Source organism: Musca vetustissima, unplaced genomic scaffold, assembly GCF_032173495.1.
Source record: "Musca vetustissima isolate MV318-11 ecotype Yass unplaced genomic scaffold, APGP_CSIRO_Mvet_v1 utg3263, whole genome shotgun sequence".
In the NCBI taxonomy this organism is placed as follows: domain Eukaryota; kingdom Metazoa; phylum Arthropoda; class Insecta; order Diptera; family Muscidae; genus Musca; species Musca vetustissima.
The window spans coordinates 115,834-249,710 of record NW_026882278.1 but is presented as its reverse complement, the minus strand read 5'-3'; the positions used below and the strand labels follow the sequence as shown (position 1 = coordinate 249,710).

Genomic DNA, 133,877 nt, shown 5'->3' with positions numbered 1-133,877 from the left:
TTTTTCTGACTACCTTATTAAATCTACCTTGGCTTGACCTGTTAAATAGCCCTTCATCGAAACAAACCTCACAATGCAATGCACAGTTTGATGATTACTCAAAAGTCGCCCTACATATCCCTAATTCTAGTTGTCAGTTGTCTATCCCCATTCTCTTTGGGTAAATTGGCTGCCGATTTATTGCCATTAAATACAAGAAATAATCTAAAAAAGTTTATAAATTTATCAAAATATATATTTTGAAAAGCTGCTAAAATGTGGAAATTTGAAAAATATCATTAATATAAAGAAACAAATAAAATACTAAATGTTTTTTTAACAAACAATAAGAAGCATTCACATTGGAATGATAACCCCTCCTCCTTTGCAAATTTACCTAAATGAACATTTCTGTTAGCAAGAGAGTGAGAGAGAGGGAAGCCAAAAAGACGAGACGGACAAATAAATAAATATTTTTGTGTGGATGAAAACCATTGAAAATCATTAAGGAAAATGTCTGGATTTGCGATAAAAAAAGAAAAACCAGATGAGGACACACATACATGGCCACAAACGCCCATCATACAACAGCCGCCACAGCAAAAAGATAGCAAAGAAGAACTAAGAAATTATCGCCTTAGACAGCAGGATAACACCCAACAGCCGCAACAAGAACAACAACAATTCTCATCGGGCTTAAAATCCCGAAAGGATATAACCACCGGCAATGGTATCTTAAAATCATTTCTAATTAATCGCAGCCAACAAGAGGCGGCCAATAATGCGAGAAATCATTGTGGCGAAATATTTGTAACCAACAATGCCAAAAAATGGACATTTGTGTGTACATATTGTCAGAAATCCACACGAGATATTGGTGAATTTGTTTGCCACATCAAATTTAAACATTTAAGTGGTTCACAATATTTTGAAGATGAAAATGATGATGACGAGGAGGCTGCGGAAGATGAGGCAGCCGATACGGCGGAACATGTTGGCTTGGAAACCAAAGCTGGCGGCCACCATAATGCCATGACAGAAGATTCATCCTATAATCAAGGACAAGATGTAAGTACATATATAGACGACTACGGCTTGCTCTTGTTGTTGTTTTTTTTTTGGGTACTTGAAAAAAAGGTTTGGATGTGTATACCTACAGATTTTTTTTCGTTTCGTTTCTTTTCACCATTTTTATAAAAAAAAGTGGGAAAAATGTAATGAGTCATGGTATACACATAGCTAGGGTTTTTTTGTTTTCTTTAAAATATGAGGCCAATCGATTTTTTACAATTTGCTTGGTTTTTTCAACTTGCGTGTTGGCGGATAGATAGGGGTGGGTTTTTTTAATGGGATTTTTATAAACACAAAAATTTCCAAAAATAAATGATTCAAATTTTAAACTTATTTTTAAAATTTTTCTATGGACATTTTTAAAATTGAAAATATTTTTCTTTAAAATTTCCAAAAAAATGTTATTAAAAAAATTGCAAAAAAAAATTATAATTTTATTTTATATATTTTTTAGAAATTTTTAAAACTATTTTTCTTTAATTTTAAAAATTTCTAAAGAAAACATAAAAAATATTTTTAAAAATTCCCAAAAAATATTTTTTTAAAAAATACCAGTTTTATTTTGTTGTTTTTTTATTTTTATAAAAAAAAATGTCCAAAGAATAACTAAAAAAATTTCCAAAAAATATTTAATAATTTATAATATATTTTTTAAATTTTATATATTGAAAATTTTTATAATTTTCGCAATAATTTTTGAAAATTTTAATAAATTTTTTAAATATTTTTTATTTTCTTTTTTTAATTTTTTTTCTTCCAGTATTTTGATTGTGCAAGCTATTTGGCCGTGAATGTTCACACCGAGGACAGTGATGGCCAACAATCCTCATCTTGCAAATCAACTCGAACCAACAATTCCAAAACTAATCGAAATGGTGGTGGCGGTGGTACTGCTGGTGGAGGTGGTGGTCGCCCTCGTGGTGGTGGTGGTGGCGGCGATGACGTTGTCAATCTCTTGGACGAAGATGATGATGATGATGCCGGTGGCGATGGAGACGACGAACGGACCTATGACATGAACAATACATCATCGCACTTTGATTACGAACATGCCGAAGATGATGATGAACATGCCATACTAATCGATGATCCCGATAATCATGGCGACTATCGTCACACACAACATATGGCCGATGATATGGATAGCAATAAAGATTTCCTGCTACAGGCCATGGGCAATGATTCAATGACAGATGACTTTATGTCCCAGGAACGACCGAAAAAGCGAAACAAGCCTCATGTTAAGGGTTCGTTCACCTGCAAATTTTGCGAGAAAACATTTCAATACTTTTCGCTGTATCGCAATCACATGATCAAACATTCCAACTACACACCCTTCAAGTGTCAATTCTGTGCCAAGGGCTTCAAGTCGAAACAGGCCATCCGGTATCACATGAAAACCCACAGCAAAGAGAAGGAATTCCAATGCCCGATTTGTCCATCGAGTTTCGCCACATCGAGTGTCTTTATCACGCACGTCCTGACGCACGAGAGTGCCAACTGTTATCCATGTATGGTGTGTGCGAAAATCTTACACACAGAGCGAGAGCGGGAAGAGCACGTGGAGACCCACTCGGAAGAGAGGCCATACAGTTGTACGTTTTGTAGTAAACGTTTCCGACAGAAGCATCACCTGTCGAATCATCTGAAATTGCATTGTCGTTATCGCTGTGACTTCTGCAAGGAATCGTTTAATTCGACCCAGACTCAACGGCGTCCCTATGCCTGTCCACGGTGTGAAGATAATCCCGAAATACGCCAACAGGTTGAAAGGCAGCGTTCGTTGCTGCTGAGGCCCAGTATAGATATGCCGCCAATTGAATATGAAGACATTTTAATGGAGAATCCAAATGCAGCAGCAGCGGGAACGAGAGCGGGAGGGGGTGTGGGAGGTGCCACCACAGAATGTGTTGATCTTGATGAGGTGCCTTCTGACAATGAGGCTACTGGCAATGCCCACAACTACCCCAGTGATGAAGATAATTCCGAGGCTGCCAGACATAATTATACTCAGTGCAGATATTGTTATAAGTACTTTGCCCACGTTGAGGCATTAAATTTCCACATACAAAATGTACACCACAATTAAGCATGAAATTAATTAAATTAAAAAAAATTAAATTCTCACAACAAGTTCTTGTAAAGTACAATTTCATTTAAATATTAAAAAAAATCAAACAATCATAAACACACATTTTAAAATATAATTATTTCCCATTATTTTAAATATTTATTTTCAATACTACATTATTCCATAGATTAAAAAAAAAAAAAATTAGTAAATATTTAAGTATAATTAATTATAACTTTAAATTAAAAGAAAAATAACAATAAAAATTAATTAATAATTATTATATTTAAAGGTTAAGCTAAAATTACATATTGTAAATTTTATTTTATTTTTTTTTTTAAGAAAAAAGAAATAATATTAGACTCATATATCTCAATGTGAGATATTTATATATATAATAAATCGAATATATATTTTAAAAAAAAATTGTTTCTTTTTTGGTGTAAAATAATTTATAAAGTCTAAAAATTGTAAAAAAATTGTTTTGTTTAAATTTCCAAAAAAAAAATTCAAAATTTTGAAAAAATATAAACAATTGCCAAAAATATTTACTAAAAAAATCAAAAAAGTTTTAAAATTTCTCCAATTTTTGGCTATATTTTGGATTTTTTTATATATATTTTTATAAACATTAAAAAACATTCAGTAAAAAATATAAAAAATTATTCAAAAAAAATTTTTTTTTAAGATTTTGAAAAAATATTTAAAAATTTTTAAAATAATTTTTTCAATGGCCAATTTTCAAACTAAATCCTTAGATTTTATTTCCATTATTGAAATCGGCCTGCTCCTCCCTCTCATCCCATTTCTTAGTTATAACAATTTCCATATTTTTCTAGATTTTCAAATATTTTTTTATTTTCGTCAATAAAGAAAAAATAATTAAAATTAAAAATATAAATATTTATTTTTGTAAATATACTTTTTTGTACTATATATATAGACAATTTATTTTAAAAAACTTTTTTTTTATAACCAACAACATTTGAAATCTCAGAAAACAGTGCACACAGACAGGGGACAACATTCAAAATTATATTTTCTGGTAAAAAAATTGAAAAAAAAAAATGTTGTTTTCAATGATAATGACGCCTTTGATATTTCTCCAATGAGGCCAGCACCAAATCATCCGGAGATTTGGTATTAAAATCAAATGGTTTGATATCATGTTTAACAGCTGGCCTGCTGCTGCTGTCGGAGGAGGATGTTGTTGTCATTATCAGCGATTTGTAGGGCAGGGGTAAATCCTCCGCCCGATAATGTTTATCAACTAAACAACACAGAAAATATCCCACTGCTGATGGCCGGGATAGGCAATTCGGTTTTAGCGGAATATTCGATATATCAATTTGACAATATTCATTGGCTGGAGCGGCTAGTAGGACTTTCGTTGAGGCCGCATCCAAACGATCACAGTCTATAAAGGGAATTTTAAAATCTAAATCGGCAGCTGATAATTGTTGTTGCTGTTGGCGTTGTTTATGTTTGCTGTGGAAGACCCGGCTGGGTGGTGTACCTTGATGTTGTGGTGAATTGGAGGCTAAGGCAGCGGATAAATCAATGGTGGCGGGGACAGAAGGAATGTTTGTTGGTGTTGTGGTTTGGGAAGCGGCGGCGGCGGTGGCATTCTCTTTAACTTGTAAATTATTAATGGCAGAGGTGAGGCTACTAAGGCCGCTGGTACTGTTACTGGTAGCAGCAGGTGTTGTATTGGACGTTTTCAGCAGTGGAATTTCAAAAAATGTTTCTAATTTCCCATCGAATGCCGTAGACTCCTGTTTTTGTAAATCTGGCAAAACAAAACCATTCGTCTTGGCCCCCTTGTCTTGCAATTGTTTTAGCAAAAAATCATTTAAAGGTGACCCACTTATGTTGTTGCTGGACGTTGATTGCTCTGCCGCTGGTTTGTTTGCTATTTTTAATGTGGGTATTGTAAATTTGGGTGGACTAAAGGCGGCCGCTTCACTGGCGTTTCTTGCTGCAAATTTATTTTTAATGGCATTTAAAAGGAAATCATTATCCGTATCTCGGGCCTTTGTCGTCGTATTGCGTAGTTCCAATTCTAATAAATTTTCCATGACCTTCGGGTTTCGTTGCCTTTTGTTCTCTATTTTCTTTACTTAATTAATTTTTTTATCACAAAAATTAAACAACAATTTTATTGCAAATTTAATAATAAATTGAAACAAATAAAATTTAATTTAATTATTTGTGTTGCTTTGTTTTTATTTCGGGAGGGAAAGTGACCAAATGACGCATTTAACTGAATGAAATGAGCCGACCAAATAGAAAAACGGTCCATTTGCAATAAATCGCTGCAAAAAAGATGAACCAAACCAATTGAAAAACGTTCCATTTGCATTTGGATCGCTGCAGAAAAGAAAACAACAGCTGATAGGCAAAATGAAAACAAAACAAAATGGCAAAAACATTCATGTTTACGAATGAGAGAATGCATGCATAATGTATTGTTTAGAAAGATGGACATAAAAGAATGGCAAACAGGTAATGGATGCTCCCTAAATTATAGGAAGATTTTCGAATAATACAAATTATATATATATATATATATAGAAGTATGTGTTTGTTAGTATAATCAGAATATAATAAATAAAAACAAATCATTAATTGAAAGAAATTAATTAAAATAATGAACGCTTTTGGTTGTACGTTGAACACAACCCCGTTCAGCGGCGTCTGACGAATATAACTATTAAAAAACGCCATATATGTATATATTTTATTTCAACTTACTGCAATCAATCAATTAGAAAAAACAATAATGATATTTTATTTTATATTTTAAATATCCCTAATTCCGAATTGTATGGAATACTCTTTTTATTGGAGAGATATTATAAAAAAATGTGAATACAAGAATTTTGCTATTTAAAAAAATACAAGCCTTTTAAAAATCATCTATAAAATATATGTCCTCTATCTGTCTATTTCTATAATCTTTCACCTATATTTTTAAAGCCTTGATCAATATTTATTTTTGTAAATTAAAACAGAAAAAAAAAATTTGAAATGTCAGTGAAATATTAGGGAAAGCTATTTTTAGGATTTTAGACATTTTTTCCAACCGAATTATCTGTTATATCATATTTTGAGTTCAAATTGGGTAATAAATATCCATAAAAAATTATTAATTATAAAATTGTGATATTTTTAGGGTTTCTGAACACGTTTTGCAACCGAATTGGCTGTAATTTGATATTTTGGGTTCTACGTTTCTAGGTGTTCAGAATATAAAGCAACCCATCTTTTATTTTTTTTTAATTTTACAAAAATTTGCCTTCAAAAGTAAATGTAATTTACTATTCCTTGTGGCTTATGGGTTGCAAAATATCCTGGAAAAACATAGTCGACATAGGTAAACATCTTTGCTATGTTCCTTATATAAAGTTCCGAAGATTATTCGGACTTTTAACGGCTTTTTAATTCAACCGAAGAATTATCTGTTATTTTTTATTAAAAATATACTTTTTTAAACACATCTATATATAAATACACTATTAATTTATATACCATTAATTTATCATCAAATAGTATATCTTCCACTATTCACTATAAAATATTATCCCCCATCAACGACGACAAGTGTTCCATTAGTTTCCTTTCAATGAACACTGCCATTGAACCATCAATGACCGTTAATCGAACTACACATCCCCTGGTCGTCAGTGTTGTATTTATGTTCAGAAGCGACAAAATTATTTTTATTTTTCATTTCTGTTCTGGTGATAAATTCTTTTATTAGATAAATTTTGCTGGCAAAATTATGTTTGAGCAACAAGAATTATAAAACAGATACGTGTGAATTGAATATTTGTTGAAATTGCAAAGGAAAAGTGTTTTTGGAAAAGTTTTTTTTCAAGAATATCCTGTGTGTGTGGAGAATATTCTGTGTGAGTGCGAGTGTGTGTGTGCGATTGGTCGTCGTCTCGGTCAGACAGCAGACAGAATTAAGAGGGGGGTGGTGCCGACAGACAAAGGAGGTAGAAGAGAGGCAGAGATATAAGCAAAAGAAAAAAATAATACGAAACGAAATAAGAATAACAAGCAAAACACATACCCAATAAGAGGAGAGACAATTACAAAAACAAAAGGAAACAAATAAAACGAAACTAGTAAGTTGCCAATTGTGTAGTGGAACTAATTGAAATTTGAGTTGTTCTTATTAGATGAACAAATATTTGGTAATGATGTAAATTATTTTAAAAAAAGTGATTTATTATTAATTTTTTTTTTAAATTATTATTTAGACAAATGCTTTAAACAACATTGGAATTTGTTATAAATCAGGGGGTATATCAGCAACAACAAATTAATAGTGCAATAACGTCGAAAGACCACAATACACACAGCTGCCCAATACTGCTGCTGGCAATTACCAAAAAATAATACAAAACAAAAATTAACCACCTCACCGGTTAACGTGAAATGTTGCCATTCACACCACAAGTCGTTAAACGTTTATTGGCATTAAAAAAGTGTAACGAAGACAGCGTCGAAGGCAAGTGGTCCGAAAAGGCCGTCAAAAATCTCGTCAAGAAAATCAAAAAGAACTCCTCCCTCGAAGAACTTGAACGTGCCATATCCACACAAAATCCCAATACCAGGTGTGTTACTGTCCCACGCAGCAAACCCACTGCCTCGGGTGAAAACCTACGCAAGGGTTTGCCGCATGTTATCTACTGTCGTTTGTGGCGCTGGCCCGATCTGCAGTCGCAAAATGAATTGAAGGCCCTGGATCACTGTGAATATGCCTTTCATTTGCGCAAAGATGATATCTGCATAAATCCATATCATTACAAGAAATTGGAGCTATCCATATTAGTGCCGAAATCATTGCCCACACCACCGGATAGTATTGTTGACTATCCGCTCGATAATCACACCCATCAAATACCAAATAATACGGAATACAATGCAGCCACAATACGTAGTGCGTCGTTAAGTCCACCACAGTACATGGATATTGGAAGAAATCATCCACAGCAGCAGCAGCAACAACAGCATATATATCAACAGGATCCACGATCGCCAAGTAATTTCTTTACCGGTAATATGAGTGGAGCTACGGCTCAACAACAACAGCAACAACAAATGTCCACAAATAATTTGCCACCCGGTGTGGCATGCAACATGGACTCACAGTCGAGTGTGCTGAGTGTGGGCAGTAATAGTATGCCAAATACCGGCACACCACCACCGGGTTATATGAGTGAAGATGGTGATCCGGTAGATCCGAATGATAATATGAATATGACACGATTAACACCGCCGGTTGAATCGGCACCAGTTATGTATCATGAACCGGTAAGTAGATATATTACGATGTGGATTTATTACTATTAACTTTTTTTAATTTATATGCGCACAGATTCTTTGGTATAAAGGTAGCTATGGACTAGCAGAACAAATCTGTAAAACAAATCATGCCCAAAAAATTGAGTCTAGTCACTCAAAATTACTAAAAGGAAATTGTCTTAAAATTTGGATTTTTTTGCTAAAAAAAAAGAAAGGGTTTCTTATGGTCCATTTCTCATAAACTGTTTGAAATATCAATTTCCTTTCTTTAGCATTTTTGTAGCTATGGACTAGTAGAACAAATCTGCAAAATAAATCATGTCGGAAAAATTACATCTAGTCCCTCGAATTTGCCAAAAGAAAATTGACTTGTAAATACAACCATTTTTCTAATGACCCATAACCTGTAAACGATTTGGAATTTCGATTTGCTGTCTTCAGCATTATGGTAGCTATGGACTAGCAGAACAAATCTGCAAAATAAATCATGGCCGAAAAATTGCATCTAGCCCCTCAAAATTGCAAAAAGTAATTTTGTAACAAAATATAGCAGAAAATGTGGAATTTTTAAGGACATTTTTCTTATCCCCCTATATCACGTTATCTATTTGGAAAATCGATTTACTGTCTTCAGGTTATTTATTGCCATGGACTAGTAGAACAAATCTGCAAAAAATATAATCTGCGAAAAATTGACTCTAGACCATCAAAATTGAGTAAACGAAATTTTGAACTTTTTTTCTTTTTCTTTCCAGGCATTTTGGTGTTCCATTTCCTATTATGAATTAAATACCCGTGTGGGTGAAACATTTCATGCATCACAGCCCTCGATTACGGTCGATGGCTTTACCGACCCCTCCAATTCGGAACGTTTCTGCTTGGGTCTACTCTCCAATGTTAATCGCAACGAAGTTGTCGAACAGACACGCCGTCACATTGGCAAAGGTGTACGCCTGTACTATATTGGCGGTGAAGTGTTTGCCGAATGTCTCAGCGATTCATCGATTTTTGTACAATCGCCAAATTGTAATCAACGCTACGGGTGGCATCCGGCAACCGTATGCAAAATACCGCCCGGCTGTAATTTGAAAATATTCAATAATCAGGAATTTGCCGCTTTGCTGTCACAATCGGTGTCGCAGGGTTTTGAGGCCGTGTATCAGCTAACTCGGATGTGTACCATACGTATGTCGTTTGTTAAGGGTTGGGGTGCGGAATATCGCCGGCAGACGGTAACCTCTACACCCTGTTGGATTGAGCTGCATTTGAATGGGCCATTACAGTGGTTGGATCGGGTACTAACACAAATGGGTTCACCACGCATGCCATGTAGTTCCATGTCTTAAATTGTTTTGTTGTCTTTTTTTCAACATGATTTATATATATTGGATTTTAGTATATATGATTGATTGAGTATATAGAATTTAGAACAGAAAAAAAATTTAACTTTTTTCAATATTTTTTTCTGCTAATTTTCCTTTTCTTTACTAAAAAAGAATGCATGTTTTTCTTTTTTTTTAATTTTAATTTAGTTTTGTAAGTTTTTATAACGTGTAACGTGTTAATTTTTTTTAACATAATTTTAAATATGTTGCCGTATTTTTTTAATATTAAATTTTTGTGCTTGCATTTTTTGTTCCTTATTTTATTTTTAATTTCCCTAGAATTGCATATTAAAAAAATACTATATAATAATATATTGTTGAGCAACTTGGTTAGTAGTTTGTGTGTATGTATGTGTAATTGTAGTACATATATATTTAATTGTTTAGCAAAGAAAATTTAAAAAAAAATCAATTGCAAATATTTTATAAAATAAAAAAATGGACAGATTTTTTTCTATACCCTCTGGCTCGGCTAAAAATGTTTTTGTTAATTTCAGTTTACAGTCTGTTTTGCCTGTCAAATTAAAAATTAAAACTAGATTTAAAATCTATTATTGCTTAATTAATATACAGTTTTTTTTCTTGGGTTCAAAACCTAAAATTTACAAAAACAAATAAATTGATAAAAAAATTAAAATTATAAAAAATTAAAATTATAAAAAAAATACAATTTATAATAAAAATTAAATTTATAAAAAAATTAAATTTGTAAAAAAATAATATTTGAAGTGATTATTAAAAAAATAAATATATATAACAAATTATATAAAAAAAATATATATTATACATAAAAATATTGAACGTTGATAAATATTTTTTTTTTTTTTGAAAACAAAACAACAAAAAGTAAACACAAAAATCAGGTGAAAATTCGATTTAAAATTAAAAAAAAGAAAACAACATACAAACGTAACCAATTATTATTACATATATATACATACTAAGAAGCATCTTAAAAAACGGCAAAAAATATTATTCTGCATATTTTAATATTTTACAACAACAAGATACTGTTAATTTTTTTCTCCTTTTTTAATTAAAAAAATCTTAAAAAAAAAACAAAATTGTCATTTTTTTTATTTTTATATTAATCTTCATATTTTACAACAACAAAATACTGTTAGAAATTTGTTTTTTTTTTAATTTGAAAAAAAAATTTTTTTCTTAAAAAATAATTATTTTTTTTTACATTTTTTTTTTGTTATGCTGTCCCATTTTTTTTTAATTAAAACATAAAATGTTGTAAAATTAATTTTTTTCAAAATCTTTGTTATAACAATAATACAAACCTATTAGATTTTATAAAAACAAAAAAATATTTAAAATATTTTCATAAGTTTTTAATATTTTTCTCCTTAACTTTTTAAATATATAACACAAATATGTATGTTATAATTTATTATTATTTTTTTAATTATAAAATGTTTTTTGAAAACATTTTTAAAATATAAATTTTAAACTAAAAATTATGTAAATCACACACATATATTTTAACAAAATTTTCGATTTTTTTGTTATTATGTTCAAAGCCATAACTTCTCAATTTATTGAAATTTAAATTTACACTCCTCAGCATTATTGTAGCTATAGTTGTGGACAATCGATTTGCAACTCAAAATATATTAGAAAAATTACAGCCAATCCCAAAAAAATTTAAAAATCAAATTTAAATTAAAAAGAAAAAACAATTCCATTTGTGGGCATTTGCAGGCCACTTTTCTTAAAGGTTATATCTTCTAAACTATTGGCTATATGAATTACCTGTCGTTGGCTAATTGGTAGCCATGGCCGAGGAGTATTAAAGTGTCAAAGGGACTATGGCGAAAAAATAATATGTGGACCCTTAAAATTACCAAAAGAAATTAGTAAAAAAAAATGTTGACAAATTTTGAAATTTTCATGTTTTTTAGAAGGAAATTTTCATTACGGGTCATATCTCCTAAACCATTTGGAATATCGATTTCCCGTCTTTGGCAAATTTGTAGCTATAGTCTAGGAGAAGAAAACTCCTATAGAACCTATCCTCAAAAAATGGCATGTTGACTCTCAAAATTACCAAAAGAAAATTGTAAAAGAATGTGAACAAAAATATCATTTTCTTTAAGAAGACATTTTTATTATGGGTTATATCTCCTAAACCATTTGGAATATCGATTTCCTGCCTTTGGCAGATTTGTAGCTCTAGTCTAGGGGAACACAAATGGTAAGGGAACTATTGCCGAAAAATAACAACTAGACCCTCAAAATTGTTAAAAGAAAATGCGAAACAAAAATGTTGGCAAATTGAACTTTTTCAACTGTGGACATTTTTATTTCGATCCATATTTCCTCAACCATTTGGGATATCAATTTCCTGTCTTTGACAAATTTGTAGCATTAGATTAGGAGTGCCCAAGTGTCAAAGGGACTATCCCTGAAAAATTATTCCTAGTCCCTTAAAATTGCTAAAACGAAATTGTATGGGAAAAATGTATTCATATTTAATTTCTTGTGTAAAATTAAAGAGGACAGTTTTCTTTTGGGCTATATCTTTTAAACTGTTTGGAATATCAATTTCCGGTCTTTAGCAGATTTGTAGCTATAGACTAGGAGAAGAAATGTCTCAAAAGGAATATCCCTGAAAAAAATCTATTCTAGTCCATGGATATTGTTAAAACGAAAAAATTTTCCTGTTTTTAATGAATTTTTAAGAAAGTTTTTCTTACGGGCCTATCTATCTTCTAAACCATTTTGAAAATTAATTTTCCGGCTTAAGAAAATGTATTGCCCTTGAAGAGGAGTACAAAAATGTTAAAGGAAGTATACCTGAAAAAGTATACCAGCTAAAACTACTTTGTGTTTAAAATGTTGAATTTTTAAAATTTGTTATGAAATTTAAGGAGAAAAAAACCTTTTCAATTTCGTTACAATAATGCTAGGTTTGTACTATTGTCGGAAATCAAACTGCACAGCCACATATCAAGTTTGTTAAACAATTTTTTTTTCTGTTTTTTCAAAAAAAATAATTAGTTTTCTGATATAAGTTTTATTGATTTTTCAAAATCTACTGCCCCCCTGAAAATAAGGTGAAAAAAGAATATTAACAAATTGTTCAAATTGTAACCTCACACAAAAGAATATATAACATACATATATTTCAATAAAATCTACATATATATACATACAAAAATATATATGTAAAGAAGGAAGAAAGAAAGAAAAAAATCAGCAAAAGATCCACATCCAAAAAGTAAAGAAAATATTTTTAAAATAACATCTTTAGCTATAGTTATTATATACATATATGATGAAGAATAAAAAAAAACAATTACATTTAATACAATTATACAATATGCATACCAAAACCATATACATATATATACAATAATATTATATAAAACAAAATACAGGATGGCCATTTATACTACATTGCAATATTAACAACAACAGAAATCCATAAACAAAAAACCCATGAACTGGAAACTAGGCTTCGGGGGCATAACAATCCGAAATAGATTTGTTTCTGTCCCCAGGCCTTTTTTCGGTCATGTACCAAAAGGTATAACAATGATGAATTTATAGAAAGCAAAATAAACACATTTACATACGAAAAATAAAATTAAACATAATTATCTACATAGTCTACTCTTTTTTTACAATACAATTTTATTATTATTATTTTTTTTTTTTAATTAAGCAAGAAAAAAATTAAAACTATTTTTAAGAATAAAATTCAAAAAAAACTGAAGAAGAAGAACAAAGAAATTGCATTACTATTTACAAAACAAACAAAAAATATTAAGCAAATTAATAACAAAAAAATATATACATAACAAATAATATATATTTTATAAAGAAAAAAAAAACACACACACACAAACAAATTTTGAAACTTTAAAAAATAAATCAAAAACAAAAATATCACCTTCAAAAAATTAAATGTGTGAAAAACCAAAGCGTCACACACCAACCTCCCCAAAAACAAAGTATATATTTACGATTTCAAAATGCTGCAAAAAAGAAAAAGAAATAATTAAAATGGTTAGTTCCATTGAAAAATTGTAATTTGCCAACAATAACAAAACAAATGCGATAAGATGTTTGAATTACAAAAAAAAAAATTAAAATAAATAAAGTACATATATATCATGCAAAAGAACTTAATTATATTTAATATAAAAGTCAATAATAAACATATGTATCTACAAGAAAATATTGTTTTACTTAATCATTACAATTCAATATGAGTACGATTTTAAATCGCATAGTCTAAATGTCCCCTACAGCCGCTCTCAACGTTGTGTGTTAATCATTACGGTTGCATTACATTTCAATGCGTCACGCTGAAGAAGAAGAAGAAGGCACAACGTTTTTTCTTGGTCCATTTACTGTTAAAGAAATTATATGGCAAAAAAAATTAAATTGCACAATTTATTTTTTATTTCGTTTTGTATAATTTGTATATTTTATTAAGTCACTTTTTATTATGATTTTCCTTTTAACACTGAATATTCTCTTCTCTTACACAAAGTAACTGCTCACCAGAGTGTGTTAATCATTTGCAGTACATAACGATCCGTAATGAAGAAGAAAACACACACAACTATCTGTTTATTTTCGTTAAATTTTATTAATTAAAACATATATTTTATTAAATAATAATATTATTTTAATATTCTATTATAATTAATAATTATTTTTTACAACATTTATAATTTTATATTATGAATATTATCTATTTTGATTGAATGTAAAGTCGCTCTCTGTTTTCCATGGCACTCTCTGCCAAAGTTGAGTGCGTTAATCATTTGCAGTACATAACGATCCGTAATGAAGAAGAATACACAATTACTACTTGTTATTAATTATTTTCCTTTCATATTATTAGATTATATTTTATTGTATATTTTGCCTAGTTTAATATATTGTTTTTTTTTAATTCAATGCTACTCTCCGTCTCCTTTTTTTTCTATGATCGCCTTTGACAGCTCAGTAGCGTGTTAATCATTACATTACAAGGCGTAGTGTAGAAGAAGAAGCAGGAGACAAAATAATTATTATTTTATTCAATTTTATTTATTAATTCCATTCAATTATATATTGTTTTTATTAGTTTTGCATTTCTATTTCATATTGAGGCGAAAATACAAAAAGAAATCCCTAATGAATGTCTTTAATGCCACATTCACTGATGACTGAGGACATTTTCAATAAATTCATCCCATTTCTTTTGTAACAGCTGATATGCCCTTTGCCGCTCTGCCTCATCAAATGAGGAATATTTCACCGAATTCCATACCAATTGTTTTAGAGTCTTTAGTCCAGCATAATTGGGCGCCATACTCATAATGGCATAATAAAAATCATAACTCAATCCCTTGGCATTCCAAAATCCCGGATCATCATTACAAATAACAATTGGTATATTTTCGGCCATAAAGAAGGTGCCCGGATGATTTCGTAAATCCCATACTAAATGTAATATTTGATTTGATAGAGGATTTACTTCCAACGCTATATCACGTGCTTTTACCGTATTCCATAACAATGGATGTTTCATTAGGGCATAACCATGACCAATACGTGTGGTGTTCAATAACAGAGCATCAAGTATATTGTAATCGATGGGGCCACCAAACCAATCTGTAAAATTTGGTGAATAGTTAATCAATTATTTTATTATTAGAAATATGGCAACTTACTTGTCTCCCCAGCATGGAAAAAGAATTTAGCTGTTTCGGGTTTTTGTTTCAAAATATTAACATATTCGTGTAAGGGCTTGCCAGTATCTTCCTGGCCCACCAAATCGAAACCGATTAATTCCTTGGGATATTTGGAGCTATAAGGAAAAAATAAGGTATGCAAAAGGAAGGTGGTCAATTCAAGCTAACTTAAGTGGGGTACCAAAAATCGTCTTAATATTTTCATGTTAATTTGCAAAACAATTTTATGGTGGCAATTTATGAACTTCGACTTGGAAAAATATTCTCTTTTCGGCTGACAACTGATTCTGAAACTTAAGTGGGGTACCAATGATCGTCCTTATAATTTTAAATTTATTTTAAAGTCTCAATTTTTGAAATATGATAGAAAAAACATATTTTAACTGACTGACAACTCATTCTGAAACTTAAGTGGGGTACCAAATGTCATGTAAATTTTAAAGCTATTTTAAAGTATGAATTTGAAACTTAAGTGGGATACCAAGAATCGTCTTTATATCCTCCGATTAATTTTAAAGCCTAAACATATTTAAACTGTATCAACGATTGTCTTTATATCCTCCGGTTAATTTTATAGCTATTTTAAAGTCTCCATTTTTTAAATATGACTTGAAAACATATTTTAGCTGACTGACAACTCATTCTGAAACTTAAGTGGGGTACCAAACATCGTATTTTTAATTTCAGGTAAATTTAAAGTCTCGATTTTTGAAATATGATTTGAAAACATATTTTAGCTAAGTGATAACTTATTTTTAAAAACTTAAGTGGGGTACCAAAGATCGTCTATAATATTTTCTGCTTGATTTAAATGTTTTTGCACTAACTTTTGAAGAATTTTGTTTCTTTTTTAATTTAACAACTTATTTAAAAAAATCTTAAGTGAGGTACCTTAGATCATCTTTATACTTACTGATTAATTTTAAATGTATTAAAACGTTGTTGCATTGCCTCTGGCGCAGCATTACGATTAGGCGAAATAATCACTTTAATACCCAAAAAGTCCGGATGGACTTGTTGAAATTCAGCAACAATTTGCATTAATACGTTAAGGGATTGTTCGGGTGCAAATGTGGTGCCATTTTGATCATATAACTGAGTAAATAAAATAAAAAAATATTTCATTTTTTTATTAAAAAAACATTTGGCGCCCAACTTACCTCATACAAATTCATGCGAACTTCCGAATACATAATATTATCATCATACATTTCCTGTAACATTTGTCGGTAATATGAACGGACAGCGGGTATATATACCAAAACATCAGACATGGTCGAGAACATGTTTTGGAATTTGGTCCAAACTTGGTTTATGGTCGAATAGTCCACTGAAATGCAGAAAAAACATATATTAGAAAATTAAGCGGAAAGGTTGCATAGAAAAGAAATCCCACCTTCCGGCTGAGGAGTATACAAGTTAATAAGGGCCTCCATAGCACGATCATATTCCTCAGGACCAGCAGAAAATTGCTGCCTTTCCTTATTTACTTCAACATATTCAGTGACACAATTGTGTTTATCGGGCATATGACGAAAACTCAAAACACTAACACCGTCGGCTCGAACACATCTCAAGAGACCGGGCATATAGAAGAGATTTTTTACCACCCACTTAGAGGACACACTGGCCGAAGTATGGACATGTAGCAATGCTCCCTTGGGCATTTGTTGAAGAAATTGAAAAACCGGACTGGCTTCAATCAATGGCTTCGCCTTAAAGAAATGCATGGCGCCGGCATTTTGTTCGGCATTGTTGAAACCATTTGACAATTCTTCGGATTTAAGGCGGAGAAAGATGTCATTGACTTGTTGTTCACGACTATTGAGGAGTAAATGGCCACCGGTAGTTAGAAGTTGTTCACCCACAATGATGGCATCACGTTTTGCTTCATAAGCTGGAAAAAAAATAAAATTCGAAGAAAATGAAAAAATAAAATCGTAAAAATTGGGATCATATTTAGAGAAGAGAATTTAAGGATTATGATGGTAAATAATATCCTTATTAAATCTATCACTTACGTTCATTAAAAATCCCCTTTATATCCGGTAGAAAGGCTGCATCGGAACATATTGCCAAAAACAATATAATTAAATTTATTATTAACAAGTTTCGAAACATTTTCCTGCTTCTCAGGTCCAGAACTAACTACTTTCTATTGCAAAATTTTCAACTTATATACCGATTGCCAAATATTTCTCTGCTTCCCAAAATAAAACAATTCAGAGAAAAACTTTAAATAATATCAAAGTTCAAACATAAATAGATTTGTTGTTATTTTTCGTTTAAATATATATCTAGTGTTGACATAATAATATTATTATTAATTAAACAATAAAACAAATAAAACATTTTTTATGTAAATAAAATATGTTGTTATTTTGTTTTTTATTTATTTATCTAAAACAAATAAAGTTTGGTAGCGTCAAAGAAAATATTTTGGACATTTTTCACACATTTTGTTAGATTTGCATAAACACGTCATTTTTGACGTATGATGTCAATGGATGAAATATTCTACAGGTGATTTCACTATGAGTCTTCGAACAAAAGAAATCTGTAAATATGACATATGTCATGGAAATTTTTATGCAAATTTGGGTATGTAAACAATCATTGAGGAATTTGGTTGTTTTTCAGATACTGGACCAAATCTCACACTAGAAGTGATTTTCGGGGTTCGATGTCAATGAGTAAATAATTCTACACGTTATTTCACTATGAGTCTCCAAACAAAAGAACTCTGTAAGTTTGACATATGTCATTGAAATCTTAATGCAAATTTGGTTATGTAAATAGTCTTTAATAAATTTGGTCGTTTTTCAGAAATTGGTCAAAATCTGACACTAGAAGTAAATCTGGAGGTTTGGTTTCAATGGAGAAACTATTCTACAGCGAATTTCACTATGAGTCTCCGAACAAAAAAACTCTGCAAGACTGACATAAGTCCTTGAAATTTTAATACTAAATTGGGTATCGTTAAGGAATTTGGTCGTTTTTCACAATTTGCTTAAATCTGACATTAGAAGTGATTTTAGAGGTTCGATGTCAATGGATAAATTATTCTACACGTAATTTCACTATGAGTCTTCGAACAAAAGAAATCTGTAAGTTTGACATATGTCATTGAAATCTTGCTGCAAATTTGGGTATGTAAACAATCATTAAGGAATTTGGTCGTTTTTCAGAAATTGGACAAAATCTGACACTATATGTGATTTTCGGGGTTCGATGTCAATGAGTAAATTATTCTACAGGTAATTTCACTATGAGTCTCCGAACAAAAGAAATCAGTAAATTTGACATATGTCATTGAAATCTTGAAGCAAATTTTGGGTATGTAAATAATCATTAATAAATTTGGTCGTTTTTCACAATTTGCTCAAATCTGACACTAGTAGTAATTTTAGAGGTTTGATGCCAATGATTAAATTATTCTACACGTAATTTCACTATGAGTCTTTGAACAAAAGAACTCTGTAAGGTTGACATATGTCACTGAAATCTTAATGCAAATTTGGGTATGTAAACAATAATTGAGGAATTTGGTCGTTTTTCAGATACTGGACCAAACCTCACACTAGAAGTGATTTTCGGGGTTCGATGTCAATGTGTAAATTATTCTACAGGTAATTTCACTATGAGTCTTCAAACAAAGGAACTCTGTAAGTTTGACATATGTCACTGAAATCTTGATGCAAATTTGGGTATGTAAACAATCATTGAGAAATTTGGTCGTTTTTCAGAAATTTGACAATATCTGACACTAGAAGTGATTTTCGGGGTTCGATGTCAATGGGTAAATTATTCTACACATAATTTCACTATGAGTCTTCGAACAAAAGAACTCTGTAAGTTTGACATATGTCATTGAAATTTTCAATCTACATTGGGTATGTAAACAATCATTAAGGAATTTGGTCGTTTTTTTAAATTTTGTCAAAATCTGACACTAGAAGTGATTTTCGGGTTTCGTTGTCAATGGATAAATTATTCTACAGGTAATTTTATAATTAATTCCGGAAAAAACGCGAGATTTTAATTTGAAATATGCAATTTAAGGCTTAATATAAATTTGCCCACAATTAACCGGGAGAAAATGTGGGTATTTTTATTTTCGTATCCCCAAATCTCCCTTAAATGTCAAAGAAGAAAATATTTTTATTTACAGAATTAGATCTAATACCTATCAATAAAATCTCAGTTTGGATATACGTAAAAAAGGCAAACATTGTTTCGATTATGATAGAAAAAAACCTGATAAGGAAATGAGCTGTGAAAACATTGTGCTTATCGATAGAGTCAAGATATGTATGGACGACACTTTCGAACTTTTTTTTAAATAAAATATACACATACAGGCAAGCTATAACCTTTATCTTATCGAAGTTCAATTGCAAAAAAAAATGAAACAAAATTTAGCCGAATGGCCAAAACCCACAATAGAAGTGACTGTTTGTTTAGTGAAAAGAAATTACGCATAGTGAAAAGAATAGAAAATTGGAAAATAAATATTGTGAAAAACATTGGAATAAATTAAAAAATCGAAATAAATATTCGAAATTTTTTTTAAATAAAAATAATGACCACCAGCAATATGGAACATTTTTTCACAAAAATCCTTTTGGATTTTGTTAATGAACATGAAATAATCGGCTATGATATAATATCGGAATTAAATCGTTTCGATCAATATATAAAGGGTAGACGAACTAACCCAGCGGTAGCACCAGCAGCAGCACCGGAACACATTATCACTGAACCGGATATAAATATACAATATTTAGAAGAATCGAAAATTGATGAAGTTATAATGGATTATGCCGATTATTCGTGGAACAGTTATGAACAACTCGTATATACGTGTAAATTGTGTTTACACAAGACACAATATCAACAGCAACAACAACAACAGCAGTTTACACATCTCAATGAATTTCTATGTCATTTGCGCGACTGTCATGTTGGTAAAATTATCGAGGAACAAAAACAATACTACTTCGATCGGGATTGTGAAAAATTGTGGGTTGCCGAATTGGAAAGAATTAAAAAATACAAATATCAGCATCATAGCGAGGAATTTATGAAAGAAATCGATGAGGTAGGTTAAAGTGATGCACACACACTCACAAATTATTATTAAAATCAATAAAAAATATTTAACTAAAATTTGACACGTGTTAAACCAAATTCTCCAACGTAAAACCTATAAAAATTGTATACATACATCATTTGTCTCATTAATGAAATAGCAGAAAACTTAAGGCAATCGAGTAAACAAAAAATTGATAAGAATTATATTTGTTTGAAATATTTTTATAAATGAAAAGGAGGCGGGCGGCAAGGTTTTTCATGTGGTAACAAAAAAAAATAAAAACAAATCCTACTTCACATAATAAACTGTATGTATGGAAAATTTATTTTCATTACAAATAAAATGTAAATTAATTACTTGTAATGAAATCATAACCTCAAAAATAATTCAAAAAGTATTCAATTTAATATTATTTCGCAAAAATGCAATGTTTACATGGCAAATGCCATTTAAATAGTCGTAATTGCAAAACGAAATATGTGTAACAACGCCCTCGAAAAAATACTCTTTGTATGCAATGCAGTGTAATGCACAGAGAATGACTAACACAAATATTTGCAGATGGAATATTACCTTTTTCAAGATTTTTATAACAAAAATATGATATGTTTCACTGAAATTAAAGAAATTATTGTGTATTTTTAAAAATCCAAGCCAGATTTGGACATAATTGTGAAAAAACGACCAAACTTATTAAAGATTATTTACATACCCAAATTTGAATTTTGATTTCAATGACACATGTCAAACTTACTGATTTTTTTGTTCGGAGACTCATAGTGGAATTACATGTAGAATAATTTACTCATTGACACCAAACCTCTTAAATTACTTCTAGTGTCAGATTTGAGCAAATTGTGAAAAACGACCAAATTCCTCAATAATTGTTTACATACCCAATTTAGATTTAAAATTTCAATGACATATGTCAAACTTATAAATTTCTTTTGTTTGGAGACTCATGAAATTACCCGTAGAATAGTTTTCCCATTGACACCAGATCCCTAAAATCATTTCTATTGTCAAATTTGGGCAAATTCTGAAAAACGACCAAAATTCATTGATGCCTATTTACATATCCAATTTTGCATTAATATTTCAATGGTATATGTCATACTTAGGGGAGAGGGGGGCACCTTTGAACACTTTTTGCTTTCAAGCCTTATAAAATTTTGTATTTTATAATTTTTGGTTTCTTATAAATTGTAACTAATAGGTACATATGTAACCTTTAAAATGGATATACATATTCCATACTATAAGTCTTGATTTATATTAGGCGAGTTTACTTGCGGCAATTTTTATCGTTATCTTTTGAACTTGCTCCATGCGTCTATACAAGGCAATTCGGTTTCCAAAATATTTTTTTATTTGTTGTTTTTTCACATTTAAATATATATAAAATTTCAACAAATACGAAAAACACAAAACGAATTGCCAGAAAATTGTCGGTACGAGCAATTTTTTTTCATTTCTATACCCCTTGCCCCTCTCTCCTACAAACAAAGACTTGCCGCAAGTAAACTCGCCTAATCTAAATCAAGACTAAGCTTGATAAATATATTTTATAACTGTTTTAATGGACGAACTCAAAGTGTTCAAAACTGCCCCCCCAGGGGGGCAGCTTTGAACAGGGGTTGGCATTTTTGAACGACATGGTTTTTTACAGTGTTTATGTTCAAATATGTATGTATTTTATCCATACATATCAGAAATGCATTAATTCATTAAAAAATATATAAAAAATGTTCAAAATTTAAAAAATTTAGATCAAAAGTTATTAAAACATAAAATGACTTAAAAACAAAAATTAATATGGTGAAAAATACAGCTAATTTCGTAATCTTATTAGCCCATTTGAAATGTTGAGAAATCGAAGCCAAAAGTTAAAAACTCATTTTTTTACTCGAGTTTAATGGGCATGTTCAAAGGTGCCCCACCCATGGCTTTTTACGGAAATTTAAAATAACTTTTTTTGTAATAAATACATATGAAAGAAATTACATTAGTTATGTTTGAAATGATTGTTGGAATGCAAAAAATTTGTTTGACGAAAGAAAACTATCACAGAATTCTTCCTTCGCCCTTACAACCAAATGAATAAAAGTTTACAATGACACTGAGAAAACATGGTCACCCATGCACAATTTTTCGACAACTGAAAAGGCAAGCCATAGTGGTTTACGCATATAGAGAACAAGATTGCCATATACAAAAATGTGGTTGCGGGTCGGAAAACTATTAAACCAAGATTTTATGAGCGCTGTTCAAAGGTGCCCCACGTTCAAGGGTGCCCCCCTCTCCCCTACACATTTCTTTTGTTTGGAGACTCATAGTGAAATTAATTGCAGAATATTTTATCCATTGGCATCGAAACTCTAAAATTACTACAAGTAACAGATTTTGTCGAAAATTGTAAAAAACGTCTATATTTATTTGTCTATTTTTGTTTGCATGTGTAATTACGCCCTAACAACATATGTGCAACTATGGTCTAACAAAAACTACTCACAATGTTATGCACAGAGAATGACTAGCACAAACATTTAAAGGACTGATATTTCTTTTCAAGATTTTTAAAATAAAAATGGAATATTAAAAAAAAAATATATATATATATATATTATAAATATATATTGTATTTATTAAAATCCAAGCCCAAGATAACACCACAGAAAAATTTTACATATATTTAAAAAGACGTATTGCAATGGCCTACAAAACAAACTGGAAAACTTCCATCATCTCAAAATTAAATTTTAATACTCGTTGAATCAACCATACATATATTTAAAAAGACGTATTGCAATGGCCTACAAAACAAACTGGAAAACTCCCATCATCTCGAAATTAAATTTTAATACTTGTCGAATCGACCATAACCTCTAAAATTAAATTTAAATTATTAAAAAATACGCTGAGAATTTCCGATAAAATATGACAAGTCATCAAAAATCGAAAGCAAATAATTCCAAAAGTCTCTAAAAATTATCTCAAAAATTCAAGTGATTTTGTAAACGAATCGCCCCTTGGGGCATTTGATTACTTTGTCTATTCTAAAAATAGTATAATCTCTAAGAATTTGTTCAGTTATCAACATTATTATGTACTTCAGTGTATCTGAAATATTATTATTTTTTTTTAATAACTCGAACGACCTTCCAAAGGCCGTTGATAAACAAAAAATACCAACCATAAAGTATTGGAAGCTATCAGCATATAAAAATAATGTATACAATTGTTTGTCCTCTACTGTAGCTATAATAGTACTAATTGCCTTCCAAAGGTTATTTGCATAATTTAATAAAAAAATACAATAAACCATAATTCAGTATCACTTTGATTATCAGTATTTGATTAATTGGCGTAAATGTGGATGTTAGGATTTACAAAAGAGCAATAAAAATAAAGGTTTATTTTAAATCATTATATTTTTTTTAGTAATAATTTTTGTAATGTGTATGTGATTGTTGGATTTACAATTAAACAAAAAAAAAATAGTTTTAAAAAATAGAAGTAAATCTACGCTTCTTCTTCTTCTACAATATACACTGCAATGTACTGCAAATGATTATGCAGCTGTTTCATTTTGCTAGCAACTGTTACTTTGCCAGTAGAAGAGAGTAGTGATAAAAGAGTGTATGTTTATACACAACCAATGTTAAAAATATTAAATGGGATCCCTTTCTTTTTTTCTATTAAATTATGAGAGAGACATTATTTGTGTTTTTTATTAAATCGTTTAATTTTGAAAAAAAAAAAATAAAACTAATATGTTGCCGTTCATGCTTCTTCTTCTATACAACATTACATTGTAATGCACTGCGAATGATGACCCAGCTGTTATTTTGGCGGAGACAGAGTGATACTAGAAGAGAATACGTTTACGTACAAAAGTACGGTTATTCTTCCTCTTCTTTAACACATTGTGGATCACTTTGCATGATTAACATAGAGAATTTTTGAATATACAACATTATAGTGTAATTTACTGCAAATTAAGATGTGGTTGTTTCATATTGAAAACAACTGTTAATTTGGCTGGAAGAGAGAGAGAGAGAGTGTGTGAGAGAGTGCTGCTAAAAGGGAGTACGTTTACGCACAATAAAGGCATTTTTATTCTTCCTCTTTTGCTATTCACATTGCATGATTAGCATACATATTTGTGAAGGAGGCTGTTACTATACAATTAAATATATTTAATATACAATACAATTAAATACAATTAAAAGAAGTGTAATAAAAAATAATATATTAACAGATTATATATATAAAAAATCGCTAGTCATTATGATTTTGCAAATGCACGCAGAATAATAATAAATAAATATATTATTATGTGCACTTGTCAAACAAATAAAAATTCGCTAGTCATTCTGATGTTGCAAAAGCACTCAGAAAAAATTTTCACGTAGCCAGTATAAATTAAACTGCACGAAAGGCCTAGAGATTAATGCAAAATCAATAATTATCGCTATCAATAAAATGTGAATTTTAGAATGACATTAAAAATTCTTTTTATTGAGCACTTTAAAAAAATTGAATTGTCATGATGATATAGCTGTGTTTTTGTTCAAAAATTGTGATAATCTATAGTGCAATAATTCAATAAAAATCTATGATAATCAATTTTGACAACGTTTTTTTATTGAGATTATAAAGAGTTCCAGATCTACTTATTTGTTGAATTTCTTTTCGATTTTTGTTTACGGGAGCTAAACAATATTTGTTGTAGAAAATAATACAAAAATATTGATTCAATTGTCAAATGAGGTTATGCATCGATCATAGGGCGTATTTACACAAGAACTGTTTCGTGATAAAACGTCATTTAATGAATATTTATGTTGGCATTACCTCTGAACATAGGTCTACATAAATAAATGTAGCCATAATCTCATTTATTATTATATTTTAAAATATATTGTTAATTTGTCTTTATTTTTATTCCCAATTGATTGGTATTATATTAACATTTTAATTTATTTTCAGATTTTGGGAAATGATGAAATGGAAATGTCTACCAGCATCGATTCTTTGGAGGCTGATGATAGTCAAAATTCGCATAACAGTTCACCAATAATGGTAGACTACTTAACACCGCCAACATCCAGTGGATCACAGTCACCAACAAATTCCCAACTATCGGAACAGTCAGATATTTCACAACCCACAACAAGTTCAACAGATACAATGATGACAACGGCAGCAACCAGTGATGTCAACGCACCATATACCGACAACAACAAACCTGTCAAAAAGAAAAAGAAACGTACCTCGGGCCAGTGTGATGTCTGCAATCGCACCTTCAATGACCTCTACAACTTAAGGATACACAAAATGATACATAGCGGAGAAAAACCCTTTCAATGTGATGAGTGTGGTAAACGTTTTCGTCAATATAATAAACTGAAAATACACTGCATCACCCATACCGATTTGAAACCATATGTTTGTGACATTTGCAATAAAGGATTTCGTTTTCGCAATTATTTATCAGTGCACAAACGTTTGCACTCGGGAGAGAATCCTTATAAGTGTAAATTTTGTGAGGAATATTTTCATTCACTGCATTCGCGACGTTTACACACAAAGATGATGCATTCGGAAGCGAAAACATTCACCTGTCCCGTATGCAGTAAAATTCTAACTGCCCAGTGTTATTTGAATGATCACCTAAAACGTCATACCAATCAGCGGGATTATAAATGTGATATATGTGATAAATGTTTCTTTAGCCAATCACAGCTGAAGGATCATCAACTGGTCCATACAAATGTCAAACCCTACGAATGTGATGTGTGTATGGCTCGATTTCAACGGAAATCCAATTATACACAACATTTGAAAATACATACAGGGGAGAAGACGTACGTTTGTCACATATGTTTTAAGTCGTTTGCCCAGAATGCGGGACTGTATGGTCATATGAAATCGCATGCAAAAGGTAATTGAAAAGCAAAAACACACACAAAATAGAGCACAAGAAGAGGAAGACTTGTTTATTGTTTAAAGTATATATATTAAGATAATTTATATAATAAATGTAGAATAATTGGAAATTAATTCAAAAATATTAATAAATTAAGCTTTTAATTTAAAAATAAAACCTTTAGTTAGTAAAATTACACAAAAGTTATAATAATTTCAATAAAAAATAAATAAATTAAACCGGTTAACTGTGTTTCTTCTGCTTACACATGGTAGTGCAATGCAATAATAATGATTAACACACATATCTGTTACTTTGGAAGTGTGTGATGAGAGCATAAGGATAAAAGGCGGAGATTGGGCTATATATAAAATTGAAAAATAAAAAAAAAAAACATATATTAATAATATCAAACAAACTAAATTAATAATTTTATGTGATAAATGACTAAAATAATAAAAATATATAATAAAAGAAAACATATTGCGCACTCTTCTTCTTGTTCATTACGAATGTCTATGTACAGTAAATGATTAACATCTACTGATAAACTATTACTTTTGAAGCGTGTGACATGCAAAAAAAGAGAGTCAAATGATATTTACAATAAAAATGTGTATACATATTAATAAACTAAGTAAATATATGATAAAAATTTAATAAAATAAAATTAAGAGATAAAGAAAATATATAATAATTGTGTATTCTTGTTCTAGTTTACCCTGCCATTGTAATACAATAATGATGATTAACCCGTATTGATGAGTTATGAAGAGTGTGAGATAATATTTTAACTAAAAGAAATAAATTAAATATTTGAAATTATAAAACAAACTAAGTAACTGTATAACTAAACGTATTAAATTAATAAAAACATTATAAAGAATTAAAAAAGTCGTTAATTGTGTATTCTTCTTCTTCCAGTTAAAGCTAGTATTGTAATCCAATACTAATGATTAACACACACATTGCCCAGCTGTTACATGGAAACTGAGCGGGAGAACCGGCGATACGAAGATGAAGAGAGATTGCAAACACTAAAGTGTGTCAAATTAAAAAAAAAAATAAATGAAACAAAATATATAATTAAATAAACTAATAAAATTAAAAGAAAATAATAATTTGTTCAAAGAGCCATCAACTGTATCGTGTATTCTTCTTATAGTTTTCTCTAGCATTGTAATGCATTAATAATGATTAACACATATTAATGAGCTGTTACTTTGGAAATGTGACAGAAAACCGATTTGTATTCAAAATAAAAACATTTTGTTTGTAAAATTATTTAAAAAAATTTTATGAAATACACAGTTTAACGTAATAAGTTAAAAACAAATTAAAAGATGTAGAAAAAAATATTAATTGCGCATTCTTCTTCTACTACTATTGTAATGCAATAATGATGATTAACACACATAGATGAGCTGTTACTTTGAAAGTGTGTGAGAGATGAAGTTACGAAGAAGGAGAGAGAGTAGCTTTGTATTTAAACTAAAGGCAAACAATTTAGTATTTAAAATTAAAAAAAAACTAATAATATTGTAATTACTATAAACTAAAAATCTTAAAAGAAACCCATAAAGATTTATTATGCATCCTTCTTCTAGTTGACGCTACTACTGTCATGCAATAATAATGATTAACACACATAGATGAGCTGTTACTTATGTTGTGTGTGAGAGATGACGTTACGAAAAAGGAGAGAAAACAATTTTGTATTTAAACTAAAGACAATCACTTTAGTATTTTAAAAAACTAAATAAATAATTATATACTTTAAACTAACTATATTAAAAAAACATAAAGACTAATTGTGCATTCTTCTAGTTGACACTACTATTGTAATGCAATAATAATGATTAACACACATTGATGTACTGTTACATTAAAAGTGTGTGAGAGATGACGCTACGAAGAAGGAGAAAGTGAAAAACTAAAGGCAAACAATTTAATATTTAAAATTAAAAAAGTCATAATATTATAAATATTATAAACTAATAATATTAAAAGAAACCCATAAGTACTTATTATGCATTCTTCATCTAGCAGACACTACTACTGTCATACAATAATAATGATTAACCCACAATGATGTGCGTTTACTTTTGGAAGTGTGATAGAGGACATTTAAAAAAACAGGCAATAGCTTCAAATTATGGGTCCTAACCCAAGTATATTTGACATGATAAGCCCGGCGCCGGTCCCTGTGGAACGTGTTAATGGGCCTTTTTCAAATAGTTTATTGTTTTGGAATTTTTAAAATTAATTTTTTTCTAGCTTTCAACCACAATCTAATTTTAAAAATAACAGTTTCAAGCTAACTGTGGCATTAAATTATTTTAGAAATATATGAACTTCCACATCAATCTAATAATAATACAACTTTACCAATATATTTTTTTATTATTTCTAATATTTCTAATATTAAATATATTTATTTTTTTTTCTCTAGGCAAAAGGCAAATCTTTTTTTGTAATTAAAAAAAATATAGGAAAAATAAACTACATTTCATTTTATAAATAAAAACCTATTCTTATACATAACTCTTATATTTGTGTGCAGGTATTAAAAATATATATGTATTTGTTCAAAACTAGTATTTTAATATAATAATAAAGTAGTAATAGTATTTAAAAAAGAAGAACACACATATTTTAAAACAAACGTAATATATTTAATTAAATATACAATAATAATAAAAAATTTCCCAAGTGTTTTTTTGTAATTAAAATTAAATTTTAGAAACTTCTATGGATTTCAATTATGTCTCTACCTCTCACTATTCATTACTATCTATGGTTATTTCATATACTAATTCATCGTCATCGTTAACATCTTCGGCATTTATCAGTTCGACTTTGTGATGCTGTTGGTTGATTAGAAATTGTCCACTTTGATGACGATGTTGCTGCTGCTGATGGTGGTGAGGTATAAAATGTTTAATGTCTTCTTCGTTGATTATTTGTCCTGTCGACATAACCATACCATCCTCCTCCTCTTCGTCATCCACAAATTCATTTATATACTGTTCATTGGCATCGATTAGATCGACATTTTCATGTTGCACCAAAGTTTCTGTTTTAGGTGGCAATTGTTCTTCCTCCTGTTGCTGTTGCATTTCCTGCTGTTCATTCTGTTCCCGCAGCAGGGCCTCTTCTTCCATTTTACGCCTGGTATTATTTCGGCACTGTATGGAACGTTTATGGGCATCGAAGTAATTAATATCGGTAAATTCCTCGTTACATATCTGACACTCAAAATGGGTCTGGTGTAAATGCATCATCTTGCGGTGCCTGGCCATTTTGTGGGCATCACGACATTGCATACCACAGAAGGGGCAGACAATCATCCGTCGTTTGCCCATGTGCACGGCCCTAACATGTTCCTGCAGGCTGAAATTTTTATAATACGATTTGGGACAATGTTCACATTGAAATCGCCGCTTCTTCTCATGGGTGGCCTCACGATGCCTCTTCAGCTGGGTATTCTGGGCAAACGTCTTGCCACAAACCTCACAAATGTGATCCTTTTCTTGGTGGCGCCGTTGATTGTGTACCCTCAGATCTTGCTTGGTCGAGAAATACAATTTACAAATTTCACAAACATATGGTCGTATGCCCATATGGCGTCTGGCATGGCCCGCCAAATATTTACAGTCCTTGTAGGTTTCATCACAGTATACGCATTGATAACGATTAGTGCCCGGTACCAAATGGGTTTTCAAATGTTTGGCAATTTTCCCCCTTGACATTATTTCCGGACAAATGCCACATTCCATGGGTAGTTTTTCGTCAGTCTCGGCGTTGGATATGGAAAATTCCACAATGGGGGTGCCATCGGGATCATAGTCGACAATGCAGGCCACCAGTTCATCAAATAGCATATAACGTCTGTGGACTGTGTTTTGTGAGGTAACCTTTTCTTTATCGTCTCCCTCTGTATTAACCTCTTCTTTGGATTCTTTTATTTCCCCAGTGGCTTTTTCAAGTTTTTCAGGTACAAGTGTCTCAATTTGTGCTGTTGTTGTTGTGTCATGATGAGGCTCCAAATCATCATCCACGGCCTCCTCCACATGTTCTTCATATTCGAATTCATCATCATCAACACCATAACCCCCGTGAATATTTCCTGTCACTGTTTGGTGGTCCCCTTCCAAGTGTTCTGTCTTCATTAGCAGTACACTTTCTTGATGATTATCAGCTTCCATTATTTCCGGTTTTATAATAATGGCATTGTGGCCAATCTGTTGCTCCACATCCTCTTCATCCTCAAGGGCTTCCACAATTTCATAGTCGTCATGCATGTAGATTCCACCACCATATTCCTCGCCAACGACGTGGTGTTCGTCATGTTGACTGCCGTCATCGATTTCTATGCAATCATCTCGGCTAAATTCATATTCAATAAAATTATCCATATCTTCATGAGCAGCAGTGTCACACATGCTACTCCTCTCGTGGCAATTTCGATTAGAAATTAAATAATTTTTTGTTCTTTGGAGGATTTCTGCGCGTTTTGTAAAGCTGATGTCGTTTCGAAATGAACTAGCGCACAAGGAAAGAAGAGATTCATTGAAATGAGCCTATCGATCTATTTGCAGTTAGTTCATTTTGGTTCATTAAAGTGAATAAGATAAATGAAGCTTTTGTAGTGTTTAGAATGAGAAGAGATTCATTGAAATGTACCAACACAGAGAGAGAGAGAGAGAGCTATTTACATTTAGTTCATTTGGCTCATTTAAGTGAATAAGACAAATGAATCTATATTATATTGTTTAGAAGATGAATTTAGTGATATTTTTAAATAAATATTAATGCAATATTACTGTTAAATAAAAAATTATTGCTATTATTACAATAAAGTAATTAAACCACTAAACATACATATTTAATAAAGTATCTTTGCCCTTCAAATATCCATGTTATCCTGCTAAGAATATAATTACCCAAAAAATTCAATATTTCCAAATGTTTCTATTTTTTCATTAAATCTTTAACTAATAAGTAAGTAATAAATAAGACATTGCGGGTATTTTGAAAAATTTTATTCTATTTAAAAAGTTTTATATATATAGGAAGTACATATTTATTTATTATTTTTATGATTCGATTTTGGCTTTCGTATTATTCATTATTCTACAGTTTTTATTTGATTTTCCCACATCTATGCATTGTCCATTGCCTCAATTTCATATAGTAATTGCTGTTCGGCTTTTACTTTTTCATGTTCATCAACTCCCAGCCCGGTAGCAGTCAAAGGCTGTAAATCAGCAGAAGCAACACCGCCGCCACCACCACCACCATCGGAGGTGACAATTTCATTATGCATATCATGGGTCATTTCTTCGACTACAACTTCTTGTTGTTCCAATTGTTCCTGTTTAAAGTGGGTAATTTGATGGTGTTGCAACTGCTGATCATGATGATCCTGATACAAAGCTGATTGGCTTTCCTCATATTCATAATGATCGCCGCCGGTTACAACCTCATGTAATTGTTGCTGCTGCTGTTGTTGCTGAAGAAGCTGCTGCTCCTGTTGTTGCAACAATTCCGCCTGCTGTTGTTCATCCGTCTTGTCTTGGAACAATTGGCGCCCTAATTTCTTGCGACACTGCAATGATCTTCGATGGGCATCAAAGAAATCGATATGATTGAATTCCAGACCACAAACACGACATTCGAATTTACTTTGGTTCAGATGCATCTCCTTGCGATGTTGGGCCAATTTATGGGTATCCTTAAAACGCATATCACAGAATGGACAATCCAACAGCCGCCTATCCCCGTAATGAACATTTCGTACATGTTCATTCATGGAGAATTTTCGCAGGAACTTCTTGCCGCAGTGTTCACATTCGTAGTTACGCTGCTGTTCGTGCACCAGCCGACGATGGTGCCGCAGCGAAGTGTTCTGGGCAAATGTCTTGCCGCAATGTTCGCAGATGTGCTCTTTGGCCAAGTGGCGCCGCTGCTCGTGCACCTTCAGGTCTTGTTTGGTACAGTAGTACATTTTGCATGGGGCACAGACATATGGCCGTATGCCCATATGCCGCCTCGAGTGACCAGCCGCATATGCCCTCGTCACAAAATCATCATCACAGTAAATGCATTTATAGCGTTTCGTTCCAGGCTTCAGATGGGTCTTCAAATGGGCATCCAACTTCGATTTATGCATTATATCCGGACAGACACCACATTCGACAGGCAATTTATCAGCCTCCTTGTCATCGGACACCACCGAAAACTCAACAATTGGTGCACCATCCTCCTCATCATAGTCCACAATTTCTGCACAAATACCATCGAATAGCAGGAATTTCCTTGGCACCTTCGGGACATTCAAACGTTTTCGTTTCTTTTCCAGTTCCGACCATTGTAAATATTGCTGGGCTGGTGTCTTGTTATCTACCTCCACCACTTCTTCATGTTGATACACATCCAACTGAACACCACCGTCCAATTCGTGATCATGTTCATCCATATCATCTTCATGGACCTCTTCGACAAACATCATTTGTCCGTCTTCACCAATCATAATGTTATCACCATTTTCTTCGACAATTTCGTGGCCATCTGCATCGCCCAGTACAATGATTTGTGATGAATCATCGTCCAATTCTTCGCCTTCGGCCAGTACCACATAACCGGCATTATCGATGGTGATATATTCATCTTCAACTATGGATTCAGTCTCATCACTCATTGCTGTTTTAGTTTTGTTGATGTTTTTGATAGGGTTTTTTTTCAAAAAATCACCGATGTTTTTTCGGTAGCTGTAGGAAAAATTTACCAACGCTGCCGGGTGATTCAATCGTGGTATTCCCAGAGGGGAACGATCGGTACTAGGTGCAGCACTTTTGTTTATTTAGTTTCTTTTGATTTATGAATCGTTCATTTAGATTTTCATTTGGTTTTTAATTAAAACTTTATTTTTTTTAATTTTTAAATTTACTGTCTTTTTGAAAAAAATAATATTTAGTTTCATTTATTTATATTTTTGTGTTTTAACCTAAATTGGCTTAAAGATGCCGTTTCGGCCAGACTCTCAATTGTAACGACGACGTAGTTTCATTTGGGCGGCTTGATAATATATTCATACTATTCTGCAAATATTAAATTAATTTAATTATTTAAAAACTATTTATAATATATTTGTATATAACATAATACATATTTTATTTATTATTTTTAAATTATATCCTGTATTTCATCTCTTTTCAAATGCTACACAGCTGTTGCATACAGTCTACTGAAGAGTTCACTAAAATGAACTAATGAACCAGTTACTTAATCATCATTGCTTTGGTTGGCAACCATTATGTTTATTGGCGCATGGCAAAACAGCTGATGTGTGTAATGTACACAATTCACAATTAGTGGATGTACGTAACGTAATGTAAACCTTAAGGAATGAATTGTTAAATAATAATTAAAATAATTTAATAAAAATTGAAATATAAAATAAATAAAATTGTAAATGGTATATAAAAAAAAATAAAATAAAAAGAAATATGGCAAACTGGGACCATTTTTTTTCTAAAAAAGTAAGCCTTGAAAGTGTAATTGTTTTAAGTTAGATTTACCACGTAATTATATTTTTATTAAAAAAAACTTGATTTTTTTAAAATAAAACAATAACAAAAACAATCTATGAAGGCATGACAGCTCCTCTCTTGCACATTGTTTTATTAAATACTAACATTTTTTTATTAAAAACAAACAATTGCCCAAGTCCGCAATCAAAAAAATAGATGTTTGTATGAAATGTCCGGCATATGGCCTACATGCATTCGATTATTTAACTTTGTACTTAGAAGTGCGTCTTCTTTGCAATCTCATTTACAATTGTTGTTGTTGTTATTGTTTGATTGTTTAATTAGTAAACTTAGGTGGTGCTTTGTGGTTAATGGTTAACTTAGTGTGAAACAAAAACAATTTTTGACTGACATTCAAGGTGGTCGAAGATAAACATGGAGATTAACATAACAAATAATTATTACAACAATAATGAATGTAAATAAATATTTACGCCTAAATTGCAGTGGCTTTGAAGTGAAGTGGTAATTAGGTATTTTTGTTTCAGGTTAATTTGGTCGCTTTTTAAATTTATATTAATTTGTTGCACAAAACATAATTTTAGCGCGGTGAAGTCAATGAAAGAAATGTTCTGCATTAAATTTTACTATAAATCTACGAACAAACAAAATCTCTAGCTAAAATATTTATTACAAAAAAATCACAATACTTTTTGTACAAATAAAATTGTTTGGTAAATTTGGTCAAGATTTCGATTAGTGGTCAATATTGTCCACAAAACCCCATTTAAATGAGTTGATGTTAATGGCAAAAATATTCTTCACAAAATTTCACTATAGGTCACCGACCAAATGTATTTTATAGCTATAGCATATATCATGAAAAATCGATAAATATTATGGTATGTATAAATTTTTGGTCGTTTTTTGAACTTTATGCGACTTTTGGCCAAATTCTTCCGAAAAACCTCATTTTAGCGGCATGATGCCGATGAAAGAAATACTCTCCACAAAATTTCACTATGGGTCACCGAACATAATAAACTTATAACTATAGAATATATCACAAAAAAAATCAGAAAATTATATTGTTATAGAAAAATTTTGTAATTTTTGGGAGTTATTTCCATTATTGACCAATTTTGAGCAGAAAACCTCATTTTATCGGGTTGTTGTTAATGAAAGAAAAGTTCTCCACAAAATTTCACTATAGTTCACTGACCACACAAAATCTATATGTTCTGAAAATATAGCTATATATTTTGTTATAAAAAATATTTGATCTTTTATGGTACTTTTTCGATAAGTTATCGATTTGGTCCACAAAATGTCAGTTTAGGGGGACACAGTCAATGACGAAAATATTCGTCACAAAATTTCACTATGGGTCACCGACCACATGAAATCTCTAGCTATAACATATATCCTGAAAAAACGCTATATATTTTGTTGAACAAAGATATTGTTCTATTTTTGGACTTTTTTCGATAAATGACCAATTTTGTTTTCAAAACGTCATTTTAGCGTGGTGATGTCAATGACAGAAATGTTCTCCACAAAATTTCACTATAGGTCACCGACCACATAAAATCTCTAGCTATAACATCCTTATCCTGAAAAATCGCTATATATTTTGTTGTACAAAAATGTCGGTTAAATTTTGGTACATTTTCGATAAATGACCAATTTTGCCTTCAAAGCGTCATTTTAGCGTGGTGTTTCCAATGTCGAAAATATTCTCCATTAAATTCTACTATAGGTCACGGGCTATATGAAATTTCCAGCTTTTATATATATCCCAAAAAAATCACTATATATTTTGTTACGCAAAAATGTGGATCAATTTTTGGGCTTTTTCGATTATTGGTCAATTGTGTGTACAAAACTTCATTTTAGCGAAATGCTGTCAATGATGGAAATAATCTGTGGGTCACCGACAGATTACGTTATAGTCATACAAAATCTGTGACTAAAAAAAAATCGGTAAATATTAATGATATTAAAAAGATGCTTTGGTAATTTTTTGACTTTTTTCGATAAATTGTAAATTTTTTGTAGAAAACCTAATTTTAGTGGGAAGATACCAATAAAAGAAATATTCTTCATAAAATTTCACTAAGGGTCACTGAACATAACAAATCTGTAGCTCTTGTATATATCCTGAAAAAATTGCTATATATTTCGTTATATGAAAATTTTGGTAAATTTTCGACTTTTTTCGATGAATGAGCAATCGTGTGTAGAAAACTTAATTTTAGCGGCATACTTCCAATGAAAAAAATATTCTCCATTAAATTTCACTATGGGTCGTCAACCACTAAAAATCGGTGGCTATAATATATACATTTAAAAAATTGCTATATATTTTGTTATAAAAACAATTTGGTCAATTTTCTTCCTTTTTTCGATTATTGGTCAATTGTGTGTAGAAGACTTAATTTTAGCAAAATGCTATTAATGAAAATAATGTTCTCCATTAAATTCCACTATGAGTCTCGGACCAAAAGAAATTTGTAGCATTAATATTATGTATTGAAATGTGTACATACTTATTGGGGTATTTTTTGTTATCCAAAAATTTGTACATTTTTTGACTTTTTTCGGTTATTGGTCAATTGTGTGTACAAGACTTCATTTTAGCAAAATGCTATTAATGAAAAAAATATTTTCCATAAAATTTCACTATGGGTCACCGAACATAACAAATCTATAGCTATTGTATATATCCTGAAAAAAATTGCTATATATTTAGTTATACCAAAAAATGGCCAATTACCGTCACATTTTCCGATAAATGACCAATTTTGCGTACAAATCTTCATTTTAGCGGGATGCTGTTAATGACAAAACTATTCTACATAAAATTTCACTATAGGTAACCGACTACACAAAATATGTATCTCTAATATACAGACTGAAAAAATTGCTATATATTTTGTTACAAATTAATTGCGAAACTTTCTTTGGCTTTTTTCGATTATTGTTCAATTATGTGTACAAGACTTAATTTTAGCAAAATGCTATTAATGAAACAAATATTCTCCATTAAATTTCACTATGGGTCATGGACCACACGAAATCTGTACCTCTAATATATATCCAGAAAAAATGGCTATATATTTCGTTATATGAAAATTTTGGTAAATTTTCGACTTTTTTCGATAAATGGTCAATTTTGTGTAGAAAACATAATTTTAGCGGAATGCTTTCAATGAAAAAAATTTTCTCCATTAAATTTCACTATAGGTCTCGGACCAAAAGAAATTTGTAGCTATAATATTAAGTATTGAAATGTATACAAACTTGTTTGGGTATTTTTGTTACACAAAATATTGTTAATTTTTTTTGGCTTTTTTCGATTATTGGTCAATTGTGTGTACAAAACTTCATTTTAGCAAAATGCTATTAATGAAAAAAATATTCTCCATCGAATTTCACTATGGGTCTCGGACCAAAAGAAATTTGTAGCTATAATATTAAGTATTGAAATATATTGAAACTTTTTGGGTATTTTTTTGGGGGATTATTTTTATTTGAAATTATTTTCTTATAAGAATGCCCTAGTTTTTTTTTAATTATTTAATTAAAAAATCTAGTTGTATTATAGTTCCTAAAGATCTTAGTTATGCTGTATTTTAAAACAGGTGTTTAAAAAATTATGGCGTTATTGCTCTTAACGGTCAAATGCTATAACGAAAAAGAAGAAGGGAAAAAATTCGACCAAATAATGTTTTGGTTGGTTTTTGTGTTGTTGTTGTTTTTTTATTACACCGGTAAACTATTTTGCATATAACAATGTATGTGATATTTTGTTGTAGTATTTTAATGAGGGGGAGGGGGGGGGGTTCCCCCTCCCCCTTTTAATATCTATTATGTTCCCGGTTTAACTATTCAATCATTGCTTGACTGCCAAACACTTTACTTCTTCTTCGGCTGCTTTGTATCCCAACCTTTGTTTTTGTTGCTGTTGTTGTGTCGGCCGTTCTGTCAGTCACTCTGCCAGCCACTTACACGTCCATTCATTCATTCAAGTTTATGGCATACGTTTAGCTGTTAACCATGCTGTGATGATGATGATGATGGGGAAGGAAGATCTCTTTTGCCAATTTTTTTTTCACAACAACAACAAAAAAGCTTCCAGGTTTGCATTTGCTTGGTGTTGTTGTTGTGACAACAACAACAACCTCATCAGCAGCATAAACGTCATTATGCTGAACATCATTATTGGCCTTAGTTTCATTGTCATCGTTTATGGACTGGATGGTGAGGGGAGGGGGGCTTTGTTGGCATTGCAGTGTGTCAAAGTGTGTGTGTGTGTGTTTGGGAGTGTGCGCAAAGAGCTCAGAGCTTCTTAGCTTGGCTAAGTGATAAGCTTATGTTATTACAGTTTTAAACGCGCTCGAGTCAAGTTATACCACATTCTCTGGTGCGCATGCGCGTAGCTATTTTTTTCCCCCAATTGCTTTCGGCGACTACGACAAAACAAAACGGATTCTTATTGGAACCACTCTCTCAGAGCATTTAAATAAATTTAAAAAAAAATCGCGGCGGAAAAAAATCCGTTTATTCCCGCAAAATTGTTTTTCCGATATTTTTCCGATTTTCGCCAAAGTAGAAAGAAAACAAATTTAGTTGTTGTTGCTGTTGTTGCCATTGTTATTGCAGTTTTACCTGTCTTCTTGGTGGCTTGATGTCGGTTTGAACAAAAATTGTGTCAATTCTAAGTGGAACATGCTGCAGCAACAACAACAAAAACAAGCCCCATCACCAACAACAACAGCGACAGCATCACCTCTTCATCCATTCGAGCCACTCAATGTTGTTGTTGTTGTTATTGCTGGCAGGCAAGTGCAATAGTGGTGTGTTGTCCAGTTTGAAAAGTGTGTTACAAATTGCAAATTTCTAAAAAAACAAGAAGAAGAAGAAATAGAAAAAACAACAACAAAAATAAATAAAACATTTCAAGGAATAAAATAGGCAACAAAACCAAGAGAGAGAAAAAAGTACAACAACAATAAAATCTTTTAAGAAATTCAAAAAAAACAACAACAAAGTGAAAATTGATTTTTGGCACAAAAAAAATCATAACAATACATGACAGCTGTCAAATTCTATTGCAAATTTAATTAAAAGGATATTTATCGAAAAAATAACCTCAACTAAGGTAAGCATCAATTTTATTATATTTTCCACTGAAAATTTCTAGGTTAAATATATGCGCTAGCGATTTCTTTTATTCCCAGACCCATAGTGAAATTTTCTGAAGAATATTTTCTTTCTGCAAAGCTTTCCCCTAAAATGAAGTTTAGTCTGCATAATTTACCATTAATCGAAAAAAGTCAAAAAATTAAGGAAAATTGTTTCATACAAAATATATGGCGATTTTTGAAGCATATATATAATAGCTACAGATTTTATATGGTCGATGACCCATAGTGAAATTTTATGGAGAATATTTCATTCATTGATAGCATGCCGCTAAAATGAAGTTCCTGTGGTGAAATTGGCCACTAATCGAAAAAATTCAAAAAATTGAGCAAATTTTTATCTTACAAAATTATGGCGATTTTTGAACCATATATATCAGAGCTACAGATTTTATATGGTCAGTGATCCATAGTGAAATATTTCTTTCATTGATATTATACCGCTAAAGTGATGTTTTTGGGGTAAAATTGACCATTAATCGAAAAAAGTCCAAAAATTGAGCAATATTTTTTCTTACAAAATATATGGCGATTTTTGAAGCATATATATTATAGCTACAGATTTCGTTTGTTCAGTGACCTATAGTGAAATTTTATGGAGAATACTTCTTTCATTGATATTATGCCACTAAAATGAAGTTTTGTGGGCCTAATTGGACATTAATCGAAAAAAGTCCAAAAATTGACCAAACATTTTTCATAACAAAATATATAGCAATTTTTTCAGGATATACATTATAGCTACAGCTTTCCTTTGTTCAGTGACCCATAGTGCAATTTTATGGAGAATATTTCTCTCATTGATATCATCCCGCTAATATGAAGTTTTCTGGCAATTAATCGAAAAAAGTGACCAAAATTTAACAAAACCTTTTTTAAACAAAATATAAACCATTTTTTTTCAAGATATTCATTACAGTTGCAGATTTCTTTTGGCCGGCGACCCATAGTGAAATTTTATGGAGAATATTTCTCTCATTAATATCATCCCGCTAAAATGAAGTTTTGTGGGCGAAATCGGTCATTAATCGAAAAAAGTGACCAAAATTAAACAATGCCTTTATTCACCAAAATTTAAACCGATTTTTTCAAGATATTTATTATAGTTGCAGATTTCTTTTGGTTGATGACCCATAGTAAAATTTCGTGGAGAATATTTCCCTCAATATTATTCCGCTAAAATGAAATTTTGGGGGTCAAATTGCCCATTAATCGAAAAAGTGACCAAAATAAAACAACGCGGTTTTAAATAAAATGTAAACCGATTGTTTTCAAGATATTTATTATAGTTGCAGATTTCTTTTGGTCGATGACCCATAGTGAAATTTTATGGAGAATATTTCTTTCATCCATATCATGCCACTAAAATTAAGTTCTGGAGGTCAAATTGACCATTAATCGAAAAAAAGTACCAAAATGGACAAAAATTTTTATATTACAAAATATAAAATATAAATTATATGACATTTTTGAGGATATATATAATAGCTACGAATTTCTTTTAGTCGGTGACATATAGTGAAATTTTATGGAGAAATTTTTTTTGATTGGCATCAATCCGCAAAAATTAAGTTCTCTTGTCAAAATTGTCCATTTATCGAAAAAAAAAACACAAAATGGAGCAAAATTTTATTTTTTACAAAATGTAAGTTATTTTTGCAGGTTAAATATAATAGTTACAGATTTTATGTGGTTGGTGACCCATAGTGAAATTTTATGGAGAATATTTTCTTCATTAATAGTATTTCGCTAAAATGAAGTTTTGCGGACAAAATTGGTCATTAATCGAAAAAAGTCCCAAAATTTATCAAAATTTGTATATAAGAAATATATAAAGCGATTTTTTTCTGGATATATATAATAGCTACAGACTTCGTATTGTCGGTGACCCATAGTGAAATTTTATGGAGAATATATCTTTCATTATCACCACTGAGCTAAAATGAAGTTGTGTAAATGAAATAGACCACTAATCGAAACATGGGATAAAAATAAAGCAAAACTTTTCTTTTTACCAAAATATATACCGATTTTTTGAATGTATTTATTATAGTTAAAGATTTTTCTTATTAGGTTACCCATAGTGAAATTTTGTGGAGAACATTATTTTCTTTGGTGTCATCCACTTTAAATGACATTTTGTGGACAAAATTGACCACTAATCGAAAAAAGACCAAAATTATCGTAAATATGTTTTTTATATTATACCAAAATTTACAACGATTTTTTTCAACAAAACTATTATAGCTAGAGATTTCTTTGGTTCGGTGACCTATAGTGAAATTTTATGGAGAATATTTCTACCATTAACATCACTCAACTAAAATGACAATTTGTGGACAAAATTGGCCACTTATCGAAAATAAACACAATATTTGACCAAAAACATGTTTTTTGTACCAAAATATATAGCGATTTTTTTGAAGATAAATATCATAGGTACAAATTTTGTGTTGTCGGTGACCCATAGTGAAATTTCATGGAGAATATTTTTTTCATTGGAACATCCTCCTCATATGTTATATAAAGGAAGAAAATGTCAAAAATCGAAAAATGGCCCGAATTGCCCAAAATAGTTTATAAGGCCCAAATTTGAAACACAATTTTAAATAATACCTAATCTAGCTACAGATTTCGAGTTGGCAGTGACCCATAGTGAAATTTTATCGAGAATATTTCTCTCATTGACATCATCCCCCTAAAATGCAATAAAAAGGTAGAAAATGTCAAAAATCAAAAAATTACCCAAATTGCCCAACATGGATTTTAAGGCCCAAATTTAAAACTCAATTTTAAGTGATACCTATTATAGCTACAAATTTCGTTTGTTCGGCGATCTATAGTGAAATTTTATGGAGAATATTTCTTTCATTGACATCCTCCCCCTAAAATGCAATAAAAAGGGAGAAAATGTCAAAAATCAAAAAATTACCCAAATTGCCCAAAATTGTTAATAAGCCCCAAATTTGAAACTCATTTTTAAATGATACCTATTATAGCTACAGAATTCGTGTGGTCGGTGACATATAGTGAAATTTTATGGAGAATATTTCCCTCATTGACATCATCCCTCTAAAATGCAACAAAATGGTAAAAAATGTCAAAAATCGAAAAATTACCCAAATTATCCAAAATTTTAATAAGGCACAAATTTAAAACTCAATTTTTAATGATACCTATTATAGCTGAAAATTTCGTGTGCTTGGTGACCCATAGTAAAATTTTTTGGAGAACATTTCTTTCATTGGCAACATCCCGCTCAAATGTCATAAAAAGGTAGAAAATGTCAAAAATTGGAAAATGGTCCAAATTGCCCAAATTTTTTAATAAGGCCCAAATTTCAAACACAATTTTAAGTGATACCTACTATAGCTACAGATTTTGTTTGTTCGGTGATCTATAGTGAAATTTAATGGAGAATATTTCTCTCATTGGCATCTTCCTCCTAAAATGCAATGAAAAGATAGAAAATGTCAAAAATCCAAAAATGGCCCAAATTGCCCAACATAGATTTTAAATCCCAAATTTGAAATTCAATTTTAATTCATATCTATTATAGCTACAGATTTCGTGTTGTCGGTGACCCATAGTGAAATTTCACGGAGAATATTTCTCTTATTGACATCATTCTCCTTAAATGTCATATAAAGGTAGAAAATGTCAAAAATCGAAAAATGACCCCAATTGCCCAAAATTGTTAATAAGGCCCAAATTTGAAACTCAATTTTAAATGATACCTATTATAGCTACAGATTTCGTGTTGTCGGTGACCCATAGTGAAATTTTATGGAGAATATTGCTCTCATTGACATTATCCCCCTAAAATGCTATAAAAAGTGAGAAAATGTCAAAATTCGAAAAATGACCCAAATTTCCCAAAATTGTTATTAAGGCCCAAATTTGAAACTCAATTTTAAATGTTATTTATTATAGCTACAGTTTTCGTGTTGTCGGTGACCCATAGTGACATTTTATGGAGAATATTTCTTTCATTGACCTCAAGCACCTAAAGTGAAGCACAGTGGTAAAAATGCTGAAAATCGGAAAAACCAAAAAAAAAAAAAAAAAAAAATTTTTGAAATATTTCTGACCTCCAAATTTTTTCCCGTTACTACAATTTATCTTAACACATGCTAAAATATATTTCGAAAATTTTCATTTTTTTTTGTTTTTGTCAAAAAACTATTTCCCATGAAATAGTCGCCCATCTTCTATTTAAAATGTTTGAAATGAATAACAAGACTTTGTAAAACTTTTCTCATTACCTTACATTGCTGTGCTCTACGTTAAATGATAATTAAAGAATTTTTGTGGTTTAAATCCCAAAACCCCTCCCCCTCCCAAAAAAACGTTACATTTTAGTCACATTTATTTAAATACCTACTTTGGGGTAAATGCTGTTTTTTGGATGGGAGGTGATTAAATAAATTGTTAAACATTTTTTCGATGCGGGTGGGGGTCTGTGAAAAAAATAACTGACAATAAAAATTGAGTCCGAAACTGCAAAACATTTTGTTGGGTTATTTGATTTTTCTTAACAATGGTGGGATGTGTCATGCCATCTAGTCGACATAAACGAAATCTGTTTAATTTATGTTAGAAGAAAATGAGAGTGGCTTTTGTGGTATTTCCACACATTTTTTTGCCGCTGTTTTTATAGAAATAGAATATAATTCTTATGGCAAATTAATTAATAATTAAGGAAGTTAACATAAAATGGTTTATAAATTTTATGGTTATTTTTTCAATTTAATTTGCTAAGACAAATGATTTATTTGTTAACAAAAAATTAAATTGATGAAAAATATTATTGAGGAAATAAAATTTAATAATATTTTTTTCATTTAATTTTGCATTATTTTATTATTTTTAAATTAAAAAAATAATAATTGTTTTAAATAAAAGATAAATAATATAAATTTTTTGATTTCTATATATTTTTTTATTATTAAAGGAAATAAAATTTAATGATTGCTTTTTTCTTATTTTTTTATTATTACATTATTTAATATTTTAAATTAAATTAAAAAAATAATTTTTTTAGATAAATAATATAAAAAATATTTTTTATATTCCATTTATTTTTTTATTAAAAAATATTTTTTTTTCTGTAAAAATAATACTATAATTTATTTTAAAATTTCCCTATTTTTTTCTTTTAAATTTCCATTAAATTTATTTGTAATCACTCTCTTAAATACAAACAAACCGTTGAAAGTGTTATAATTGTTCCCATTGCACACTCTGTCACCCCCTTTTTGGCTCTCTTGCCTAAATCCAATAAAATCCCCATCAATTTGTGATGATTTCCCTTTTATTAAAGGGAATTTATCAAAAGACTTAGGACACAAACTTTATTTACAGCAAGTAACGGCCTGCTTTGTTTAGCCTCTGAGGAGAGTGTTTGTTTTTGTTTTCATCACAACCTCTCTCTTTCACTCTCTCTTCCAATCATGTTCATTCATATTACAACGGTATTTCCTTTGAATGCATGAAAAAGACTTAAGACACAAACTTTGTTTACATCAATGCAGTAGCAGAAAATTTTTATTGAGAGAAATGTAAAGAGAGAATCTAATTGGAATGACAGAAGAAATGCATGCACAGTAAGAAATGCATGCACGAAAAAGACTTAAGACACGAACTTTGTTGTTTACATCAATGCAGTAGCAGGAAATTCATATTGAGAGCAATGTAAAGAGAATCCAATTGGAATTGGAGAATAACAGTAAGAAATGCCTGGATTTAATGGGAAGTTTAACAGAAAGCGTAGGAAATAGTCAAATTACTGGGAATTAAGGGGAAAAATATTAATTCTATGGAATTTGTAATATTTTTTTGGGAAATTAAAAAAATGGATTAATAAAAAAAATATATATATATATGAAAAAAATAAAAAATATTTTTAAAGAAATAAAAAATTTAAAATAATTAAAAAATTACAGTAAAAAAAAATTAAAAAATTTTTACAAATAAAACACAGAAATAATTAATTAATAAAAAACATTATAAATTCAAATTTGATTAAAAAATATTTTTTTAATAAATAAAAAAATTAAAAAAAAAAAAAAATAATTAAAAAAAAATGTTTGACAAATAAATTACAGAAATAATTAATTAATAAAAATGTTATAATTTCGAAATGGTTTTAAAAATTATTAGAAAAATTAAGACATGGAGAAAAATTTTTTAAAATATATTTTTTAAATAAATAAAAAAAATATTTGAAAAATTAAAAATTATATGAAATTAAAAAAGAAAATATTATTATACTCTTTTTTTTTTGTTATTTCTTTATTTAATTTTTTTTTTGCACCACTTTTAAAAAATGAAAACCCCCCTAAAATGCAATTGCCTAAAAAATTTTCGGTTTTGTAAAACAAATTAACACAACACAATGAAAACAATTTAGGTCAGTATGCAATCTGCCAAAAATAGCCCAAAAAAAAGCGTAAATGTTTAGACACAAATTTTACACAATTGCTAATTTCGTTTCTCGCTCTCTAATGGATTGTCTTAGTGAACTAAATGAGTTTATTAAGTTAACACAAATATTACAAAAACAAAAACAATGAAGAAATACAATATCCCAAGAAAATCGATAAACACATAAATAATGGCGATAACATAATCAATGCTAATCAAAACCTTCACATTCACACAGCATTCGGCTGACTGGCTGGCTGTGGCTGACTGGATTGATTTATTCGAAACGGGACCATAACGAAACATGTCAAATCGAAGCGTTGCACACATTTTGACATTAAGCAAAAAAAAACTTTCATAGTTTTTTGTTGTGGAGGGTACACGGGGAAATTTTTTGCAGTAACCTGATAATGAAGAATTTTATTTTTTTTTTAATTTTTTTATAAAAAAATATATTTTTTTAATGGCCAATTTCATCCCCAAAACCACATTTTAGCAGGATGATATCAATGAAAGAAATATTCTCCATAAAATTTCACTATGGGTCACCGACCAAATGAAATCTATAGCTATAATATTTATCTGGAAAAAATCGGCATACATTTTGGTATAAAAATTTATGTGGGTAATTTTGTGTCTATTTTCGATTAATGGCCAATTTCGTACACACAACCACCTTTTAGCGGGTTAATGCCAATGAGAGAAATATTCTCCATAAAATTTCACTATGGGTCATCGGCCAAAAAAAATCTCTAGCTATAATATATATCGTAGAAAAATCGGCATATATTTTGTTATAAAAAAAGTTTTGGTAAATTTCGTTCCCTTTTCGATTAATGGCCAATTTTGCCCACATAACCTCATTTTAGCGGGTTGATGCCAATGAGTGAAATATTCTCCATTAAATTTCACTATGGGTCACCGAAGAAAATAAATCTGTAGCAATTATATATATCATAGAAAAATCGGTATATATTTTATTATAAAATATATTTTGGTCAATTTCGTTCCCTTTTCGATTAATGGCCAATTTAGCCCACATAACCTCATTTTAGCGGGTTGATGCTAATGACAGAAATATTCTCCACAAATTTTCATTATGGGTCATCTACCAAAAGAAATCTCTAACTATTATATACATCGTAGAAAAATCGGTATATATTTTGTTTTAACAATTATTTGATCTATTTTGTTCCTTTTTCGATTAGTGGCCAATTTTGCCCACAAATCGTCATTTTAGCGGATTAATGTCAATGAGGGAAATATTCTCCATAAAATTTCACTATAGGTCACCGACCAAAAGAAATCTGTAGCAAAAATATATATCATAGAAAAATCGGCATAAATTTTGGTATAAAAAATATTTTGGTCAATTTTGTTCCCTTTTCGATTAATGGCAAATTTTGCCCACATAACCTCATTTTAGCGGTTGGATGTGAATGACTGAAATATTCTCCATCAAATTTCACTATGGGTCACCGACCAAACAAAGTATGTAACTATAATATTTATACATAAATTTCCTGAATCATTTTTTTCTCCAAGTGTATTTTCGTGGATCAAAGAAATGCATTCATTTTGAATGCTCGTGTGACCGCAAAATTATCAAAGTTATTGGTAACATTGATTTGCAAATATTTTTCTTTTGTTGTTGTTTTTTTATTATCTGCAAAAAATATTCCTCATTTTACTCTCTCTCTCTCTCTCTCTCTGTCTTTCCATCACACCAATTAGCAAATCTTGTCGATTGGTCTTTATAACAGTTATCTCAATGTAGTTTGTTGTTGTTGTTGATTACTGTAAAGGGAATGCGCGTCTGATTAGCCGTGAGAGAGAGGAAGAGAGCGAATGAGTGTAAGAGGGAGTTATTATTATGTTATCAATGATCTTTGATTTAAGAGCTGTGGCAGATGAGGTGTTAAGTTGAACTAATTTTAGCCCAAATAAAAAACGAAAAAAAATTATGAAATAAAAAAAATAAATAAATAAAAAAAATAAAAAACAACATTTAAAAAATACAATCGATTTGTGTTAATTTGTTTATACAATATTTTTTTTTTTGAAAATTATCAAATTCATGGGCATTCGATGGGTTGGCATTTTGAATGAAGATAGACAAAGAAAATTAAAGCCTGGCTTACACTTGACCAAAAAATTATGAAATATGCAGAAATGTGATAATTGCTATCAAATTAAATAATTATTATGCAAAAAAATTTGTGTTAATAATAATTATTATTTTCTAAAGAAAATGAAATTAAATTCACTTTAGAAACAAGGAAACCAGCTTTACCTTGTAAATTTCCTACATCTGTTTTTTAATTTTTAATTTTTTTTTCTCAAAGAGAAAGTGTTCACATTTCATGTCAAGTATCTATTTGTTAAGTACACTTTTTGGCCAACAACACCAAAAAATAATATTAAATAATTTTAATTTTTTTTTGGTTAAATGACGAAATGCCATGTAACAAACTGAACTTCTTGGGCAGTTATTTTTTTTTTGTATTTTTATTACACTGCATTTCATGTTTATCTTTATTGCCATTTTGTGAAATATTATCACAAAGCGTTTTTCGCAGCATTGTGAACTGAAATATTTAGCCACTATCAAAAAAAAATTATAAACAACAATTATAAATTATTATTACCTCAGGGCAATAACAATTAAAATAGGGGAAATTATTTTAATTTTTTTGGACATTTAAAGAAAGTTTTTTTTCATAATATATATTAAAGTTACAGATTACTTGTGGTCCGTGACCCACAGTGAAATTTTGTGGAGAATATTTCTGTCATTGGTATCAACCCGATAAAATGATGTTATGTAGGCAAAATTGGTCAATAATCGAAAGTAACACAAAATTGACCCAAAATATATTTATACCAAAATATACGCAGATTTTTCATGTTATATATAAAAGTTACAGATTTTATTTGGTCGGTGATCTATACTGAAATTTTCTGCAGAATATTTCTTTCATTGAGATCATCCCCCTAAAAGGAAGTATTGTTCACAAAATTGGCCACTAATCGAAAGTAACTCAAAATTGACCAAAAATATTTTTATACCGAAATATGCGTCGATTTTTTTATACCTTATATAATAGCTACAGATTTCGATTGGTCGATGACTCATAGTGAAATTTTCTATAGAATATTTTATCCATTAACATCAACCCCCAAAAATTAAGTTTTGTGCACAAAATTGGCCAATAATCGAAAGTAACACAGAAATGACCCAAAATATTTTTATACCAAAATATACGCCGATTTTTTATGCTTTATATAATAGCTACAGATTTCAATTGGTCGGTGACCCACAGTGAAATTTTATGGAGAATATTTTTTTTATTAGCATCAACCCGCTTAAATTAAGATTTGGTGGTAAAATTGATCATTAATCGGAAATGGTACAAAAATTACGCAAAATAGTTTATATATCAATGTATATACCGATTTATCCATGATATTTATTATATTTACAGATTTCGATTAGTCGATGACCCATAATGAAATTTTCTATAGAATATTTTTTCCGTTAGCATAAACCCCCTAAAATGTAGTTTTGGTGGTAAAATTGGTCACTAATCGAAAAAAGTACTAAAATTTACAAAATTTTTTATATTTAAAATTTAATATAATTTATATGACATTTTTCAGAATATATATAATAGGTACAGATTTCGTGTAGTCGGTGACCCATAGTAAAATTTTATGGAGAATATTTTTTTCATTAGCATCATTCTGCTAAAATCAGGTTTTGTGCTTAAAATTGGTCACTAATCGAAAAAGGTAAACAATTGGACAAAATATTTTTTTATTAAAATATATACCGATTTTTTCATGATATTTGTTATAGTTATGGATTTCATTTATTCGGTGACCCATAGTGAAATTTGATGGAGAATATTTCTTTCATTGAGATCATACCGCTAAAATGATGTTTTGTGCACAAAATTGGCCACTAATCGAAAATGATACAAAAATGACCAAAAATATATTTTTAAAAAAATATAAACCGATTTTTTCGTTATATTTATTATAGTTACAGATTTTGTTTGGTCGGTGACCCACAGTGAACTTTTGTGCAGAATATTTCTTTCATTGGTATCACCCCGCTAAAATGAAGTCTTGTTCACAAAATGGACCACTAATCGAAAGTAACACAAAATTGACCTAAAATATGTTTATAACAAAATATATACCGAATTATTTGTTATATTTATTATAGTTACAGATTTCGATTGGTCGGTGACCCATAGTGAAATTTTCTATAGAATATTTTATCCATTGGCATCAACCCCATAAAATTACATTTTGGTCGTAAAATTGATCACTAATCGAAAATGGTACAAAAATTACCCAAAAATATATTTATACCAAAATATACACCGATTTTTTATGTTTTATGTAATAGCTACAGATTTCGTATGGTCGACGACCTATAGTGAAATTCGATGTAGAATATTTCCTTCATTGGTATCTACCCTCTAAATTGAAGTTTTGTTCACGAAATTGGCCACTAATCGAAAAAGGCACTAAATAGACCATTACTATTTTATACCAAAAATATATACCAAGTTTTTCATGATATATGTAATAGTTACAGATTTTATTTGTTCGGTGACCTATAGTGAAATTTGATGTAGAACATTTCTTTTATTATCAACTTCCCGCTAAAATGAAGTTTAGAGAGCAAAATTGGGCATTTATCGAAAAAATGTACAAAATTGACCAATTACAGTTTTATGTATAAATTGATAGTCAAGTTGCATTGATATCTATTACAGCTAGAGAATTCGATTGGTCGGTGACCCATAGTGAAATTTGATGGAGAATATTTCTTTCATTATCATCTTCCCGCTAAAATGAGTTTTAGAGCTCAAAATTGGCCATTTATCGAAAAAGTTCAAAATTTACCAAAGCTATTTATACCAAAAATATATATCAATTTTTTCATGATATATATTATAGCTACAGATTTCCAGTGGTCGGTGACCCATAGTGAAATTTGATGGAGAATATTATATTCATTGACATCATACCGCTAAAATGAGGTTTAGAGCTCAAAATTGGACATTAATCGAAAAAAGCACAAAAATGACCAAACATATTTTTTATTCTTTTTTATGATTTTTGTTATAGATTTTTTATGATTTTTGTTATAGATTTTTTATGATTTTTGTTATAGCAACAGATTTCATTTGGTCGGCGACCTATAGTAACATTTGATGTAGAATATTTTTTCCATTGGTATTATGTCGCTAAAATAAAGTTTAGACCACAAAATTGGCCATTTATCGAAAAAAGTGCAAAATTGACTTAAAAAATTTTTTTATACCAAAATGTATACCAATTTTTCTATGATATATATAATAGTTACAGATTTGATTTCTTCGGTGACCCATAGTGAAATTTGATGGAGAATATTTCTTTCATTGATATTATAACGGTAAAATGAAGTTTAGTCCGCGAAATTGGTCATTTATCGGAAAAAGTGCAAAATATTTTATACCAAAATGTATACCGATTTTTTCCATGATATATACAATAGTTACAGGTTCCATTTCTTCGGTGATCCATAGTGAAATTTGATAAAGAATATTTTTTCCATTAACATCAACCCACTGAAATTAAGTTTAGTATACAAAATTGGTCATTTATCGAAAAAAGTGCAAAATTTACCAAAATTATTTTTTATACCAAAATGTATACCGATTTTCTATAACATATATAAATATAAAATTTTATGAACCAATAGAATATGATGTGTGTGTATTTCTTTCATTGATTTTATAACGGTAAAATGAAGTTTAGTCCACGAAATTGGCCATTTATCGAAATAATGCAAAATCTACCAAAATTATTTTTTATACCAAAATGTATAACAATTTTTCCAACATATGTGTTGCAGCTACAGATTTCATTTGTTCGGTGACCTATAGTGAAATTTGATGTACAATATTTTTTCCATTGGCATTAATCTGCTAAAATAAAGTTTAGTTGACAAAATTGGTCATTTATCGAAAAAGGAGCTAAATTTACCAACATATTTTATATACCAAAATATATACCGATTTTTTCATGATATATATTATAGCTACAGTTTTCATTTGTTCGGTGACCCATAGTGAAATTTTCTATAGAATATTTTTTCCATTGGTATCATCCTCCTAAAATGTAGTCTTATTAACAAAACTGGCCATTAATCGAAAAATGTCCAAAAATGACCAAAACTCACTTTATGCATATCTCTCTTCTAGAGTAAATAATAGCATATCCCATACATTTCTACTCTTACTGAGCTCACCCAAGAGTCATTAGGTATGTGAGCATGTGTGTGTGTATTTTTTCATGTTTTAATAATAAAACGTATATTAATAAATAATTTTTTTTTATTTGATGTACGGGAATGATCAAGTTGTTTGGTCTGACTGACTATTTGCACTTAACTATTTGTTTTCTTTTGTTGTTGTTGCTGTTTTTTTTTAATGATTTGTAATAGCATCATGGCAAAGCATTAATATTTACTTTGACTGATCATTGACTGACCACAGCCAACATCTGCAGCAGCAGTCTGCAGCACGCCGCAACGCAACCCAATTATGAAGTTTCAATATTTATTTGGCCTATTTTGCTGTTTGTTCGTATGGCAAACGTAATAATCTGGTTAACCATATGGTTAGCATTTTATGTTATTATTTTTTTAAATGGGTTTGGAATTTGTATGCCAAAAAAAATTAACAATCGATCATTGTTTGGGTTTCAGATTGTTCGTGCATTCATTTTGTTTGGAATTTTATTTGCTTCGATAAGGTGTTTTCGATTTTTGATAGGCATGCAAATGAAAGTCTTGAACTTCAAATGGGAATATCAATGACTAATTAAATGTCTATTTCAATGTTAATTGAGGGATTAACAAAAAAACGAACAATTTTTTTTCTTAAAGAAGAAGAACAAAATCGTAAAAAAGAAAAAATAAAAAAAAAAATATTTTTTGGGTATTTTTAAAAATGTGAATTTTTTGCCCACTGTGCCTCATTTACGAGGCTTGATGTTAATGGTAAAAATATTCTATATCAAATTTCACTATGGGTCACCGACCATATGAAGTCTGTAACATTAATATATATCATGAAAAAATCGGTATATAATTTGGTATGAAAATAGTTTTGGTCAAATTTGTTCATTTTTCGATTAATGGCCAATTTTGTTTACAAAACTTCATTTTAGCAGGATGATACCAAGAGAAAAAATAATCTACATAAAATTTCACTATAGGTCGCCGAACATATGAAAATCTGTAACTCTTATATATTTACTAGAAAAATCGGTATAGATTTTGGTATAAAATTAGTTTTGGTCAATTTTGTTCCTTTTTCGATTAATGGCCAATTTTGGGAACTAAACTTCATTTTAACGAGTTGATGTTAATGAAAGGAATATTCTATATCAAATTTCACTATGGGTCGCCGAACATATAAAATCTGTAACTCTTACATATATTATAGAAAAATCGTTATAGATTTTGGTATAAAAAATATTTTAGTAAATAATGTTATTTCTTCGATTAATGGCCAATTTCGGTCACAGATCTACATTTTAGAGGGTTGATATCAGTGAAAGATATACTCTGCATCAAATTTCACTATGGGTCGCCGAACATACAAAATTTGTAACTCTTACATATATAATAGAAAAATCGGTATAGATTTTGGTATAAAAGTTATTTTGATGAATATTGGTCGTTTATCGATTAGGGGCCAATTTTATACATTAATCTTAATTTTAGCGAGTTGATGTTAATGAAGAAAATATTCTACATCGAATTTCACTATGGGTCGCCGAACATATAAAATCTGTAACTCTTACATATATAATAGAAAAATCGGTATATATTTTGGTATAAAAGTTATTTTGTGTATTTTGGATTAAATTTTATGTAAACTTTTTTAGCGGGTTTATGTCAATGAATTTCGAAAGATTCTACATTTTTCACTATGGATCACATCGAATTTCACTATGCAACATACAAAATCTGTAACTCTTACATATATAATAGAATAATCGGTATACATTTTGGTATAAAATATAGTTTTGGTCAATTTTGTTCCTTTTTCGATTAATGGCCAATTTCGTCCACAGATCAACATTCTAGAGGGTTGATATTAATGAAAGATATATTCTACATCGAATTTCACTATGGGTCGCCGAACATACAAAATCTGTAACTCTTACATATATAATAGAAAAATCGGTATAGATTTTGGTATAAAAGTTATTTTGTGTGAATATTGGTCGTTTATCGATTAGGGGCCAATTTTATGCACTAAACTTAATTTTAGCGGATTTATGTCAATGAAAGAAAGATTCTACATCAAATTTCACTATGGATCACCGAAGCAATGAAATCGATAACTATAATATTTATCTGGATAAAATTGGGTTATATTTTGGTATAAAATATAGTTTTGGTCAATTTTGTTCCTTTTTCGATTAATGGCCAATTTCGTCCAGAAAACTGAAGTTTAGCGGCATATTGCCAATGAATGAAATATTCTGCATCGAATTTCACTATGGGTCGCCGACCATACAAAATTTGTAACTCTTACATATATAATAGAAAAATCGGTATACATTTTGGGATAAAAAAAGGTTTTCGACAATTTTGTTCCTTTTTCGATTAATGGCCAATATTTGCATTAAATCTTCATTTTAGCGGATTTATGCCAATGAGAAAAATATTCTACATCAAATTTCACTTTAGGTCTCCGACCAATCGAGATCCGTAGCTAAAATATAGATTACGAAAAAATCGGTTTAAATTTTGACATAATGACAGTTTTGGTTCAATTTGTGTTACTTTCGATTAATGACCAATTTCTTGATATAAACGTCATTTTAGCTCATTTATGTCAATGACAAAAATATTCCGCATCAAATTTCACTATGAGTTACCGACCATACCAAATCTGCTGCTATATTATATATCAATAAAAATGTGATATATATTTTGGTAAAAAAAAGGTTTTGGTCAATTTTGTTCCTTTTTCGATTAATGGTCAATTTTTCCATCAAAACTTCATTTTAGCGGATTTATACCAATGAGAGAAATATTCTCCATCAAATTTTACTATAGATCACCGGACAAGCGAACTCTGTAACTATAGTATATATCTTGAAAAAATCGTTATATATTTTGTTATAAAAAATTATTTGGACATTTTTGTTCCTTTTTCGATAAATGGTCAATTTCGTCTGGTAAACTTCATTTTATGGAGATGATGTTAATGAAAGATATATTCTACATCGAATTTTATTGGGGGTCATTGACCAAGCAAAATCCGCAGCTATAACATAATCATGACAAAACCTGGTGTATAATTTGATATAAATATAATTTTGGTCAGTTTTCTTCCTTTTTCGATTAATTGTCAATTTTATGTACTAAACTTTATTTTAGCGGCTTGATGTCAATGACAGAAATATTCTACATCAAATTTCAGTAGGGGTCATCGAACTAATTAAATCTCTAACTATAATATATACCATTGAAACAGTGTTATATATTTTGCTATAAAATTGTTTTTTGTCAATTTTGTTCTTTTATCGATTAGTGGCCATTTTTTTTTTTTTTTGTAACAAAATTGAAAGTTGTGACCTTGTACAAAATTAAATTGGAATCCAATATTTTTAATGGCGTAATAAAAAAAAATTATTTATTTCCTGTACTCTAAATTACCCATCTATTTAATTTGCATAAAAAACTTGATAGGCCATGTTCACAAAAAAAAAAAAAAAAAAACAAACCTAACCTCACCTAATACAAATATTAACCAATGTGTTGCAGAGACTAACAACAAATAACGCCTTAAACCAATAGTGGCCAGACACAATAAAAGCTGTAAATAAATGTTTGCCCTTTGGCGAATGATTGTCAATATTTTTTAAGGGAATTTGAAAAGACATTCATTTCCAATGTAAATTAAAAAACACCTCACATTATGTCAGTCATAATCACATCCAATAATCAGTTACCTAAATGATGATATCGTATGGTGTCAAAACCTGACAACCTTCCCCTCCCCCTCTTAGACACCCATAGTTGAAAAAAACACAAGCAAACAAATCAAATCAAAACAAAACAAAAGAAATGAAAAAAAATTCCAACAAGAAAACAAATTCATGGTGCATTTGGCTGACAATAGATCAATAAACATAAAAACATGATCAGTTTTGGTCAATGTAAAATTATTATCATTGTGTTTTCTTCTTCTTCTTTTTCATTTTTTTGAACTGCAACCATCTCAGCATTTTCTGATATGATCATGATCACCATCATCATCTTTATTGTTGTTATAACCATGATCTTCATTTGTAAGCTGCCTTGTCTGTATGATAGGCGACATTAGCCGCTTAGCACAATGAGATTTTGATTGTTCGTATTACGAACAACAACAATAAAAAGTGCAACATCACAAAAAGAAGAAGAAGCGAATGGCACACACATACACACACAAACAATGAAGAGACTGGGTCATTATTGAAAAGAATGAGAAGAGGAATTTTTTTCGCTGCAAAAAAATCACCTGAGACCTAAAATATATAACGATTTTTTTATGATATATATAATAGCTAGAGATTTTATTTGTTCGGTGACCCATAGTGAAATTTTATGTAGAATATTTCTTCCATTGCTATCAAACAGCTAAAATGAAGTTTAGTAGACAAAATTGGTCATTTATCGAAAAAGTAGCAAAATTGACCAAATTATTTTTTATACCAAAATATATGCGGATTTTTTCAAGATATATATAATAGTTACAGGTTTCATTTGTTCGGTAACCTATAGTGAAATTTGATGCAGAATATTTTTTCCATTGGCATTAATCCGCTAAAATTATGTTTTGTGGTCGAAATTGGCCACTAATCGAAAAAAGTAATAAATTGACCAAATAATTTTTTTTACCAAAATATATCCGGATTTTTTCATGGTTTATATAATAGTTACAGATTTCATTTTGTTTTTTTTTCATTGGTGACCTAAATGGAGTTTTGTGCTCGAAATTGGCCACTTATCGAAAAAGTAGCAAAATTGACCAACTTATTTTGTATACTAGAATAATATCCGGATTTTTTTCATGATATATAATATAGCTACAGATTCCGATTGTTCATTGATCCATAGTGAAATTTGATGTAGAATATTTTTTTCATTGACTTCAACCCGCTAAAATAAAGTTTACTAGACAAAATTGGTCATTTATCGAAAAAAACCCAAAAATGACAAAATTATTTCGTATACCTAAATATATATTTTTATGGTATATATAAAAGTTACAGATTTCATTTGTTCGGTGACCCATAGTGAAATTTGATAGGGAATATTTCTTCTATTGCTATCAAGTAGCTAAAATTAAGTTTGGTAGACAAAATTGATCATTTATCGAAAAAACGCAAAAATTACCAAATAATTTTTTATACCAAAATATATCCAGATTTTTTAAGGTATATATTAAAGTTACAGACTTCTTGTGTTCGGTGACCCATAGTGAAATTTGATGTAGAATATTTTTTTGATTGCTTTCAATCAGCTAAAATGAAGTTTAGTGGACAAAAATGGTCATTTATCGAAAAAGGAGCAAAATTGCTCACAATATTTTTTCTACCAAAATATATACGGATTTTTTCATGGTATATATGATAGTTACGGATTTCATTTGTTCGGTGACCCCTAGTGAAATTCGATGGAGAATATTTCATTCATTATCAACTTCCCGCTTAAATGATGTTTTGTAGCCGAAATTGGCCACCAATCGAAAAAGGAACCAAAATAAACCAAAACATTTTTATACCAAAATATATATACATTTTTTCATGGTATGTGTTACAGCTACAGATTTCATTTGTTCGGTGAACCATAGTGCAATTTGATGGAGAATATTTTTGTCGTTGACATCAATTCGCTAAAATTGTTTTTTGTAATCGAAATTGGTCATTTATCGAAAAAAAGCTAAAATGACCAACATTATTTTTTATACCAAAATAAATACTGATTTTTTATGATACATATAATAGCTACAGATTTCTTTTGTTCGGTGACCTATAGTGAAATTTGATGAAGAATATTTCTTTCATTAGTATTTACCCGCTAAAATTGTGTTTTATGACCGATATTGGTACCACTAATCGAAAAGGGAACCAAAACATTTTTATACCAAAATATATATACATTTTTTTCATGGTATATATTACAGCTACAGATTTCATTTGTTCGGTGACCCATAGTGAAATTTGATGGAGAATTTTTTTTCCATTAACGTCAAACCGCTAAAACGAAGTTTTGTGCCCAAAATGACAACTAATCGAAACAAGTAACAAAATGGACCAACATTCTTTTTTATACCAAAATATATCCGTATTTTTTATGGTATATATTATAGCTACAGATTTCATTTGTTCCGTGACCCCTAGTGAAATTTGATGGAGAATATTTTTTCCATTAACGTCAAACCGCTAAAACGAAGTTTTGTGGCCAAAATTGGGCACTAATCGAAAAAGTGACAAATTTGCCGACTAATATTTTTCTTATTTTTTTTCCTATTTAATTATTTTTTTCTTATTAATTAAATAATTTCTTTATTTTTTTTTTAATTTTTTTTTTTGGGAAAATTTTTTTTTTCTAAATTTTTTTTTTTTTTAAATAATTTGTTTCCCATAATTTCCTGTTAAAACCCTTAAAATTGTATATTAAAAGACTTAAGAAACGAACTTCCTATATGGGTTACCAATGTAAACAATGGTGAGAGACAGAGTGGAAGAGAGGGAGAGAGAGATAGTAAGAGCTGCTTATAGTTGTTTAGCTGATATTTGCTGGAAAAAAGACTTAAGACACATGCACCAAATGCAATTTCCAATCCCAATAAGAATATTCAAAGATGTTTATATAGTGCTATGAAAGAAAGAGAGAGTGAGAGAGAGGGTGAGAGAGTGGGAGAGGGGGATATATTATTCTTATTGGCAGACCATTTAAGAGCAAAAGACTTAAGAAACAAACCTATAATGAGTGAATTAAATTAAAAAATAATGGAATTTAAAGGGAATAAATGAATTTTTTTATTTTTTCGGGTATTTTGTAATAAGAAAAAAATATTAAAAAAATAAATAAAATTAAAAAACTATAAAAAATAAATATTTTCCAAAAATTAAAGGGAAATTTAAGGGGAATAAATGAACATTTATTATATTTGCGGGTATTTTGTAAATAGAAAAAAAATGTTAAAAAAATAAAAATTAAAAAAATAAAAATTTAAAAGAAAATATAAAATTTATTTTTTTTTGCAAAAAGGTACAAAAATTAAAAAAATAAATATATTAAAAATAAAATAATTCTTATTTAGAGAAAAAAAAATTATAAAAGAAAATTTTTCCAAAAAAAAAAAAAAAACAATTAAAAAAATTTAATAATAAAAAAATAAATATATTAAAAATAAAATCATTCTTATTTATTATAAAAGATTTTTTCAAAAAAAAGAAAAAAAAACAATTAAAAAAATTTAATAAAAAAAATTTGTTAAATTAAAAATAATTATTTTTAAAAAACAAAATTAAAAAAAAATTAACAAAAAAGACACAAAAATAAATAAATAATCTTTAAAATGTCTCTAAATTTTGTAACAATTTTTTTTGCTAAAAAATATTTTTTTTTTTTCTTGTAAAAACGTTGTTTTGTAATTTTGTGATTAATTGTTGATAATTAATCAAACACAAGTATTACAACGTGTGAAAAAAATTTGAATTTGGGTGGGAATCATTAGCAAAAAAATATTAATAAAAAAATTAATCATATTTTTTGGAATGAAAAAATTCAAAAAATTTAAAAAAATATTGAAAAATTTTATGTAATTTTTTCTTCAAAAAAAAATTTTTTTTTTCGAAAAACCAGCTTTGTAACTAATCAATTGAAATTTTGAAATTATCTTTAAAAATTTAATGCCATGCGATTAATCATTGATTTTATGTGTTTCTGATTTGTTTCGCTTACAGCTTATTGACCACAAAGAAGCCAGCTGGAAAAAAAGACACACTTATGACAAGTGAAGAAGAGCTTGAAAAAAATTGTGTGTGTGGGGCCAAGTAGCAGAAAAGACAATTTGCCAAGCCAACCGTAGACGGAATGCAATCAAGCAAGAAATAAAAATAAAAAATTAAAAAAACAAGTGACGAAATGACAAGTAGTTCCATTAAAGTTTAACCACCATTAAGAAGTACTTAGAAGAGAAAAAAACAAGAAGAAGTACAAGAAAAGAAGCTAAGCCAGAATATTAGAAAAAACAACAGTTAGATAACAACGGCTTTTTGTGAATAATTCTGGCGTAAAAAAAAATTAAGGCAAAAAAAAAATTGCAAAATTTTAGAACCAAGAAAAGAAAATAAAATTAAAAAATAGGCTTCATAAACCTGGAAAAAAAATTCTGCAATACGAAAAAAAAATAATTGAGCAATTAAGCCAGAATTAGAACAAAACAAGTCGTAGAAGAAGAGGAAGCCAACAAAAATTGCAAATATGCGTGAATTTTCCGGTTTATTTTTAATCGCCTTCATCGAAATATGTTGGGTAGCCTCGGAAGAGGCTTTCCAACACACCGATATGCCACCACAAATGCCGGTGGCGGCCTCAGAAGCCACTCTACTTACCCCACCAACCCCCGGCCATATGGCTCTCAACTTCGAGACCCATCAAAATTATCCAGAGGAAGAAAATTCTCCACCAAAAAAATTCGAAAACCCCCGCCTATCGAAAAATCGTTATAAAATCACCAAAGTTACGACAAATTGTTCGCGTAGCTTTTTTGAAATGCAAATCGAAATGAATACGCCCTTTCACGGGCTGCTCTATGCAAAAGATTTTCCACAGGAGTGTAGGGCACGAGGTACTTCGGAACGAAATATTACTTTGAGATTACCAACATCGGGTTGTGGGGTGAGAGTGGAACCCAGATCGGATGGTTCGATGGAGCTGTCCGTTCGCGTTATGATGCAAATGGAGGAGAAGCTGCGACAAAGTTCGGATATTTTGAGAACGATTAAATGCAAGCTGCCACAAAATGCCATGGGTATGAATCTTGCGATGGATGGTGAGGGGGTGGGCGAGGAGGGGAAAACATTTAGAAGCAGTAATAGGTAAGTAAAAAAGAAAAATTAAAAAAAAATAATAATTTTTTTTAATTTTAAAAAATTAATAAAATTTTTATTTTTTATAAAAAAAATTAATATTTAAAAAAAATTTGGTAATTTTTTTTAATAAAAAATTAATACATAAAAAAAATTATAATTAAAAAAATATTAATTTTTTATTAAAAAAATTAATAAAAAAATTAATAATTTTTAATAAAAAAATATTAATTTTTTAATAAAAAAAAATTAATATTAAAAAAAATTGGTAAAATTAAAAAAATATTAATTTTTTATTAAAAAATTAATAAAAAATTAATAATTTTTAATAAAAAAATATTAATTTTTTAATAAAAAAATATTTTTTTTAATAAAAAACATTATTTTTTTATTAAAAAAAATATTTGTTTATTAAAAAATTAATATTTTTTTATTAAAAATTATTAATTTTTTATTAATTATTTTTTTATTAAAAAAAATATTTTTTTATTAAAAAAAATATTTTTTTATTAAAAAATTAATATTTTTTTATTAAAAATTATTAATTTTTTATTAATTTTTTAATAAAAAATTAATATTTTTTTAGTTTTACCAATTTTTTTTTATATTAATTTTTTTTATTAAAAAATTAATTTTTTTTATTAAAAATTATTAATTTTTTATTAATTTTTTTAATAAAAAACCAGTGAGCGGAGCAGTATAGTCGGACGGGGCCGACCATACGATACCCTACACAACTACCACGAACTCTAACTTTCTGAGGATGTTTATTCCGAGTCTGAGTAATATTTCCTGATATTTGCCCCCTCTTGTACAGCCCCCTCTTGAACAGTCCTTCTAATTACTTGTCCAGATTACCTTCACGGTGGGTGTGTTGTGATTTTCGGATTATACTCTACTCGAAAACTCACAAAAAATTATGTTTTCGGTCCATTTCATCCCAAAATTTTAATCTGATCATCACCGAAAATTGTAGGCGTTGTTCTTGACCATAACTGGAACTTCATGAAAAATTTCAAAGCCATCAGCGCGATATTTCTCCCTTTAATGTGGTAATGGATTACTAAATAATATCTGAATACGTAAGCACATGTAAATATTTGACTTTCTGAGTAGATACATCACTATATTTGGTATCAATTTAAAGGTCAACCACTCCTCTTGGATATGTTATCAACTCCTAGGGTCTACATCCTCCAGGAGTAAATATATATGCCATAGAATACAAATTTTGTCATTTTTCACACAAAAGTCAGGGTCCATTTGACCCGCTTATTGACCGATCTTTATCAAAACATGCATGCTTATTCTCTGGCCCGATCCCCTTCTCCATGCAAAAATTCGCGGTGTTTGGGCCATAATTGCGGCCTCTGGAGCGACCAAAAAACCGACAAAAATTTAGTATTTGGTCCATTTCATCCCCTAAATATTAACCGATCTTTTCCAAAAACAATAGGGGTCTTCATTGGCCAGAACCCATCCTACATGCAAAATTTCGTGAAGATTGGTCCATAACTGTGGCCTGTATCGTGTTTACAAATTATAATGGACAGACGGACGGACGGACGGACGGACGGACACACATGTCTAGATCGACTCAGCTAGTCGAGATATGACGATCGGTATACTTAAAGGTGGGTCTAGGACCAATATTTCGCGGCGTTACAAACATTTGGGGCTGCACAAAGCTATAATACCCTGACAACATAGTTGTGTAGGGTATAATTAATATTTTTTTAATATAATTTTTTTATGTATTAATTTTTTATTAAAAAAATTTATCAAATTTTTTTTAAATATAATTTTTTTATAAAACAATAAAATTTTTATTAAAAAAAATTGGTAAAATTAAAAAAATATTAATTTTTTATTAAAAAATTAATAAAAAATTAATAATTTTTAATAAAAAAATATTAATTTTTTAATAAAAAAATATTATTCTTTTTTTTAAAAAATATTTTTTTCTTAAAAAAATATTATTTTTTTTTAATAAAAAACATTATTTTTTTATTAAAAAAATATTATTTTTTTTAATAAAAAAAATATTATTTTTTTTATTAAAAAAATATTATTTTTTTTAATAAAAAATAAATTAATTAAATTTTTTAAATTATTTTACTGTAAAAATATATTTTTTATCATTCCCACCATTATAGACACGGTCGCATGCAATCCACCCCCAGCACCCACGACGATTTCAACAAATCAACACTGATAAAGCACCGATTAAATGTGGCCGGATTTAAAGAATCAGAATCAGATACTGATGACATGGACTCAAATCATCGCCACCACAAACATTTAAATCCCAGCCATCATCATCAGGTATCATCGGCTGCATCATCCTCATCGACGCCCCGTATTCGCATATGGCTTGAATTGGGTGGTCCAGACGGGTCCGGTTCCGTGGTTGTGGGTCAGGCCACAACATTGACGGTACGTGCCGTAGTGCCCGGCACAATGGGTTTAAAAATTGTCGATTGTGCTGCCCTCGATGGTTTGGGCGAGTCGACACAGCAATTGTTGGATGACAGGGGCTGTCCCATCGATGAACAGGTGAGTTGGATTTTTTGAAATATTCTTTTAGTTAATATTTTTTTATGTTAATTCAGTTAAAGAATAATAGAAATATTTTTTACATTAAATGTTTAAATTTTTTTGTTGAAATTATCCTTTTAAAATGATCCAAGGCGATGTCCACAGCAGTAATTAAAACACAGTTTTATGTTCGGGGGTTTTACAAACTTTATTTACACAGCTTCAACTTATCAACTGAGACGACAATACTTTACAGACTGAGAGCACGATACTTTACAACTGAGCGCAACTTTATAAACTGAGACGATCTCTCTATGTTACAACCTCTTTTATCTCCTTCTGAACTTATTCCAGATAATTCTATTCTAGATAATTCTAAATCTAGTTCATTCTAATGATTACTCATGTATCTATTTTCATCTCTATTCAAAATAACCATTAATTACTTATACCGCTTATTGTAATTGATCAACATAGGGTTCACTAAATAAGATAAATATATGTGTTGCCAATTTACGCAATTCACAATATTTAACATTTTTTAATTAAAAATTTTGATTTTTTTAAATAATTTTTTATTAAAAAATATAAAGTTTTTTTAAATAAGAAAATTTTTATTTTTTTAATAATTTTCTTTTAATTTCAATATTTTTACTAATTTTTTTTCATTTTATTTTTTTTTTAATTATATTTATTTTTTATTTTTATTGAAAAATATTAATTTTTTATTACAAAATTTGAATTCTTTATTAAACAATTTTAATTTTTTATTAAAAATTTTATTTTTTTTATTAAAAAGTTTTAGTATTTTATTGGAAAAAATTAATTTTTTATTAAAAATTGTAATTTTTTATTAAAAAATTTTAATTTTAATTTAATTTTTAATTAATTTTTTTAATTTTTTAATAAAAAAATGTAATTTTTTAATAAAAAAATGTAATTTTTTAATAAAAAAATGTAATTTTTTAATAAAAAAATGTATTTTTTTAATACTATTTTTGTTAAAAATATAAATTTTTTATTCAAAAATTTTAAATTTTTATTAGAAAATTTTAAATTTTTATTAAAAAATTGTTTTATTAAAAAATTTTAATTTGTTATTAAAAATTTTTAATTTTTTAATTTTTTAATTAAAAATTTTTAATTTTTTAATTAAATATTTTTAATTTTTTAATTAAAAATTTTAATTTTTTATTAAAAAAATTTAATTTTATATTAAAAAATTTTAAATTTATATTAAAAAATTTTAATTTTTTATTATTTAATTTTTTGATTAAAAATTTTAATTTAAATTAAAAAAAAGTTAAAATTTTTTCATTAAAAATTAATTAAAGTTAATTTTTGATTAAAAAAGTTAATTTTTTATTGCAAATTTTAATATTTTTATTACATTTTTTTATAAAAATTTATTTTTACATTAAAAAGTCTAAATAATTTTTATATCAAAAATCTAATTTTTTAATTAATTTTCATTTGCATGGTTGTGTCTTAAGTCGTTTGTATAATCATAAATTTAAAATTTTTTATTTTAAATTTTTATTAAAAAATTTTAATTTTTTTATTAAAAAATTTTAATTTTATAATTTTTTTTTTATTAAAAAAATTTAAATTTTTTATTAAAAATTTTGAATTTTTTTATTAAAAAATTTTAATTTTTTTTTATTAAAAATTTTTAATTTTTTTATTTAAAATTTTTTAGTTTTTTTATTTAAATTTTTTTATTTTTTTATTTAAAAATTTTTAATTTTTTTCTAAAAATTTTGTTACATTAAAAAGTCTAAAAAATTATTTTTTTTTATCAAAAAAATCTAATTTTTTAATTAAATTGCATTTCCATGTTTGTGTCTTAAGTCTTTTGTATTATCATAGTGCAGTTACGGTTATTTCAATGAGAAATCATAAATAAGAGAGAGAAAGAGAGAGCGAATTTCCTACGTTGTTATGGGTAAAGAAATGCCACTAGGAAGTTTGTGTCTTAAGTCTTTCGTATTCATTAAGGGCTTTTGGTGAATATTTAAGAGAAAATATATTTTTTTGTATTTTAAAATGAAAAAAATATAAAAAATACATTTTTTAATTTTTCTATATAATTTTTGGTTTTTAAAAATATAAAAAATAATCAAAAAATTATTTACAAGAAATATATTTTGTATTAAAAAAATTTATATTTTAATTTAAACAATTTAAAAATTTTTAATAAAAAAAATTTTGTAATAAAAAAATTAATGTTGTTATTAAAAAAATATTTTTTTTTATTTAAAATTTTTTTTGTTAAAATTGTCAATTTTTAATTTTTTTTTATCAATTTTAAAAATATATTTTTTTTTAATTTTTTTTTTTAATTTTTTCTCATACTTAATTTTTTTCCTACTGTGCCCAAAATATCTTAATCATCGATAATCTATTTTTTTAATCCATGCTATATATTTTAATATCCAAATTCCCCAGGCGGTCTAGTTAAAAATCAAACATTAACACTTCATCACTGACAAACACACACACACACATATCGGATTTTCTTTAACTGTACCAAATCTATCCAAACCAAAACCCCAAAAAAAAATATTTTGATTTTTTTAAGCATCACTTCAGCTTCTTCTTTTCGCAACGGATGTCTGTAAGCCATATAATTTGTTCATTAGCTTATTTTCGCTTTTTATCTGCGGAGTTTCTCAAAGAACATGAAATTTCAATACAAACCACAGACTGCGTCATCATGTCTGACTGTTAGAAGATTATCTATGGGGTACCAAAAATATTTATTATCGGAAACTTAAATACAGGTGTTAGCCTTGTTGCTGATTTTTATTATTAATATTCGAAACTTAGAGCTAAAAAAATAAAAAAACAAGGAAGAGAAAGTGGAACAGTTTTTTCCAGACTATAAGGAAATTAGTTAGTAAATAGTTTTTTTTTTAATAATTAAATATTGTGTGTTGAAATTAATAAGATGTATACAAAAAATGTAGATATTATAAAATTATGGCAGTCATGGGAAACCAATTAAGGTAACAGCTCATTGGAAATCTTGAGATATTGGCAAAAATATTTGGGTACCCAATTTTTACACTTTGAGGAAATTTTTGCGTAGTCACTTTCCGATGGGCATAACATGGAATTTTTTTAACGCCCAACATTAAAATCTATTATATTCTTAAAGAGCAACTTCTTAGCTTTAAAATTGTTATTAGGTGTGTTCACGTACCCATTGAAATTCTCAAGATATCGCCCAAATAGAAAATGTTATCAAATAGTTCTATGCTGGAATTTTTTCCGTTTACACATTCGAGGGATCATAACTTTTAAAATAGTGGGCGGATTTTGAAGAAATAAATAGATTTAGGAAGAGAAATATCTTCTCTACCGAACTGCTATTGTGTGTTTTGAGGTATCTAACCAAAATTCTTGAGATATTGGCAAAAATAGTTGTGTACCCAACTTTTCCAACTTGAGGAAATTTTTTGCGCATTCAACTTCCGACGACCATACCATGGAATGTTTTTATTGTCCAACAATAAAACCTATTATATTCTTATAGAAGAGCTCCACAGCTTCAAAATTATTATTAGGTGTGTTCACGTACCCCATTGAAATTCTCAAGATATCGCCCAAATAAAAAAATATTCCCAAATTGTTCTATGTTGGGAATTTTTTCGTTCACACATTCGAGGGAGCATAAATTTTGAAATAGTTGATGGATTTTAATGAAATAGATAGATTTTGGAAGATAAATATCTTATCTACCGAACTGCTATTGTACATTTTGAGGTATCTAACCAAAATTCTTGAGATATTGGCAAAAATAGTTGTGTACCGAATTTTTCCACTTTGAGGGCATTTTGTGCGCATTCAACTTCCGATGCCCATAACTTGTCAACCCACTACTATATCTCCGTTATGTCGATTAGATGCTGAAAGAGCAATGTCTCAGCTTCAAAATTATTATTAGGTGTGTTCACGTACCTAGTAAAATTCTCAAAATATTGCACAAATAAAACATGTACTCAAATTTTCCTAAATGGGAATTTTCTGCTTTCACATATTTAAAGGGCCATAACTTTTGAAATAGTAAATGGATTTCAATCAAATAAATTGATTTTGGAAGAGAAATATCTGGTCTACCGAATCGTTATTATGTGTTTTGAGATATCTGACCAAAATTTTTGAGATATCGGCAAAAATAAGTGTGTACACAATTTTTCCACTTTGGGGAATTTTTTGCGCATTCAACTTCCGACGCCCATAACTTGTCAACACACTACTATATCCCCATTATGTCGATTAGATATTGAAAGAGCAATGATTCAGCTTCAAAATTGTTATTAGGTGTGTTCATGTAGCCATTGATATTCTCATGATACCGCCGAAATAAAAATGTTCTTAAATTTTCCTATGAAGGGGATTTTTTGCGTTCACACATTCAAGGGACCATAACTTTTTAATTAGTGGGTGGATTTTGATAAAATAAATTGATTTTGGAAGAGGAATATCTTGTTAATAAAATTACTATTAGGCGTTTTGAGGTACCTTACCAAAATTCTTGAGATATTTGCAAAAATAGTTGTGTACCCAATTTTTCCACTTTAAGGAATTTTTTGCGCATTCAACTTCCGACGCCCATAACTTGTCAACTCGCTACTTTATCCCCATTATGTCGATTAGATATTGACAGAGTAATGTCTCAGCTTCAAAACTTTTATTAGGTGTGTTCACGTACCTTGTAAAATTCTCAAAATATCGCCCAAATAAAATATGTACTCAAATTTTCCTAAATGGGAATTTTCTGCTTTCACATATTTAAAGGACCATAACTTTTGAAATAGTGGGTGGATTTTCATGAAATAAATTGATTTTGGAAGAGGAATATCTTCTCTACCGAATTGCTATTGTGTGTTCTGAGGTATCTTACCAAAATTCTTGAGATATCGGCAAAAATAAGTGTGTACTCAACTTTTTCCACTTTGAGGAAATTTTTGTGCATTCACTTTCCGACGCCCATAACATGAAATTTTTTGTATTGTCCAACATTAAAATCTATTACATTCTTATAGAGAAACTTCTTAGCTTCAAAACTATTATTGGGTGTGTTCACACAGCCATTCAAATTCTCGAGATATCGCCCAAATAAAAAAAATATTTACAAATTTTTCTATGTTGATAATTTTTTCGTTCACATATTCGAGGGACCATAACTTTTAAAATAGTGGGTGGATTTTCATGAAAAGAATTAAGTTTGGAAGAGGAATATCTTGTCAATCAAATTGCTTTTATGTGTTCTGAGGTATCCAAACAAAATTCTTGGGATATCGGCAAAAATAGTTGTGTACCCAATTTTTCGACTTTGAGGACGTTTTTGCGTATTCAACTTCTGACGACCATAACATGGTATTTTTGTATTGTTCAACATTAAAATTGTTCATAATCTTAAAGAGGAACTTCTTAGCTTTCAAATTGTTATTAGGTGTGTTCGTGTACCCATTGAAATTCTCGAGATATCGCCCAAATAGAAAATGTTCTCAAATTTTTCTATAATGTTAATTTTTTGCGTTCACTTATTTAAAGAGCCATAACTTTTGAAATAGTTGGTGGATTTTGATGAAATAAATTGATTTTGGAAGAGGACTAAATGGTGTATAAAAAATACATTCAATATTCTAAAGTGACTTTAAATATTTTTGAGATATCGCCAAAAATAGTTGTGTACCCAATTTTTCAACTTTGTGTCAAAATTAATATTTCCAATTAATTGTTTTGCCGTTGGCTACTTTATGCTAACCATGTCAGGTATTGACTTAATCGCTTTCTACTTCAAACTTCTAATCGTCAATGGCTTAAGATTTATGAAAAACAGAAACAAAAATTCAACAACAATAGATCTCTCTGTGTGTTAAAGTGTCAAGACAAAATTAATCAAACAAAAATGGCCAATTTTCTAAGTCACCAGGTCAAAACTATAACGAGCAAGAAAAAAAGAAGACGAAGAAGAAAAAATCCACAAAAATGCTACCATTTTAAAACAATCAACATTAGTTTTTTTTGCAGATGCCCCTTAGGGCGAAGTGTTTCGTTTTAAAGAATTTAACCTCAATTTCAATATTGGGTTTGTGAAACACACCGTTAAACGATGTAAAGACAAATCTTTGAAAAAAATTGCAAAAAAAAAAACACCTGAAACAAAAAAACAACTTTCATTTTTTATCATAAGAAAAGAATCTAGAAAATCTAAAATAAAACAAAACCATTTCTATTTAATTTCCTAACTCCCAGAGGTCATTTAGAATACAGAGAACAATGTAACTGATATCTCACCCTGAACAAGCGAAGCGTTGAAAACAATAGCAGACTTTTTTGTAAATTATAATCAATTTAAAATAAAAGAAAAAATAATCTCCACTTCTGTGATGAACACGAATTCAAATACAAAGAAAGAAAACAAATTAATTTCTATTTTTTGTTTAAATCGTTTTTTGTAATGTAGCATGTTTAACACGAGCTTAAAGGCTTGGGGCTATGATGAGCAGTAACAAGAAATACAGTGGTTTATTTAAAGAGTCATAAAAATAGATTCAGCATTTTTTTCAATTTTATTAATGATTTTTTTTTTTTTTGTAATGGAAAATAAAATTTCATCTACAAATAATTTTATGAGATTTTTTTATTTCAGTGATTTTTTTCCAAATAAATTTCTCTGCAAAGAGGATTAGATTTTTATATAAGTTTTTATATATTTCACTTCATTTGGGCGATATCTCTGGAATTTTAATGACTATGTGAACACACCTAATAACAATATTGAAGCTAAGAAATTGCTCTTTCAATATCCAATTCATAAAATCGGGTTAAAGTAACGAGTTGACAAGTTATGGGCATCGGAAGGTGAATACGCCAAAGTTTCCTCTAAGTTGAAAAAGTTGGATACGCAACTATTTTTGCCAATATCTCAAGATTTTTGGCTAGATACCTTAAAACCCATAATGGCAATTTTGTTGACAAGATATTCCTTCTCCAAAATCCATTTATTTCATTAAAATCTACCCACTATTTCAAAAGTTATGGTCCCTCGAATATGTGAACTCCAAAAATTCCCATCATAGGAAAATAGGATAACACTTTTTATTTGGGCGATATATTGAGAATTTTAATAGCTATGTGAACACACCTAATAAAATTTTTGAAGCTGAGGCATTGCTTTTTTAATATCCAATAGATATGGCGGGATTAAGATAACCAGCTGACAAGTTATGGGCATCGGAAGGTGAATGCGCAAAAATTTCCTCAAAGTGGAAAAAATTGGGTACACAACTATTTTTGTCAATATCTCAGGATTTCTGCGTAGATACCTAAAAACACATAATAGCGATTCCGTTGGGCAGATAGTCCTCTTCCAAAATCAATTTATTTCATTAAAATCGATCAACTATTTCAAAAGTTATGGTCCCTTAAATATGTGAACGCAAAAAATGTCCTTCATTGAAAATTTGTGAATATTTCCTTTTTGGGCGATATCTTGAGAATTTTAATGGCTACGTGAACACACCTAATAAAAATATTGAAGCTAAGATATTGCTCTTTCAATATCCAATATATATAATGGGGGTAAGATAACGAGTTGACAAGTTATGGGCTTCGGAAGGTGAATGCGCAAAAATTTTACTCAAAGTGGAAAAATTGTATACACAACTATTTTTGCCAATATCTCAAGAATTTTGGTTAGATACCTCTGAACACACAATAGCAATTCGGTTTATAATATATTTCTCTTCCAAAATCAATTTATTTCATCAAAATCCAGCAACTATTTCAAAAGTTATGGTCGCGGCAATGTTTGTAGGGAAAAAATTCCAATCATTGAAAAATTGGAGAACATTTTTTGTTTGACCGATATCTTGAGAATTTTAGCAGATATGTGAACACACCTAATAACAAGAGGGTACTCTTTAAGAATTTAATAGGTTTTTTAGGGTCCAGCACAAAAAAAAATCAAGTTATGGGCACCAGAAAAAGGTTGCTCAAAAAATTCCACAAAGTTGAAAAATTGTGTGCACAACTGTTTTCGCCGATATCTCAAGAATTTTGGTTAGAGACCTCAGAATGCTTAATGACAATTCGGTTGACAGGATATTTTTCTTCCAAAATCAGTTTATTTCATCAAAATCTACCAACAATTTCAAAAGTTATGGTCCTGGGAATATGTGTAGGAAAAAAATCCCCATCATAGGAAAAATTGAGAAGATTTTTTATTTGGCCGATATCTTGAGAATTTTAGCAGATACGTGAACACACCTAATAACAATTTTGAAGCTAAGAGGGTACTCTTTAAGAATGTAATAGATTTTATAGGTTGGAGCATTAAAATTTTTCAAGTTATGAACACCAGAAAGGAATTGCTCAAAAAATTCCACAAAGTTGAAAAATTGTGTACACAACTATTTTTGCCAATATCTCAAGAATTTTGGGTAGAGACCTCAGAACACACAATAGCAATTCGGTTGACAAAATATTCAGCCTCCAAAATCACTTTATTTCCTTAAAATCTACCCACTATTTCAAAAGTTATTGTTGCTTGAATATGTAAACGAAAAAAATTCCCTTTATAAGAAAATTTGAAAACATTTTTTATTTTGATGATATTCTGAGAATTTTAATAGCTACGTGAACACACCCAATAACAATTTTGAAGCTAAAAAGTTGCTCTTTAAGAATATGATAGATTTTATAGGTTCGAGCATTAAAAATTTTCGAGTTATGGGCACCAGAAAGAGGTTGCTCAAAAAAATGCCACAAAGTTTAAAAATTGTGCACACAACTATTTTTGCCGATATCTCAAGAATTTTGGTTAGAGACCTCAGAATGCTTAATGACAATTCGGTTGACAGGATATTTTTCTTCCAAAATCAGTTTGTTTCATCAAAATCTACCAACAATTTCAAAAGTTATGGTCGCTTAAATATGTGAACAAAAAAATTTCCTTTATGGGAAAATTTGAGAACATTTATTATTTGGGCGATATCTTGAGAATTTTAGCAGATACGTGAACACACCCTATAACAATTTTGAAGCTAAGAGGGAACTCTTTAAGAATTTAATAGGTTTTTTAGGTTCGAGCATTAAAAAAGTTCAAGTTATGGACACCAGAAAGATTTTGCTCAAAAAAATTCCACAAAGTTGAAAAATTGTGTGCGCAAATATTTTGGCCGATAACTCAAGAATTTTGGGTAGCTACCTCACTAAGTTTTATAGTAATTTTGTTAACAAGACATTCCTCTTCCCAAATTATTTTATTTCATCTAAATCTACCAACAATTTCTAAAGTTAGGGTCCCTCTAATCTGAGACCGCAAAAATACTCATCATAGTAAAATTTGGAAACATTTTTTATTTGACCGATATCTTGAGAATTTTAGCAAATACGTGAACACACCTAATAACAATTTTGAAGCTAAGAGGGTACTTTTTAAGAATGTAATGGATTTTATAGGTTCGATCATTAAAAATTTTCGAGTTATGGGCACCAGAAAGGGGTTGCTAAAAAAAATCCACAAAGTTGAAAAATTGTGTGCACATCTATTTTGGCCGATATCTGAAGAATTTTATTTAGATACCTCGATTACTTAATGACAATTCGGTTGACAGGATATTTTTCTTCCAAAATCAGTTTATTTCATCAAAATCTACCAACAATTTCCAAAGTTATGGCCCCTTAAATATGTGAACGCAATAAAATCCCTTTATAGAAAATTTTGAGAAAATTTTCTATTTGGGCGATATCTTGAGAATTTTAATGGCTATGTGAACCCACCCAATGAGAGTTTTGAAGATAAGAAGTTACTCTTTAAGAATGTAATAGATTTTATAGGGTCGAGCATTAAAAAAATTCAAGTAATGGACCCCAGAAAGATGTTGCTCAAAAAAATTCCACAAAGTTGAAAAATTGTGTACACAAGTATTTTGGCCGATATCTCAAGAACTTTGTTTAGATACCTCAGAATGTTCAATGAAAATTCGGTTGACAGGATATTCCTCTTCTCAAATCATTTTATTTCATCCAAAACTACCAACAATTTCAAAAGTTAGGGTCCTTCGAATCTGAGACCGCAAAAATACCCATCATAGGAAAAATTGAGAACATTTTTTATTTGGCCGATATCTTGAGAATTTTAGCAGACACGTGAACACACCCAATAACATTTTTGAAGCTAAGAGGGTACTCTTTAAGAATTTATTCGATCGTGAATTAAAAATTTTCAAGTTATGGGCTTCAGAAAAGTATTGCTATGGTGTGATTTTTTTCTGTGTGACTTTTTATTCGTTTTATGGGGAAATTGGAGAAAGGGGAAGGGAGAGATGGAAGGGAGAATTTAGTTGTCATGCTAAATACTTAAATTCAGAACAGTTTAGTTCCATTTCACTTTAGAAAATAGAAATAACAGAAAACAATTAAGTTGTGATTATCTTTTGTTGGCCGAGTTTACCGCCACACAAAAAAATGGGGCTCCCTGGAGAGCAGCTCCATTCTCATTCATTTATTTGTTTTGAATGAAAAATAAGTTGGTGGCTGATTATCTTCATGATGATGAAGATCTTGCAGTCGTTTCGGCATAGTTGACTAGATTATGAGGTCACAGCAATTAGCCAAGAGTGACGAAGACCATAGCTAAAAATATCGAAGTAAACAGCAAGCCAGCCAGCCGCTGTGGCAGCCAGTTTGCCACACAGTCAACCAACCATAGCCGTGCTTAGAAGCAGAAGCAACACCATCGTCACCACCACCACCATCGCCTCCACCATCATCATCATCATGATCATTTGTGTTCACTGCCTAGAGCACTATTTCCATTTAGAAGAATTGTTTGGCCGCTCTGAAGGCAACAACAAAGGCTTGCCACTTGTTAGCATGGTCGGCCGTCTGTCCAATCGTCTGTCCGCCTCATTTTTGATCTTATTTGCATTTTGAAAAACAACAAAAACAACAACACATTTCGAGCCGGCACAGACATGTTTCCCCTTCATTCTAGCGAGGCTGAGCAAAAATAATTTTTTTCTTCGTGGAGTTGGTTGGAGGTTTTCCATTGGAAGGTAGGCAAATGACTGGCATGTGGTCTATGGAATATGGGCCACAAACAAATTAATTTTGTTGTTGTTGATGTTGATGTTGTTTTTGTTGTTTCATTTAAACAATTGTTTAAATATTCACTTTTGAATTGTCTCGGAACAATGATAAGGGGGGGTTAGGGGGCGTTATTTTCCAACAGCTAAGGCTGGTGGGAGAGTGATGGGAAAAGAGAGAGAGAGAGAGAGAGTAAATTCTTAGAGAGTTATCTCCAAATGATAAGAGTAACGCAATTAGGGCCTCTGGGAAGCAATGGAGCGCATAGGTAACGATTTAAAATTGTAAAAAAGCGGATTTTTTAGGAAAAAATTGGACCTTCAAGCAAAAAAATAAAATATACCGAAAAATGTCCTTTCCGGGAAAAAATAATCCCAAACAAGTGAAAAAGCGGTAAGTTCGGCCGGGCCGAACTTTGGATACCCTCCACCATATATATATATATTGACAGGTACTAGAAATGAAAATATAGGGAACATACCAAAAAGTGGACCTATACCGACATTTCTAAAAACGGATTATGTAAACCATAATTAAAAATTTTAGAAAATTTTAAAGGATAATTATACTCTCAGCCTTATGGCTAATGAGGGTGTATAGACTTTAACACGGTGAAAATGTGTCTCATCGAAATATTGGTTCTAGACCCCATGTTTCTTTGGACTAAATCCGTTTCAGAAAATTTAGATTTCATCCAAACTTTGCCCATCTTATTATTTCTTCCAGGCTTAGTTCAAATTCTCGAACTTCCAATCAGGGGCTAGGTCTAAATGCGGCTATAGTTAATTATCGAACCTTACGTTCTAATAGTTTATCTCTCTATCCTCCGCAGGTGAAATGATTACAAAAGAGACTTAGAACCAAACTCAAAACGCGGAACAAATCAGATAACTATTTTAATATAAAAAAGGGGGTTATATGGGGACTACCCCAAAAAGGGGGTGAATATTAAAAATTTTTGGTAGAGAGATTTGTTACCATATACGACTACAAATTACCAAATTGCAGCAAATTCGGTTGAAAAATGCGCTCAAGAACCCCCAAATTCCGAAAATTGGGGGTACCCTTATATGAGGGCTATCCGAAAAAATGGACCAATATTCATAATTTTTGGTGGAGAGATTTGGAACCTATTAGGAACCCAATGTACCAAATTTCAGCGTATTCGGTTGAAAAACGCGCTCAAGAACCCCAAAATTCCGAAAATTGGGGGGTACCCTTATATGGGGGATATCCGAAAAAATTCACATATGTTTATAATTTTTTGTGGAGAGATTTGGTACATATTAAGAACTCGAAATACTAAATTATAGCCAATTCGGTGGAAAAATACAATCAAAACCCCCAAAATACTGAAAATTAGGAGGTACCGTTATATGGGGGCTACCAGAAAAAGTGGACCTATATTTATAATTTTTTGTGGGGACATTAAGTACCCAATAAGAACCCAATGTACCAAATTTCAGCGTATTCGGTTGAAAAACGCGCCCAAGAACCTCAAAATACCGAAAAATGGGGGGTACTGTTATATGGGAGCTATGTCTAAACGTGGACCGATATATCCTATCTTCGAACTTGACCTGCCTGCAGACAAAAGACAACCCTATGCAAAATTTCAGCATCCTATCTCAATTCCTTCAGAAGATAGCGTGATTACAACAGACGGACGGACGGACGGACGGACGGACGGACAGACGGACGGACGGACGGACATGGCTAGATCGTCTTAGAATTTTACCCTGATCAAGAATATATATACTTTATAGGGTCGGAAATGAATATTTCGATGAGTTACAAACGGAATGACAAAATTAATATACCCTCCATACTATGGTGGAGGGTATAAAAACGGGAATTTTTTTTTGAAAAAAATGGGAAAATTTTTTTTTTGAAAGACAAAAAATTTTCAATCTAGAAAAAATTAAGAATTAATAATACATGCGAAAAATATCCTTTCGGACAATTTTCCCCCCAAAAAAACGGGGACAATTTTTCAAAAAAAGGGGAATAATTTTTGAAAAATTAATATAAATAAAAATACATGCAAAAAATAGCCTTTCCGGGGGAAAACTAATCCCAAAAAACGGGGATTTTTTGTTTGTTTTTTTTTTTTTTTTTTTTTTTTGGGAAAATTTTTTTTTGATAGACAAAAAAATTTTCAATTTTAAAAAAAATTAAGAATTAATAATACATGCGAAAAATATCCTTTCAGGGGAAAAGACAATCCCAAAATCCCAAAAAACGGTGAAAATTTTTCAAAAAAAATGGGAAAAATTTTTGAAAAACAAAAAAATCCATCTAAAAAAAATAGAAATAAAAATACATGCAAAAAATTGCCTTTCCGGGGGAAAATAATGCCAAAAACGGGGAAGTAAAAAAACGGGGAAATTTTTTGAAAAAAAAATCGATCTAAAAAAAATCTTTTGCCATCTAAAAAAATTAAAAAAAAAATCATGGGAAAACCCCCTTATTGGGATAATAATCCCCAATCCAAAAAAAAAAAAAATAATCCCGAAAAACGGGGAAATTTTTTTGGTGAAAAAATATGGGGAACAATTTTTGAAAAACAAAAAAAAATCTAACTAAAAAAATTAACAAATATAAACACTTGCGAAAAAATACTCTTTCGGGGGAAATAAATAATCACAGAAAATTTAGAGATGCTATTATTTTTACTTATGGGATTTTTTCAATCAAATTTGTATTTTTTTGAAATTTTTATTTCAGTTAATATAAGATATAGATTTTTTTATTTTTAAAAATATTTTTTTGTTCATATTTTTATTTACAAAATATTTCTATTTTTTTTTATATTTTATTGCTAGTTTTTTTTTTAATTTTACCCCTTTTGTTCCAATATTGCTTTATCCTCAGTTTGATGTTTGTGTGCGTATTTTTTTTTTCTTAACCACAAAAAATACCATTCATCATAATAAAGAACATATCAGTGAATTTTCACACCTCGTCAAACACGCATAAATTATATTAAATTGTGATTAAACATCCGTTAAAAAACACAAAAACAAAACAAAACTGAAATTAAGTCTTTAGGGGAGAATGTATCGTATCGTGTATCAAATACAAAAGTTTCCCTTTCATTAAGGTCGTCTTCAGAATATACGATTAAGATACATATATGCGTATTAATAAAAAAAAAATAAATATGTAAACGGTATTTTTTGTGAAAGTGAGTTTAGCAAATTAAGTCATGAGTGTTTTTTAACAAAAGAATTATTTAAAATAAGAATGAAATTTAAACAAAAAAATGTCTTTGGCAACAATACTAATTTTTATTGGGCTACTAATAAATTTTTATAAGAAAAAATAAAATAAAAATTAGATAAAATGAGGTCAGTGGAGTGTTTGGAAAAATAAAAAAAATTATTATTTTTATTGTAATTATTTTTTAAAGGACATAATTCATTTTTATTTTTTATTTTATGTATTTATTTATTTTGTTTTTTTTTTATTTTTTTTTTATTTATTTATTTTTTTTTTTTTTTTTTTTTTGAAAAATTATCAAAGAAAATATATTTCAATAAAAAAATTCGTTTCAAGTTTTTTAATTAAAAATTGCCTTTCAATCCCAATAAAATATAAAAAAAATATTTCAATATTTACATCCAATAAAAATAATAAATATTTCAATAGAAAAAATCGTATCAAATTTATATAAAAAAATCGCTAAGAGATTTAAATCCTGTCTCCTATCAATTAAATCTCCATCACTTCATCATTCGTTTAATAGGTTTGTGTCTTAAGTCTTTTGATAATAATTCACCTCCATGTCTCTCTCTCCCTCCCACACAAACATATTAAAAGCCAATGGTGTAATGAGAGAACAACACCTGCCGTTATCACATTACAAAGTTTGTGTCTTAAGTCTTTTGTCCTTAATTCACCTCTTTATCTCTCTCTTTCCAAAACAAACATATTAAAAGCCAATGCAGTGATGAAAACAACAACACCTGCCGTTATTATTACCTTACAAGGTTTGTGTCTTAAGTCTTCTGTCCTTAATTCACCTCTTTGTCTCTCTCTCCCACACAAACATATTAAAAGCCAATGGAGTGATGAGAGAACAACACCTGCCGTTATCATTACATTACACAAGGTTTGTGTCTTAAGTCTTTGGTAAGGTGTTATTAAATAAGGGGAATGAATGAAAAAGAAAGAGAGAGAGACAGAGTTATCACTAAGAGACCGTTGTTTTTTTATTGCCAGAAGACATTGTGTTTGTGTCTTAAATCTTTTGAATTATTTTTTCAAGAAAAAAAATTGAAAAAAAATTCAAAATAATTGAAAAAATTCAAAATAATTGAAAAAAATTCAAATTAATAGAAAAAAAATTCAAAATAATTAAAAAAAAAATTCAAAATTATTGAAAAAAATTCAAAATAATTGAAAAAAATTTCAAAATAATTGAAAAAAAGAATTCAAAATTATTAAAAAATTTCAAATTAATTGAAAAAAATGTTCATTACATTACAAGGTTTGTGTCTTAAGTCTTTGGTAAGGTGTTATTAAATGGAGGAAATGAATGAAAGAGAAAGAGAGAGAGTGGCAGAGTTATCACTAAGATACCCTTTATTTAATTACTAGAAGACATTGTGTTTGTGTCTTAAATCTTTTGAATTATTTAAAATAAAAAATTAAAAATAATTGTAAAAAAAAATATATAAAAAAAAATTCAAAATAATTGAAAAAAATTCAAATTTATTAAAAAAAATCAAAATAATTGAAAAAAATCAAAATAATTGAAAAAAAATTCAAAATAATTGAAAAAAATTTCAAAATAATTGAAAAAAAATTCAAAATAATTGAAAAAAAAATGTTCATTACATTACAAGGTTTGTGTTTTAAGTCTTTGATACGGTGTTATTAAATGGAGGGAATGAAAGAGAAAGAGAGAGAGAGAGAGAGAGAAGAGACCGTTGTTTTAATAACCAGATGACATTGTGTTTTTGTCTTAAATCTTTTGAATTATTATTTCAAGCAAAAAAAATGAAAAAAAATTAAATAATTGAAAAAATTCTAAATAATTGAAAAAAAAATTTTTTTTCAAAAGAATATTTTTTTCAAAAGTATTTAAAAAAATATTTTTTTCAACAGTATTTAAAAAAAAATTTAAAATATTTGAAAATAAATTCAAAATAATAATTTTTTCTTCAACACTATACAAAAAATAATTTTTTTTTGAAAGTATTTCAAAAAAAATTAATTTTTTCGAAAGCATTTCAAAAAAAAAATATTTTTTTTCAAAATTATTTCAAAAAAATGATTTTTTTTTAAATATATTTAAAAAAAAAAAAAATCCAAAAGTATTTCCAGAAAAAATTCAAAATAATTTGATATATATTTTTTTTATTTTTTCGTTTTTTAAAATTAAATTTTTTTTATTTTTTTTTTTTTTGATTTTCAAAATTCTAATAAATATACTTTTTATTTTTTTTACATAAATGATTTTTTTACTTTTAAATGATTTTTTTTATTTCCTATTATTGCCCCTTACCCCCTCCCCCTCAATCAAAAAGATATTCAATTTCAATTTCTCATCTTTTGCGGAAGTAAAAACATTTTTTTTTTCAAAAATATGAAACAATTAAAAACGTTCCGAAAAAAAATATTTCACTTATCGCCAAAAAAAAATACAACAACCACAAATTGAATTACTATGTGAATTTATCCCACAAGACAGCAGCAGCAACAACAACAATAAGCCCATTTGCTGGGAAGCTCTTTAACAAATCGTCGTCATTGTGGATGACAAACAACCGGTAGTCAGACAAACCAAACAAACAGACAGACAGACAGTAGTTGAACGCATGTTACATTTTATTGTTGTTGTTAACGACCATAGCCCAAGTACTTCACAGCTTTTTCCCTTTTTTGTGATTTATGAAATAATAATAAAAAAATGAAAACAAAAGAAGAAATCTCATAACACAACAACAACAGCAAGACTGAACAGGAACATATGTTGTTGTATTTGTTGTTGTTGTTGTTGGCCCTCGATGATGTGTGGTAACAATTAACACGCGCTTTCTTCAAATGAAGCATTAACAACGCCAATGGGCCGGAAAAAATGGTACACAGTGGGATGGAAAAGAAAAAAATTTTTTTTCAAAAACAAAAATATTTTGAATTTAAAAAAATAAATAAAAATTAAAAACTAAAAAAAAGAAAACAAAAAATTTAATTTTTTTAAAACAAAAATATTTTAAATTTAAAAAAAATGAATAAAAATTAAATACTAATTACAAAAAAATAGAAAACGAACAAAATTTAAATTTTCTAAAAACAAAAATATTTAAAATTTTAAAAAAATAAAAATTAAATAGGTACTAAAAAATAGAAAACGAAAAAAATATTAAAATATTGAAAAATCCGAATTTTTTAATTTTTTCCAATTATTGTAAAGTAAAATTTTTTTTGTAAAATAATAATTTAAAAACTTTATTTTCATTTAGAACGATTTTTTACTATAAAAAAGAATTATAAAATTGAAAATAAAAAAATGGAAAAGAAATAAAAATATATATTTTTTTATTAAAAACCAAAACCTGCATTTTTGTTTTTTTTTTCATTTAAAAAGATTTTATTTTTTCTATGAAAAAAAAGAAATTATAAAAATGGAAATTAAAAAAATTGTTTAAAGTAAAAAATTGTATGTAAAATAAAAATTTAAAATCTTTCAATTTTCAATTTTTTTTCATTTAGAACGAATTTTTACTATAAAAAAAAAAAAAAAAAATGAAAATTTAAAAAAAAATCGAAAAAAAAAATAATTTTTTTATTAAAAACCAAAATCATTTTTGGTTTTTTTTATTTAAAACGATTTTATTTTTTCTATAAAAAAAATTGAAAATTAAAAAAAAAACGAAAAAAAATTTATAAAAAAAATAATTTTTTTATTAAAAACCAAAATTATTTTTGGTTTTTTTTTTTCAAAAAAACGATTTTATTTTTTCTGTGAAAAAAATTGAAATTAAAAAAAAAATCGAAAAACAAAATGACTTTTTTTTATAAAAAAATTATAAAATTGGAAATTAAAAAATTTTTTATGACAAATCTTCGGGTTAAAAATTCACATTTTTGTAAAAAAATTGTTTTTTTTTTCATTTAGAATGTATTTTTTCTATGAAAAAATTTATAATATTGAAAATTTAAAAAATTTTGGATTTTTTTTTTTTAATTTTCTTATTAAAAATTTGTAGGGGTAAAAATGCATATTTTTGTAAAATTTTTTTTTTTCCTTTAGAATGGATTTTTTTATTAAAAAATATAAAAGTGGAAATTTAGAAATTAATAAAAAAATTTAATTTTTTTATTAAAAATAGGAAATTTAAAAAAAAATTTCGGGGTAAAAAATGCATATTTTTGTAAACGAAATTGCTTTATTCACTGAAAACGGATTTTTCCTTTGAAAAAAATATAAAATGGAAATTTAAAAAAATTTTTTAAGGGAATTTTTATATAGAAAAATTTGTTTCCAAATGCACATTTGGTAGAAATTTTTCAAATTAAAATTTCAGCACTTTTGATTTTATAAAATATGAAATTTTTTTGAATTTTTCAAAAAATTTTGTTTTGAATTTTAAAAATTTTTTTTTGAATTTATTAAAATTTTTTTGAATTTTTTTTTCAATTTTTTTTAAGATTTATTTTTTTAGTAATTTATTTTTTTTCCAACCCATTGTTAATATATTTTTTTGCCACCCATTGTGACAAAAAATAAACATTTCCCTTTGGCCAATTCAAAGAATGGTTAAGAAAATGAAATAAAAATTAAAAAAAAAAAAAAAAAACATTGAACTTGACACCCAGGGTTGTTGAATCATTGAGGTGCCCATGTCAGTCACCCAGTCATAAATGCAACATGCCACACACACAGACACACATTTGTGGCTCATAAAAAAATGAAATGGAAAAAAATCACAGCCACTTCATAACACCAGGGGCTAATGTTACACACATGTGTGTGTGAGTGAATATAACAACAATAATAAAAGAAACTAAGTGTATCAAATAATTAATTTTTTTTGTTGTTGCTGTTTGTCATAACTGCTTGCTCAGATTACCCCTCTCACATTTTTTTTTTTTTTTGTTTTTTTGGGTGACGGAACCGATCTGCCACAAAGGCGGAGAAACAGACAGACAAATGATGTAATCTAATATATTAGAGTTGTGTGTGTGTTTTACACACTTTTGTAATGCCTATAGAGAGACACAGACCGACAGACATACCGACTTCTGTAAAAAGTTCATTTACCCTGCCGCCTAGCAGGGTCTATGCAATTGAGGTTTTATATTTTCTTAAATAGTTTACACTATTTTTTGTGTTGTTTTAACGCTTCATGTATTTACCGGCAAATATTTGAGCAAAAAAAAATATTGCATTGTTTGCTTGAAATGATACTGGCCAGACAGACAGACCTAAAATAAAAATTGTATTTATTTAACATTTTGTTTCATATGTGTGTGCAAATACCTTGCGAAAAAAGTGAGTGCCATGCAGCAACAGGCAGGTCCGTTTCAAAATTTATGCAATAAAAAATGAAAGTTGAACCGTTGCAAAAATTTGAATTTTTTCACTTTAGCCGAGAAATTCACGTAAACCCTAAAAGTGGGGTTATGACCTTTTTATTTAAGTTTATCTCTGGTACATTATCTTCCAGGCAACCTCTAAACTAATTCCTAATCAGTTTGTTTATTTTTTTTTTCATTTCAGGTCATGCCCGCTTTGCACACCACCATTAAACCCGCTGAGGAAGGCTGGTCCAAACTCGACGAAGAAGATCTGGTGGAGAAAACCTATACGGCCACATTTCCAGCATTTAAATTTCCGGATCGAGAACGGCTGCATGTTAGCTGTGGTGTACAGCTGTGTAAAGGACGTTGTCCCAATGTAAGTAGACACAGAGAGAGATGCAACTTTTTTGCTCGGTCCAATTCATATGACGTGCACGCCAGCGATTATAAATTACACAACAAACAGCAAAAATAGAAATGCAATCTCCGAACATGAACAATTTTGTAACAAATGAAAATGCAAGTTAGCAGTTAAGCGTTAATTACATGAACGCAATTTTTTGGTTTTGAAATTCAATTTCGGTGGGGTGGTTGATATCTTGCGTTTTTTGGTGTTAATGCTCTGGGTGACTAAAAGAGAGAAAACTAATTAAGAAATAAAAATTTCAAAGGATATTTTATACCTGGTGATCCATTCTTCCCAAAGAAACAATTTCTCCATTTATTCATTTATTTATTACAGTAGATGTATGATATAATTCCATATAAGAAAAAAACGCATATAAGAAAGAAATCTCCGGCTTTTTTGAGTTTCTTATATCCGATATCTACTGTATTTAAGTCTTCCTGGAAAGACGGTCCACCCATGGCAAGACTTGTTTGGCTTGACTTTAAAGGTTTGAGAGGACAATCAATCCCAGTTGGGGCTATTTTATAGGAATTATCAACTAGTCATCTTTTTGGAGTTAATGCTTTAAGTGGGGGAGAGTGGGAGCAATTAATAATATAAATTTCCAAGGATATTCCATACCTGTTGATCGGTGCTTCCCAAAGCAACAAATTCCTCCTTGCCTCATTTTGCTTTTTATTTCAAATAAATCCCATGAAAATGTAAACAAACCGTTTGACTTCTTCCAAAGCAATTCAATTTATTTGTTTTTATCATGTTTAATTGCTATTTCACCCGTTAATTATTGAAAATTTAAATAAAATTAATTTAATTTCGCGGTAGACATAAAACGATCTAGTGTTCCCTGTTGCAAAACAAAAAACGTCGTTGTGTTCCCTATTCCCTTTGTTCATTTAACGGTTACTGGCTTGCAACTTTTGGGTTTGTTTACACTAGGTTCCATTAGTTCATTTCAGTGAATACAATAGTTGTGAATAGCTGTAAGGCAATTTTAAATATTTTTGCTACAAAAAAATAAGACAAATAGGGGAAATTTATTAAAAACTAAATAATTTATATTAAATTAACATAGGACACGTTTACACCAAATTGTTTTATTATAAATGTTCATTTAAAATTTAATTTTCATTGGTTTATAAGTCAAATAAATGAGGATTTACATAGAACATGTTCAGAATAAATCAGGTTTTATATTTATTTGCATATTTTGAATGGTGTAAAAATATAAAATGTTAATACAAAATATTAAACTCTCTTTTTGATATTGTTTTTATTTAATTTTATCATATTTTTTTATTTTTTAATTACTTCCAGGTAAATTGCCGCACCAGTGAAAAGCTGATATTAAGTTCCGATAAACATTTGGCACGCATTGAAGTATTTAATTCGCTGGCGGTGACAGCGCCACAAATTGAAGTGGATCGTTTACGTTATGACAGGCGGCACAATATGAGTGGTACGTAAATAAAAAACAAACGAAAAGGGTGTTATAGTAAGAGATGAAATTCAAAATATCCGAAATATAAAACAACCCGTATATATATATATATGTCTACATTAATCCTCATAAATCCATCTTTAATGTAAATATCCATTTTATACGTCAAAAGAAATCCTGAAAATCCAGTGGATATAAATAAACCAGTATAAACATATCAATATATCCATCAGATCTTGTACAAACAATAAAAAAATCTATTCTACATTTTGTTTTTCGTTCCAGCAGAAGAATATGAACCCTATGTCCGTCCACTAATCAATGATGGTACTCTCTGTTTATCCGTATCGAAATTGGCCATGTCTTTTTGTATATTGGGTTTAATATTTTTAGTGGCAATTGTTGTGGCCATAACTTCGTTGATACGCTCGCGACGACGTATGGCGGCAATACACAATTGTGGTAGCCTATCGAATAATAGCAGCCGTTTGCATCGGGCCGAAGTTTGCACCTCGATGTTTAGTTCAAGGTAAATATTTGCAAAACAAAAATTTATTGAGAACAAAAAAATTATTCATTTCCGTTTTCTTCTTTGCAGTAGCGAATCGGCACAATCAGCTCGTTTTGGTACAAAATTCTTTATGCCCTACTATCCGAATACTCTGCCATATGGTAGGGTATATTAGTTAAGTATTCGATTTATTATGTATAACTTGGTATATGGGCAACGGATTCATGGAATTCTACCCCTTCATATTCCAGCTACTTAATTAGATTTATATTTAATGTTACTGCATTTATAATGTAGTCTAAACCTAATATAAGGCAATGTATGGGGGAGTCAAGCTTTACTTTAATTTTGAATAATTAATAATGCTGGTTAATTATTTTAAGCAAAGTAAAATATGATTTCCCCGCACTAATTTTGCAAACTAAAAGTGGAAGGTCAGAAAGTTTTAAATTTGCCAGAAAATTGCCTGGCTTTTTTTTTGGAAAAATTTGCCTCAGTATTTATTATTATATTTTATTTCTGACATATTTATTTTTATTTCAAATAATTATGGCCTAGTAGTAGTTATGCGCTATTTTCGAACAAAAAGGGTTTGCGGAATCTGATTAAAAAATGTGACATTTAGCATTTTAAAGTAGCTGTCAAATTTTCTAATATACCGAAAAAAGTGACAGCTAATACGAGAAAAAAAACTATTCGCTATCAAATTGTCTGGTGTATAGAAAAAAGTGACAGCTCCGCAAACCCAGCTTAGAACTTTTTTATATATACATCTTTTACTTATGTGTTTTTTAAGACTGATTTTTTATACATACATACAAATATTTTATACTATACTATATAACATTATTTCTATATAATATATAAATACTATACTAATACTTTCCTTTAAATAACTTCCTTCCACACCTATGGAAAGAATTTCGAAAATCATTTTACAAATCATCGATAAAAAAAATTGAAGAAAATCGACAAAAAAGGATTTTTGATATTCTTTCAGATCTCCCTCTCACAAAAAAGAAGAAAAAAAATACAAAAACAAATTATTAATTATTTAGTTTATTTATAGAAAACCTTAAAGGTTTCTTATAACTGCTAAGTATTTGAGAAAATTTAGAATAAGGAAATAGAGAGCTGAAAGCTACAACGAGAAAGTAAATAAAAAATGAAGTATTTGGTGTTGGTTTTTTTTAGCTATAAGAACGATTTTTTTGTATTTATTAAATAAAAATTAAATATATTTAAGTTTTATAAAAAAATTAAATAAATTCGAATTATTTTTTAAGGAGATTGGGTAAAGCAAAAAAGGTAAGCAAATCAAAAAGGACACAAATACAACTCTGGATTACAAATACAAAACATTAATTTTCCATTGTTTATCACTGTATATTTCGTTTAACATGATCATATGTTTGCATTTTTTATACCAAGATGTCTGACATCTGTCAATAGAACAATTGGATGCTGTCTATGCCCTACCAAATTCCTCATAAATTAATCATATATAATGTAAACAATGTCTAATAAATATAAAAAGTACCATATTATCTATTTTCTTTTATAAATGCCCTATTTTAATAACAATCCCCTCACTTTGCCACACGTCACATTTGCAGTCTCTCCTATTATCTGATTAAGCATAAAATGTCATTATATCAAATATAATGTAAACACCGTGTAATTAATATATAAAAATTACTATATTTTAATAAAACTATCAATATAAACGTATTCTAGTATTATTTTACATTAAAATTATCCTTTTTTCATAATCTCTCCATTTTAATAAAAATCCTTTCACTTTGCCATACGTCACATTTTCAGTCTCCCCCTTACTGATTAACCATAACATGTCATTAAACCAAATATAATTTAAACACCGTATAATTAATATATAAAAGTACTATATTTTATTAAAACAATCAATATAAATTAAATTAATATTATTTTATATTAATTTTTTCTAATCCTTTCATAAATGCTCTATTGCTTTATTTCACCACACGCCACTCCTTAAGTCTCTACCCATTTGCTGATTAACGATAAAATGCCATTAAAGCAAATATAATGTAAGCACCGCGTAATTAATATATAAAAGTACTATATTTTATTAAAACAATCAATATAAACGTATTCTAATACCTTTACATTATTTTTTTCTATTTTCTTTCAAAAATTCTCTATTGTCATAACAATTCTTTGCACTTGGCCACACGTCATATTTTCAGTCTCTCCCTTTTGCTGATTAACCTTAAAATGTCATTAAACCAAATATAATATAAACACGGTCCAATTAATATAATAAATTATGCTATTTTATTAAAAACAATCAATATAAACGTATTCTATTAATTTTTAACATTAATTTTTCTATTTTCAATCATAATTTCTCTATTTTAACAACAATGCCCTTACTTTGCCACACGTCACATTTTAAGTCTCTACCCATATGCTGTTTAACCATAAAATGTCATACAAAAAATCAAAGCATGCTTTTAGGCGTTCTTTGGAAAATCACTAGCTATGAACAAACAAGTGTTAATTAGTTGAACAATTAGTTATTTGTTTAACTAGTTATTAACAAATTAAGCTAATAAATTGCTTATAAATAATAAAATAAACAATAAATATGCTGGATATTAATATTTTTTTATTTTAAATGTTTATTTAATTAAAATTCTAGGAAAATTATTAACTGCTAAGGGAATGAACACGAGCCGAAATAGCTCAGTTGGGAGAGCGTTAGACTGAAGATCTAAAGGTCCCCGGTTCAATCCCGGGTTTCGGCAGAGCATACTTTTTTTATTTTTTTTTTTTAATTTTTTAAAAGAAATTAAAAAATGGTCATTGTGCAAATAATTTCAAAGCCATTCCCATGAAAAAAACATTTTTTTTTGATATCCACACCAAAGGAGAAACAAATAAAAAATATTTTTGAGAACCATGTGCAATAGTTTTTAAAAATAATTTAATTGTGAATGTCTTTAAAATATGTTTTAAAAAATTGGAACCATAAAAAATTGTTAAAAAATTCAAATGTACCAAAAGAACCCTGAAAAAAATGTTTAAAATATCCCCGCCTACAGAGGACCTTGAACAAATATTAAAAAAAAACATTCCTGGGCAGAGAGGGCTATGAAAAATGTTTTATTTTTTAAATCCAGGCTTATAAAAAACTAGAAATAAATTATAAAATAAAATAAAAAAATATTTTATTAAATATTCTTGGGCAAGTAGGAAAGGAAATTTTTTTAAATTCTATCATAGAATTTAAATTATATCATAAAATAGATATGACATAGAATTTCTATGTCATATCTATTTCCATCCATGAAATAATTTTATCCAAATACTTTTGAGTTTCAATTTGCTGCTGTCAAAAAGGAAACTCCAATATAAATTGGACTGAAAATGCCGAAACCCGGGATTGAACCGGGGACCTTTAGATCTTCAGTCTAACGCTCTCCCAACTGAGCTATTTCGGCAATAGGGAAGAGGTTGATGGAAAACTCAAAGATAAAGTTAAGACTGTTGATGGGATGGTGGCAAAGGATAATGGATGAAAGGAAACAATGTATGAAAGGTGGTTGGGCAAAGAGAAAGGAGGGGTGGTTTCAAAAACAAGTTTGAAATTTGGTTTATAAACGTTTCTCCAATTTTTTTGCAATTTTTATGCCTATGACACATTCCCATATAAACATTATGGTACATAGTTTGAGGAAGAAGAAGAGAGAAAGAAAGAGCTTGGAGTGTAGATATTTGAAAATGTTTTTTTCTTTTTTAATTTACTTAAAAAATTTTTTTTTGTGCTCTTCTCTCTTTCAATGTACGCTTATACATTTAAAAAAAAAATTGAAATAGGTCTTGATTAAATTTCAAAAATTTTTTTTTTTTTGATTAAAAAAATGTTTTCTCATTGTTTTTTATTTTTCTTGAATTTCAATAGAGTTTTCAATTTTTCTAAAAATGTATATTTGTAGTGATTTTTTAAATTTTTATGATCCTTTTTATTAAAAAATGTTTTTCCATTTTTTTAACAAAAAAAAAAATATATATTTTCTCAAATTGCTTTGGATTAAAAAAATATGTTCCGAATTTTTTATTAAAAAATATTTTTTTATATTTCTTGAATTAAAAAAAAAGATTTTTTTTTTTAAAATTTCGGTCTGCCGAAACCCGGGACCTTTAGATCTTCAGTCTAACGCTTTTCTTAATAACAAATATTTTTTATATTTCTTAGATTAAAAAATATATTTTCTGATTTTTTTTATTCAAAAATATTTTTGTATATTTCGTGAATCAAAAAAAATTCTTTATTAAAAATATTTAAAATTTTTTTTAAGAAATGTTTTTTTTTAATTTTTTCTATTAAAAAAATTCTTTTTTTTATATTTCTTGAATTAAAAAAATATTTTTTAAAAAAAATTCTGTCTGCCGAAACCCGGGATTGAACCGGGGACCTTTAGATCTTCAGTCTAACGCTCTCCCAACTGAGCTATTTCGGCACTTGACGGCCTGTGTGCAAAGTACCGTTATGTTTGTCGCACAACTACACATAAAAAAATAAAACTAGCAGATAAGACATGAATTATCACTTATTACCCCCTTCCCCTTAAATGTAGATTTTTTAATTTAAAAATAATTTGCAAAATTTTGAAAATTTCCTTTAACATTTATAATAATAGTTTTGTTTTATTTTGAAATACCATAATTACAGGCAAATCTTAACAATATATTCTATGAAGTTTTTGTTTTTGTAATTATTTTTTTTAATATAATACAGCAGTAGATTATTTGTTTTTATAAATTTATGGAATTTTTTAGTAACTGATGAACAACAAAAACGTCTAAGAAGACAAACAAAGGTGTGACAGACACTTGGTCCACAACAAACAAAAAAATGGAAACAACAATACTGTGTAATGTCTTTTAGGTCTTAGCGTCTTTTTTTAAAAAATGGAAGGGAAGACATTAAAAAAATTAGAACAACAAAAAAGTGCTGGGCAACTAATAATAAAAAAACAACAATAATTAAAAATTTTATCTATTTTTCAACTTATTACTTAAAACACTGTGCATAAGTGTGTGGTTGTTGTTGTAATATTATTATTATTGTTTTTTCTTCCTCTCTCTCTCTTTTTGTTGTTTGTTTTGCTTGTTTTTTTCTTTTTAATTTTACAAAGTAATGCGAACTTAGAATAGCACATCATCATCACCCTCATCCAAGATGTTGGCCACCTCACGTACATCGATACCCTTCTTCAACAATTCAGCCTTGTGGGCTTCCTGTTTGGAACGGGCCTCACGTTTCTTATCTTGGATTTTCTTCAAACGGTAGAATTCTTCACGTTCCAATTCATCCAATTCGGAGATAATATAGGCCAAGGTGCGGTCAATACGGGGAATGATGACTGAAATTGAAAATTCAGATTAATTCCACTCTCAAATGAAAAACATTTGTGCAAAACTCACCATGCTCAATGGCATTAACTCTTCTGTTGGTGATCTTAATGACTTCATCCAAGGTCACAAAGGAGGTCTGCAAGGAGGCCAGCTCAACCAACAGCTTCACGGCACTCTGATAGTTCTTCTTCAATTTAGCCAATTGTTGACCACCACGAGCCAAACCGGCCAATTCATAGGTATCGGCACCATCCTGATAGGATTCGAAAACGGGCAGGGTAACACCAGCCACATTGTCTTTTTTGGTGCGGATTTTGATTTGGGCCTTGGTGACATTTTGCAACACCACCTGGTTGAAGTCACCGGTTGTGAACTTGGCCTCGGCCAAGGAGAAGGCAGCTTCCTTCATAACTTCCCCCATTAAAGTTTTGGTCTGGAAGAAAGGAAAAAAAACACACACACATACATAACATAATTTACACCCATTGAAGTCGATCAAACCACTTACCTCAATGATTTTACCCAAAATCATACGGAAACGCATTTGCAAGGCATCAGCCTTCTTTTTCAGCAAACCATGACCCTTCTGGGCACCAGCCAAACGAGCCTTCATCAACATTTGGGCACTGCAAAGGAAAAAACATGATTATCCCACATCCAACCACTCACTCTAACAAAATTGTTCATGTCAAGAAAAACATTGCAATGCAAATTTCTTTGTGTTTGTCTTTCTTTCCTTTTTTACTTACCCACGAGAAGGGAAAATTGGTAACCTATCCTTTCCAGACATCTTTGTTTATTTTCTTTCTTTTTACACAAATTTTCTCCAAAAAATCAGGTTCTGCTGAAAATTTTTTCCAAAAAAAAATTTTCTCCGTACACGACAAAAATTCAATGGGGACGAAGAAAATCTACAATAAAGTCATATGTGATTATTGGGTCTTGTGACAACTGTCAAATCAGGCAGTCAGGCATGCACAATTGTGTAGTAGTTAGTAGTAGACAAGGGTTGTCAAGTAACGTTCAATGTGACAAATGTTAAGGTGTCTATAGACGATAAATTTTTCAAAATGGTAATGGAAAGGGGGAAAGTATAAAATTTATAAAAAATTGATATTTTTTATAAAAAAGAAATTATTAAATATTAAAAAATAATTAAAAATATTAAAAATTTAATTTTAAATGAAATAAAAAAACTTAAAATAAAACGGAACTATAGAGGACAAAAAAATATAATTCAAAAACAGGTCTCTGGAGAACCTTGAAAAAAAATTTATAAAATAAATGAGAGCTATGGAGAATCTTTTTAATTTTTTTTACATGCCTAAAAATTTAAGCCTATAGAGGACCTATTATATATTAAAAAACTTAAATTTATGGAGGTCCATAGGGTATTCTACCTATAGAAGACCTCTTCTGTTTGTAAAAATATCCCTAGAGTGTAATTTCATATAAAATATCATTTAGGAGATCATTCGACTTATAGAAAACCTCTCAGAAGGGTCTCACACTGATAAAATACCTCTGGAGGCTTGGATCTTCGACCTACTTAAGCCATCTTTAGAGGATAAAAACCTCTCTAGAGGGTACTTTCATATAAAAGATCATACAGATGGGCGTTCGACTTATCGAAGACCTCTCAGAAGGGTCTCATACTGATAAAAGACTTCTTAGGAGGCTTACTTACTTACAGACGAGCTTTCAGGAGGGTCTGCAACTTTATAAGTGGCGTCTGAGGATACTCGTTTACTTATAGATGACCTCTCTGGAGGATCTTCGACCTATAGAAGACTTCTCAGGAGAATATTCCACTCGTAGAAGACCTTTCAGGAAGGTCATTTACTTACTGAAAACCTTTCAGGAGGCTCCTTTACTCACTGAAGACCTTTCAGGACACCCTTCTACTTCCGGAAGACCTGTCAGGAGCGTTATTTGCTTACAGAAGTCCTCTTTCTACTTTTAGATGACCTCTCAGAAGGGCCTTCTTATTATATAAGGTCTCCTTTAAGGATCTTCTAAGAAGACCTCTCAAAAGGTTATTTTCTTTATAGAAGAACTCTTAGGAGGTTCTTCTTTTTATAGAAGACCTCTCAGAAGGCTCTTTTACTCATAGAAGAACTCTTAGAAGGCACTTCAACTTCCAGAAAACCTCTTAGGAGGCTCTTCCTCTTACAGAAGACGTCTCTAGAGATTCCTTTACTTATAGAAGGCCTCTCCGGAAATCTTCTTCGTACAGAAAATCTCTCAGGAGGCTCTTCTACATGCAGAGGATCTTTCAGGTGACAACTTATGAGGATAGCAGACCTCTCAGCAGGCTCCTTTACTTATAGAAAACCCCTCAGGATTCTTTAAAACCTAAAGAGGACCTTTAAGGCTGATTTTCTACCTTCATATGACCTATCAGGAAGCTCTTCCACCTACAGAAGTCCTTTCAGGTGGATATCCTAATTTTAGATGACCTCTTAGAAGCTCTTTAAAACGTCGAAGACATCTCAGAAGACTCTTTTATCTATAAAAGACCTCTCAGGAGGCTATTTTACTTACAGAAAACCCCTCACTAGGCTCGACCTATTAAAGACCTCTCAGGAGGCTCTTCTACTATTATATGCCTTCTTCAACATATTAAGGACCTCTATGAGGCCCTTTTATTTACAGAAAACCTCTCAGGAGTCTCTTCGACCTATAGAAGACCTTTCATAAGAATCTTCTACTATTATATGCCTTCTCATGAGGGTCTTCAACCTATTGAGGACTTTCCGTGAATCTCATCCATTTATAGATGATCTCTCAGGATGTCCTTTTATCTACAGAAGACCTTTCAGGCTGTTCTCATCTACTTATAGAAGACCTCTCAAGAACATATTTTACATAAAGAAGAAGTCTCAGGAGACTCTTCTACTTGGAGAACTCTCAGGAGGCTCTTCTACTTAGAGTACACCTCTCCAAAGATTCTTCTACTTCCAAAATACCTCTCAGGAGGCTCTTCAATTTAAAGAAGACACCCCCGGAAGGGTCTTTTACATATAGAAGACCCCTCAGTAGGCTCATCGACCTATATGAGGCTCTTCTATTTTTATATGCCCTCCCAGGAGGGCCTTTAACCTATTGAAGACCCCTCAGGAGGCTCTTTCATTTACAGATGACCTCTCAGGAGACTATTTTACCTATAGAAGACTTCTAAGGAGGCTCTTCCATTTACAGAAAACCTCTCAGGAGGCTCTTCTCCTTCGAGAAGGACTCTCAGCAGTCTCTTCTACTTATAAAAGACCTCTCAGAGAGCTCTTCTACTTAGAGTACACCTCTCTAGAGAGTCTTCTACTTCCAAAAGAACTCTCAGGTGGTTCTTCTACTTATAGAAGACCTTTCAGGAGTCTGTTATACCTAAAAAAGACCTCTCTGGAGGTTATTCCACTTATAGAAGACCTCTCTGGAGAATATTTTACATATAGAAGACCTCTCAAGAGGTTATTATACTCACAAAAGACCTCTGAGAAAGGTTTTTTTTGTTACAGAACACCACTCAGAAGGCTCTTCTCACTTTTAGAAGGCCTCTTAGAATATAATTTCTAAATTCTAAAAAAAAATCCAGTTAGTTGCTAAAGTTTTTTTCTTTTTATTTCATTTTAGTTACTTTCTTTTCGATTTCCTTTTTGGAAATAAAGCATTTCACTTTTCTTTTCATAAGGGGGTAAATATTGAATTTTTGCCGGTTAGTTAGTTGTGGCATTTTTTCGGATATCGTTTTTTCCGATATCATCTGCCGGGTAGATGGTGTCTTTTACTTAAGCAGTATTTAATGGAAACTAATTAAAAAAATTATAATATTTAATAATTAATACAATTAGTGTTAGTAGAAGAAGCCTTTAAAGTAGTAATAGAAGTAGATTTTTTCGCTGACAATTAAAAAAAAAAAAACAATCGTGTTGTTGTATACAAATAATTCATATGAAAAATATATAGATTTAGATTTTCTTTTTTTTTACACACAAAAAATAAAATAGTTCTTTTGTTTCGCTTTTCCTTCTTTTTTTGTTTTGTTTTCTTTAAAATCCTAGATATCACACAAATGTATTTTGTTTTTAACGTTTTCATTTCCAGACTTTTGTTTGAGTGAGAAATTTTTTTTGCAAAAATTTGAAATTAATCCAAAAGCTAAGGGGGCTAGGAGTAGAAGCTACGCTCGTTCGTTTCCTTGGGTTCGGTTCGGAATTTAAGCCACCGTACTTTGTATCCAATTGAGGGCACCTCGTATGCGTCGTAGCCTGGCCCGGGCCAAGAAACTGCATATCAACAAATACTCTACATAAGTACGTCTACCAGATTGCTGATAACTGCCAAGGTGGGGCACCGGCTGGGAATTGGCCTCACACATTATTTTGGTGGTCAGGGACAAAAGCCATTGGAGGATCTGAAAAGCGAGAATTTATTAAAAATTTCCTGATAAGAAAATTAATTTATCCTACTCACCTCTGCACTATTGGGCATACCGCCCACCTTCAACCACTTGGATGGTGCCCACAAAAACAATTGCATGACATTAGCAGCAATATCAGGACTCACACGCTTCGATGGATTCGGCGATAGGATATTGTAAATTAATTGTTGCACCAAGGTGGGACACTCCTCTGTCAGCGCGGGCAAATCATCATCTTTATAATCCGAGTTGCGTAGAGAATATGTCTCCACCGCTCGACCACCACTGGCGGAATAAAATGGATTACGCATACCAAAAATTTCATAGGCAATTGCCCCACAAGCCCACAAGTCGGCCTTCGAATAATTCAATACCGCAAATGGTCCTGGTTGCTTGTTGATAATTTCCGGGGCCATCAACGCAGCATTACCACCCTTATCAATATCAAATGAGGTATAAGGCACTTGTAGACCATGAATACGATCAGCCAGACAGCAGCCAAAATCCGATAATACCAAAATCGGAGGAGAATCATCATCGTTCAGTTCAATTAAAATATTATCCGATTTAATATCACGATGAGCAATACCATGACGGCTGATGTGGGCCACAGCTTCCAACAATTGGGTCAACAACAACAATTTCGAACGTGTCGACAGCTGATGTGAATCCAAATAGGATCTCAGACTATAATCATAACGTTTCATTAACAAATACAATGACATGTTGCGCCCATAGCCATTGGGGTTAATGCGTTGCGGTTGGGCAATCGGATAGAGTAAATGACCATCTGGGAAATTACCAACTTCATCGCAAAAGAATCCGTACATACAGACAATATTTGGATGTGGTGGTAGGGTAAGGGTTTGATCTTGTAAATGTTGTTCCCATGATTCGGCCGCTTCGTTGATGTATCGTTGCCTTGCTGGGACAGTTTCTTTATACATCGCTCGTAGAATGGCCAAGGCATTACTTTGGATATCATAGTTAAACATCATTTTCAGGGCCAAAGGATAGCGATGGATATTGGCATTTGTGGCAGAGGTGTCCATTGTTTGCTGGAAGGAGGAGGAAGAAAAAGTGATTTAATCTAAAAGGGTAAAAATAAAAAGAAGACCTCTTAGGAGGGTCTTCTACTAATAGAAGACCTTTCAGGAGGCTCTTATACCCACATAAGACCTCTCAGGAGAGTCTTATACTCATATAAGACCTTTCAGGAGGGTCTAATACTAATATAAGACCTCGCAGGAGTGTTTTAGGACCTCTTAAGAAGGTATTTTACTCATAAAAGACCTCACAAGAGGGCGTTCTACTTATAGAAGACATGTGAGGAGGGTCTTCTACTTATAGAATACCTCTCAGGAGGATATTCTACTCATAAAAGACCTCTGAGGTGGGTCTTCTACTAATTGAATACATCTCAGGTGGGTCTTATACTTACAGAAGACCTGTCAGGAAGATCTTCTACTTATAGAAGGCCTCTCTACAGGATCTTATACTCATAAATGTCCTCTCAGGAGGGTCATATACCAATAGAAGACTTCTGAAGAGGGACTTCTATTTATAGAAAACTTTTCAGGTGGGTCTTGTACTTATAGAAGACCTCTCTGGAAGGTCTTCTACTAATATAAGATCTTTGAGGAGGCTTCTATACGTTTAGAAGGCTTTTTAAGAGATCCTCTACTTCTATAAGACCTCTCAAGAGGGTCCTCTACTTCTATAAGACCTCTCAGGAGGGTTTATACTTATGGAACACCTTTCATGAGCCTCTTATATTTATAGAAGACCTCTTAGGAGGGTCTGCTACTAATATATGACCTCTCAGAAGGGTCCTGTACTTATAGAAGACATCTTAAGAGTGTCCTCTACTTTTAGAAGCCCTTTGAAGAGGGTCCTCTATTTCTATAAGACCTCTCAGGAGGGCTTATACATATAGAACACTTTTCATGAGCCTCTTGTACTTATAGAAATCCTCTCAGAAGAGTTTTCTTCCAGGAGGGTCTTGTACTTATAGAAGTCTTCCCAGGAGCGACTGCATAGCCTTCCGAATTTTGCTTTCGAAAAAAAATATTAAAAATTCCCTCAACTCACCAATCCCATTGTACCGCTACTAACACCCGAAAATTCCACTTCCGAATTTCCGCTCAACTTAAAATCTTTACTTTGATTTAAATCCTCCAGCTTACGTTCCGCCTCCAAGACATCACGAAATTGTGCTGCCGCCGATGTTTGACTAAACAACTGGACATTATCGACAGAACCACCAAAATTGTGAACAAAACGCGATATATTCTGGATGGGCGTAATATATTCCGGACGGAAGGATTGTTGATGCAATGGTTGTGGCTGACGTCCTGCAGGAGAATTATGTTCCGATGTTGTGGGTGAGCCAATAATTTCCGGTGCTTCGGGTGCACAATCTAAAGTGGAATTATTTTTAAAGGAAGCAGCATAGACCACAGCGGCACAACCTTTGGCAATGGCGGGACCAATTGAGAGTTTATCAATACTAAATGAGGTATCTAAGGTCTCGGATACTTCATCATAGTTCCATGAGTTTTGTAGACGATTTGCTGCCTCTCGTATTTCCCAACAGACACCTTCGAGCTCGTCTTCTTTTGTGAGGACTCCAGCCCCAGAGGCAAGGCTGACACCTATGAGGGCGAAAAATGGTGCCGAATCGCCATAGAATAGTTTTTTGGTGGCCTGGGTCCTTAGCTCAGCTGAATAGGTGGTGGTGACACGATTTAAGATGTTATCAATGAACAGCTTGCGGGCCTGTTGGCCAAAGCGGAAAATGCCCGCCGAATGGGGTACATTGGCGGCCAATTGGCCGGTGGCAACACCGGCTTTGGAGCTACCAGCTACGGCATTTATGGCACCACGGGCAGCGGATTTCTGGAAAGACATATTTTTACCCAGAATTTTAACAAATAATGTTGTCAAGGCTTACCTTACCCACCGATGCTGCTATCGGTGGTACACGTTGTTGACGGGTTCGTTGTTGATTTTGTTCCAAAATGTTGGTGTGTATATCTCTCTTCCAATAGCTTTGGAGCAAAAAACGACCATGTTTAAAAAGTCGCGAGGTCAATAAACGTACAGACATGCTGACCACCACTACTGCAACGGCCCAAAACGGCAGCTACCAATTAGGAAAACCTTTGCTTTCAGCAGAAATCCTTTTTCCAATTGTTGGCGATTTTTTTATTTTTCGGTAAGGTTCTGAAAATAGATATTGCGTTGTATTTTTACAAAAAAATAAAAAAATACAAGTTTTTCTTCATATTCAAGTTCATTATTGCCCACCTCGTTTGCTGCTCTCCCCTTCTCCTTTGCGTTGTTTTTTGATGTGTGATTTGTGTGTTTTTTTTTTGTTTCGTCTTGTTGTTTTTATTTTCCACCGCCTGATGCGGTTTCCATAAGTTCTAACATAACAACAACAAGTGTATGTGCAATTGCCCAACAGACAGGAACAGACAGACAGCCAGCAAGCCTAAAAATACACAGTGATGATGTTATTGTTTTGTTTGTTGTTTCCTTCCTTTTCCCCCTATTTCTTTGTTTTGTTTGTTCACTTTTGTTTTGTTTTTGTCCTCCTTTTCCTCCGATTTTTTTATGTAATCAAAGCAAAAAAAGTCACGTCGCCTTCATAGAGTACGAGGACGACATGCTTCAGTGAGATTTATTTTGCTTTATTTTTGTGAATTTTTAATTGTTTATTTCTTTATTTGACAGCTGCCACTTACTTTTTGTATTTGTTTATGTTTTTAGGGCTTAAAAAACGTTAAATTTATTAAAAAAAATGTAATTTGTTTGGAAGATGCAAGACTCAATGCGTAGAACAGCCAACAGACTGACAAGCCATATGTGAGCTGCAATTCACAGTGAATTGATAGCCTTCTCGAGTAATGCTTGGTGATTGAGGGATGGCTACTGTGGCAAAGACGTATGGCAAAATGCAACAATTGTTATTAATTGGCATGGGAAATTGGAAAATTTTGTGGAAATTGATGCAGTAAAGCGTTATTACAAATGGAAATTATTTACAGGAAGGATTAACAATATTATTAGAATAAATATTTATTATTAAATAAAATTAAATATCTAAGAAATTAATTAATTATGACACTGTCACAGAAGCTACAAAAATATTATATTTCGAAATGGGTTTTAGATTTATTTCCTTTATTAATTTGAAATAATGGAACAGCCGTAATATTTTTTATTAATTTTCTTATTTTCTTATTTGAATTTTTTTATAGTCAAGGTTTTTGTGATTTTTATGGCAAATTATTTATTATAGCAAACTTATAAAACTGTTATACATTATTGTTATACTACTCTACATTTTAGAACAGAAATTTGATTGGTGTCTAGGCTAATATTATTTTTAGTATGCCATAATATATTTGACATTATAAACTGGTCGAAATTTATAGCATCCTTAACATTGGGGTAAGAAGGAAGGAGGAGGGAGGAGAGAGAAAAAAAGAAGGATGCGGCATAGGAAAAATAGTGGTGTGTGTGTGTATGTATGTATGTTAGCGGTTACGAAAAATATTAAAAAATTAAAATATGTATTAAAAACAAAAAAAAAGAAAATCCGGACACTTCCCCTAACTTCATAATATGCTCTTAAAAAAATCTGGCAATTTTCTTGAAAAAAAAATGTGTCGAAAAATATGATGGCTTAATTTCGTAGTATTTTTCATTTTGACTAAAAATCTCCCACAAATCCTTAGTTTAGCGGGTTGATGTAAATGAAAGAATTATTCTTCATTGAATTTCACTATGGGTCTCCGAACAAAAGAAATCCGTAGCTATATTGTATATCGGGAAAATATCGGCATTGAGTTCGATCAAAAATTATTTGAGGTTAATTTCGTAATATTTCAGCTTTGTTTTGGCAAAATCTCCCACAAATCCTTAGTTTAGCGGGTTGATATAAATGAAAAAATTAATCTTTATCGAATTTCACTATGGGTCTCCGAACAAAAGAAATCCGTAGCTATACAATATATATCGAAAATATTAGCATACATTTTGACCAAAAATTGTTTGGGCTAATTTTATAGAATTTTCAATTGTTGGCCAATATCTCCCACAAATCCTTATTTTAGCGGGTTGATGTATATGAAAAAATAACCTCCATAGAATTTCTCTATGGGTCCACGAACAAAAGAAATCCGTACCTATTATATATAACAAGAAAAAATCAAAATAAATTTTTACCGAAAATTATTATGTTGGGTAAATTTTTTAGTATTTACAATTTTGGGTCAATAACTCCCTTAAGACATCGTTTTAGAAGTGCGATATCAATGAGGAACATATTCTTCATAAAATTTCACTATAGGTCTCCGAACAACAGAAATCCGTAGCTATACTATATATCAGGAAAACATCAGCATTAATAAGGATCAACAGGTATATTGGGTTAATTCCATAGTATTTAAATGTTGGGCCAATATCTCCCTTAAGGCTTCGATTTAGAAGATTAATGCTAATGAGGAAAATATTCTCCATCGAATTTCAGTATGGGTCTCCGAACAAAAACAAAAATTCGCAGCTACACTATATATCAAGAAAATATTCGAATAAATTGTTTTTAAAAATTGTTCGGGGTTATTTCGTGGTATTTTACAATTTTGGGCTAAAATCTTCCTCAAGGATTCATTATAGGAGGGTAATATCAATGAGAAAAATATTCTTCATAAAATTTCACTATGGGCCTTCGAACAAAAGAAATCCGTAGCTATACTATATGTCAGGAAAAAAATTAGCATACATCTTTTCAAAACATTTTCTGGGTTAATTTCGTGATATTTCTAATTACAGGCCAAAATCTTCCATAAATCCCATTTTTAGACAAATGATGTCGATGTCAAAAATATTCCTCATAAAATTTCACTATGGGTCCCCATACAAAAGAAATCCATAGCTATCCGTATATGTTCTGAAAATATTCGAATAAATTGTGTTCAAACATTTTTCGGGGTTATTTCGTGGTATTTTCAATTTTGGGCCAAAATCTCCCTCAAGGAGTCATTATAGGAGGATAATACCAATGAGGAAAATATTCTTCATAAAATTTCACTATGGGTCTCCGAACAAGAGAAATCCGTAGCTATACTATATATAAGGAAAATATCAGCATACATTTTTTCCAAACATTTTCTTGGTTAAATTCGTGGTATTTCTTATTACAGGTCAAAATCTCCCCTAAATCCCATTTTTAGACAAATGATGTCGATGTCAAAAATATTCCTCATAAAATTTCACTATGGGCCTCCGAACAAAATAAATCCGTAGTTATCCGTATATGTCCTGAAAATATTCCAATAAATTGTTTTCAAACATTTTTCGGGGTTATTTCGTGGTATTTTACAATTTTGGGCCAAAATCTCCCTCAAGGAGTCATTATAGGAGGATAATACGAATGAGGAAAATATTCTTCATAAAATTTCACTATGGGTCCCCAAACAAAGAAAATCTGTAGCTATACCATATATCAGGAAAAAATCCACATACATTTCTTTCAAACATTGTGTGGGTAATTTTTGGGATATTTGTAATTATAGGCCAAAATCTCCCCTAAATCCTAATTTTAGGCGAATTATACCAATGACAAAAATATTCCCCATAAAATTTCACTATGGGTCTCCATACAAAAGAAATTGGTAGCTCCGCCATATACCCGGAAAAAATATAACTTTAGTCATACGCTTCAAACCAAGACAAATGGTACCACGTAACGTATAAGTATTGCCGTTAATTATACGCCACCCCTATGTCTTGACATTTTAATGTAAATTTATTGCCATATTTTAGGGACCTTGAAATATTTACAAGTTTTCAAAATTTTCTACACAAACCCATTAAATATTAGTCACGAGATTGCAATTTTTATAAATATTAAAAATATTTTATTTTTTTGATTATTTCCATATTTTTTAGTTTTGATTATTTTTTTTTGTTGTGTACAAGTGTCCAATTTTGTTGTTATTTATATCGATTCCATTTGTTGTTATTGTTGTTTCTATTTGTATTCCAAATTCCAAAAATAAACAAAAGCAACCTTGTTGAATGTGCGCAAAATATTCCATTAATAAATTATTTATTTATTAATTGCTGAATGGTAATTTTACCTCTTGCATTATTTAGCGGTTTACAGCACGGATTCGATGTGGGGTATTGAGGAAGAAGAAGAAGAAAAAAATGCACAAGAAAAAATGAAAATAATTAAAACAAAATTGTATTTGAGGTATTTTCTCTCTCAAAATGTCATTGCATGGCGTATGGGTGGCGTATTATTAACGTCACTACTTATACGTTACATGGTACCATTTGGCCATGTTTTGAAGCGTAAGAATAAAATTATGGTTTTTTTCCGATTATATAGTCGAGCTATAGATTTCTTTTGTGAGAAGACCTATAGTGAAATTTTATGGAGAATATTTTTGTCACATACTTTATTGCCCCAAAATTAAGTTTTGAGGGAGATATTGGCCCAAAATGGAAAATACCACGAAATTAACCTAAAATAGTAGTAGACTCTAATGTATGCTAATATTTTCCTGTGATATATAGTATAGCTACCGATTTCTTTTGTTCGGTGACCTATAGTGAAATTTTATGAAGAATAAATTTCTCAATGACATCATCCTCCTAAAATTATGATTTGAAGGAGATATTGGCCCAAAATGTAAAATGCTATGAAAATTACTCTGTTAGTGAGTTGTACAAAATTTAAGCTAATATTTCCATGATATATAGTATAGCTACCGATTTTAGTTGTTCGATGACCTATAGTGAAATTTTATAAGGAATATTTTTCTCATGCATATCATCCGCATAAAATGGAATCTAAAGGGAAATATGGAGCCAAAATTGATAACACTATGAAATTACCGCAAAATAAAAGTTGTCCATAAATTATCCCGAAATGTTATTGATATATAGTCGAGCTATCGATTTCTTTTGTTCGTTGATCTATAGTGAAAATTTACGAGGAATACATTTCTCATTGACATCATCCCCCCAAAATTATGATTTCAAGGAGATATTGACCCAAAATGGAAATTACCATGAAATTAACCTAAAATACTAGTTGAGCCTAATGTATGCTGATATTTCCGAGATATATAGTATATCTACCGATTTCCTTTGTTCGATGACCTATAGTGAAAATTACTAAAGAATATTTTTGTCATTTACACCAGCCTTCTACAATAAAGATTTGTGGTAGTATCTCAAGACATTTGGGGTGGCGTATAATTAACGTCAATACTTATACGCTACATGGTACCATTTGAAGCGTATAAATGAAATTACATTTTTCCGATTATATAGCCGAGCTAGCGATTTCTTTTGCGAGGAGACTTATAGTGAAATTTTATGGAGAATATTTTTATCATTGACTTCATCACACCAAAATTATGATTTCATGGAGATATTGGCCCAAAATGGAAAATACCTTGAAATTAACCTAAAATAATAGCTGATCATAACTTATGCTGATATTTTCCTAATAAATATTATAGCTACCGATTTCTTTTGGTCGGTGATCCACAGTGAAATTTTACAAGGAATATTTTTTCCATTGGTTCCACCCTCCTACAACTAAGTTTTGAGGCAGATATTGGCCCAAAATGGAAAATACCATGAAATTAACCTAAAATAATAGTTGACCTAATGTATGCTGATATTTTCATGATATATACTATAGCTACCGATTTCCTTTGTTCGATGACCCATAGTGAAATTTTATAAAGAATATTTTCGCCATTTACACCACCCTTCTACAATAAAGATTTGTGGTAGAATATCATGAGATTTGGGTGGCGTATTATTAACGACAATACATATACGCTACATGGTAACATTTAAAGCGTATGAATGAAATTACATTTTTCCGATTATATAGCCGAGCTGGCGATTTCTTTTGCGAGGAGTCTTATAGTGAAATTTTATGGAGAATATTTCTATCATTGACTTCATCACACCAAAATTATGATTTGATGGAGATATTGGCCCATAATGAAAATTAGCATGAAATTAACCTAAAATAATAGTTGACCATAATTTATGCAGATATTTCTGTGATATAGGATATAGCTACGGATTTCTTTTGTTCGATGACCCATAGTGGAATTTTATGAAGAATAAATTTCTCATTCATATCGTCTGCCTAAAATTAAACCTTAGGGGAGATATCGAGCCAAAACTGAACATACTTTGAAAATTACACAATTAGTGCATTTACGAAATTTAAACTTATATTTCCGTGATATATATTATAGCTACCGATTTCTTTTGTTCGATGACCCATAGTGGAATTTTATGAAGAATAATTTTTTTATTGACATGATCCTCCTAAAATTATGATTTGATGGAGATATTGGCCCAAAATGGAAAATACCATGAAATTAACCTAAAATTTTAGTTGACCATAATTTATGCAGATATTTCCGTGATATATAGTATAGCTACCGATTTCTTTTGTTCGATGACCCATAGTGAAATTTTACAAGAAATATTTTTTCCATCGATGTCATCCTCCTAAAATTAAGTTTTGAGGGAGTTATTGTCACCTTATTAGGGAACACTACGAAATTTTTCCATAAACTTTTTTGAACAACATTTATCCGGATATTTCCGTGATATATAACCGATTTGTGTTGTTCGATGACCTATAGTGAAATTTAAAGAGCTACTCAATTCACACCTTCCAAAAAAATTAAACAATTGAAAATATATTTCATATCAAAGTGATGCGAATGACGATGCTGATGGCAGCAATCTTCAATTATTTACAACAAAGCAATGTTTATTTATTTCCCCATAACAATAACAACAACAGCACCCTGACACATACACCCGAATCTGGAGGGATAGGTCGGAATGGTGTTGATGGAAATGCAACATTTTCGAAAATTTTATTTTAAACGCAAAAAAGAGCAAGAGATAGAAACATCTCCAGGTTGCTAAGAGAGTAGACATTTGTTTACAGTTTAATGAAGCGACCAAATCTCTTGAGAGAGTTTACCTCTCTCTCTTTCTCTTATGTTGTACCACTGGAAGTCTTGGCTGTATAAAAAGACCATTTGCTATGGAAATTCTTATTAGTTTTATGGCGGCAAGGATACGTTGAACATCACGACGAAAATTGAGAGAAAAAAAGTAACGGAACGAAAAAAAAAATATTTTCGTAAAGGAAACGGAAACGTGTTATGGCGGTGGCGGAATATAATAGACAACATGAAAAATTAAAATAAAATATTTTTTTTTTGAAAAAAAAAATACTGAAAAAAATAAAAATCTCGGTTTCCGTTTTTTTGGGTACGACATATCTGTATGTGTGTGAGTGTGTATGTGTGCTTGTTGCAAATAAAACTTATAAATGAAAATGATGATGATTTCAATTGAGAAAAAAATGAATGGAAAATATGAGAAGGGGTGGGAGGTGGTCACCCCCTCCCTTCTTTAAGGAAATTTGAAAAGTTATTCCTCCACAACAAAGTGTGCCATTTGAGTTTTATCGCCCAAAACTGAAACAGAAAAAAAAACGAAAAAAAAAATGAAAAGAAAAAAAGAAACTTCGACAAATGTGTGGCCATAAATTTCGAATGAAAGTGACGTTGCTTTAAATGCTGACAACATAAATTTTAATTTAAAAAAATATTTTTTTTTTAAATCATAATATAAAAAAATAAATAAAAATAAAAAAACTAAAAAAATAATTTAATTTTTAAATAAAAATATTATTTTTTTTTTAAAAAAAAAATTATTTAATTTTTTTAAAAAAAAAATTTTTAATTTTTTTAAATAAAAAATTATTGAATTTTTTTTAAATAAAAAATTATTGAATTTTTTTAAATAAAAAATTATTGAATTTTTTTAAAATAAAAAATTATTAAATTTTTTTAAATAAAAAATTATTAAATTTTTTTTAATAAAAAATTATTAAATTTTTTTAAATAAAAAATTATTAAATTTTTTTAATAAAAAATTATTAAATTTTTTTAAATAAAAAATTATTAAATTTTTTTAAATAAAAAAATATTAAATTTTTTTTTAAATAAAAAATTATTAAATTTTTTTTAAATAAAAAATTATTTAATTTTTTTTAAATAAAAAATTATTAAATTTTTTAAAAAATAAAAAAAAAAATAAGAAAAAATGTATTGAAATCAACAAAAAAAAAAAAGGTTTTGAAAAAAAAATTAAAACTAAAAAAAATAATTTTTTTTAAAACAAAAAAAAAATAAAATTTTAAAAAATTAAAAAGTTGTAGAAAAAAAAATTTATTAAATATTAAAAATAAGTTAAAACATTTTTTGTTCTATAAAAATAGAAACTAAAAAATTATAAATTAATAAATATTATAAATTAATAAAATTAATTTCAAAAAAATTATAAAAAAAATTCAAAACAGAGTATTGAAAAAAAAAAAGATAAGAAAAACTAAAAAAATCATTTTTTTATAAAAAAAATTAATTTTGAAAATTTTTTAAAAAATTAAAAAAAAATAAATATTAATAAAAAAAGTTAATTTAAAAAAAATTAATTAAAAAAAAAAAAAAATTATAAAAAAAATAATTTTTTTTAAAAATTTTAAAAAATTAAAAAGAGTAAAAAATTGAAATAAAAAAAAAAAGATTTTGAAGAAAAACTAAAAAAATCATTTTTTTAATTAAAAAAAATTAATTTTGAAAATTTTTTAAAAAATTAAAAAAATAATCAAAACATATTATTGAAATCTAAAAAAAGTATTTAAGAAGAAAATAATGTCAAAAATAATAATTAAATATTATGTGCTTTGGGTGGCGTATTATTAACGACAATACCTATACGTTACATGGTACCATTTGAAATGTATGAATACAATTGGATTTTTCCGCTTATATTGTGGAGCCATCGATTTCTTTTGTAAGCAGACTTATAGTGAAATTTCCTGGAGAATATTTTTCTCATAGATATCATTCATCTAAAATGGAGATTTATGGAAGATTTTGAGCCAAAATGGAAATTGCTATGAAAATTTTCAAAAATTTGTTGGACAAAATTTAAATCGATATTTTATAAATATATAGTCGAGCTAGCGATTTCTTTTGTTCGGAGATCTATAGTGAAATTTTATGGGGAATATTTTTTTCATTGACATCACTTGCCTAAAATGCAGATTTATGGAAGATTTTGAACCAAAATCAGAATTACTATGGAAATTTTCAAGAACTTGTTGAACAAAATTGAAATCGATATTTTATAAATATATAGTCGAGCCAGCGATTTCTATTGTTTGGAGACCAATAGTGAAATTTGCTGAAGAATATTTTTTTCATTGACATCACTTGCCTAAAATATAGATTTATGGAAGATTTTGACCTCAAATTGAAAATACTAAGAACATTTAAAAAAAAATCACTGAACAAAATTGAAATCCATATTTTATAAATATATAGTCGAGCTAGCGATTTCTATTGTTCGGTGACCTATAGTGAAATTTTATGAAGAATACATTTCTCATTGGCATCATCCTCCTAACATTACGATTTGAAAGAGATATTGGCCCAAAATGGAAAATACCATGAAAATAATGTTTGCGCATAATTTATGCCGATATTTTCGTGATATAGAGTATAGCTACCGATTTCATTTGTTCGATAGCCTATAGTAAAATTTTATGTAGAATAAATTTCTCATTAGCATTATCCCCCTACGATTAGTATGTCGGGGAGATATTTGCCCATAACTGAAAATAATACGAGATTTATACAAAAAATGTTTAAACAAAATGTGTGCGGATTTTTCCTATATATATGGTATGGCTACCGATTTTATATCTTCGACGACCTATAGTAAAATTTCCTGAAGAATATTTTTTTCATTGACATCATTTGCCTATGATGAAAATTTAAGGGAGATTTTGGCCCAAAATGGAAAATATTATGAAATTAGCGCAAAATAATTGTTGTCCATGATTTATCTCGAAATTTTCCTGACATATAGTATAGCTACCGATTTCATTTGTTCGTTGACCTACAGTGAAATTTTATGAAGAATAAATTTCTCATTGGCATCATCCTCTTAAAATTATGATTTGAAGGAAATATTGGCCCAAAATTGAAAATATTATCAAAATTACTTAGTTAGTGTTTGTACAAAATTTTAGCTGATATTTCCGTGATATATAGTAGAGCTACCGATTTCTTTTGTTCGATGACCTATAGTGAAATTTGATAGAGAATATTTTTGTCATTTACATCAGCCTTCTATTATAAAGATTTGTGTTAGAATATCATGACATTTGAGTGGCGTATTATTAACGACAATACTTATACGTTATATGGTACCACTTGAAGCGTATGAATAAAATTACATTTTTTCGATTACATAGCCGAGCTAGAGATTTCTTTGTATAGGAGACTTTTAGTGAAATTTTATGACGAATAAATTTCTCATTCACATCATCCTCCTAAAATTATGATTTGAAGGAAATATTGGCCCAAAATGGAAAATACTAATAAAATTACTCAGTGAAGGCTTGAACAAGATTTTAGCTGATATTTCTATGATATATAGTATAGCTACGGATTTCTTTTGTTCGATGATCTATAGTGGAATTTTATAAGGAATATTTTTTCCATTGGCATTAACGTCCTAAAATTAAGCTTTGAGGGAGAAACTGACCCATAATGAATGTAACTACGAAATTAACTCAAAAAATGTTTTACAACATTTTTTGATGATATTTCCGCAATATATAGTAGAGCTATCGATTTCTTTTGTTCGATGACCTATAGTGGAATTTTACAGGGAATATTTTTTCCATTGGCATCACCATCCAAGAACTAAGATTTTGGGGAGAAATTGGTCCATAATTGAAAAAACAACGCAATTGACCCAAAATGAAGTTTTAAAACAATTTTTGAAGATATTTCTGTGATAAATAGTATAGCTAGCGACCTATTTTGTTCGTAGACCCCTAGTGAAATTTTATGCTGAATATTTTTTTCATTGGCATCATTTGTCTAAAATTAAATCTTAAAGGAGAAAATTTAAAAATACTACCATACATTATTAGCTTCTCCATTGCTGTACCTTAGGGCGTATAACTTGTGACAACACTTATACGTTCCATTTCCTCCTGCCAAAAAACATTGTTTTTCTTCTTCTACACCCCAAATACAACGACGACATATTTGCACGTAATATATTCGTGGTCCTTATTCCATGTATATATAGCGCTAGGAACGTGTAGTGTTTAATTATTTATTGCTGCACCATGAACAACACCAAACAGACCAGAATATGGATATCGAAGCCAGCTGTGTCCCCATGGGTGGGCAAGACACACGGCACATAACACGTTTTATGGGTTTTCATTTGGGTTTTACAAGATTATTTCGATGAGTCAAACAACAGAACAGAACAGCAGACCAGACCAAAAACCTAAGCAAATGTAAATTACAATTGTTTTGTTGTTGTATTGTCTTTATCTCAGCCACTGAGCAACAACAAAACAATAATGGTGGGAAAGAAAAAGTGTGAGAATAGTTCCATTTTGTTAGGACTTTAAAAAGTAAGGAAGGATGGCAAATATATCTGAGGTTTGTGTATGGATGGACGACTTAAAGTGTTGGCAAAAATTGCCATAATTTTTTTGACTTCAAAAACTTAAACATAATGTTTATTTAAGGAAATATTGAAATGGGCCACTGTGGCGTATACGTGCTGACAGTAATTATACGCCCCCCTAGATGCAGGTTTTTATTTTGTGTGAGGATTTTAATCGATTTGATTATGGAAATTGGAACATTTTTTTTAAATTTAAAAACTATTTGGGGGTCTATTTATATGTAGAAATCTGTGGATATTCTGCATCGATTTTTCTATGTGAGTATGGAAGAAAAACCGAATAGTGACCTGAAAAAATTCAAATTTCAAAATTTTTATCAGTTTCAAAATTTTTTTGGGTCGGCTTTAAAAATTATTTGGTCATTTTTAAAAGTTGATCAGTTTCAGAAATTTTTGGTCAAATTTATAATTTTTTGCTCAGTTTCAAATTTTTTATATCAGTTTTAAAAATATTTGGTCGGCAATCTTTTTTGGTCGATTTTACCATTTTTGGTTAGTTTTTTTTTAATTTCTGTTTGATTTTATTATTATTTTGGTCGATTTTCAAATTATTTGGTCAGTTTTTCAAAATTTTTTGGTCTGTTTTCTTATTTTTGGTCGATTTTTTGAATTTTTGGTAGGTTTCAAATTTTTTGGTCGATTTTTTATAAATCACAATATTTTTTGGTATGTTTTCTAATGTTTGGTTAATTTAATCATTTTTGGTAAGTTTTAAAAAAACTATATCGTTCTCAAAAGTTTTTGGTCGGTTTTATAACTGTGAGTCAGCTTTATGATTAATTTGGTCGATTATTTGATTTTTGGTAGATCTCTAAATTTTTTGCTCGCTTTTAAACATTTTTGATGGGTTTTCTTACTTTTGGTCGATTTTAAAATTTTTTGTAGTTTTCAAAATTTTTATTGGCCGGTTCCCAATTTTAGGTTGTTGTTAAAATTTTTATCAGTTTCAAACATTTTTGGTTAGTTTTAAAATTTTTATGAGTTTCAAATTTTTTTGGTCGGTTTTAAAACATAAATTGGTCGTTTTTAAACATTTATCAGTTTTACCAATTTTTTTATCGGTTTTCTAATTTGTGGACGGTATTAAAAATTTTTTGTCGTTTTTTAAATTTTGGTCGGTTTTAATTGTTTCTGATCAATTTTTAGGTTGTTGTTAAAACTTTTTATTGGTTTCAACATTTTTATTAGTTTTAAAATATTTTGGTCCGTTTCAAAACTTTTATAAGTTTCATAAAATGTTGGGTGATTTTTATTTTTTTTGTCGTTTTTAAACATTTATTAGTTTCACCAATTTTTGGTCGGTTTTCTAATTTTTGGACGGTTTTAAACATTTTTAGTCGATTTTATATTTTTTGGTCGGTTTTTGGTGGATTTTTTTAATTATAAAATTTTTGGGAATTTTTCCTAATGTTTTAGTCGATATTTTTTTTTTTTGTCTTTTTGGTCGGAATGTATTTAAAAAAGGATATTTTATTTTTTGATATTTTTGATTATTTTTTGGTAATTTTTTTAAAATGTCGTGTTTCTAATTTTTGGTCGATTTTTTGCTAATAATATGCTTGATTTTTGTTAGCAAATATATTTTCAGTGTTATGTTTTTAGAAACCTATTTTTTCGATAGCATCTAGAATTTATTCAAAAATGATTTTTTCCGAAATAGTTTTTTTGTTGGTATTTTTGGGTCCTTTTAGTGTTGTTTTTTGTCGGAATTTATTTTCAAAAAAAAAAAAAAAAAAAAAAAAAAATTAAAATTTTGGTCGATTTTTTTTTAATTGTCAGTTTTCCAATTTTTGGTTAATTTCCTATTTTTTTTTTGGGATTTTTGAAGATTTTTTGCTAATAATTTGTTCGATTTTAGTTACCGAAATATGATATTATCATCATTTTTCCAATTTTTTTTTTGTATTTTTGGGTCTTTTTTAAGAGTTATTTTTTTGGTCGGATTTTTTTTCAAATATTTTGGCCGATTTTTTTAATGGTCAGTTTCTAATTTTTGTTTGATTTTCTATTTTTTTCGAATTTATTGTTTTGTATTTTTTGGATATATTTTTTTTTTTTTGGTCGGAATTTATTATTTTTATTTTTCCAAAAAGTTCCCTTTTTTATTTCTGTGTTTGTTTTTCAGTGTTTTATTTTTTGGTCGGAATTAAATAAAAAACTTTTTTTCTTTTTTTTTTGGTATTTTTCTAATATTTTGGTCGATTTTTCGTTTAAATTGTTTGTCCCAATTAAAAATTCCCATAAATCACAACTGTGCATGGAGACGTATGATTAATATTGTATTAGTAGGCGTATCAAACAATCATACGCTCTAGAGTATAACGTTAACATTTCTAAATGGATGAATAACGGAGAGTGTGTGAGGGGAGAGAGAGAGAGAGGGAGGCTATGCCCGTTATCATGTCATGTTACAACAAACGCAAGTAACAGAGTTGTGAGGAGTGTGAGAGGAGATGACAGAAAAATGTGTCAGAGCTTATGTGTGATGGGTGTGTGTGTGTGTGTGTGTGAGAGAGGGAACGAAGTGAGACAATAGTCTAGTTAACATAATAATAAGCCTATAAATCAAAACAAATCTAAATAACAATGTAACAGACGACTAAACAAGTTCTTTCGTACTTTTTTCTTCTTCTTCTTCTCTTTCAGAGTCAGAAAAAGAAAGGTTAATCATAAAAACAAACAAAACAAAGCTGTAATAATCTCAAGACATTACAAAGAAGTAAGAAGAAGAAGAAGATAGCTTAGACAATGAAGAAGAGACCTTGAAAATAATAAGAAGAACAAAAATAAAAAATACAAGAACAAAAAAAAAAACAAAAATGAACAACAACAACACGATGTGCCGTCAACGAAGCGTGGTAAAGGAAAATTATTAACCAGTAATATTGTCATCAAAGATAGAGTGTGAAAAAAATTAACAACAACAATAGCCGCAATTATTTCACAACAACAACTGCTGTTGACATTATTGACAACAATAATAACAATAGCAACACCTTTAGCCAGTGGGCCGACGCGAACAATAATTAGTTCAGTAATGCTGCCACCGCCAATAGCAAACACCCCACAACCCCCAACAATAACAACAACACCAACAATGAGAATTCTTAGCAGCACATTAACTACAGATAATACACAGCAACAACAACAACATGCTGCAGAAAATGACTCTGCCTTTGTATATAAGCCCACAGATTCGAATGCATCCCAGCTGACATCTAAGGTCTCCAAGGCCATGAATGCCTCCTCATCATCCTCCGCCCAACGGCTGAAAGCAATGCCAAACCAAACTCTGGGACATATATCGAACAACAACAATAACAACACAGGACTAGATTACAATCCATCACAATACTATGATGGCACCCCCAGCTTAATATCCGGCTCACCACAATTCAGGCCATCCCAATCACAGCCCTATTCCAATGATAATGATGATGACTTCGTTTATGGTCGCATTAATAATGGCAGTGGCCTGATTGGTGATGGTAATCTAATGGATGGCTTTGACACTTATGCCACGGCGGTGGCAGCAGCCGATATGGCAGTGACGTCACTAACAAATGGCACCGTGCGCCACTTGGAGACGACAACAGCCACAAATACAGCGGCAGCTGTGGCAGCAGCATCGGCATTTCCCACGGCCCAAACGGTGGCCACATTTATAGCGGGCAATAAAAATCGTGCCACAACTATAATTGTTTATCCAACAGGTGAGTGATCCAGAAAGGGTAAGGTCAACATCAGTTATTTTGTGAGGAGGGTACGGGAGATAAAAATTTAGCTTTAAGAATGCTTGGAATTTCAACTAATAATAACTTTGGAGGACATTTTGGGGCTATTCAGCTACGAAAATATGAATTCAGCTAAAATTTTTTTCAATTTAGCTATTAAACAAACAATTCAGCTAACAATTTCATCAATTCAGCTACTAAAAAAGCAATTCACCAAACTTTTTATCTATAATGTCAACTAATAATAATATTGGAAAACATTTTGGGGCTATTCAGCTGTTAAAACATAAATTCAGCTAACACGTATACCAATTCAGCAAAACCTTTAAGATGAAATTCTAGCAAATAACAACATTTGTGACATGTTTATGTCTATTCAGCTACTAAAATTCGAATTCAGCTAACAATTTCATTAATTCAGCTGCTCGAAAACCAATTCAACTAATAGAAAACCATTTGAGGCATGTTTATGTCTATTCAGCTACTAAAATTCGAATTCAGCTAACAATTCCATCAATTCAGCTACTCTAAATCAATTCAGCAAGCTTTTTAAGGTAAAATTGAACACAATACTAACACTTGAACCATGTTTAGGTCTATTCAGCTACTAAAATAATAATTCAGCTAACAATTTCATCAATTCAACTGCTCAAAACCAATTCAGCAACCTTTTAAAAGTGAAAAAATAACATTAATAACCAGCTATGGTCTGTTCAGCTACTAAAATTCGAATTCAGCTAACACTTTCACCAATTCAGCTCCTATAAAATTACCAAATAATAACATTTGAGGCCTGTTTAGGTCTATTCAGCTACGAAAACATGAATTCAGCTGTCAATTTTATTAATTGAGCAAGTTTTAAAGAATTTCATCTAATAATAACATTGAAAACATTTTTTGTGTTATTCAGCTACTAAAAAACGAATTCAGCAAGCGATTTTAGCTATTCTTCTACTAAAAATCTAATTCAGCAAGCTTTTAAAAATGAAGTTTCATCTAAAAATGACATTGGAGATATGTTTTGGGCTATACAGCTACTAAAAATCGAATGGATACAAGTTTGGCTCTATTCAGCTATTAAATCAGGCATTCAGCAAGCGATCTTATCTATTCAGCTACTAAAAACTTAATTCAGCAAATAAAGTTTCACCTAAAAATAATGTTATAGTCAAGTTTGGCCCTATTCAGCTACTAAAATTCGAATTCAGCTGACAATTTTATCCATTCAGCTGGTAAAAATGGAGTCAACAATTTTTTTTTTAAATAAATTGTCGCTATTCAGCTACTAAAGCATGCATTCAGCAAGCGATGTAAGCTATTCAGCTACTAAAAACTATATTCAGCAAGCAATGTTTCACCTAAAAATAACGTTGGAGACTAGTTTGGGGCTATTCAGCTACTAAAATTCGAATTCAGCTAATAATTTTTTCTATTCAGCTACTAAAAAAAATTTTTCAGCAAGTTTTTTAAAACTAAAATTTCACCATTTTTATTTTTTCAATTTAATTTTTTATTATTGAAATGTTTTTCTTAAATTATTTGTTTCCGTCCCACCCTAATAAACACGAATATATCATCCTGTGTTAACAAATATCACAACTTTAAATAGCAACCCATTTAGTGAGACGAACAAATAACAACCATATCTTTTTAAGGTTAATTCCTTGAGGCATTAAACTAAACACACGTACTTACACACACATGTACACATAAATATTTATATCACTGGCTGAAGATAACCGTGGCCACACCAAAAAAAAAAGAGTAAAGGTCAAAAAAGTATTTAGACATGATTGTCAACATTTGTAAAAAACACACAACAACACGTAATGGACCACACACTTAGCAGAAGCACAAACGAGCAGGCACCACATACACGCAACCCACACAAAAATACTACGGCCATTAACAACACTAATCAGTTGCAGTTACTTTTATTTACAACAGCAAAAACTAATAACAACAACAACACCCTCTGCCAAAAATAGAGAAGAACTGTTATTTGTTTAATGAGTCTCAAAGTGGAACAAAACAGCACAGGCTCTTAATGAGAAGGAGAGAGAGGAGTGTGGGAGACAAAAAAGGTCAAGCACAGCACTAAGCAAACACAAACAAGTTTGTATGGGGGGCTATTCATATGCACGAGTGTGTGTGTGCATGTGTGAGTGGTGTCTTTGGCGCCTAGGGACAACAATTGATGTAAATATAAAGATTGTGTACAAATTGCAATAACAAATATTCCAAAAAGAAATAAATGTTGGCAATTTCTATATAATTATTTATTTATAAACAAATATATTAGAGAATTTGTTTTTTGTGATTTTTTTATTTTTTGTTTGGTTTTGATTTTGCAGAGTAAATATTTGTTTAACATGCTCTATAATTGCTTTGGAGCCAATAGAAGATAAATAAAATCCCTAAAGTAATTTGAAAGAAAGAAAAAAAAATCAAAAGGAAAAAAATAGTATTTGTAGCTGAATAGGTTAAAATTTTAGCTTAATAGGCCTAAATATGTATATATATGTATCTAAAGTTAAAATTTGATAAAATTTCATTTTTAAAAGTTTGCTGAATAAATGTTATAGTAGCTGAATTGCAAAAATTTTTAGATTAATTTGAGTTTTAGTAGCTGAATAGCCTTTTACATGCCACCAAGGTAATTTTTAGGTAATTTTTTTGTTTTCAAAGCTTGCTGAATAGATAAAATTTTAGCTGAATTAATGTTTTAGTAGCTGAATGTGCTGAAATACGACTCCAAAATTTTTATTAGGCACAATTGTTGTTTAAAAAGGCTTGCTGAATAGATCTTATGCTTGCTGAATTGTTAAAATTGTCAGCTGAATTAATGTTTTAGTAGCTGAATGGGCTGAAACAGGTGTTCTAAATTAATATTAGGTACATTTTGTGTGTTTAAATATTTAGTTAATTCATTTTATGCTTGCTGAATTTAGGTTATGCTAGCTGAATGGTTAAAATTGTTAGCTGAATTAATGTTTTAGTAGCTGAATAGGCTTAAAAATATATACGGAGGTATTATTACTTGATATTTTACTTTTAAAAGTTTGCTGAGTTGATAAAATTGCAAGCTGAATTCATATTTTTGTTGCTGAATAGCCCCAAAATTGCCTCTAATGTTATGTTATTTTTTGTTTTCTAAGTTTGCTGAATTGAATTTATGCTTGCATAATTGCTAAAATTGTTAGCTGAATTAATGGTTTAGTAGCTGAATACCCCCAAATTACCTTTAAAGTCATCGATAGGTTATTTTTTGTTTCGTAAGCTTGCTTGTTAGTTGAATTCATCTTTCAGAAGCTAAATGTGCTGAAACATATGTTTGAAATAATTATTATGTGAAATTGTAGCTGAATTGATGAAATTGTCAGCTGAATTTATATTTTAGTAGCTGAATAGGCCTAAACATGTCTCCGAAGCTGTTATTACTTGATATTTTATTTCTGAAAGCTTGCTGAATTGATAAAATTGCAAGCTGAATACATATTTTAGTAGCTGAATGGTCCGAAACATGTGCTTAAAATGATTATATGCCTCAAATTTATGCTGAATTGAATTTTTATTAGCTGAATTGCTGAAATTGTTAGCTGAATTAAAATTATAGTAGCTGAATAACTACAAACTAGTCTCCACAGTAAATATTAGCTGAACTATTACTTTTTTTAACTTGCTGAATTGGTTTCGTAGTAGCTGAATTGCTAAAATTGTTAGCTGAATACATATTTTAGTAGCTGAATATGATTAAACTTGTTTTAAAAGTTGTTATAGGGTCAAATTTGATTTGTGAATGCTTGCTGAATTGATTTAATAGTAGCTGAATTGATTTTATGGATGCTGAATTGGGAAATGTTGTTAAAATTGTTAGCTGAATTCCTATTTTAGTAGCTGAATAGGTCTATAATAGTTTCCAAGGTTAATGTAGGGTAAAACAATGTTTGCTAAAAAAATTTATAGTAAATGAATAGAGAAAATCGTTAGCTGAATTAATTTTTTCATAGCTGAATAGCTCTAAATGTATATCCAAAGTCATTATTTGGTGAAATGTTATTATTTAAAGATTGCTGAATGGATGTTATAGTAGCTGAATAGGGAAACATGTTACCTAAATGTATATTTTAGTTGCTGAATGGTACTAAACTCATTTCTAAAGTTATTATAGTGTAAAATTTTAGACATAAAATCATGCTCAATTGATTTCATAGTAGCTGAATAGGAAAATATGTTAGCTGAATGCATATTTTAGTAGCTGAATATGATTAAACTCGCTGCTAAAGTTATTATAGAGAAACATTTTATTTAAAAAGTTTGCTAAATGGATTTAATTGAAGCTGAATAGGGAAAATCGTTAGCTGAATTCAGGTTTTAATAGCTGAATAAGCATAAGTATGCCCCCAGAGGTGTTATTTGTTGTCATTTTATATATAAAAGCTTGCTGAATTGATTTTATAGTAGCTGAATAGGGAAAATCGTTAGCTGAATTAATTTTTAAGTAGCTGAAAAAGCCCAAGAATGTTTCTAGAGGTATTATTTGTTGGTATTTTTTATTTAAAAGCTTGCGGAATTGATTTTTGTTAGCTGAATTTACGAATTAGTAACTGAATTGTTACTAGAAATGGGGAAAAAAATAAAAACAACTTAATTTTATTGAACGTATAAGTTATGCCGTCAAGTGCTCCATAAATAATATTAATTATACGCTCCCTGGTCTATTAGGAATATTTATTTTTTGCTTATTAATAATTCGTATTTATTATTAATAATAGTAATTTATAAGAACAAAAGAAAACGAAAAATATTCCTTTGAGCTCTCTCATTTAGTTTCATACATTCTTATAATTCCTTTCATACGTTTTTTTTGGCAAGAAATCGAATCGTCTCCCCCGCCCTCCTAAATGGCTTAGTAGTGTCTTTTAATAACTATAAGCGTTTTGTGTATTTGTATATAATAATAATAACAACAACAAACAATTCCTTTAAGCTTATTATGACATATTTAATGTGTGTTTTCTTTATTTTCTTTTTCTCTTTTTTCCTCTCTCTCCCCTGCTCCCTCTTCTCGTTACAGTATCACCGGAATCCATTGTTATACCGATTGTCTCGTGCATCTTTGGCTTTCCCATTTTGGCATTTATTGTCATTTGCTGTTTGCGTCATCGTGCCAAAATGGCCCGAGAACGAGATCGCCGCCGCAATTATGATATGCAGGACCATGCTGTCAGCCTGGTCAGATTTAGTCCAATACATAGGCTTAGTGAGTTTAAGTGTTGTAATGTATTGTTCAACGGGATGATGATGATGATGTGGATGTTGAATGTTGTGGTTGCTTTTTTTGGAATGCCATTGACTACTTCTTCTTCATCTTTCAATTAATCATGTTAAATTATGATTGACGGACAGAGTTTTTTGACTTTGAAATCCGATTTGTTGGGACAAAGGAGTTTTGACAAAATTTTTTTGTGTAATCATGTTCTAGAGGCCATAACTTTTGTTATACATTGTAGATTTTGATGAAATAAATTTATTTGAACAGAGGAATATTTTGTCAACAATATTATTATTGGGTGTGTTCATGTAGCTTTTAAAAATTCTCAAGAAATTAGAAAAATATGAACATACCCAAAGGTACCAATTACGGGCATTTTTTGCGTAACCATTTTCCAGAGGCCATAACTTCGGAATGAGTCTGTAGATTTTGCTGAAATAAATTTATTTTGGGAGAGGAATATTTTGTCTCCAAAATTGTTATTAGGTGTGTTCATGTAGTATCAAAAATTTCTGAGATATGAGACAAAATATAAAATACCCAAATTTTCCTATTAGGGCGTTTTCTTGCGTAATCATGTTCCAGAGGCCATAACTTCCGAAGTTGTTCATAGTCCTTGGCGAATTAAACTTATTTTTGTAGAGGAATGTGATGTCAACAAAATTGTTATTGGATGTGTTCAGGTAGCTCCCACAAATATCCAAAATATTGGAAAAATATAAACTTACCCAAAATTTTATATTATGGGAACGTTTTGCGCAACCAAATTCCAGAGGCCATAACTTCTAAAGTAGTTTGTAGATTTTGATGAAATAACTTTTTATGGACTAAGGGATGTCTTCCCTACAAAATTTTTATTGGTTATTTCCACGTAGCTCCTAAAAATCCCCAAGATATAGGTAAAAATATAAATAAACCGAATTGCCCCTACTATGGTAGTTTTTTTGCGAAATCATGTTCCAGAGGCCATAACTTCGGAAGTTGTTCGTAGATTTTCGCGAAATGAATTTATTGGGGCAGAAGAATACTTTGTCTACAAAATTGTTATTAGGTGTGTTCATGTAGCTCCTACAAATTTCCAAGATATTGGAAAAATATGAACTTACCCAAATTTTCCGATTATGGAAACTTTTTGTGTAACCAAATTCCGAAGGCCATAACTTCCGAAGTTGTTCATCGATTTTCCCGAAATAAATTTATTTTAGCAGAGCAAAACATTGTCTACAAAATTGTTATTAGGTGTGTTCATGTAGCTCCTAAAAATTCTCAAGATATTGGAAAAATATGAACTTAACCAAATTTTCCTATTATGAGAATTTTTTGCGTAACCAAATCCTGAAGGCCATAACTTCTAAAGTAGTTCGTAGATTTTGATGAAATAAGTTTTTTTATACTAACGACTGCCTTAGCTACAAACTTGATATTAGGTGTGTTCATTTAGCTCCTAAAATTGTCCACGATATTTGGACAAATGTGAACTTACCCAAATTTTCCGATTATGGAAACTTTTTTTGTAACCATATTCCGGAGGCCATAACTTTTATATTAGTTCCTAGATTTTTATTAGATAACTTTTTTTAGGCTAAGGGATGCCTTAACTACAAAATTGTTATTGGGTGTGTTCATATAGCTCCTAAAACCCCCAAGATATAGGTGAAAATTTTGAAAATAACCAAATGTTCCTACTGTGGTAGTTTTTTGCGTAATCATGTTCCAGAGGCCATAACTTCTGAACTAGTCGGTAGATTTTCGAGAAATAAAGGTTTTTTGGTAGAGGAATACTTTGTCAACAAAATTGTTATTAGGTGTGTTCATGTAACTCTTATAAATTTCCAAAATATTGGAAAAATGTGAACTTACCCAAATTTTCCAATTATGGGAACTTTTTGCGTAACCAAATTCCGGAGGCCATAACTTCTAATATAGTTCCTAGATTTTGGGGAAATGAATGTTTTTTTGTTAGAAGATTATCTTATCTACAAAATTATTATTAGGTGTGTTCATGTAGCTCCTAAAATCACTAAGATATTGGAAAAAATGTGAACATACCAAAATTTTCCCGTTTGGTCGTTTTTTGCGTAATCATGTTCCAGAGGCCATAACTTCTGAACTAGTCGGTAGATTTTCGAGAAATAAATTTATTTTGGTGGAGAAATATTTTTTCAACAAAACTGTTATTAGGTGTGTTCATGTAGATCCTACTAATTTATAAGATATTGAAAAAATATAAACTAATCCCAAATTTTACTGCTATGGTAGTATTTTGTGTAACCAAATTCGGAAGGCCATAAGTTCTAAAATAGTTCCTAGATTTTGATGAAATAAATTTGTTTGGATTAAGGAATGCTTTGTCTACAAAATTGTTATTAGGTGTGTTCAAGTGGCTCCTACAAATTTTCAAGATATTTGGACAAATGTGAACTTACCCAAATTTTCCGATTATGGGAACTTTTTTTGTAACCATATTCCGTAGGTCATAACTTCTAAAGTAGTTCGTAGATTTTGATGAAGTAACTTTTTTTAGACTAAGGGATGCCTTAGCTACAAAATTATTATTAGGTGTGTTCGTGTAGCTCCTAAAAATCTCCAAGATATAGGAAAAATATTAAAATACCCAAAATTTTCCTAATATGATAGATTTTTGGGTAACCATATTCCAGAGGCCATAACTTCGGAAGTAGTTGGTAGATTTTGATAAGATAAAATTATTATGATAGAAGAATATTTTGTCTATATAATTGTCATTTGAATATTTCAAGTAGCTCCTAAATTTTCCATAGTATACTGCCCGATTTTCTTGATTCGAAATGTTTGCCCAACACAAAGTAATTTAAAATTTCAATTAATTTTACGATGAAAACTTTTTTCTGTCCCCTACAAAATGATGTAATCGCATGGAATATTTTTTTTATTTAAAATGAAAATTCATAAAAAAAAACTTTAAGGCAAAGAAAAATGTCTTGCATACTTTAAGGCATCCATGAAAAAGTTTATTACATTTTAATAGCATAATTTTGCTTGCTTGATGGTTTCATTTTTTCTTCTCCCTTATGTTCTGCCTATTTTTATTGGTTTCTTAAAGTAGATATGGACTTTTTTAAAGATTTCAGTTTTTTGGTAAATTGGTTGTAATTTTTATGCGGGATGTGGAAATTATTTCTTGTCTTTCTTCACAAAAATTGCTAGCCTATCAAAATGCATGTGACCCTTTTTTCCGTAATATTTTTTTTTGGAATTAAAAATTTCTTTATATCTCTCTTTTTGCAGATTACCGATCGTCGCGAGCTATCAGTTTACGTCCTGAACGAAGCTTAAGTCAAGGTTTCACATCTCTAGAATTAGACACCGTCGTCGAGGAGCGTTGCAGTGATGTCGAACAGACGCAAACGGAAATATTACATCCCGAATCGCCCATGGAATCCTCAACGTCGTATAAAATGTCCCTTTCAAGTAGCTAGCAAATGCCGGGAAAATTAAATATCCTCTCATCATCAGAGGGCCAGAGCAATAAAACAGATGTCACCACCAGAACACCCTCGCCCAATCAGCAGGTTTCACCCAATGCGACAACACCACCACTAGGCGATAAATCACCTACAAATCACATTAAACTTAAATATCTTCACACAAAATCGGAATATCCCACACCATCGCGACACTTCACCCTGAGGCGGCAAAAGCGTATCTCGGAAAATCGTTCCATACCCATGAAAAAACGTTCCACATCGATGCGTAAATCCCGATCGTTGGACACCGATCGTGTCTATTCATTGTCCAGTATACAATCACCGTTATGGGTTACGCTTACCAATGCTCGTACCATTGAAGAACTATCAAGGGAGCAAATTTAGAAAAATTTGATTTTTTTAGGTTATGTTTATCTCATGAGTTTCCTTAAAAAACATAACCTCAAAAACTATTTTAATTTGTATGATATGTATAACAAAAAAAACTATCTGTAGAAAAAAAAACAATAAATCAAATTTAGCAAAGAAATATTTTTGCGAGTTTTAATTACATGATTCCGACGCCATCTAGATGTCAAAAAAGGCGTTAAATGTTTTTAAAAAAATTCAAGGCATACTTTAAGGCATGTATTTTGTAAAAATTAAATTTCAAAGCCTATACAAAAGGTTTGCATATTTTAAAAATTAATTTTCTAACGTTACTATTAAAGGTATGAGGGTAGAGGTTTATTTTTGGGTTAGCCATGTTCCAGAGGCCATAACTTCTAAACCTGACCTCAGATTTTGGTGATATAAAATAATACTGCTAGATCTATATTTTCTTTACAAAATTCCTATTAGTTGTATTCACGTAGCTCCTCAAAATTCCTAAGATATTGGGAAAAATCTAAACATACCCAAATTTTTCTATAATGAAATTTATTTGCGTACTCATATTCCAGAGGCCATAACTTCTGAAATATTGCATAGATTTTGATGAAATAAAATTGATTATGTTAGAGCGATATTTTGTCTATAATATTGTTATTAGGTGTGTTCATGCATCTCTTGAAATTTTTTGATATATTGGAAAAATGCAAACATACCCAATTTCTCCTATTATAGGTATTTTTCGCGTCATCATATTCCTGAGACCATAACTTCTGAAGAAGTCCTTAGATTCTAGTGAAATAAATTTATTTAGGCAGCGGGATATTTTGTCTACGCAATTGCTATTAGGTGTGTTCATGTAGCTTCTAAAATTACTAAGATATGGGCTAAAATATAAACATATTCAAATTTTTTCAAATATAGTCATTTTTGCGTAATCATGTTCCAGAGGCCATAACTTGAGAAGTAGTGCATAGGTTTTCCCGAAATGAATTTATTTGGGAAGAGGAATATATTGTCTACATAATTGATATTAGGTGTGTTCAATTACCAAGGTATGGGGAAAAATATAAAAATATTCAAAATATTCCGATTATTGGCATTTTTGCGTAATCATGTTCAAGAGGCAATAACTTCGGAATATGTTGATATATTCTCCCGAAATAAACTTATTTTTAAAGAGTAATATTTTGTCTATAATATTGCTGTTAGGTGTGTTCATGTATCTCCTACAAATTACCAAGATATTGGACAAAATATGAAAATACCCAAAAATCCACTAAGGTAGATTTTTTGCGTAATCATGTTCCGGAGGCCATAACTTCTAAAGTAGTTTGTGGATTTTCTCGAAATAAATTTATTTTAAAAGAGGAATATATTGTCTACACAATTGCTATACGATTTTTTTGCAATGATTTTGGAAAAATCGTGTTCGATTTTTGGAGGCCCCATAACATCTGAAGTAGTTAGTGGATTTTCGCAAAATAAATTTATTTTAATAGAGGAATATATTGTCTACAATATTGCTATTAGGGTTAATCAAGAATCTCTTAAAAATTACTAAGATATTTGAAAAAATATAACCATACCCAAATTTTACTATTATGGGCATTTTTGGCGTAATCATGTTCCGGAGGCCATAACTTCTGAAGTAGTTGGCAGATTTTGGTGAAATAAATTTATTTTAATAGAGGAATATATTGTCTACAAAATTGTTATAAGCAGTTTTCATGTATCTCTTTCAATTTATCCATTTATTGGATAAAATATGAAAATACCCAAAATTCCACTAAGGTAGATTTTTTGCGTAAGCATGTTCCGGAGGCCATAACCTATAGAATAGTTCGTAGATTATGGTGAAATAAATTTTTTTATGATAGAGGAATATTTTGTCTACAATATTACTATTAGGGGTATTCATGTAGCTCCAAAAAATACCCAGGATATTTGAAAAAATGTAAAAATATCGCAATTTTCTATTATGGGATTTTTTTGCGTAATCATGTTCCGGAGGCCATAACTTCTAAAGTAGTTGGTAGATTTTAGTGAAATTAATTTTTATTGCAAGATTACTATATTGTCTACATAGTTGCCATTAGGGGTATTCATGTCTTTCCTACAAATTACCAAGATATTTGATAAACTATGAAAATACCCAAAATTTCCACTAAGGTAGATTTTTTGCGTAATCATGTTCCAGAGGCTATCATTTTTGAAGAACTTCGTTGATTTTCGCTAAATAAATTTATTTTAATAGAGGAATATTTTGTTAACAAAATTGTTATTGGGTGTGTGCATGTAGCTCCAAAAATATCCCAGATATTTGAAAAAATATAACCACACTTAAATATTCCAAATATGGAATTTTTTTTGCGTAGTCATATTCCAGAGGCCATAACTTCTGTGGTAGTTCGTAGATTTTCGTGAAATAAATTTATCTTATTAGAGCAATATCTGCTCTACAAAATTGTTATTCGATGTTTTCATGTAGCACCAAAAAATAACCAAGATATTCGAAAAAAATTAAGCACACCCAAATTTTCGTATTATGGAATTTTTTGAGTAATCTTCTTCCAGAGACCATAACTTTGGTAGTAGTTCGTAGATTTTCGTGAAATAAATTTATATTGCTAGAGCAATATTTTGTCTACAAAATTGTTATTGGGTGTGCGGATGTAGCATCTATAATTCCTGCTATATTGTACAAAATAAAGAAGATACCCAAATGTTCCTATTATTGTAGTTTTGCAGAGCGCCATCCAGACTTCATTAATGGAGGTGTTTGTTATATTCATATTTCATATTCCAGAATTAGAGGCATGGGGTTTATGTTTATGCTAATATTTTTTAATGGTTTTTGGCTTTGCTTAAGGGTTGTGTACGGATTTTCACATCCCTTAAATAATTGTCATCACTTCGATTCCAATTTTTCCCCTTTGTGTTTTCCTATGCTGTGTGTTACCCTGTTTCTGAACAAAAAATTAGCTACACCCAATAAATGCCAAATCATCCCCCATTTGTCATATTGTTATTGGCTACACGCCCACTTAGCACCCTTTCCTCACCCTCTTCACCTCCCTTTTGTAAGTTACATTTTTCACACTCACTCGACCCTTAATCTCTGCAATTAATGAATTTCAATGATTCCTGCTGTCCCGTTGTTCATTTTTTCATTTTTTTTTTTTGCAAAAGGGGATGCGTGCTGATTATTACCCTGATTTCTTGACATGCTGCGGTTGCCATAATACATTTGTCCTTTGTCTTGTTATGCGAGAACAAATAAGGCGCTTTGCCGTAAGGCGTTGCAAAAACATGGGAAAATGGATTAAAAAGTTAAAGGAGAAAAATATTGGATGTTTCATGAATGACCATGCAGTAAAAGGAAATGGTAATTAAAACTGAAAGTTTTTCCCTTTTTTCGAAAGAGAAAAATATGGGGAAAAGTGTGGGATTCTTTTTTCGTGGGGAAAAGGGTAAGGGAACACAATAAAATAATTAATGGCTGGAAAATTAATTTTTTTAATCGGAAATAAATGTGGGAGGTCCCTTAAAAAAAGGTCAATAAAATTTTAGAAATTTGTTTCTAATAAAAATTGATTTTTTGATTTTTATTGGCTAACCTAACCTCACTTTTTGATTTTTTCCCGATTTGAGATAAACACGTGCAACACGTGTCTAATATTTTTTTTATTCAATCTTGTTGATATTAGTTTAGTCAAAAATAATCCACAAATGACTTCTTGATTTCCTTTTTTCACATTCCGGGGAAGGGGAAACATTTCCATCCCCTATTTTATGTTTTCTCACCAAGACAGGGGCGAAGATAAATATTTTCGTGTGATTTGCCAAACTAATTTGATTTTGATACAATTTTGGTGTCAACACCAAGCCACCCCACCCTTCCTCTGACTGGTAGAGAGACACTTAATCGGATTAGTGGTATCAATTAAAAGATAAAAACACCGGCACAAGAGCGGCAGGGTGTCAAATGGCAGCTCTAAGAGCAGCAGGTTCTCACATCATTTAGAGATTAAAAACAAATCAAAGGACAGAGAGATATGATTATGACAGATTATTTGTTGACACTGAAGAAGAAATCACGTGAGAGATCACGTGTATTTAGGTTATGAATAAGCGATGAGCTGGGGATGCCAAAGGGGGGGTTTTAAGGAATGTGGGAAAAATATTTCTTCAATTTATGTCATAGGATTTTTTTGAGTAATCAACTTCCAGATACCATAACTTCTAAAGTAGTTCATAGATTTTGGTGAAATAAATTTCTGTTGATAGAGAAATACGTTATCTACACAATTGCTATTAGGTGTATTCACATCGCTCCAAAAATTCCCAAGATATCGGCAAAAATAACAACATACCCAAATTTTCCTATTATAGGGATTTTTTGCGTAATCATGTTCCGGAGGTCATAACTTCTAAACTAGTTCGTAGATTTTGGCGAAATAAATTTCTGTTGATAGAGAAATACGTTATCTACATAATTGCTATTAGGTGTATTCACATCGCTCCAAAAATTCCCAAGATATCGGCAAAAATAACAACATACCCAAATTTTCCTATTATAGGGATTTTTTGCGTAATCATGTTCCGGAGGTCATAACTTCTAAAATAGTTCATAGATTTTAACGAAATAAATTTCTGTTGATAGAGAAATACGTTATCTACATAATTGCTATTAGGGGTATTCACATCGTACCAAAAATTCTCAAGATATCGGCAAAAATAACAACATACCCAATTTTTTCTATTATAGGGATTTTTGCGTAGTCATGTTCCAGAGGCCATAACTTCTGAAGTAGTTGGTAGATTTTGGCGAAATAAACTTCTATTGATAGATAAATATGTGGTCTACATAGTTGCTATTAAGGGTATTCAGGTATCTCCTATAAATTACCAAGATATTTGAAAAAATTTAAATATACCCAAATTTTCCTATTATGGACATTTTTTGGGTAATCATATTCCGGAAGCCATAACTTCTGCAGTAGTTGGTATATTTTGACGAAATAAATTTATGTTGATAGAGGAATATATTTTCTACATTATTACTATTAGGGGTATTCACATAGCTCTAAAAATTACCAAGATAGGGGAACAAATATAAGTATACCCTTATTTACCTATTATGGGCATTTTTTGCGTATGCATGTTCCGGAGGCCATAACTTCCGAAGTAGTTGGTAGATTTTGCTGAAATAAATTTATTTTGATTGAGAAATATGTTATCTACATAATTACTATTAGGGGTCTTCACATAGCACCAAAAATTCCCAAGATATCGGAAAAAATTTAACATACCCAAATTTTCCTACTATGGCAATTTTTTGCGTAACCATATTCCAGAGGCCATAACTTCTGAAGTAGTTGCTAGATTTTGGTGAAATAAATTTCTGTTGATAGATAAATATATGGTCTACATAGTTGCTATTAGGGGTATTCATGTTTCTCCCACAAATTATCAAGATATTGGAAAAAAATGTAAATATACCCAAATTTTTCTATTATGCCAATATTTTGCGTAATAATGTTCCAGTGATCATAACTTTTAAAAGAGTTGGTAGATTTTGGCGAAATAAATTTATTTTGATAGAGGAATATATTTTCTACATTATTACTATTAGGGGTATTCATGTAGCTCCAAAAAATACCTAAGATATCGGGAAAAAATTAAACATACCCAAATTGTCCTACTAAGGGAATTTTTTGCGTAGTCATGTTCTGGAGGTCATAACTTCTAAAGTAGTTCATAGATTTCGATGAAGTAAATTTATTCTGCAAGAGGAATATATTCTCTACATCATTAGTATTAGGGGTATTCACATAGCTCCAAAAATTACCAAGATAGCGGGAAAAATATAAGTATACCCAAATTTGCCTATTATGGAATTTTTTGCGTAAGCATGTTCCGGAAGCCATAACTTCTGCAGTAGTTGGTAGATTTTGACGAAATAAATTTATCTTGCTTGAGGAATATATTTTCTACATTATTACTATTAGGGGTATTCGCATAGCTCCAAAAATTCCCAAAATTTGGACAAAAATAACAACATACCCAAATTTTCCTATTATGGGTATTTTTTACGTATGCATGTTCCGGAGGCCATAACTTCGAAAGTAGTTCTTAGATTTCGATGAAATAAATTTCTGTTGATAGATAAATAGATGGTCTACATAGTTCCTATTAGAGGTATTCATGTATCTCCTAGAAATTACCAAGATATTGGAAAAAATGTAAATATACCCAAATTTTCCTATTATGGACATTTTTTGCGTAATGTTCCATGAGGGCATAACTTCTGAAGTAGTTCTTAGTTTTTGGAGAAACAAATTTATTTTGCAAGAGTAAGATATTGTCTACAAAATTTCTACTAGGGGTATTCATGTATGTCCTACAAATTACCAAGATATTGTAGAAAATATGAAAATATTCCTACTACGGACATTTTTGGCGTAATCATGTTCCAGAGGCCATAACTTTTAAAGTAGTTCATAGATTTCGGCGAAATAAATGCCTGGTGATAGAGAAATGTGTTATCTACATAGTTGCCATTTGGGGTATTCATGTATCTCCTACAGATTACCAAGATATTGGAAAAAATATAAACATAACCAAATTTTCCTATTATGACCATTTTTGCATAATCATGTTCCAGAGGCCATAACTTCTAAACTACTTCGTAGATTTTGGCGAAATAAATTCGTATTGCTAGAGTAATATATTGTCTAAATAATTGCTATTAGGGATATTCATATTGTTCCTAAATTTTCCTAAAGATAGCGGAAAAATATAAGTATACCCAAATTTGCCTATTATGTGAATTTTTTGCTTGATCATGTTCCAGAGGCCATAACTTCCGAATTAGTTGGTAGATTTTGATCAAATAAACTTTTTTTGCTAGAGGAATATTTGTTCTATAGAATTTCTATTGGGTGTGTACATGTACCATCTAAAATTCTTGAGATATTGGACAAAACAAAAAATATGCAAATTTTGTCTATGTTTTTAGACGTGGATTTTTTAAAAATATATTTTTTCATGAGTCAATCAATTCCGATTTTTTTTCTTCTAAACTTAAATAACTACACACACTAGTAAACCTCTGCGACTATTCCGCACTAAGGGTTGTTTCTTATCAGCATCCGAACACTCGTTCTTGTTTGTATTGTAATTGTTGTTTTTCGCTTTTAAATGGCAGTTAAGCACCGCCTCCTTGTATGAGATGGATGCATAAGGAGGGTGGGCTATACAATACTACAAATTATGGGTGTGAGTGTGTGTGTGTGTCAAGTATGTGTAAATTGAAAAAAATCGTGTACAAATAGCATGAACACTAAAGGATATAAGGACATTTCCAATTAGATAGCAGACCAGCAAAGAGCTCTGACGGAAGGAAGAAAAAATTTTCAAATTGGAAAACATCAAATAAAAAATTAAAAAATTTTTTTAACTATGGCCTGGTCCGAATCGGATGAGAGATCCAATAAAGTTCCACAGGAATTGGAAAATCCGAAAATGGAAGCAACGGTACAAGAAACTTCGATTACAACATCAGGCCATTCGGGATGTGGCAAACCTCCGGCCCTGATAAATAACCAGGGCCAATTGAATCCGAAAATGGAAAATTTATCGGATGGAGAACTATCGGATTTTTCCCTAAATGATACTGAAGAGGATGAGGAGGAATTTCGTAATTGTGTACTGCTCAATGGGGCGGCAAGTGAAGGTAAGAAGGCTAACCTTGGGCGAGGACTTTTTAAAAATAGTTTTTCAAGGCCTAACCTTAGGCGTGGATTTTTTAAAAATAGTTTTCAAGGCCTAACCTTAGGCGTGGATTATTTAAAAATAGTTTTCAAGGCCTAACCTTAGGCGCGGATTTTTTAAAAATAGTTTTTCAAGGCCTAACCTTAGGCGTGGATTATTTAAAAATAGTTTTCAAGGCCTACCCTAAGGCGTGGATTTTTTAAAAATATTTTTTCAATGCTTAACGTTAGGCGTGGATTTTTTAAAAATAGTTTTTCAAGGCCTACCCTAAGGCGTGGATTTTTTAAAAATAGTTTTTCAAGGCCTACCCTAAGGCGTGGATTTTTTAAAAATATTTTTTCAAGGTACATTTTTTCCTTCTTCCCCTTTTAGGTTCCTCTTCCATTGTGAGGACTCCCAATATCTCACCCAGGACTTGTATACCCTTATCTAGTGGTGGTTCGCCACCTCCCCTATCCTCAACGAACAACCTGATGCCAACTACCCCAGAGGTCTTTGACAAAAACGGATTTCCTTTGGTTCGCAAAGTCTTCACCAATACCCGAGAACGTTGGCGGCAACAAAATGTGTCCAGTGCCTTTGCTGAGCTAAGGAAGCTGGTACCCACACATCCGCCCGACAAGAAGCTATCGAAAAATGAGATTCTGCGATCGGCCATTAAATATATCAAACTCTTAACACGGGTCCTCGAATGGCAAAAGGAGCAGGATGACAAATGTCAGCAGGAAGAAAATGAACCGAATAATAATAATCGTCCCGCTGCAGGGATGCCGCTACTAAATGACCAGCTACATATCAATGGCGGGATGAAGAGGTCCCTTAATAACTATCTAAATGGTGTGGCAGGTCATCCTCCTCCTCCGCCGGTTGGCAATAATAATCTATTGATGATAGCCCCAATGCCTTCGTTGGTATCGCATTTTATTAAAACCGAATTATCGGATGTTCCTGATGCTTCGAATGGACGCAGTCAGCCGTTGCCTCTCGTCAATGGCCGCAGTTCGAATAAAATTGTAAAAAATGCCAAGAGAAAATCTCAGGAGGAGCTGCTAGGCAAGGAGGAGAAGAAACGTAAAAAGGAGGTGGGAAATGGCGATGGTGGTTCCGCAGGTGTTTCTTCTTCTTCGTGTAGTAATCGGATTTAAATTTAGGTATTCTAAGTTGGCTTCTAATTCACTTTAAGTGAGAATGACAATAAAAAAAATCGTAGAGTGTAGTTAAACAAATGGGACTTTCATTTCTAAAAGGGTTAATCGGAGGGTGGATTTTTTACAAATATTTTTTTCTAGACCTTTACGTAAGGCGTGGATGACGTAGCCGATGATAGATACCAAGCAACGGTTCTGATTGGCTTTAACATGGCGAAGTCCAGGCTTATCTTGGTCCCACTTTCATCTGACCCCGCCCCGTGGTGCCACCTGGGATAGCTATTTTCATCACCATTTGAATAGTGAGCTAATATGCGCATAGGGAAACCCTGCGGACAGTAGCAACACTAAATGTGATGGAGAATTATCGGGAGAAAAGGAGAGAGGAGAAACGTATTTTCAGAAAAGAGAAGAAAGAACAAGAAAAACGTGAGCGTGAGCAAATCGAGCTGTACCGGAGTCAGACTGAAGTCCGAAAATTCTACCAACGGGTAAAACACCAAACCAAAGGCTTTGGTGCAGGCACATCCTCCAGTAGAGATGAAGAAGCGAACCTGGTGACAGATACAGACAGCTTGCTGAGGATCTGGAAGGAGCATTTTGAAAAAACTTCTGGTATCTGCAATAGTAGCGGTGAAGAGGATACCCCAAAACCCATCAGAGATGATGGTATAGAGTGTATTCCACCTAGCCAAGATGAGGTCAGAATAGCAATCAATCGGCTGAAGAATAATAAAACAGCAGCAGGTGCCGATGGTTTACCAGCCGAACTATTCAAGACTGGTGGTCAGATGCTTGCTGGTCAGGAGCAGGCACCAGCTGATTAGTACAATTTGGCATGCCCAATGATTGAAACCTCAGCATCCTGTGTCCCGTGCACAGAAAAAGGAGACAAGAGGATATGTGCCAACCCATCGCATATAAAATGCTATCCAGCGTACTGTGTGAACGACGGAAGCCAATGACATCATTGGACCATACCAATGCGGCTTCAGACCTGGCAAATCCACCATTGACCAGATTTTCACTCTGCGCCAAATCCTGAAAAAAACTCGAAAAACACATCGACACATTCCACCTTTTCGACGACTATAAACCCGCATTCGATAGCCCTATCCGTTCAGAGGTGCTTAAAGCCATGTCTGCGTTTGGCATTCCTGCAAAATTAATACGGCTATGCAGGATAACTATAAGTGGCACAAGGTCAGCAGTTAAAGTCGGAAAGGACCTCTGGGAGCCCTTTAATGCCGAACGAGGATTCAGACACCTCAGCATCCTGTGTCCCGTGCACAAAAAAGAGACAAGACGATATGTGCCAACTATAGGGGAATAAATCTCCTTCCCAATCGCATCCACCATTGACCAGATTTTCACTCTGCGCCAAATCCTGGAAAAACCCCCACGAAAAACACATCGACACCTTCCACCTATTCGTCGACTATTAAGCCGCATTCGACAGCAGCCCTATCCGTTCAGAGGTGTTTAAAGTCATGTCTACGTTCGGGATTCCCGCAAAATTAATACGGCTATGCAGGATAACTTTAACAAGGCACAAGAACAGCAGTTAAAGTCGGAAAGGACCTCTCGGAGCCCTTTAACACCGAACTTGGAATCGGAGACAAGGTGACAGTTTGTCGTGTGACCTTTTTAACATCCTGCTGGAAGAGGTCATACGAGAGGCAAAGGTGAACAGGTGAATGACACTCTGTACATCAAACAACACCAGTTACTCGCCTACGCCGATGACATCGATATAATGGGTCCAAAGATACAAAAGGGAGCCTCTAGGATTGAATCGTATTCACACGGATGCAGTTGAGGAAACAATTCAAGAATATCGTGTGAATACCATCCTCGGAGATCATCCGCCTATGGTAGCTGCAGAAGAGCAACAGCTACACCGACAAATCAGAGTGGTCTTGGCACAATTAAGATCTGGATGGTGTAGCCGCCTCAATTCATATTGGGTTCGAATTGATGGGGAGGTCGACAATATCTGCCCGGCATGTGGTAACGGACCACATGACACGCTACAGCTATTCAACTGCCCAGCCAAACCCACTCACCTAACCCCATCTTCTCTTTGGACACAACCGATACAGGTCGCAGCCTTCCTGAAACTCACACTCTACCAGACGCTGATACTACCCGTGCTAGTATATATGGATCTGAAGCATGGGTAGTGTCGCAAGCAGATGAGGCTGCTCTTGGAGTGTTT

General features: G+C 30.3%; 9 protein-coding genes and 3 non-coding genes across 13 annotated transcripts; 5 read left to right on the top strand and 7 right to left on the bottom strand.

Moving 5' to 3' along the window:
- Positions 1-7,525: 7,525 nt before the first annotated feature.
- LOC133328511 (mothers against decapentaplegic homolog 3) lies at positions 7,526-9,784 on the top strand. Its single transcript, XM_061537072.1, has 2 exons — positions 7,526-8,446; positions 9,193-9,784. The coding sequence occupies exons 1-2, from the start codon at positions 7,568-7,570 to the stop codon at positions 9,781-9,783; spliced, it is 1,470 nt and encodes a 489-aa protein (XP_061393056.1). The 5' UTR covers positions 7,526-7,567; the 3' UTR covers position 9,784.
- A 5,202-nt stretch (positions 9,785-14,986) lies between these two features.
- LOC133328525 (adenosine deaminase 2-like) lies at positions 14,987-17,645 on the bottom strand. Its single transcript, XM_061537089.1, has 6 exons — positions 17,546-17,645; positions 16,921-17,421; positions 16,685-16,854; positions 16,438-16,619; positions 15,504-15,640; positions 14,987-15,444 (listed from the first exon to the last, which is right to left on the bottom strand). The coding sequence occupies exons 1-6, from the start codon at positions 17,643-17,645 to the stop codon at positions 14,987-14,989; spliced, it is 1,548 nt and encodes a 515-aa protein (XP_061393073.1).
- Positions 17,646-20,106: 2,461 nt separating this feature from the next.
- LOC133328524 (zinc finger protein 235) lies at positions 20,107-27,504 on the top strand. Its single transcript, XM_061537088.1, has 3 exons — positions 20,107-20,625; positions 25,612-26,566; positions 27,476-27,504. Exons 1-3 carry the CDS (start codon positions 20,107-20,109, stop codon positions 27,502-27,504), a joined length of 1,503 nt encoding a protein of 500 aa, XP_061393072.1.
- A 1,827-nt stretch (positions 27,505-29,331) lies between these two features.
- Positions 29,332-30,996, bottom strand: LOC133328523 (oocyte zinc finger protein XlCOF28-like). The gene has a single exon (XM_061537087.1). The coding sequence runs from the start codon at positions 30,994-30,996 to the stop codon at positions 29,332-29,334; it is 1,665 nt and encodes a 554-aa protein (XP_061393071.1).
- A 719-nt stretch (positions 30,997-31,715) lies between these two features.
- LOC133328522 (zinc finger protein 84-like) lies at positions 31,716-33,254 on the bottom strand. Its single transcript, XM_061537086.1, has one exon. The coding sequence runs from the start codon at positions 33,252-33,254 to the stop codon at positions 31,716-31,718; it is 1,539 nt and encodes a 512-aa protein (XP_061393070.1).
- A 27,031-nt stretch (positions 33,255-60,285) lies between these two features.
- LOC133328521 (uncharacterized) lies at positions 60,286-85,602 on the top strand. The gene is made up of 6 exons (XM_061537084.1): positions 60,286-60,902; positions 63,206-63,449; positions 83,269-83,445; positions 84,793-84,934; positions 85,202-85,445; positions 85,515-85,602. The coding sequence occupies exons 1-6, from the start codon at positions 60,286-60,288 to the stop codon at positions 85,600-85,602; spliced, it is 1,512 nt and encodes a 503-aa protein (XP_061393068.1).
- Positions 85,603-88,143: 2,541 nt separating this feature from the next.
- On the top strand, positions 88,144-88,216 carry Trnaf-gaa (transfer RNA phenylalanine (anticodon GAA)). The gene has a single exon. It is a non-coding gene; the product is annotated as a tRNA-Phe (tRNA).
- Positions 88,217-88,839: 623 nt separating this feature from the next.
- Trnaf-gaa (transfer RNA phenylalanine (anticodon GAA)) lies at positions 88,840-88,912 on the bottom strand. The gene has a single exon. It is a non-coding gene; the product is annotated as a tRNA-Phe (tRNA).
- A 947-nt stretch (positions 88,913-89,859) lies between these two features.
- Positions 89,860-89,932, bottom strand: Trnaf-gaa (transfer RNA phenylalanine (anticodon GAA)). The gene has a single exon. It is a non-coding gene; the product is annotated as a tRNA-Phe (tRNA).
- Positions 89,933-90,591: 659 nt separating this feature from the next.
- On the bottom strand, positions 90,592-91,684 carry LOC133328515 (V-type proton ATPase subunit D 1). The gene is made up of 4 exons (XM_061537079.1): positions 91,580-91,684; positions 91,339-91,456; positions 90,900-91,263; positions 90,592-90,838 (listed from the first exon to the last, which is right to left on the bottom strand). The coding sequence occupies exons 1-4, from the start codon at positions 91,618-91,620 to the stop codon at positions 90,621-90,623; spliced, it is 741 nt and encodes a 246-aa protein (XP_061393063.1). The 5' UTR covers positions 91,621-91,684; the 3' UTR covers positions 90,592-90,620.
- A 3,350-nt stretch (positions 91,685-95,034) lies between these two features.
- On the bottom strand, positions 95,035-98,378 carry LOC133328512 (serine/threonine-protein kinase Pink1, mitochondrial). Of its 2 annotated transcripts, none has more exons than XM_061537076.1 (4): positions 98,198-98,378; positions 97,336-98,142; positions 95,298-96,302; positions 95,035-95,238 (listed from the first exon to the last, which is right to left on the bottom strand). In XM_061537076.1, exons 1-4 carry the CDS (start codon positions 98,351-98,353, stop codon positions 95,041-95,043), a joined length of 2,166 nt encoding a protein of 721 aa, XP_061393060.1. In that variant the 5' UTR covers positions 98,354-98,378; the 3' UTR covers positions 95,035-95,040. The 2 variants fall into 2 exon arrangements, with proteins under 2 accessions (XP_061393060.1, XP_061393059.1); XM_061537075.1 differs by having other exon boundaries at positions 97,336-98,192; positions 98,230-98,378.
- Positions 98,379-130,199: 31,821 nt separating this feature from the next.
- LOC133328520 (uncharacterized) lies at positions 130,200-131,656 on the top strand. Its single transcript, XM_061537083.1, has 2 exons — positions 130,200-130,473; positions 130,884-131,656. Exons 1-2 carry the CDS (start codon positions 130,200-130,202, stop codon positions 131,654-131,656), a joined length of 1,047 nt encoding a protein of 348 aa, XP_061393067.1.
- Positions 131,657-133,877: the final 2,221 nt, after the last annotated feature.

Coding starts and splice junctions, on each gene's coding strand:
- LOC133328511 (XM_061537072.1), top strand. CDS start 7,568: ATGTTGCCATTCACACCACAAGTCGTTAAACGTTTATTGGCATTAAAA. Junction 8,447..9,192: donor CAGTTATGTATCATGAACCG/GTAAGTAGATAT, acceptor TTTTCTTTCCAG/GCATTTTGGTGTTCCATTTC.
- LOC133328525 (XM_061537089.1), bottom strand. CDS start 17,645: ATGTTTCGAAACTTGTTAATAATAAATTTAATTATATTGTTTTTGGCA. Junction 17,422..17,545: donor AAAGGGGATTTTTAATGAAC/GTAAGTGATAGA, acceptor TTTTTTTTCCAG/CTTATGAAGCAAAACGTGAT. Junction 15,641..16,437: donor AATACATTTAAAATTAATCA/GTAAGTATAAAG, acceptor TTTTCCTTATAG/CTCCAAATATCCCAAGGAAT.
- LOC133328524 (XM_061537088.1), top strand. CDS start 20,107: ATGACCACCAGCAATATGGAACATTTTTTCACAAAAATCCTTTTGGAT. Junction 20,626..25,611: donor TTATGAAAGAAATCGATGAG/GTAGGTTAAAGT, acceptor ATTTATTTTCAG/ATTTTGGGAAATGATGAAAT. Junction 26,567..27,475: donor TATGAAATCGCATGCAAAAG/GTAATTGAAAAG, acceptor TTCTTCTTCCAG/TTAAAGCTAGTATTGTAATC.
- LOC133328523 (XM_061537087.1), bottom strand. CDS start 30,996: ATGTGTGACACTGCTGCTCATGAAGATATGGATAATTTTATTGAATAT.
- LOC133328522 (XM_061537086.1), bottom strand. CDS start 33,254: ATGAGTGATGAGACTGAATCCATAGTTGAAGATGAATATATCACCATC.
- LOC133328521 (XM_061537084.1), top strand. CDS start 60,286: ATGCGTGAATTTTCCGGTTTATTTTTAATCGCCTTCATCGAAATATGT. Junction 60,903..63,205: donor ACATTTAGAAGCAGTAATAG/GTAAGTAAAAAA, acceptor TTTAAATCCCAG/CCATCATCATCAGGTATCAT. Junction 63,450..83,268: donor GCTGTCCCATCGATGAACAG/GTGAGTTGGATT, acceptor TTTTCATTTCAG/GTCATGCCCGCTTTGCACAC.
- LOC133328515 (XM_061537079.1), bottom strand. CDS start 91,620: ATGTCTGGAAAGGATAGGTTACCAATTTTCCCTTCTCGTGG. Junction 91,457..91,579: donor CCAATTTTCCCTTCTCGTGG/GTAAGTAAAAAA, acceptor TTTCCTTTGCAG/TGCCCAAATGTTGATGAAGG. Junction 90,839..90,899: donor AGTTAATGCCATTGAGCATG/GTGAGTTTTGCA, acceptor TTTCAATTTCAG/TCATCATTCCCCGTATTGAC.
- LOC133328512 (XM_061537075.1), bottom strand. CDS start 98,353: ATGTCTGTACGTTTATTGACCTCGCGACTTTTTAAACATGGTCGTTTT. Junction 98,193..98,229: donor ACAACGAACCCGTCAACAAC/GTGTACCACCGA, acceptor GGGTAAGGTAAG/CCTTGACAACATTATTTGTT. Junction 95,239..95,297: donor GTATGCCCAATAGTGCAGAG/GTGAGTAGGATA, acceptor CTCGCTTTTCAG/ATCCTCCAATGGCTTTTGTC.
- LOC133328520 (XM_061537083.1), top strand. CDS start 130,200: ATGGCCTGGTCCGAATCGGATGAGAGATCCAATAAAGTTCCACAGGAA. Junction 130,474..130,883: donor CAATGGGGCGGCAAGTGAAG/GTAAGAAGGCTA, acceptor TTCCCCTTTTAG/GTTCCTCTTCCATTGTGAGG.